General features: G+C 37.1%; 6 protein-coding genes and 1 non-coding gene across 11 annotated transcripts in view; all 7 read left to right on the forward strand.

Annotated features, from left to right (window-relative positions):
• Window positions 1–4,313, forward strand: part of LOC145626717 (GRF1-interacting factor 1-like) — a 5,905-nt gene extending 1,592 nt beyond the window's left edge. The window contains exons 2-4 of one of the 2 annotated variants that reach the window (XM_081679181.1): window positions 2,687–2,763; window positions 3,304–3,388; window positions 3,646–4,313. In XM_081679181.1, coding sequence (XP_081535307.1) covers window positions 2,687–2,763; window positions 3,304–3,388; window positions 3,646–4,023 — 540 coding nt within the window. In that variant the 3' untranslated portion in view covers window positions 4,024–4,313. The remainder of the gene's footprint in view (window positions 1–2,686; window positions 2,764–3,303; window positions 3,389–3,645) is intronic. The other variant, XM_081679182.1, reaches the window with a different exon arrangement.
• A 21,965-nt stretch (window positions 4,314–26,278) lies between these two features.
• On the forward strand, window positions 26,279–26,385 carry LOC145629690 (small nucleolar RNA R71). The gene has a single exon (XR_014111847.1). It is a non-coding gene; the product is annotated as a small nucleolar RNA R71 (small nucleolar RNA).
• A 31,295-nt stretch (window positions 26,386–57,680) lies between these two features.
• LOC145628931 (myosin-9-like) lies at window positions 57,681–85,413 on the forward strand. 2 transcript variants are annotated; one of them, XM_081681368.1, is made up of 38 exons: window positions 57,681–58,379; window positions 60,163–60,291; window positions 61,177–61,320; window positions 62,454–62,599; window positions 62,674–62,830; window positions 62,915–62,973; window positions 63,211–63,370; window positions 63,475–63,624; window positions 63,708–63,844; window positions 63,930–64,076; window positions 64,183–64,284; window positions 65,120–65,177; window positions 65,259–65,360; window positions 67,268–67,305; window positions 67,490–67,616; window positions 67,698–67,880; window positions 67,971–68,102; window positions 68,208–68,317; window positions 68,472–68,532; window positions 68,777–68,954; window positions 71,512–71,717; window positions 71,853–71,972; window positions 74,425–74,523; window positions 74,664–74,885; window positions 75,036–75,175; window positions 76,363–76,474; window positions 76,831–76,872; window positions 76,966–77,217; window positions 77,670–77,825; window positions 77,951–78,157; window positions 78,250–78,393; window positions 78,742–78,812; window positions 78,899–78,998; window positions 79,081–79,137; window positions 79,249–79,305; window positions 79,388–79,468; window positions 79,573–79,655; window positions 85,012–85,413. In XM_081681368.1, the coding sequence occupies exons 1-38, from the start codon at window positions 58,377–58,379 to the stop codon at window positions 85,133–85,135; spliced, it is 4,596 nt and encodes a 1,531-aa protein (XP_081537494.1). In that variant the 5' UTR covers window positions 57,681–58,376; the 3' UTR covers window positions 85,136–85,413. The 2 variants fall into 2 exon arrangements, with proteins under 2 accessions (XP_081537494.1, XP_081537495.1); XM_081681369.1 differs by lacking the exons at window positions 57,681–58,379; window positions 60,163–60,291; window positions 61,177–61,320; ... (1 more) ...; window positions 62,674–62,830; window positions 62,915–62,973 and having other exon boundaries at window positions 63,234–63,370; window positions 63,566–63,624.
• Window positions 85,414–86,750: 1,337 nt separating this feature from the next.
• LOC145628933 (uncharacterized) lies at window positions 86,751–92,257 on the forward strand. The gene is made up of 5 exons (XM_081681370.1): window positions 86,751–86,943; window positions 89,183–89,255; window positions 89,536–89,584; window positions 90,488–90,611; window positions 91,794–92,257. The coding sequence occupies exons 1-5, from the start codon at window positions 86,938–86,940 to the stop codon at window positions 91,899–91,901; spliced, it is 360 nt and encodes a 119-aa protein (XP_081537496.1). The 5' UTR covers window positions 86,751–86,937; the 3' UTR covers window positions 91,902–92,257.
• Window positions 92,258–102,841: 10,584 nt separating this feature from the next.
• On the forward strand, window positions 102,842–103,495 carry LOC145627678 (uncharacterized). The gene has a single exon (XM_081680036.1). It carries the CDS (start codon window positions 102,842–102,844, stop codon window positions 103,493–103,495), a length of 654 nt encoding a protein of 217 aa, XP_081536162.1.
• Window positions 103,496–106,817: 3,322 nt separating this feature from the next.
• LOC145627679 (uncharacterized) lies at window positions 106,818–107,267 on the forward strand. The gene has a single exon (XM_081680037.1). The coding sequence runs from the start codon at window positions 106,818–106,820 to the stop codon at window positions 107,265–107,267; it is 450 nt and encodes a 149-aa protein (XP_081536163.1).
• Window positions 107,268–113,864: 6,597 nt separating this feature from the next.
• Window positions 113,865–118,895, forward strand: LOC145626718 (uncharacterized). Of its 3 annotated transcripts, XM_081679184.1 has the most exons (6): window positions 113,867–114,059; window positions 114,239–114,380; window positions 115,399–115,483; window positions 117,754–117,825; window positions 117,932–118,008; window positions 118,149–118,895. In XM_081679184.1, exons 4-6 carry the CDS (start codon window positions 117,757–117,759, stop codon window positions 118,408–118,410), a joined length of 408 nt encoding a protein of 135 aa, XP_081535310.1. In that variant the 5' UTR covers window positions 113,867–114,059; window positions 114,239–114,380; window positions 115,399–115,483; window positions 117,754–117,756; the 3' UTR covers window positions 118,411–118,895. The 3 variants fall into 3 exon arrangements, with proteins under 3 accessions (XP_081535311.1, XP_081535310.1, XP_081535309.1); XM_081679183.1 differs by lacking the exon at window positions 114,239–114,380; XM_081679185.1 differs by lacking the exons at window positions 114,239–114,380; window positions 115,399–115,483 and having other exon boundaries at window positions 113,865–114,059.
• Window positions 118,896–122,470: the final 3,575 nt, after the last annotated feature.

The following is a 122,470-nucleotide window of genomic DNA, read 5'->3' on the forward strand; positions in this document are numbered from 1 at the left end:
GGCTGTTAATGGACTAAATTATGTCTAATCATATTGATTGGTTATTAATCAATACCTTTATGGATTAATTTTTTTACTACTTATATGCTGTGTTTATTTTTTAATTGGTTTGACCAAGTAGTTTGTTCAAATGACACCTTGACTTTCCTTAACTATAGCATGTTCACACCCTTATTTCATTGGGTCACTCCTAATTATACAACCTCTATTGAATGGGTGAATTGAAGCTACTTGGTAAAATGACCTTAATAACCTCAAATTATGTGAAAAGCTTCATTTAGGGCCCACAAATTTAGGCATCATTTGTCATTTCATGTGTGAAAGGAGATAGTGAGATCCAACTCAGCGACACTAAATATACGAGTGTATTTTATTTTAAAAACATATTATTCACATTAATGCGAGTAGATTACTCATTGGGTAGATCCGAAGATATATACGACTAATATGAGTAAACTCATTCACGCTACATGTAACATGTAAAGCATTAATCTTTTGGTATAATTCATTTGTTGATTAAATTGTGTAGGGTTAAAAAAAGTATAGCATAATAGTGAGAGTCTAACACCAGAAGAGACTTTGTCATTAGTTGCATACTGGCTGAGCATGTGTTCTATTTTAATGCAAGTAGACTCTAGTGACTAGGTCTAGTAAAGTAGTAATAGTACAAGCTGTATCCTTATGAAATAAAAGACAATAAAAATGAAAAATGAGTAAATGCAATTTGTTATTGCAACTCACTTTCATTTAAAATCTGATGTTGAAGTAACAGGTTCAGGTACATGCCACGTGTATGGTTGGGGAGGGTGGAATATAGTGTGTGCAGGACTATGGGAGTTTTCAAGCACCAAGACAACCTAAGGTTTTAGGCTCTAGGAAGTACTTTGGTTGTATAAATTATAAATGATGGTTAACTAACTTGTAGCTATAAATGGGTTTTTTATATAGAATATGGACCAATGGTTCATAGGAAAATAAGAAAAGATTGGACTTTTCATAAAGTTTACTTTAATAAGCATATATGGAAATTTATCTATTTTTTGTTGTGTTTGATAAATGGTAAAATTTTGTTGGCTTTTGATTATAAACAGTTTTATGTTGTACAATTTTTCCATGGAATTGATTGTTTTGAGTCAGAAAACTCAGTAGTTGTATGGTACAAAAGAAAAGGGTTTATGCTTTTGACCAACAGAAAATAATGAAGAGGAATAACTATGGTGTAATTACTTGAACTACATTGTCTGTTTTTAACTCTTTTGTCTTGGTTGGTGGTATGTGATTCACATGCCTTACTCTATTCTAGTCTAGTACAAATGTACATTACTTGATGATTTAAGTTATTACTGCCTTAATTGCAACTAAAAAGTCCATTATGATCTCGGGTTTAGTCATTGAAGCATGCTAAACGAGCACTTCAGTCGAGTGATACATTGTTATGTCTATCTTAGTGGTAATTAGCCTAACAGATGATTAAGGTTACGTGCTCGCAATAGTAAGCATCGAAAAGTCGATATCCATCATACATACTGTCATGCAGCTTGATTATTGCTGGCATGCTGTTCAACATACCTTAAGAGCATGGTTCAACCCCTGGCCTAAGATCTGCCTTTTGGTCCAAACTTACCTTTTCCGGCAGTTGGAAATTGAACCTTTTCTGAACTTGGACCACAACAAGCAATTCAAGAATTAACATGAAAATATAAATATAAATATAAATGGAAGTATAAAATGTCAGTGTAATCATTGAAGTGTAGCAAACTTAAAATTTACTGTAATGAAGCTTTAGGTGTGGGCTCCTGTAATGGTCTTCACATATTCATCAGTTCTGTAAGACCTTTTTGTTTTGCTGGTATTAGAAATTTAGTTTAAACCTTTATTGAAAAGGAGGCAATGTCAGTGTTTCTTACTCAACTAATGTTATGACTATTTGGCTAATAATGAAAAATAGTGTAAATGTACTTTTTTAACTGGTGGTTTTTAGTGATGATGGTTTTTAACTTGTTTTTAAACCTAGTATCAAGTTTTCTTATCTGCTAAGCTACTTTTGAAAGCCTAAATCTGGAGGAAAAAACCCACAATTATTACTATCTCCGTTTCATATTATTTGCAACGATGAGACATCTTTTCTCTCTACTTTATGTCAAATCGTTGCAAATAACATGATCAAAACGGAGATAGTATTATTGTTTGCAATTTATTTTTGTAATTCTCAAACTATAGTATGAACAACTGTCATCTCCAATTTATTAAAATGGAGAATCTGTACGTTCCTTGTGAATGGTTGTAAAAATGGAAGTTATTGTGATACACATGATCATCGATAAACAATTAGTACAGATAAATATGAATAGGGATTAGGGATTGAAGTATGCATAGATTAGCTGCCGTCTCTGCTAATTGATATGAGTTTGTTATTATAAGTGTGGAATGGCCGAATGGTGTTGTATGCATTGCCTTTAATCTTAGTCTAGGGCTAGCGGGTTAGATTCAAATTTATTGCTAATTGCCGATCATTTTGATCCTGGTGCTTGAGTAATGCAGGACATTTTCATCCTTTGTTACATTAATTCACTTATGATTCTAGTCTTTTAGCCGCTTTATCTATATATACTGCTTGGTTAGTTCTCATCTGGAAATATTTTTTTCTTATTGATTTCTAAATTTTGGTTGGTTTAAATCTTGGCAGTACTTGGATGAAAACAAGTCTTTGATTCTGAAGATTGTGGAAAGCCAGAATTCGGGGAAGATTAATGAGTGTGCTGAGTAAGCTTAATTTGCAAACTTTGGCTATTCTTACATGATTCATAATTGTGTCTCTGCTTGGTAATTTAGCTGTTTAAATGATTCAGAAAAAAATAGATATTAAAGCTGGAAGTAACTTTATCATGATATATGTCTAGTTGCTGCTGGCTTATAATGTGACTAACGAGTTTATCTCATCATACTCCGTATTTGCATATTACATATTTACATCAGGCATGTGCTATGGGCAGTTCTGGAGTTGTAATGTTGGAATTAGGACAGTTCAGTGAGTGAAGTTTAAAACTGCATTCGGTTTCAATTAGATCAGAAAAATAGTTGTTGATTTGCAGGACTTAGTATAACTATTTTTTTTTCTTAAATAACTAGAAATGATGCAAGCCTGAAATCGTAGGATGCAAGGTGCAACTTTAAGTCATTATGCATTTGTAATTTTTTAAATAATTACATTGGAACTATGCTTTATAATGTGGAAAAGCTGAAGAAAGCATTAGTATTTGCCACTATTACATATTCATCATTCATTTGTTTCGACTATTGCAGGAACCAAGCAAGGCTGCAGCGAAACCTCATGTATCTTGCTGCTATTGCTGATGCCCAGCCCCAACCTGCTACTATGCATTCCCAGGTATATATGATAAGGATTTTCTGTTCATTACAGCTCATCCTCAATTTGTTGGAAGTTCGAAAATTCCTTTACATTTGACATTATTATTAATGCACATCGATCATTACTCTTAGAAAGCAACAGTGACTGAGAAATGTTCCTTGCACGTCCAATAAAATTTAGCACACATCTCTTGGAAGAAATTATTATTTGATTTATCATGATTAGCAAATACTACTATCTATGATTTTGAAATTGTAATTTTTTTTTTGAAAAAGCAGCAGTATGCTCAAAGCCAGATGATGCAGTCAGGGGCGCATTACATGCAGCAACAGCAGCAGCAGCAGCAGCAAGCTCAATCAATGTCGCCACAGGCTTTGATGGCAGCACGCTCTTCAATGCTTTATAGCCAGCAAGCATACCCTACCCTTCAACAGAGTCAAGCCCTGCATGCCGGCCAAATGGGAATGAGCTCTGCTGGTAGCTCACTCAACATGCTGCAAGGTGAACCTCACAGTGCGGCCAGCAGTGGTATGCTTGGGTATGCTGACTTTGGGCGTATCAAGCAGGACATCGGAAGCTCTGAAGGGCGTGGTGGGACTTCAAGTGATGGCGGTGAGGCACTCTACTTGAAGTCTGGTGAAGATGGAAACTAAGATTGTAGTAGCATGAGCAAGTTAGACGGAGTTGCTTAGTCGGTCCTTAGGAAATTAGTATTAGTCAAGGAAGTAGTACTTACTAGTTTACTAGGAAACATGGAATGGTTAAAAAAAATCACCACTTAAAGGGCTAAATTTTCTCTGATGGAAAACATTGTTGAGTTGCTACTCACAAAGCTTCCATCTTCTTGGTTCTTTTAAAGTGGTGAGACTCGGAATCTTTTAAAGCGGTTTAATTATCATGTAAATTTGTAGGATTATGTTCCTAAATTTTATGTGCCTTTTTTTAATTAGCTTCATTCATTGTCTTGCTTGGACTGACTTCTCCAACAAATCTTCATAAGTTGATCTCAATCATGCTATATATCCAAGTATATTACATTTGATATGAGATAAAAATACAGTAAACATTATTCCATGGAAAAGAATCACTATATTATCTGCATAATGCTCATGTTCTTCATGTTTTCTGTTGTGGCTAATGATATGGGAAATTACTGAGTGATCTTCAACTAGTTGATGCATCATTTTTTATAATAATCCTTTACATTAAAAAAACATGTTTAGAGGCGTACGTAATGTAGGATTTACAAATCAAAGAGAACATCATTATGGCACTGAAGTTGAAGGGATCAACAAAGATTTAAAGGGATAAAAATCTGTTACAAACTAATCCATCAAATAATTATGTGTAATCTACTTTTATCTAGATTAAACAAAAGTATAGCTTTATACACTTTGTCTTAAAATTATTGTTCTTTTATATTATGATGAAAGTAATTAACACAGATATGTGCCTTTTTTGAGAGAAAAAACATAATAATAGTTTAAAACATATATGTTTGAAAGATTATTGGGATGCAATTAATCAATAATTATTTTAATTGGAAGTGAAAATTACAAATCTTATATTCGCCCCTAATGTTAGTGTCAGATAATATAAAACTCCTTAATTAGAGTGATTTCCATTGATAAATATTTATAGCGTTACAATGAGAAACCTAATCATATTAGGCAACATAAGATATGTACAAATATCAAAGATAATCTTATACAAAATATATCCTAAACCTAAGATGAGAATATTTTATGGATATTCTCTATCACACCCCTGCAGTTGGAGCGGGAGAAAATCGGATGCTCAGACTGGATCTGAATCACGCATCGAGCGGTAAGGATAGTATGGTAACCCATGATCAAAAGGGAAGTAGTAGACATGTGTCGGTGATGACGTTGAGAAGCAACAACCACGACCTACGTAGAGTAGAGATAAGCACTGCTAGGCCGGAGGAGAAGGAGAAGAGCCGCACACAGACTTGGGCTAAGTTGCAGATCCAGAGAAGAAGAAGCTAAGGGATCAAACCATCATTGGGGAGAAGACACTACACTACTACGTGAAATCACAATTGAAGAAAAACAAATAAAATTGCGCAAGAAAAAGATTAAATTCCACCGCTTGAAATTAATCAATTCTCAAAAGAGAAGTCTAGGTAGCAAGAATCAATACTCCGCAAAGATTCCAAGTGCTTCAACAATAAGAGGAGCCAACTTGATAGCAAAACAGATGTGCAAAATTTGACTTTATTCTGGTATATCACCACCAAAACAAAATCTATGTGATTATGTGTAGAAAAACCAATGGGTCAATGTAAGAATCATAGTTGGTCATGAGGAGGTGGAAATAGAGTGCGGCACATGGAGTAGGTTGGCAAAAATGGTTACTGCCAGTAGTGGGAGGCGGTAGTGTATGTGATTGCCACCAATGATGGAGGCGGCTTTCGCGGTTGCTACTATCGGTGGGAGGCGCAAGACTACATAAAGATTCTAAAAAAAACTTTGAAAAAAGAAAAAGAAAAATCTATATGTGTGAGTGTTTGCGGAAGCATAAAAAATTTGTGTATATCCCGCCGGTGGGTTTAATTTTCTAACCCACCGGCAGGGTGAAAATTTTTGTATATGATCCCAAGATCTCACCTAAGCTGTGATATCATGTCAGAATTTATAAAACTCCTTGATTAGAGTGATTTCCATTGATCAATAATTAAAGGGTTACAATGAGAAACCTAATCATATTAGGTAACATAAGATATGTACATATATCAAAGATAATCTTATACAAAATATATCCTAAACCTAAAGCTGATGGTTAAGTTGGTCCTCTAATATGGTATTATAGCCAGCGTGATACAAAGGTCACGGGTTCGAATCTCATCCACCCCTCTTTCAAAGTGGAATTAATTCGCACTAGTGTAGGCGTCGTTCGAAGTGCGCCTACGTCAAAAGCATGTGTGAATATGCTTGACACTCATAGAAAGTGGGAATCGACATTATACGATTAGGGACAAGGAAAGTAGGGAGCCGCCAATAAGTTTTTAAGGAACTTGTAAACTGTTCACGGATCATAAAAGACAACCACGATAAAGGGACAACGAAAGGCAACAACGATTTACCCGTGAAGGTTACACCCCATTCATAATCCATGAGATTACTAACTCTATATGATTCGGAACCACGAAAGGAGGATCAGGGATGATGGTAAGAAGTGAGCCATGGAGTCACATTCGCCCATATTGGCCTCTACTCGATTCTTATAGTGAAAAGTGATTCCTGCGACCTGAAAGACATGTAAACAAAGTTTCAATATGCTCCAAACTATTATTAAGCTAAATTGGTTGAATATTAATGCAACATATAATTAAAAAATATTAGTGATACTTGATTAAACAACAAGATTAAAAAGGAACCTAAACCGGTTGACCAAATTATCTTATTAGGCGTGATTTTTAATTACATATTCCCTTTAACATGCAATATGGTGATAAAAATAATAATAGAATAAACATTAATATTGGAAGCAATTTAACAATAAATAGCTTTATTTAAATCAAATCATAATAAACCTAATCATGATACTAGCAATAAAAATAATATAGAGTTAGTAACTTCAATAAAAATATAAATTAAATTAAAATAATTAAATTAAATAAAAAGTAGAGTTGATTTAGTCCAAACCCTTAGTTAATTATACCTTTCACGCGTTGGTTTAAGTATAGAACTTTGGGTATTGTATGGACTCCTTGGAGTGCTTAAGGGAAGAATAGTGTAATTAGGAATATAGGTTTAAGGCTTAGAATATGAGAGAGAGAAGAATGATTTTTGGTGTAAAAGAGAGGAAGAGAGAAGAATTTCATGATCAAGCTTGTTGATCATTGAAAAAGGGGTGATATTACCTCTATTTATAAGGAAAAAAGGTCGAAAAAACAAGATAAGATCCGAATTAAATCGGAATAAAAGTCGATAGACTGTAGTTTTTGCGGTTTTTATTTTTATCATATCTTTTGATCCAGAAATCGGAATAAGATAAATAAGATATTGTTGGAAAGCACTTGAAGTCTAATTTTTAACCCAATTAGAATCAGATTAAAATATTTTGTAAAAAAAAAAAAAGATATGGACGAAATAGTGAGACGATGTCAGTTTTGGATAGAGTTTGATATTTTATTCATATCTTTTCCGTTATATATCGGAATTGATATTATAATATATCATTGGAAAGATAATTTCAAGGGATATCCAACCATCTAAGATTTGGATTAAAAATATGAGTCACGAAAATAATATCTGTCTATCTTTGAACGTCTTTCAATTCGGATAGAAATAGGACTTTCAAAAAAGAAGTTTTATTCAATTTCAAACTCTTTAATCTTATCTTTTCAAAAAGGATAATTAAGATATTTTAGAAGCTTATAGAAGATTTTAATTAATCCTAATTGGTTTAGGAATGGGATTAAATAATTTGGACCCTCCACATGATCATTGGGTCGTAGGTAAGGTGGACTTAGGTTCGGTTTGGGCTCAATTTAATATTTTGGCCATAACTTATTCGTTATAACTCGGATTTCGGCTTATAATATATCGTTGGAAAGCTCTTTTAAATCTCCATCCATCTATTCAATTATTAGACCCATATTATGGACCAAAATAAACTGAACTAAATTATAAAAAGGACACGAAATGAATGATTTTAAAGGACACGAAAAGAGAAAAATAAGTTATGGTTTGGGGAAATGGGCTAAGAATTGGGTTGGTTTATGAAATGGAAATATGGATTTAAGCAATCCAAGATTAAATACTCAACCCGACCAATAATGGCGGTGAAAGGTTGTTCATCATCGGGTTTGGTTTTGGGGAGACATTTTTAGGTGTCTACAACTAGGTATGGGTGGACCTGCCTTTCATGTGAGGGGGAGTGATAGAGTATTGTAGACACCCATTTGTGTCTCCCCAAAACCAAACCCAGTGATGAGTACCTTTCACGTCGAATCATAATCGAATGAAGTGAAAGTGTGGAAAGTTTAGTGTTGCGGATAATTTTAATTTCTTTTCTCTTCTCTATGTTTTTGAAAACCTATTTTAAGAAAACAACCAATCCAGTTTGGTTAGTCCATGATATGGGTCCAATATTAGTGTAGTTGGATAGGGCTTGAAAAGAGCTTTCCAACGATATATTATAAGCCCAATTCCGATGAATATTGAGGAAGTTATGGCCAAATTACTGAAATGGGCCCGGTTTGAGCCTTATATGCGGCCCACTGATCTAGAGGAGGACTTAATATGGATTTATCATTCCTAATGCAATTAGGAATGATTTTAGTCTTCTAGAAGGTTCTTTTCATTCCTAATTCAATTAGCATTGATAAATTGACTTTTGTTGACTTTTTAGAGTTTTTAATTAGAATAAAAGAATGTTTTTGAGGAAAATACGATTTTATCCTCCTGTACGGTCAATTTCTATCTGATTTTAAGAAAACGCGTCAATAATTAAGTTAGCGCCAAACGCTAGCATTAGCGCCTGATGCTAAGCTTGGCGCCTGGCGCTAACCTCGTTTAACGCGCCAGAACTATGTTTTGATTTTTTTATCTTTTTGGCTGATTTTCTCTATATATAGCTTCCTAAAAACCCTGTTTTCATTCACCAACTCTCATCAAGATTTTCTTGATTACTCTCTCTGTTTTTTTTTTCTAAACTAGCCTTCTCTCAAATACAAAATTCCGCATTCGCAAGACTTAGACACACCTAGCCATATTCGAAGTTGCCTTCGCCCTAGACGTGAAAGGTTTTAATTTCTGAGGGTTTGGTCCCAAATCTCTACTTCAATTATTTAATTTAATTGTTGTTTTTTGATTATCATTTTCCTTGAAGTTACTAACGCGTGTATTTTGTTATTAGAAAGAGGTACGAGGCATCCAAGTAAGTACTTTAATTGGTTTAATTGATGTTATGACATAGAGATCATGCTTAGATTGTTATTTTGATTCCTAGTATCATGTTTAGGGTAACTTCAATATTAAGTATGATTAAAAGTATAATGCTTCCTATGTTCTTCCTAATATTTATGATTGTTAGTATCATGTTAGGGCTAAAGCTTTGATTTTTATTACTTAGTAACATGATAGGGTTAGTTATTAATCTTGTTAGTATCATGCCTAGGATCTTGCTATTATTATGCTTTAACATTATTATAATTGTTATAATTATTGTTATGATGATTATTTTTAATTATGATTGTTATAATTATAATTTTATTATTTATGATTATTATGTTGCTTGATATTTATTGTTATTGCTTGATCACACCTTTTATGCATGTTTAAAGGGAATTGGTACTTGTAATCACTCTTAATAAGATAATTAATAATCTTGTTTAGGGTTAATTTGATTATAATTCAAGTGATCGCCAGTAATAGTTTATTTGTGCATTTATATTCAACCAACATAGATAAACAGGTTTAGGGTAATCCTATTGATTGCATGTTAGTCAGAAAACACACATGAATACGATCAGAATAAAGTAGAGGCCTATTATTAGGGCATGTTCAATCTCTTTTAGGTTGGATTTGTACCTTTATCCCCGAACTACCAGTCATGGTTCCAGACCTATTGGAGTTGACGATCTCATGGATTGTTAAGGGGTGTAACCTTCACCTCGTGAACGGTTTACAAGTTCTTAAAACTTGTTGGCGACTCTTTTGCTCTATCTTCTTTCCCTTTGGACGCCACCGTACTTTAGTGTATGATCATAGTGGGGTTCAAGTTTGGGGTAATGCTTGAAATATTCCCTAAAAGTATATAACATATTCCTAGGCCTCAACCATCAGTTTAAGCTTTTGATTGAGTTGGTGATGTGCCTATTTTATATAGTATTTTACCCCCGTCCCATGGTCATAATTAGTAGTGTTTTTGGCTCTTTAGAGCCACTTTTATTACTAATTGGTGTTTTCTAGTGTTTTTGTAGATTTGGTTGACTTTTGCAAGGATTTATGCTTTTGGAGTATTTTCCCGACATATTTTGGAGCAATCACGAGCACTGGAGAAACACGACCAGATTTTATAGCCCAGGGCCGGTTAGAGCCATCGAACCGGTGATTAAGGGCTCGGTATAGGTTATACCGGGGCATTTGGACCGAGTATTCAAGACCGGAAGAGGAAACCCAGATTGGCCCGAAGAATTGGAGTCAATCGTAGTCCAAATAGTGGCCCAAGAGAGCCACCCGGCCAAAGAGGCTGGCGCTCGGAGGCGCGCCCGGCCGGGCGGGAGAAGCTAAGGTCGGCGCCCGGTGACGCGCCCGGCCGGGCACGAGATTTCACTTGAACAAAAAGGCGCGCTCGATCGGGCGGTACGGTGCCTCGCCCAATCGGGCGCGTGTAATTATTAGGAGACGATTAGCGTCGTTTTAGTTTGTTTTAGTTTAGGATTTGTACGGAGTATAAATACTCCTCCGTAATACATTTTTACTCTCTCTCTCTCTCTCCTTCTTCTACTCTCTTAATTGTTTTCTTAGATTTATTTTCTCTAAAACCTTTGTTCTTAATCTACTCTTAATTCCAGATTTATTTTGGTAACGATTTCTCTTCTCTTAATCTTAGTTGTTTATTTCATTCCTTTTCTCATGTCTTGTTTAATCACTTTGTTTAGTTTAGTTTCTATTATGTGTGAGTAGTTTAATTCTAGGGTTTATGGGGATCCATAATTAATATGAAGGGATAATTTGTTATTATTGATTATTGGTATTGCATGATAATTTCTTATTGAATTGTTTTAATTCTTTGCAATTAGATTATGAATCGAGCAGATGTAATTTGATTGTGAATGTTTAGCAATATTGAATTAATGAATCGAACAGATGTTAATTTAATATTAAAGGCTATTTTTAATAGGAACTTAGATCTAGTAAATTGCGAGAGCCTGTTAGATCTATGTTGATTAATAAATTGCGAGAGCCTGTTAATCATGTTATTTGTGCAATGTTAATTATTAATTATTAATTATTATGTCTTATCCAGGAATATTAATTATTGGTGAACCTGTGACCCTAAGCCTTCTTATTATTGTTTTTCTCCTTATTCTTGATCTCCGTGGTTAGTTCATTATTCAAATATAAATATTGGTTACCTCATAATCTAGATTATATTAGTTAATTAGGAATAGAAAGATCCGTTTCTCTGTGGATTCGACCCTACTTTCCTATCTACATTAGTTAGAGGATTTAGGTATTACTTTTGATTTGGGGATACGACTTCACCGTGTCAAAATTTGGCGCCGTTGCCGGGGAAACGGTTCTATTTTTATTTCTGGTTATTTTTTTGTAGTCTAGGTTATTTTCTTTTTGTCTCAGAGAATATTAGTTCTTTGAGGCAAATCTCATATTTGCTTCTAGTTTTTGGTTTATGCTAAGGTGTTCCAGATCAGGGTACATCCCATTCAATCCTGAGATCGAACGTTCCTTCCATAGACAGAAAAATCTCTACAAGCAAATCCTGGCGGATTCTGGTGATAATAATAATAATCACCGCGATCCTCCAACTGGTTCTAGCGATTCAGAGGTATCATCAGACGCAGAATCAGAGATGGTGGTTCCAAAGAAGCTTAGTGATTACTCACAACCAAAGCTTTCAGATTTTCCACATCTCACCCCTACTCCGGCTCTCGATGGGGTTCAATTTGAAATTAAACCTCAATTTATAACTATAATAGAGAGGAAGCAATTTAGTGGAGCCAAGGGTAAAGACCCAAATCTTCACATTGCCGACTATTGTCAATATTCAAATACCATCAGGCAACCCGGGGTCACTCAAGACCAAATTAGGGAGATACTCTTTCCCTTCTCTTTAACTGGACAAGCTAAATTGTGGTTTAATGGCTTAAATAGAACTGCACTTGGTATAACTGACTTGGAAACTCTTGTTTTGAATTTCTATAACAAATATTATCCTGCAGAGAGAACAGCCGTACTACGGAGTGTGTAGACACCCATTTGTGTCTCCCCAAAACCAAACCCAGTGATGAGTACCTTTCACGTCGAATCATGATCGAATGAAACGAAAGTGTGGAAAGGTCTAGTGTTGCGGAAAGTTTTATTTCTTTTCCTTTCTCTTCTCTCTGTTTTTGAAAACTTTATTTTAAGAAAACAGCCAATCCAGTTTGGTTGGTCCATAATATGGGTCCAATAGTGGTGTAGTTGGATGGGGCTTGCAAAGACCTTTCCAACGATATATTATAAGCCCAATTCCGATGAATATTGAGGAATTTTTGGCCAATTTACTAAACTGGGCCCGGTTTGAGTTTTAAGTACGGCCCAACGATCTAGGGGAGGGCCTAATATGATTTATCATTCCTAATGTAATTAGGAATGGTTTTGGTCTTCTAGAACATTCTAGAAGGTCTTATCATTCTTAATTCAATTAGGATTCTTTAGAGTTTTAATTAGATCAAATAGCATTTTCGACTGAAATTATATTATTTTATCTTCCAGTACGGTAAAATTATCAGATTTTCGAAAACGCGTTAAAATCCGGTTTGGCGTCCAACCCCAGGCCTTGGCGCCTGGAATCAAGATTAGCGCCAGACGCCAGAATTGGCGCCTGGCGCTAGCCACAGTTCCTGGCGCCAATGAGCCAGGTCTGGCGCCAAGGTGGATTTGTGGTCTTCATACTCTGTTTTGATAAATTATCTTTTTTGGATGATTTTCTCTATAAATATCGTATCAAAAACTCCGTTTTCATTCACGAATTCTCCTTATTCTTAAGTCTTCATCAACTATCTTCATCATCTACATCTATCATTCACCAATTCTCTCTATTCTTAAGTCTTCATCAACTCTCAATCATTCATCAAATTCTTTGAATTCATTCATCTCTTCATTCATTCTTTCTTTTCTAAACTTTGGTTTTAATACAAAATTCCGCATTCATTAGATCTAGAAACACCTAGCGATATTCGAAGTTGCCTTCGCCCTAGACGTGAAAGGTTTTAATTTCTGAGGGTTTGGTCCCAAATCTCTCTTTCAATTATTTAATTTAATTGTTTTGATTATTATTTTCCTTGAAGTTACTAACGTGTGTATTTTTTTATTAGAAAGAGGTACGAGGCATCCAAGTAAGTGCTTTAATTGATTTATTGATATTATGATGTAGAAATCATGTTTATATTGTTGTTATGATTCCTAGTATCATGTCTAGGGTAACTTTAATATTAAATATGATTGTTACGATGCTTCCTATGTTCTTCCTAATATTTATTCATGTTAGTATCATGTTAGGGTTAAAGATTTGATTTTTATTGCTTAGTGACATGTTAGGGTTTGTTATTAATCTTGTTAGTATCATGCCTAGGATCTTGCTATTTTTATTATGCTTTAATATTAACATGAACATGATTATGATTATAATTGTTATAATTTATGATAATTTATGAATATTATTATTATTATTTTGATAATGATTATTTTTATTCATGATTACTATTATTATTATGATGATTATTATTATTATTCATGATTATTATTGATTATGTTGCTTGGTACATTATTTATTCTTTATTGCTTGATCACCTTTTATTGAATGTTTAAAGGGAATTGGTATTTGCAATCACGCTTGATAAGATAATTAATAATCTTGTTTAGGGTTAATTGTGATTATAATTCAAGTGATCGCCAATAATAGTTTATTTGTGCATTAATATTAAACCAACATAGATTAAACAGGTTTAGGGTTAATCATATTGATTGTATGTTAATCATAAAGCGCACATGAATACGAGCAGAATAAAGTAGAGGCCTATTATTAGGGTAGGTTCAATCTCTTTTAGGTTGGATTTGTACCTTCATCCCCGAACCCTTATTTGGTTCATGACCTTATGGAGTTGACGATCTCTTGGATCGTTAAGGGGTGTAACCTTCACCTCGTGAACGGTTTACAAGTTCCTTAAAAACTTGTTGGCGACTCTTTTGCTCTATCTTCTTCCCTTTTGGACGCCACCGTACTTTAGTGTATGATCACAGTGGGGTTCAAGCTAGTGGGATTTTTAAGGCTTGAAACTATTCCCTACAGTTTTTGGCGACTCCACTGGGGAGGATTTCTATTTTAATTCCTGAATTTGTTTCGGCAATGATTTAGAATGAGTGGATGAGACTCGAAAAGTTCTAAGTATTTCATGTGCGTAATTTTGATTAACATTGTGGCATATGCATAAAAAGGTTCTCATTGGAAAGACCATCTGTAATGAGTCAAAAACATAAGGATTTTACACGTAGGAAATTTGAGAAATGTCTTTCACAACTAGGACTGAAATAACACCGCGCGAAACTGGATGATTTTATTGAGCACAGAAAGCTGCTGAGGCATGTGGGAAGTAGCGTCAGGGGCCAGAGCTTGGCGCCATACTTTTAGCCGTAGCGCCAGACGCCAGTATTGGCGCCAGGCGCTACAGTTAAAAGTTGGCGCCAGTCTCTGTTTGCTGGCGCCAATTTCCCCCAATACCGAGCCAGAAATATGCGTTCTAATTTCGACCGGTTTTTCGTATTGTTTGCTCGATCCTGCTTCCTGATTGAATTTTTTCTCACTTTTCTGAAACCCATATGTGTTCTACATATGGACATAACCTTCTGGGAATTCATGCTCTATCTACCCGATTGAACGCTCCTGGCAACAAAGGGTACATCTGAGATGTTGAATTCACCAAACCATGGAAGTGAGTTTTTTCTAAAAACTCGCGGTGTCCCATCCACACGCGCTAACCCTTCACGGTTAGGCTTCTGCGCGGTGCATCCGGACAATTAACCATGGACCCTATTTGACTAAACCATATCCCGAACTTTAGAGAACTAGAGCCATGGTTAGGTTGCAAACTCATTGCATCATATTGTGCCTACTTGACTAATTGTGCATTATTTGTTGTGCATACTCTATGTGATTTTTCCTAACCGTTTGTTTGACTTGTGTTAAGACTAAATAAACTGATTAATGACAAAAGGACTTTGTTTAATTAATTAATTAATTAATTTGAGCTAATAAATAAACATAAAATCGAGTCAAAGTTCCTTTAAGTCAACCCGGATTTTTATTCCCGTATACTGCACAAACGTCAACTTGTTTTGGTTATATCTGGAGTTCTAGAAAGAACTACGAGTCGTACAACCTATGGATCTGTAGCCCCGAGTTTTATCTTTAATTTGGCGTTGGTTTCATCCCAATCAGAGTCGCAGATAAAAAGTTATGACTAAAATACCACAGTCTGTCCAGTTTAATACATATACGTGAAGTCTTAACTTAGTCTTTGCTTGAGTCTAGTCACATAGTCTACCCACATGGTCATGACACGAGTCTTAAAGTACCATCTACACTCACTAGTCTTAGCACACACTTTGAGCACATGTCACCATGGCCATGTCTTAGGTTCATGCATGAGTCGGTCTTTTCCGTCATTTGAGTTGGGGGGTACATTCTATCCCTAATTCTTCATATCCCTCCACCTCCATCATTTTTTTTCTTTTTTCACTTTCTATTCTATCTTTTTTCACTCCTTCCATCCATGTGTGTTGAATCGAGTTTGAGTAATATGATTGACAAACAAAAAATGAGGGTAATGATGAAACAACACAAGACAAGAGGCGAGCTTCAACGAAAAGATTTCATGACCTCTTTTTCTATTTCTTTTTCATTTTTTCCTTTCCCCAATAAGTCTAGCATAGGCACCTTTTCTTTTCCTTTAGATTAATTTTGTAATTTTTCTTTTCTTTTCCCTTTTTAATAAAATGAGCATTTATTTCCTTATATATGATCATTTCATTACATTGCATTAAAAAAAAAAAAAAAAATCCATGTCGAATTAAGCACAAGGTATACCAATGATTTGAGGCACCTCTTGTAGCCATATCATATCTCCTTTCGCCCTTCAATTATACAATCCTTTCTTCATAAACCACTTTGAGCCTCGTCTAACGATAGACCCTTCTTTTTTCAACCTATATCTATCTAACCTTGGGATGGGATGGTGTGCAACTTATGCAATTTTCAATTTCATAAAAAGCTTGAGTAATTCAAAAAATAGTAAAAATAAGCAAAAGCAAAAATAAATAAAAGTGTACAAAAGGGCAAGTGTTCCAATGTCTATGATGTGAAAATATCTTTGATAAGAACACGTCTCAGATTGCGTCTCTTATCGAGTGCTCGGTACCGTGCCTGAGTAACATGAATGTCAAGTGAGTGATAGACCGCATGATCGAGATTTCCCACACTTATTAAAATAAAATAAATGCTAAAGCAAACGAAAGAGCTAAAAAAAGAGTAGAAAACCTCAAGCATAAAAATACAAATATTCAAAAGCAAGGTTGCACACCTTGGGGGCTTATCTAGGGTCTTGAGCCTTTATCCCCTTCTTCTTTAAACCTTTAGCCTAACCACGTTACAACCCTTAAAAAGACCTTTTTGAGGTATACACACCTGTGCGAGGTTTGGCTAGAGCTACGTTCGGCCTGATTCCTAACGGATACGTAGGCAACCTCACATCGAGGTGCGGCCGTAATAAACATGCATTCATATTCACATTCACACACTTACACCATGATCATATCAAGGAATTCCCTATGCTCATCCCTTTTCATTTAGAGCTAGACTTGGGGGCTTGATCCCTATATTATTAGCTCACCTAGCCTAAGAGTCACCACCATTTGACTCTTTTCAATATATTTTTCCACACACTTAGCTCTTGCGGCCTAGCTTTAGTGTCACTTTCACACACCGCACAGATACATGACTAAATAGTCTTTCCCTTAGGAACCCTTTGTCATGAAATCTTAACACAACATTGAAGCATGCCTTATCGCTCATCACTCATAATTGTCATTACATAGAAGTATGAAGTGCTTAGCCTCCGTGCCTAAGTTACCCAAATACTTTCATCATGGAGTCAACAGTTGAGATAGCCTAGGATGAATTAATCCTTGAACCTTGAGAGATAGTATCAAACAACATTTGAATAAGCTCATTCAACATGCATCTTCAAACTTTTGATTTTTCTTTTTCACGTCTTTCTTTTTCGGGAGAAAGTCGGTACCCTCCACAAAATTGACGGAAAATTTTTGCTTTTGCATTTTTCGAGTCGTACGATCACATTACAATGCACACACGAGTCATGTACACACATTGAGTCATGTCGTGCCATATCACTTTGACTTGAGTCTAACACATGTGTCATTACACTTTGAGTCGAGTCAACCTCGAGTCAGTCAAACATATCGAGTCAAGTTTATACCTTGATTCGTGTCAAGTCGATGAGTCAAGCAACATTAAGCCTTAAGATCTACCCTAAGATAATTAAAAAAGATTGGCAAAGTTCTATAGTCAAAAATAAATACAGATGCAGCAGAACAGGGAAGACCCTACTCCAGCGCCTGGCACTAGAGATATTTCAGCAACGACAGAGCTCGAAGCCTCTCAAAAAGGTGATTTCGACTTCATGCAGCAATTTCGGGTTCCTTGGTACGCCAGTTAGCCCCTATAAGCAATTTGACATGATTAGTAGTCGGCTCGATTACAATCGTAGTAAGTGATTGACCTGACAAAAAATCGTCTCACTTATCTTAAGCGCCTAAAACACTGGCTCATTACAATCGGTTCAAAAGCAAGCACTTAAACGACAATATTTCCAAATATGGATTGTCGCGCATTCTTATTAAACGACAAAGTTTTCCAAAAATTGGATTGTCATCCCCAACTGACAATATTTCCAAAAATGGATTGTCGTGCATCTTCTTCAACGACAATTTTTCCAAGATTGGATTGTCATCTCTGGCAAAGTTTCCAAGCGTGGATTGTCGTGCTCCTTCTTTGTTTGGCAAGTTTTTCCAAGTTCGGATTGTCATACATTCATAGATCGCTGGCAAGTTTTCCGAGATTGGATTGTCATACACCCAGTTCCCTATAGCAAAATTTCCCAAAGGATTGTTGTAGGTTTCTATTCATCATAAATTTCGGCAAAAGTTCCTCAACGTGGATTGTCATTCATTTCAGCAAGTGGCAAATTTTCCCGAAGTGGATTGTCGGTCGACTCTTTTTTGCAAATGTTCCAAGACGCGGATTGTCAATAGTGGCAATATTTTCCTAAAAGGATTGTCGCATAGCGTTGGCAAATTTCCAAGGTGGATTGCTTTCAAGAGTTATATTCCAAGATGTGGATTGTCGATCGTAGCAAAGTTCTTATGAGAGATTGTTACGAAGCATTGGCAACTTTTCCAAAAATTGGATTTTGGCAAATTTTCTGAGATACGGATTGTCACTTCATCGTGGCAACATTTCCAAGGATGGATTGTTACGAAGCATTGACAACTTTCCCTAAATCGGATTGTCATACATCATACAAGAGTTGTGTTGGCAACTATTCCCAAAGAAAAGAGGATTGTCATCACAGCAAAAGCACCGACATACTGGTTCACAAGCAGCAAAGCGCCGACGTACTGGCATAGCATCATTAAGGATTAAAAAGCCGTGATCTTTTCGAAGACTATCACAGCGGGAAAAAGAAGCTCTTTGTTCAGAGACGAGTGAACATCGAAACAGCAAGATGGCGTTCTCTAGCTTGTAGAAAGTCATCAAACAAAATACAGCAACAATCGGTTACTTTCAGAGACGTGTGCTCGACGGTGCAAGATACGCGTTTCTTAACTCTTCTATCTGTTTAACTAATGCTTGTTTTGCAGGTATCGGCGTTACAAGATTGATTTAGGATCGCAGAACGTTCTGAATCATTCTCCGTCCCTATCGCTACTTTGACTTTCGTTTTCGAAACTTGCGTTTCTCCAAACTCAGTCAAAGTGGGGGCTTCTGTAGACACCCATTTGTGTCTCCCCAAAACAAAACCCAGTGATGAGTACCTTTCACGTCGAATCATGATCGAATGAAACGAAAGTGTGGAAAGGTCTAGTAATGCGGAAAGTTTTATTTCTTTTCCTTTCTCTTCTCTCTGTTTTTGAAAACTTTATTTTAAGAAAACAGACAATCCAGTTTGGTTGGTCCATAATATGGGTCCAATAGTGGTGTAGTTGGATGGGGCTTGCAAAGACCTTTCCAACGATATATTATAAGCCCAATTCCGATGAATATTGAGGAATTTTTGGCCAATTTACTAAACTGGGCCCGGTTTGAGTTTTAAGTACGGCCCAATGATCTAGGGGAGGGCCTAATATGATTTATCATTCCTAATGTAATTAGGAATGGTTTTGGTCTTCTAGAACATTCTAGAAGGTCTTATCATTCTTAATTCAATTAGGATTCTTTAGAGTTTTAATTAGATCAAATAGCATTTTCGACTGAAATTATATTATTTTATCTTCCAGTACGGTAAAATTATCAGATTTTCGAAAACGCGTTAAAATCCGGTTTGGCGTCCAACCCCAGGCCTTGGCGCCTGGAATCAAGATTAGCGCCAGACGCCAGAATTGGCGCCTGGCGCTAGCCACAGTTCCTGGCGCCAATGAGCCAGGTCTGGCGCCAAGGTGGATTTGTGGTCTTCATACTCTGTTTTGATAAATTATCTTTTTTGGATGATTTTCTCTATAAATATCGTATCAAAAACTCCGTTTTCATTCACGAATTCTCCTTATTCTTAAGTCTTCATCAACTATCTTCATCATCTACATCTATCATTCATCAATTCTCTCTATTCTTAAGTCTTCATCAACTCTCAATCATTCATCAAATTCTTTGAATTCATTCATCTCTTCATTCATTCTTTCTTTTCTAAACTTTGGTTTTAATACAAAATTCCGCATTCATTAGATCTAGAAACACCTAGCCATATTCGAAGTTGCCTTCGCCCTAGACGTGAAAGGTTTTAATTTCTGAGGGTTTGGTCCCAAATCTCTCTTTCAATTATTTAATTTAATTGTTTTGATTATTATTTTCCTTGAAGTTACTAACGTGTGTATTTTGTTATTAGAAAGAGGTACGAGGCATCCAAGTAAGTGCTTTAATTGATTTATTGATATTATGATGTAGAAATCATGTTTATATTGTTGTTATGATTCCTAGTATCATGTCTAGGGTAACTTTAATATTAAATATGATTGTTACGATGCTTCCTATGTTCTTCCTAATATTTATTCATGTTAGTATCATGTTAGGGTTAAAGATTTGATTTTTATTGCTTAGTGACATGTTAGGGTTTGTTATTAATCTTGTTAGTATCATGCCTAGGATCTTGCTATTTTTATTATGCTTTAATATTAACATGAACATGATTATGATTATAATTGTTATAATTTATGATAATTTATGAATATTATTATTATTATTTTGATAATGATTATTTTTATTCATGATTACTATTATTATTATGATGATTATTATTATTATTCATGATTATTATTGATTATGTTGCTTGGTACATTATTTATTCTTTATTGCTTGATCACCTTTTATTGAATGTTTAAAGGGAATTGGTATTTGCAATCACGCTTGATAAGATAATTAATAATCTTGTTTAGGGTTAATTGTGATTATAATTCAAGTGATCGCCAATAATAGTTTATTTGTGCATTAATATTAAACCAACATAGATTAAACAGGTTTAGGGTTAATCATATTGATTGTATGTTAATCAGAAAGCGCACATGAATACGAGCAGAATAAAGTAGAGGCCTATTATTAGGGCAGGTTCAATCTCTTTTAGGTTGGATTTGTACCTTCATCCCCGAACCCTTATTTGGTTCATGACCTTATGGAGTTGACGATCTCTTGGATCGTTAAGGGGTGTAACCTTCACCTCGTGAACGGTTTACAAGTTCCTTAAAAACTTGTTGGCGACTCTTTTGCTCTATCTTCTTCCCTTTTGGACGCCACCGTACTTTAGTGTATGATCACAGTGGGGTTCAAGCTAGTGGGATTTTTAAGGCTTGAAACTATTCCCTACAGAGTGCAATTCAGAACTTTGCCCAAGAAGCCGATGAATCTTTATATGAGGCTTGGGAGAGGTTCAAGGATCTACAAAGAGAATGCCTGATAGGCGTGTCGCGTACCTAACAAAAATAAACCTAACTTGACCACTACTATGTAGACAGGCAAGCAAGGGTCGAATCCCAAGAGACTATGGTTCAACTAATTAAAAAGACTCAAGCAATTACTAAGCAAGTAAACAATTCAAATAAGTGAGAATCAATAACTAAAGAACTAATTAAAACGATTAAATCTAAGTAACATGACAAATCAATGCTAAAAACATCCAAGATCAAGCATCACCACGAATACAATTAATGCAATAGTCGTTCTACCCCTAACATACAATTCAATTGATTAATGAGGAAAAGTAATCCATGAATAATACCAATGGTCTCTCCCGAGTTATCAATGGCTTCTCTAATCACAATCAAGCCTACTTCCGTGGAATCATGTACATTAGAGACCTTAAGCACATTACTCTAACTTCCTAATCATCCATTCACCTACTCCCGTGATGAACTTCAAACCCTTAATTGATTTATTCAAATCCGTCAAAACCCAACTCCCGTTGTGATTAAAACAAAGGATTAATAACAATACCAATTATCCCTAATCTAGTATTGGCATAAGCACAATCAATTAAGCATATCAATTACAATTATTATTAGAGAATTTAAAGAATTAAATCATGCATTAATCATATCCGGGTTCCGCTAGATCTTGGAATAAAGAAACTACTCACACATATTAATGAAAGCAAAAACAATAATCAATGAAGAAAACATGATTAATAAGCAATTAAAAGTAAAAGAAGAAAGTAAAGATGAATACCAAATACTTGAATGAAGAAAAGTACCAATTGTTGATGAACAAAGATCAAAACTTGAAAGTGCAAATTAATCTAGATCTAGAGAGAATATTAGGGTTCTAATGAAGGTTTTAAAGCTAGAAAATAATAACTAAGTATGTTAAGTCGGGGTTTACAAAGGGTATTTATATCCCTTAATTAAGAAAACCCGAAAAAAATAGGAAAACGCGGTCTTCGACACTCCGCCCGGTCTGACCGGGCAAAGCCGCCCGGTTGGGTGCGAGAAGCAAATTCGCCCAATACTTCTTTATCTAGCTTCCTCGCACAATACTTTGTCCGCCCGGTCTGCCAGGGCAATGCTGCCCGGTCCGGGCGGATGGAAGTTGAACATCTTCGCACTTCCATCTCTTGTGACTTCTCTTCTTTAATTTCCTTCTTCGCCCTGGCTGCCAGGGCAATGTTGCTCTCCAGGGCGGACACGGGTAAAATTCTCCTCCATCATAATAAGCTTTCGTGGCTATCCAAAACAAGTCCAAATCATCCGGAAATATTCATATGCCTACAAAATCAATCAAATAGACCAAGCCACACTAGAGAGGAGGATATTAGCGAGAAATAGCTCCGTAGAGCTTAGAAATCATACGAACATAGCTATAAAATGAGGGTAAAATATGGTATAGAATGTGTACATCAAATTCCCCCAAGCTAGCTTCTTGCTTGCCCTCAAGCAAGACAATCAATGACTATCAACAATCAAATAAACATACTTCACCCCATAATACATTTGAAAATATCATACTCAAAATCGAAATCGGACACACAAGCATCTTAGCCAACCAATCACCTCATTCAGACTATCAATCAACCTGAATGGCCATCAAACATAGTCAACCATGTACACATAAGGAATCGATGACTAGAATATCTCACTTAGTGGTCACTCCGCACAATTTTATGTGGTGAGCTAAAAATGAGCTCGATCTCTTTCCATCCCCACTAATAATGATAACCCCCCATTCTCACAACACTCGCGTGTTTAAAGGGTAATAATGCCGCTCAACCTAGTCAAAAGTCGACTCGAAATGTGACACATACTCCAGCATTTTGACAAAAGACTCGTTTCACATGAACACAATACTATGCACGAAGGTCAGAAGGTCTTTTTTTTTTCAAGCTTATAATGTAGGCCGGGTGAAAATGGGTAGGAAAAATTTGGAAAATGTAGGCAAATATAGTCCCTCAGGGAAGCCATAAAAAATGAACAATACAAATCAAAATCCCATCGAACTAATTCACAAGAATACACACTCCAAACATAACTTGAATTAAGAGCAACTACCACCTTATTCACCCTACATAATCAATTCATCACACTATTCTTATTTTTGAAGCTCTTTTATTTATCCTTCAAGAAGCTGAAATTTTTTTCTTTTTTTTTATTTATTTATATATTTTTTTTTATTTTTATAACAAACTATAAGAGCTTAAAAAATTGATCATATAGCAAAAATAACCTTCAAGCTTCAAATTAATCTTCTCCAAAACAACATCACAAACCATATAGAACACCAAGATAGATGGCTCCCCCAAGCTAGACTTGGGATAAGTTACTAATTGGGGCCGATAAGTTAATTTTGTGACTTAGATGAAAAACATGGACAAGGCTACAACATGGGTAAGCAAGAAGGGGACATACGTTTTTAAATTCATCTGGAGGCTACCTAATGAACATGGCCTTCGTCCTCCTCATCGTGCATGTGCAATGTACCATGACACACTACTAAAAGTCTCAAGACAAAACTAAGATCAATGTCACACCAGGAACTAACACACATGAATAAATAATAAAGGCTCAAGCCTCACAGTTAGCACAGTCAAGCTCCAGATTCATACACAGTTGCACAAAGTTGATTTCCATTAGGCCAAGACAATCCAATATCAGATCATGATCATATAATCCGCATTGCAAGTCTTTCAATCAAAATCAAGCCAAAAACCTTTAAATCATCAAGGATAGGGACACAGAGAAGTAGTTTACTAGCCATTCATCGTCATGATTCACAAAGTAACTGCCAAAGCCAAAAGTAATCCCTCCCCAAGCTAAACTTCACATTGTCCTCAATGTGAACATATATCGAATAAGAGCAAGCAAGGGAAAAAGAAAACTAGGCCCTACTGACAGAGGAGGGATCATACCTAAGGGCGGAGCTGGGACCGCCCTTAAAATAACATCGCATCATAACCCCAAGGCACTAAAAAAAAAAAAATAAATAAATAGAAAAAAAAAAAGGGAAAATAAAATAAATAAAAAAACGGAATGGGTTGCCTCCCATTTAGCGCTTGTTTAAGGTCTTTAGCTCGACCCCTCTTTAGTAGCTCAACCTGGGTCACCACACGAAGAAGATACTCTGTGGTATTTCTCATCAATATATCCACCTCCAAACGACTCCTTCAAATTAGAGTTGATGTGCTTTGTATCCGAGCTTATTTTGATGTAGCTAAACTCATCATGTGGTGGAATATTGTCTTTTTCGCGCACATGATTTCTATTAGAAACACACTTATTAACCAAAGGGTTAGTAACATCAATTCTCAAACAAGTACCACCATCAAAAGTAAAATTATGGTCATTGAAAAGCTTAAACACAACTTGTTTATCCTGAGCTCTAATGGTCACTTGTCCTTTAGGAACATCTATTAAAGCTTGACTTGTAGCAAGAAAAGGGCGACCAATGATGAGTGGATTCTTATGGTCTTCTTTCATATCCACTACAACAAAGTCAACAGGAAAAACAAGTTCACTAATCCCAACTAATACATCTTCAACTACACCCTTAGGGAGTCTAACAGTTCCATCAGCCATATGAAGAGATATAGGAGAGGGTTTAAGGTTTTTCAAACCTAATTTGTCATACACTGAAGAAGGCATTAAATTAACACTAGCACCTAAATCACACAAGACCCTATCAAAATATGTTTCGTTTATCATACAAGGGATAGTAAAACTACCAGGATCATGCAATTTAGGTGGTAAGCTATCATGTAAAAGATCAGAACATTTCTTCTTTACTACCAAACTTTCTAATTTTTTATCATTATGATCATGATCTAGAATTCCTTTCACAAAATTTTCAAATTGAGGCATTTGAACTACAAGATCGGAAAAAGGAATGGTAGCATATACCTTCTTAAGAGTCTCGGAATACTTCCCAAAATGCTTATCGAGCACAGCTTTTGATAACCTTTGCGGGAAAGGCATCGGCTCCTCATATGCTTGTGGAGCAACATATTTGGGACCTTCTCTCTCATGCTTCTCAGTTCTTGACTCCACATTGCACACTCTCTCTTCTAATCCACCCGTAAACAATTCATCACTCTTCACGAAAATTGCATTGCATTGTTTCGTCTGGACTTTTGCTTGATCTTGAAGAGTTGTTAGATGACTCACTTGCTGTGAAAGTTGAGAAAGATGAGTCTTTATCCTCTTATTTTGAGCGGTGAGCAATTGGATTGAGTTTTCAAAGTACTCATTTTGCTTTGCTTGTAGCTCAAATTGCCTTGATATAAGCTCTTGTTGTTGAATTTGGGAGGTAGTAAAAGCCTTCATAATTGATTCAAGATCAAATTTTGAGGTTTGGGGTGGTGGTAGTTGTGTGGATTGATGATTGAAAGGTGCCCTTGCTTGAAAAGCAGGTGGTGGTTGAGGATTCACTTGAGCCTGATTGTTCATATATGAGAGCCCTTGATGATTTCTCCACCCTTCATCAAATGGCCTTGTGGAGGTTGTGGTATAAAAAGCATTAGCTTGCTCAATTGTCACTCCATCATAATTAGGTTGACACTCCCGTGCAGTATGGCCTTGCAATGCACACATCTGACAAGTTTCCAACGAGGGTCGAGGGGACTCAACTTGGAGTTAATTGACTTTTTGAGTTAGTGCCTGCACAGAACTAGCCAACAGGGTTAGTGCATCAACATCATGTTTATTACCTGTGTTGATAGCATTTCGTCCCCTTGGATGGTAATTATCATTAACCGCCATCTTCTCAATCAAATCCTTCGCATCAGTTGGATTCTTCGTCATGATAGAACCTCCAGACGCAGCATCAATGTATATGCGAAACTCATGGGTCAAACCATTATAGAACGTTTGGATCAACATCCACTCTGGAATACCATGGTGAGGGCATTGTCTCTGCAATCGCTTAAACCTTCTCCATGCCTCATATAAAGACTCGTCATTAAATTGATGGAAGGTTGATAGCTCGTTCCTTAATAGAGGTTCCATTTGGACCCATGGAATGATGACACGTGGAGGGCGGACACTCCTCTGTCCTACGTGGACTGAAGATCCAACATGGACCATTCAGATGGCGACACGTGTCACTCAAAAGGTGCCTCAAAAACCTTTTGGGCTCAGTGACACGTGTCACTCAGACATTGGCCCTGGGATGGCGGCCTTCAAAGGCCCAAATCCCGAGGCGCCGTAAAACGGCGTGACCTAATTCCTAGGTCTCCAGATCCTAGGAGGGGCACACTTTTCAAAAGGACCCTATAAATAGGGACATTCTGACATTTATGACAAAACAGAGAATTTACACGCAATACGAGACAATACGTCACTTATCACACCTCACCTGAGCTTGGAATCCGAGCAGATAACTTTACTTCCGCACGTTTTATTACCGAACGCTTACTAACTTAATCTTCGGAGGCGGACCACCGACCATCCGGCGGTCCGTTTGCTTTGCAGGTACAAGCGTCCTTTGCTGAATCCAGTCTCAGTGTTGTAAATCTCCCAAGGGACAAAAACCCCCAAAACATTTGGCGCCGTCTGTGGGGAGAGTACCTCTGAAATGGCTTCATAAGAACCTGTACCAAATCCAGAGGCCATTCGGCCTCCAAATGATATACTGGTCCAAACGGACCATGACTCAGGGGACGACGCTGACGTCGAAACCTATGTGGATCCAAATGGATCCCTCATCTCTAAGCGCATCCGTAGTAAGGAGAGGCGGGAGCGCCACCATGACCAGGCAGGCCCAAGCAAAACTGCTGGCCAGCCAAAGAGGCCCTCGGAGCGGCCCGTTGATCCTTCCCAGGCGGCAGGATCGACTCCCGTCACTCGAGATGAACTAATGACACTCCTGAGCAGCCTCAGGGGTGAAATTAAGCAACTCGCCTCAAAGAAGTCGCCTGCTCCTAGAAAGGAGCAGTCGGCCAAGAAGCCAGCCCAAGTTGGCAAACAGAAGTCGGTCAGGGACCGTCAGCCGACTCTTCATCCTGCCCCTAAGGAGAAGGTCAGGCCCCAATTTGACCTTACTCGGCCCCGTTTCCCAGAAACGGGCGCAAGAAAACCATCCGGCACATACAGCCGGATGGCAGCAAGAAGACGTTCTCTGACGCTCGACAATACATTGAGGAGAAGAGAACCCAGCTATCAGAGTCGGCTTCAACGTCGACTTATCATGATAGCTTTCAGAATACCTCGGTGAGGTGTTCCCAGTCTGTACATGAGACCCCAGCAAGTAGCCAACGGGTTCAATCTGGGCCTCATATGATTCAGTCCGCCCAGTACATGGCACAATCATTGTACCAGGCGCCAGTTTTACCTTACATGCAACCTGCTCTCTATGGAGGACAAGCGGCATACGGCTATCAGCCGATGGACTGGCAGCTTAGGCTGCAACACCTTGGAGATCAACCCTCTGCTTTCTCCAGGGAAATAACTGAAGCCGTACAGCCGGCTAAAGTTAAAAATGTACTGGTTGGAGCTTATGACGGGACCTCCAACCCAGAAGACCACCTGCTAGCATACACCCACCTCATGTATTTACAGGGGTTGGATGATGCCGCATGGTGTCGTTGCTTTCCAGCCACCCTAAAGGGCATAGCCCAGCAGTGGTTTGGTAATCTGCCGGCTGGCTGCATAAATTGCTTCAAGACGCTTGCGTTCTTGTTTGCATCAAACTTCTCTATGAACATCCCTGCCAAAAAGACAAGTCTTGACTTGGGCAATGTACAACAGGGAGATAGAGAAGGCTTGCGTTCCTATGTCAGGCGGTTCAATCTGGTCCGAATCCAGATTCATGGGTTGTCTGACGAGGTCGCTTTCACAGACTTCTTCAAGGGTCTGAAGGACGGGTCTACTTTTAAGTACGAACTCGTCCGCAAACAAATCTTTACTCTGCAAGGAGCCTTGCGAGAGGCGGAAGCCTATATACAGGCGACCGAACTCTGCTCCTCCAATAAGCAGTCGGACCATAAGAAGTCCGACCGACAGAAAGAGAGTCGGCCTGCTCAGCCGGCTCCTAAGCCAGAAGAGAGCAAAAAGAAAAAGCAAGTCTGGGCCATTGATAACTCTGATCAACCGGCCCAGAAGAAGAAAAAGGAGTGGAAACCATACGTCCCAAGGTACGAATTCCACAAGGACTGCTGCTCCATCCTCTTAGAAATTAAGGATCGGCTGACTCTTGAAAAGTCGACTCCTATGAAAGGTTCCGCTGAAAATCGGAACAAAAACAAGCATTGCCATTTCCATGAGGATGTTGGCCATGACACGAACGACTGCTTTAGTCTCAAGCGGGAGCTCGACCGTCTGGCCGACAAAGGACAGTTGAAGTCCTATGTGAAGTCAAAAGTGACTTCAAAGGCAAATCCGGGGCAGTCCAAGAAGAAGACTCCCCAGCCTGCTGTGAGTGCCGAAACTGATGAAGATACGGTATACACCATAGCAGGCGGATTTGCCGGTGGTGGCCCGACCATTCGGGGCACCAAGGACCATCTGAGAAAGATGGTTAACTCTGTTGAGGAAGGGGATGCGGCAGGCACATCCACCTTCCCTAAAGTTTTCATCACCGAGCAGGACAGAGGCAAGGTCCGTCGGCCGCATGATGACCCTGTTGTCATTGAGTGTAAAGTCGCCAACCAGTTGGTTGGCCGAATTCTGATTGACACAGGAAGCTCCTCTGACCTCATCAGCCTCAAATGCTTATCCAATCTCAAGTACAAACCGGATAGCATGATGGAGGTCTCCCACACCCTTGTTGGGTTTGGGGGAGGACTTGTGCACCCAGTCGGACGAATTGACCTAACTGTCCGCCTGGGAAGCAGGGGAGACGGTAGGCACATGACCATCCGTTTCCTAGTGGTTGAAGAGCTCACAGCTTACAACCTTATCTTTGGCCGAACCACTCTTAACGAGTGTAAGGCCGTCATCATCCCCGCCCTCATGCTACTCAAGTATGAGAAGGATGATGGCACAGTCGGCTCCCTTAATGGGGACCAAAAGACGGCTCGAGAGTGTTACCTCTCGGACGTCAAGCCCGCGGCCGTAGCCTCCGGTCGGGGCAAGCAAACAATCGACCTCGACGAGGTCGAGGAAGAACAGTCGGCCCCACCAGCCGGAAAGAAAAGAAAGACTGATCAGCTGGTGGTGGTCAAAAAAGAAAAACAATAGCAATCACTGACTGGGGAACGGTCGGATGATCTTCGTCCCCAGCCTGCTGGTGAACACATTGATATCCCTCTGGACGACAGCCGTCCTGAGCGGACTGTTAAGGTGGGGACGATTGCCTTTGCAAAGCTGGGTGAAAGCCTTCACCAGCTGCTGAGGGAATTCAAAGACATCTTTGCCTTTGAAGTGGAGGAGATGCCAAGCATCAGCCCGGATCTCGCTGTCCACAAACTCGCCGTGGATCCTAAAAAGAAGCCCATCCGGCAAAAGAAAAGAAACCACGGCGAAGAAAGAAGTCAGGTGTAGGCGTCGCTCGAAGTGCACCTACGTCTAAAGCATGTGTGAATATGCTTGGCACTCATAGGAAGTGGGAATTGACATTACGATTAGGGACAACGATTAGGGACAAATAAAGTAGGGAGCCGCCAACAAGTTTTTAAGGAACTTGTAAACCGTTCACGGATCATAAAAGGCAACCACGAATAAGGGACAACGATAGGCAACAACGATTGACCCGTGAAGGTTACACCCCATTCATAATCCATGATATTACTAACTCCATATGGTTCGGAACCACGAAAGGAGGATCGGGGATGATGGTACGAAGTGAGTCATGGAGTCACACTCGCCCGTATTGGCCTCTACTCGATTCTTATATTGAAAAGCATTCTTGTGATCTCAAAGGCATACAAACAATAATTCAATTCGCTCCAAACTATTATTTAACTAAATTGGTTTAATATTAATGCACACATAATTCTAAAAATTTGGTGATCACTTTAATTAATAATAAGATTAAAAGGGATCCTAAACCGGTTGTCCAAATTATCTTATTAGTCGTGATTTTCAATTACATATTCCCTTTAAACATGCAGTATGGTGATCATAATAACAATAGAATCAATATTAATATAAAAACCAATTTAATCATAATTCCAACAACATATAAATCGTTAGAAAAATAATAATAATGAAAAGAGCATGATCCTTACTTTGAATCTGTTTGTTTGCAACTACAAAATAATAGACGAGTTAGTAACTTCAAGGAAATAATAAAACAATAACTAAATTAAATTAAATAAACTAAGGTTGATTTTGGGGCCAAACCCTCAAACGATTCTACCTTTCACGCCTTGGCTTAAGGACAGAACCTCGAGTGAAATATGGACTCCTTTGAGTGCTTGAAGAAGGAATTTTGAAGTGAAAAGGGTAGGCTAGTGTTTAGGTTAATAGCATAGAAGAGAGAAAATAAGAATAATAAAATTCAGGTTGCCCCGTACATCAGAAATGAGGGGGTATTTATAGGGAAAATGTGTTGAGGGAGCACACGGAACCCTAAAACAATAAAAACCCTAAAAAAGTATCGTGTGACACGGTCAGACTGTACCGTGACACGGTCAGACTGTACTGTCAGACGGTACACTTTCCCGTGACACGGTACAGTTTTGGAGTGACGCGGGAAATTTTCAGATGACGGAATGAAAAACGCGTTAAGGGTTTACGCGGAAAGGACACGGAACATCCCGTGTCACGACAGACCTCCCGTGTCACGGGAAGTCCCACCGTCAGTTAGGAAGGGTTCCCGTGACACGGTCAGGCTGTACCGTGACACGGTCAGTTCCAGTCCATTTTTTCGTCTAAATTCATTTTTAACCCTAATTTCTTTCGGCTTTTTAAGTGCCGATTGATAATTTCGGGCTTTTTCCTGACTTTTATTATTCGGGCTAAAATAATAAAATAATAAAATACATAAAATAAAATGTTTGGGCCAAAAATAAATAATAAAAAAAAGGTTTAGGCTTAAAATTAATTAATAAGCTTGGGCTAAAATTAAAACTATGCTTTTACCAAACATCGAGACTGATCTATGGACCTTTCAAAAATATGAATTTAACAAAATACGATTTTTTAAGCACTTTCGGGATTAAATACTAAACCCGACCAACAGTGGCGGTGAAAGGTTATTTATCATCGGGTTTGGTTTTGGGGAGACATTTTTAGGTGTCTACATCAGGCGGCAGCTGCCGAAGTAAAAAAGCTGTTAGATGCCAAGTTCATTCGGCCGTGCAATTTCCCTGAGTGGGTAGCTAACGTTGTGTTAGTAAAAAAGCCGAATGGAACTTGGAGGATGTGTGTTGACTACACAGACCTCAACAAGGCATGTCCAAAGGATAGTTATCCATTGCCTAAGATCGACAGTCTGGTCAACTCAACAGCCGGACATGCCTTGATGAGTTTCATGGACGCCTATTCAGGTTTCCATCAGATCCCCCTGTGGAAAAAAGATCAAGAAAAGACGGCATTCGTCACTGATCAGGGGTTGTTCAGTTATACGGTGATGCCGTTTGGTTTGAAGAATGCGCCTGCTACTTTCCAACGAATGATTAATACGGTCTTCATTAATCAAATCGGAAGGAATGTAGAGGCGTACATTGATGACATGATAGTCAAATCCAAACAACAGGCGGATCACCTTGCTGATCTCCGAGAAACATTCGCCACACTCAGGCGGCACAAGGTCATGCTAAACCCAAAAAAGTGTGTCTTTGGTGTTGAGTCTGGGAAGTTTCTCGGATTTTTGATTGACCAAAGGGGAATAGAGGCCAATCTTGAGAAAATACAGGCGGTGATCGACATGCAGTCGCCTTGTACTGTGAAGGAAGTGCAAAAACTAATAGGTTGTCTGGCGGCCCTGGGGAGATTCCTCAGTCGGTCAGGCGACAAGTGCCTCTACTTTTTCCAGGCAATAAAAAAGAAGACAAACTTTGAATGGGGGGATGATGCAGAGGCGGCCTTTCAAAAGCTGAAAACTCATCTGCACTCTTTGCCGAGGCTTGTCAGCCCTTTGCCCAAAGAGAAGCTCTTCATGTACTTAGCCGTCTCTGATCATGCCCTCAGTGCCGTTGTCTTAGCTGAAAGAGACGACATCCAGCTCCCGGTGTATTTCATTAGCCATGTTCTGAGAAACGCGGAGCTTCGGTACCCCATGGTTGAGAAATTCGGCCTTGCACTTTACATGGCCATCAAGAAGCTTAAACCCTACTTCTTGGCGCATGCGGTAGAAGTATATACTGACCAATCGATCAAACGGCCACTCACAACCTTGGAGTCTTCTGGACGAATGCTCAAATGGGCGATTGAAATGCAAGGACTAGAAATCACTTACGAACCAAGGAAGGCAATAAAGGGACAAGCATTCGCTGACTTTATTGTCGAAATGACAAGGCCGGTTGTACCGGACAATACAGACCAGGTTTGGAAAGTGTATGTGGATGGGAGCTCCACTGTGAACGGCTGTGGTGCAGGGATTATCTGTCAGTCTCCTGAAGGAGATAAGTACGAATACGCACTACGGTTCAAGTTCCAGGTTTCTAACAATGAGGCCGAGTATGAGGCCCTGCTGGCCGACATTCGGTACTGCAAGGCGGCAGGGGCCAAGAAGATAGCCGTCTGCTCTGATTATCAACTGGTCGTACTCCAGGTTAATGGAACGTACGAGGCCACTCATCCGGCCATGATAAAATATTTGCAGGCGGTCAAGAGAGAAGTTGGGTCACTTGAAGAATTTCATCTAACTCAAGTGCCCAGGTCTTCAAACAATCAGGCGGATGCTCTGTCCAAGCTGGCATCATCCGCCTCCTGTGAAACGCCTCGGTCAGTTTTCTGGGAGGTCATGGAAAGGAGAAGTATATCTGAGGAAGACCCCATTAGAATTCTTGACCGAAGCTCAACCTGGATGGACAACATCCGGGCTTATCTTGCAGACGACACGCTCCCTGACTCACCACGGGAGGCAGCTGTTCTGAAAAAACAAGCGGCTAACTTCGAGTTGCGACAAGGAGAACTCTTCAGGGATGGCTTTTTGAAGCCCCTGTTGAAGTGTGTTACCCCTGAGAAGGGTAAGGAAGTCCTCGAAGAGTTGCATTCGGGATTTTGGGCCTCCCATATAGGCGGCAGATCCCTCGCTGCCAAGGCTAGGCGGCTTTACTTCTGGCCAACTCTGGAGTCGGATGCCATGGAAATGGTAAAAAAATGTGATAAGTGCCAAAAATTTGGCAAGCTCATCCATCGTCCGGCTACAGACCTGACGGCCATCCACAGCCCAATACCTTTTGCCAAATGGGGCATGGACATTCTGGGGCCATATACAACTGCACCAGGCGGCAAGCGCTATATACTGGTAGTTGTGGATTACTTTACCAAGTGGGTAGAGGCGGAGGCAGTAAAAAACATTAAGACTAAAGACGTCATTTCCTTCATCTGGAGGAACATAATCACTCGTTTCGGGGTGCCCATGTCTATGGTTTTTGACAATGGTCCTCAATTTGAGACGCCTCAACTCAAGACTTGGCTGGGAGACCAGGGGGTCTCAAGCTTCTTTGCATCAGTCGGTCGGCCGCAAGCAAACGGCCAGGTCGAAGCCTTCAACAAGTCAATCTCAAACGGGATTATAAAGAAAATTGAGCGGGCTGGCGGTCTCTGGGCGGATGAATTACCACATGTCCTCTGGTCCATCAGAACGACTGCTAAAGGGGCAACTGGAGAAACCCCGTTTCTTATGGTGTATGGTGCAGAAGCTGTCTTGCCCATTGAACACTATGAGCCGACTCTTCAAGTCATGTTATATGATGAGGAAGCTAACTGGGAGGCCATGCGGCTGGCATTGGACTCACTTCCAGAGCGTAGGGGCAATGCTGCCTTACGCCATGAGATTTACCGTCTGAGAATGACACGAGCTTACAACAAGAGAGTACACAAGCGTCCTCTCAAAGTAGGGGACTTTGTGTTACGAAAAATGGAGGCAGTCGGTAGGGCGAATGGGCAGGGAAAGCTAACCCCAAATTGGGAAGGCCCCTACCGAATCTATGAGGAAGTAAGAGACGGCACCTACCGCCTAGAAGACCTAGACGGCAGGCGGCTGCCTAGAACTTGGAATGTAGACAACTTGAAAAAGTACTACATCTAAGTACGAATGTAAAGACCTAAATTTTGTTATCTCAAGTTTTGTTAATGAGAATAGGCCTTTCGTTTCCTAACTTGTCTTTTTATTTAAAGTTTCTTAGTGGCGCCTGTATAAAATACAGATGGCCAATACGTTTGGACCCCAATTCTTCCGAGGGAGCCGATTGTTTTGGAACAGACGTTCCTACGAAATACACCAAGTTAATATCGACACTTGAAAAATATTTACCCTAACCATTTAAGAGGCCTAAGGCCAGATAAAATAATGATAAGGCTGATGGCCGGATATTAATAAACAAAAAGAGACCGAATGGTCACAGTCTGCTCCGACATGAGTATGACCGTCTGCTCCAACATGAGTTAGATAACCGGCGACGTCCATTCGGGCGAATTTGTCGAGGAGAAGCATCTCCCATTTGGGTGGCACATTGCTCTACAAATATAACAAGCGGCCCTACCGAATGCTAAGGCAGCATTCGCAGTCATTTGTTTTAATCGAAAGTGAAATCTAAAAGGCCTGAATTTTCTAACTGTTCTAGCACAGCTCGAAAATGGTCACAGTTTCATAAGTAGAGGCTAATGAGGCATTAAGCCGGATGCGCCTGTTTTTGCCCAGGGGAAAAGCAGGCGGAACATTCTTATTAATATACGAGTTAAGTTAACTACTTAAGCACCTAATGAGGCTTTTGGACCGGATGACGCCTGTTCTTTGCTTTTGGGGCAAGACAGGCGGATAGTTCTTTTTAAAGAACATTTGCTAAGTTATAAACTTATCTTATCTCAAAAGAGGCCTATGGCCGGATGCGCCTGTTTTTAGCTCACGGGGCAAAACAGGCGGAAGTTTTCCCCTAGCCAAATTTGCTAAGTTGGAAATTTGAGTTTTGTTCGAGCCAATAGCCGAATGTAAACTTTAAGTTGCCTATTCAGGATGGACGTCTGCCGAGTGGTTTGGGGCAATCACCATAGTGATTGATTGGCTTAGAAACCATGCATACTCTTCTAAGTATCAATAATTTCTAAGTCAATCAATCCAATAAACCGAAACCACTCGACATCTGTCCAGGGGCAAGAACATTCGCATGGTATACAGGTTATAATACTTAGCCAAAAACATGCAATGAAAAATTCAAAAATGCAAAGGACAACAATATGAATAACTTCACCCAAATGGTCGAATGATTTAAATTAAAAAGACCAATCGCCATCGGACGACTGGTTAAGATTGTTTTCTGGCAAAGCCAGAGAAATTGTTAAAGTACCCGACCCCTTGGTTGGTAAAGATACATCCATACTCGGCACGCAGGCCGGAAAAGCAAAGTACATGGCCATCCGGCCGTAGAAAACATAAAAAGCTTAAGTGATCAGGGGAGAGCCTCTTCATTGGCAGCCGGCCTGTTGTCCTTTGGCTGCTCTTCATCATTTTTCTCTTGGTCCTCCGCCTGATCTTCCTCCTCGCCACCAGAGGACGACTCCCCAGAAGAGTCGGACCCGGAGCTTTCCTCGGCCGCAGCAGCATTCTCAGCCTCTTCAATAAGGCGAGCGTCGAATGCTTTGCTGGCTTCATCAAACTTGGATTTCCAAGTCTGATAGTCCGAGTCCGGCTGCACAGCCGCCCAAGTGTCTCGCATGATGGCATCATAGTCGCTAATCATTTGCTTAACAAGAGCCTCTCTCTCTTGTTCAGCCACGGACTCAAACTTGGACTTCAGCTGATGCTCCTGGTTGCTGAGGCGCTGCTCCAGGCGGCCCACCTTCTGCTTGGCTCTCTCGGCCTCTTCTTTGGCATCCTGAAGAGGCTCGAGCTTCTCCTTAAGATTTGTAATCTCTTTCTTAAGGGAAGTGATGCGCAGGCGGGCCGAGTCCAGGTCCTTCTTCACCTGCATATTGGCTTCCGCCTGCGAATACATCATATCAAGCGTCAGAAACTCATTTTGGGCAATATCAAACTGAGCTCGATCTAAGGCGGACTCGGCCCGAGCCTTAACGACTTTTACCTCTTTGGACTTCTCCTTGAGGGGTTGCCTGAGCCCTTGGACGCGCAGCATGGCCTGCAAAAAGAGCCGAATGGTTAAAACCAGGCGGATAAAGACTTGAGCAAAAAAAAAAAAAAAAAAAAAAAAAAAAGAAGAGAATTGAATTGCTTAAGTTAAGACTCATACCTCGCAGAGGTTCCCCAAGATGCCATCCAAGTCCAGGGTGCCGACTCCTCTGACAGACGCCTTGTCGTCAGGATCAACCGCCCTCAGCATGGACTTGGCCATCTGGATTACAGTCGGCCTCTGCACAGGAACTGAGAAGGAAAGAAAGTTAGAAAAATAACACAAGTATATCTAAATGGAAGAACAGTAAAGACGAATGGTTTTTACCGTCGTCCTTCGGTTCCTCCTCTCTCCCTAGACTCCTCCTCTCTCCTACTGAGCCGACAACAGCGGTGGGTTGCTTGAAGCCACCCTTCGATGCCCTCTGGGCATCCGGTTTGCTGATCTCCTTTTCAGCTTCGAGAGAAGAGGCGTCTGGGCCCTTCTTGGGCTTGTGAGCAATGTGCTTCCGGCCGCCCTTGCCGGATGCGCTCACATCACCCGCCCTTGTCTTTTGGACCTTAGGGTCGGATGGTTTTGAAGGAGATTTGGAAGGCGCACCCTACATCAACACAAGATAAAAGCAAGTTAGAAATCATTCGGGCAAATTTAACATAGGTCAGAAATGAAAGTATAACAATTTCCTACCTTGGGGGTGCCGCCAGTTTTCTGCTCATCCACTTTGGTGTGGGTGGTTGCCTCTGCCCTGTTTAGGACATTCGAACTGTATCGAGCAGCAGATACAGCCGACTTCCTTGTGGCCGAGAGCTTCTCCATTGCCTTGTCTGCAAAAATGAACAAGTGTTAGCACCGTCAAACAAGTACTGAAAAGCAAAATGAAATTGCATATAAAAAAGACGGCCGACTACCTCTCGGCATTTCAGAACTTAGCCCACAGGCGGCTAAGAATGTTCCTTCTTCAAACCATTTGTACAAAGGGAGATAGCATTGAGGGGTGACCTCCTTGTCCCCCTCATCATTCGTCCACACGGACACGGTAAACAACCCCGTGTCCATGATCTCCTCCTTTGCCCGCCTGGGAATAGACGGCAATGCACTCCTGCCTGCTAGGAGAGGTGGATTCTTATTCCACCTGTTATACTTTTGGTTCAGGCGGCTGTCCGCAGACTTGACTATGTAAAACTTAGTCCTCCAATCTTTCCACTTGTTCTCTTTGCCAACAGCCATCATGTACCCCTTGCAAGTGGTCAAGGTGAACCAGCCCTCACCGCCCCTAGCAGGCGCCCTGCTCAGATAGTGCATGTGGGCGAACGCTTCAAAGCTCGCCTCCACCTGCAACATCTCACAGGCGGCAACGTACCCCAGAATATAAATCCAGGAGTTGGGTACAAGTTGCTAGATACCCAGTTGGTATCCGTCCAAGATCCTCTCCACGGCCGGATGGAGAGGGAAGCGGAGGCCAGCTTGGAAGGCCGCTTCATAGCAGCCAAATGCTTTGTCCTGATAGCTGGCCAGGCTCGGCCAGGTTATGGTGTCGCCCTCGTTAGGGACCGACAAAGTATAGCCATAGCCTAGGACGACCTTGCGCCTAAAATTGGCAAGGCCGGATGCCATGGAGCTCCGCCTGCCGGGCGGAACATGATGATAGTAGGGGGCTCTCTCCAAGTGCCTGGAAGCGCTCGGCTCGGCCTAGCTTTCCCCCTTGTCCACTGCCAGGGACTCCCTGGCAGAATCTATTTTTGATCTAGCCTCCTCTGAAGTTATGGAGGCGTTCTCTGAAGAAGATGACGAGGCCGACTCGTCATCAGAGCTCTCATCAGAGCTAGGGGACCGCCGACTGGTGCCATCGGGGTCCTCCCCTAGACTCTCTTCCGGCGCCTGTCCAGAAGGCCCGGGTTGATATTCTTCATCCGCCTCCCCCAGGATTCCATCACTGGGAGTTCCACTAGATGTGGGCGAATGGTAATAGGTGGGGGTTGGAGGAAGATAAGAAGGGCTGTCAGGATGTTCCGACAGCTCACTTCGAGGCACCCTTATTGAGCCGTCCGAATAAACAGTCGACCCATCCGAATGGTAAAAAATTCCATCGGAGCTACACTGCCTTGCTGTTCTTTTGGTTCTGGCCATAGTGTCCTGCACAAACACGGAAACGGTCGGAATCGGAGAAGTTCGTAAAGCAGGGTCTTTGGCCAAGCATTCGGCACTGCTAGTTCTAGATTCAGTCGTCCCCGGTGACCGGCTGATCACTATCCTAGGCCGTGCCGCATGCAATTTGGGAGCCATTTTTTCGAAAACAAAGAAAAAATGAAGAGTAAAAGAAAAAACAGGCGTTACCTTTAGAAGAAGGGTGAAAGACGCTTGGTTGACTAAAGAACGGTCGGATTGTTGGCCGAGTGACGGATGCTTGAAAAGTAAAAGCGCGTAGGGAATTTTGAGATTCTTTAAGTAAAAAAGTCCAAGATTCTCCAAAGATTCGCAAAGGTGTGAATCCAAGGGGGGGGGGTCAAACCTCACTATTTATAGGGGGGTAAAACCCTAATTTTTTCCCTCCAGTAATTTTTGAATCTGACCATTCAGATACTGACACCTGTCACAGGTGCCACGTGCAATGCACGTGATCCCTGTGAGGGGCAAATGGTTTGGGTATTTTATACCCGACCAGGTGGCCCAATCAGAAAGCTCCACGTGTCCTCCATAGAGGTGCCATTTGGACCCATGGAATGATGACACGTGGAGGGCGGACACTCCTCTGTCCTACGTGGACTGAAGATCCAACATGGACCATTCAGATGGCGACACGTGTCACTTAAAAGGTGCCTCAAAAACCTTTTGGGCTCAGTGACACGTGTCACTCAGACATTGGCCCTGGGATGGCGGCCTTCAAAGGCCCAAATCCCGAGGCGCCGCAAAACGGCGTGACCTAATTCCTAGGTCACCAGATCCTAGGAGGGGCACACTTTTCAAAAGGACCCTATAAATAGGGACATTCTGACATTTATGACAAAACAGAGAATTTACACGCAATACGAGACAATACGTCACTTATCACACCTCACCTGAGCTTGGAATCCGAGCAGATAACTTTACTTCCGCACGTTTTATTACCGAACGCTTACTAACTTAATCTTCGGAGGCGGACCACCGACCATCCGGCGGTCCATTTGCTTTGCAGGTACAGGCGTCCTTTGCTGAATCCAGTCTCAGTGTTGTAACTCTCCCAAGGGACAAAAACCCCCAAAACATAAGTAATATGACAAATCAATGCTAAAAACATCCAAGATCAAGCATCACCACGAATACAATTAATGCAATAGTCGTTCTACCCCTAACATACAATTCAATTGATTAATGAGGAAAAGTAATCCATGAATAATACCAATGGTCTCTCCCGAGTTATCAATGGCTTCTCTAATCACAATCAAGCCTACTTCCGTGGAATCATGTACATTAGAGACCTTAAGCATATTACTCTAACTTCCTAATCATCCATTCAACTACTCCCGTGATGAACTTCAAACCCTTAATTGATTTATTCAAATCCGTCAAAACCCAACTCCCGTTGTGATTAAAACAAAGGATTAATAACAATACCAATTATCCCTAATCTAGTATTGGCATAAGCACAATCAATTAAGCATATAAATTACAATTATTATTAGAGAATTTAAAGAATTAAATCATGCATTAATCATATCCGGGTTCCGCTAGATCTTGGAATAAAGAAACTACTCACACATATTAATGAAAGCAAAAACAATAATCAATGAAGAAAACATGATTAATAAGCAATTAAAAGTAAAAGAAGAAAGTAAAGATGAATACCAAATACTTGAATGAAGAAAAGTACCAATTGTTGATGAACAAAGATCAAAACTTGAAAGTGCAAATTAATCTAGATCTAGAGAGAATATTAGGGTTCTAATGAAGGTTTTAAAGCTAGAAAATAATAACTAAGTATGTTAAGTCGGGGTTTACAAAGGGTATTTATATCCCTTAATTAAGAAAACCCGAAAAAAATAGGAAAACGCGGTCTTCGACACTCCTCCCGGTCTGACCGGGCAAAGCCGCCTGGTCGGGCGCGAGAAGCAAATTCGCCCAATACTTCTTTATCTATCTTCCTCGCACAATACTTTGTCCGCCCGGTCTGCCAGGGCAATGCTGCCCGGTCCTGGCGGATGGAAGTCGAACATCTTCGCACTTCCATCTCTTGTGACTTTTCTTCTTTAATTTCCTTCTTCGCCCTGGCTGCCAGGGCAATGTTTCCCTCCAGCGCGGACACGGGTAAAATTCTCCTCCATCATAATAAGCTTTCGTGGTTATCCAAAACAAGTCCAAATCATCCGAAAATCTTCATATGCCTACAAAATCAATCAAATAGACCAAGCCACACTAGAGAGGAGGATATTAGCGAGAAATAGCTCCGTAGAGCTTAGAAATCATACGAACATAGCTATAAAATGAGGGTAAAATATGGTATAGAATGTGTACATTAATGCCCCCACCATAATTTAGCACAATGGCAGTTAATCCAAGCCTTTTATAATGGCCTTGGAAATTCTTCTAGAATAATTTTAGATTCTGCAGCTAGTGGGAGATTTATGAATCTTAATGTGGATGATGCAGGTCAGGTTATTGCAGACATGGCGATACACAATTCCCAATATGGGAATCCTAGAGGATTTGCTAACAAAGGGAAACATAGTGTTGACTCTGTATCCTTCTTGCAAGCTCAGCTGACCTCTATATACCAAAAATTAGATAGTCTCGGCACTGCCAATGTAGATAATGTTTCTGCGATTAATAATAACTCTAATGAGGATTTTTTGTGAAAATTGTGGTATTTTAGGTCTTTGGGAACAAGATTGTAGGAGTTCCGTGGAGCAAGTTAATGCCTTTCAAGCTTATAGGCAGAATAACCCATACTCCAACACCTACAATCCTGGGTATCGGAATCATCCGTACCTTTCCTACCGGAGTACTAATGTTCAAAATCCACCACCACAAGAACCACAGGCACCACAGCAACAGCAGCAGAAATATTATCATCCCAATGCTGGCCAGAAGAACCAACCACAACAAACCTCCTCATCTTCTGACCCTTCTCTGGTGGAAATTAGAGCAATGTTGGTTAATATGCAAAAGCATATGGAGAGTAGAGATGCGACAATTGATCAAATTCTAGCACATAATAAAATTGTAGATAATCAAATTGCGCAACTTTCCGCTACTCTACAAGCCCGCCAACAGGGAGCTCTGCCGGCACAGCCGACCAGGCAAACGGATCAAGCATATGCAATTACCCTAAGGACTGGTTCAAACTATGAAGGTCCCTCTATGCCCAGAGTTGATGAACCTGATTTATTAAATAATGCTAATCTTGATTCCATTAAACCAAACAATGTAGTTAATAGCCCTGCAGGGCTAAGGGATAGTACTAACATATCAAATTCTACATTGCAGGGTACGACTCCAGAGAAGGTGGCTACTCCAGACAAGAGCAATAATTCTCCAAAGCCAATTATCAAACTTTCATTCCCCAATCGCCACTTGAAGACAAATTTAGATAAGCAGTTTGGTAAGTTCTTGGAGATGGTAAAAGATTTGAAGGTAACAATTCCTTTCACTGAATTAATCACACAAATTCCTTCGTATGCAAAATTTATGAAAGAAATACTGACAAGGAAAAGGTCTATTAGTGAGGTAGAGACAGTAGCTTTCACTGCAGAGTGTAGTGCCGTACTTCAAAATAAGTCTCCACCTAAATTAAAAGATCCGGGTAGTTTTTCTATCCCTTGTCATATAGGCAATCTAATGATTGATAATGCTTTGTGTGATTTGGGTGCTAGCGTTAGTGTTATGCCATTATCTGTGTGTTCCAAGTTGAATATGGGTAAATTAAAATATACTAATATTACTCTACAAATGGCCGACCGTTCTTTCAAATACCCCTTAGGTGTTTTAGAGGATGTTCCCGTTAGAGTAGGTAAATTTTATATACATGTTGATTTTGTTGTTCTTGATATGGCTGAGGATATGCAAACCCCAATTATCTTGGGTAGACCATTCCTTAACACTGCAGGAGCAATCATAGATGTGAGAAGTGGTAAATTAACACTATCGGTAGGGGATGATAAATTTATTTTTAATCTTAATAATACCCCTAAAAGCTCCATGATTGAGGAGAAATGTTTTAGTGTTAATGTGGTTGAGAATTATTCTAACAAGCCCCAAGTTCTTGAAAAAGATCCCTTGAAGGCGGTATCTTGTGTTGCATCCTTTTCAGATGAGATAGACAAATGGCAGAAGGAAGTTGACGCAATAGAAATAGCACTCTACAATGTTGGTCTTGGTTTTGAGGACGAAAAGGTGGAATCAATCAAGCAAGTTGTGCGATTTGAGCCTACGGTAAGTGTTCCGCCAGATCGACTTGCAAGTGTTGAATGCAAAGACAATTTGAAGCAACCTTCGATCAAAGAAGGATCTTTAGTGCGTAGCATTGAAGAGCCCCCAATCCAAGTCAAGGAGGACCCACCAGATAAGGTGAATTGGCGTCCCACAGGGCATGTCATGAAGCCGCGTCGCAGCCAAAACACCGCTAGACCGGGTGAGAAACTGCCCGATCAAGCGTTAGGCCAAGGGTCCTAGTCACTGTACTTGGTAAGAAGGTCGTGCGGGACCTAGATAAACCAGCGCTTTGCGGGAGGCAACCCGTATTTTTAATGCGTTTTAGACTAGTTTTTCTTTATTTTTTCTTATGAGAGGAGAGATGAGGGAATTTAATCAGTTCTATGAGTCTTTGTACAGTTTTGAAGGAAAAGAGTTAGCCAAATTTTGAGAAAAGAAGAAAATAAAAATTCGGCAATTTAGTCTCGGGCCCGACCAGGCAAAGTCCGCTCGATCGGGCGCGAGACCTAGGTCCAAAAGTTGAGCATTTCCGCCCGATCGGGCAAGCCTCGCCCGATCGGGCGCGAGAAGGAGCGAAATTTGAAGCGATAGATCGCCCGACCGGGCGAAGGGCGCCCGACCGGGCGCGAGAGTTGAAGGCAATACGGGCATTAGATCGCCCGATCGGGCGAAAGGCGCCCGACCGGGCGCGAGAACCCCCAAATATAAAATTTTCAGATCGCCCGACCGGGTGCGAGAACGAGTAATATCGAACAGCCAGATCGCCCGACCGGGCGCGCCCATTTCCGCGTCTTTTCTTCTTCGTTCTCCTTCATTCTTCCTCATTTTTCTTCTTCCCTCAATTACTTTCTCTCTCTAAAACTCAAATTCTCTCTACTTTCTCTCTAAGATTTCTCCTTTATTCCTCAACCAAATTCAAAACTTTTTACATATTTGTAATCCCCTCTTCATCCTCTACATATCCATATAAAATTTTTCAGATTTTATTCAAATAAATTTTCATACCCATTTCTACCATGGCTTCAAAGAGGGCTAGGTCTATTTTCGGTAGGAGCTCCATTTCGAGGGAGAAATACGACCCGAATTTGCAACTTCCGTACTGGCCGACGATCCGTATTTCTAGCTGAGAGCAAAAGGAGCGGCTAGAACACTTAATCGGGCGTGAGGTAATTCCTTCTCGGTGGTTACACCGCCCTACTCTAGAATCATTTGGTTTGTATGATTTTGTAAAACGATTTTTAAATGACATTGGCATGAGAAAATTTGTTGATATGCACTATCCTACATTCCGAGAACTTACTTGTGAATTCCTGTCTTCCTTACATGTTGTTAGTAGTAGAAATGGGCCGAATTTAATTTTTAGGTTGAACAATAGGAATATTAGTTTAACTTATGTAGAATTTTGTAAATTATTTGAATTAAATTCTAAACTACTTCACCAATGGCATGCGGACTATAAAATGGGTGACATATATCATGCTTTGACTGGTTTGCCTACCCCCGACCCCCAACATGCTAGTACCAAACCTATTCACCACCCTGTCCCAAAAATCTGGCAAAGATTTGCGGGTTTGTGTTTTTTAGGTAGGAACGAGCCCCATAATGCCCAATCTAACGAATTAGCTGTCATAGGACACTATGTGTATGGGTTCGGGAAATTAAACATAGGTAGGTTTATTATTCACCATTTGAGTAGGCATGCCACGGCAAGCACCACATCTCGCACCCCCATCCGTTTAGGAGGCCTTATCACTCGAATAGCAGTGAAAAAGGCCGGTTTTGTAGTGGATGAACCCCACCAACTGACCAACTGTGGACCAGATACCTATATAAATGATAGGTATTTTGAGGAGTTGGGGTGGGTACGAGCGGATAGCGAGCAGACACCCTTTTGGTGTATTAGGACTGGGAGCGAGCAACCTTTGCCCATCTTTCCCCTACCTAGTCCTGACTTGACCGCCTTTCCCCCAGGGCAACCATCCTACACATATGATGTTTTAGTTGCCAACGCTAGGGGGCAGGCACCACCACCACCCCAGCCTCAGCCCGAGGTGGCATTCTCTCCACCTCGTATGTCTCACTCCGTCCCTCATGTTGACTCTGACCCAGTTTGGGATCTTCAGAGTATAGGTTAGGCCTTAGGACGTATCGAGAATTCTCATACTGACCTTAGGAGGATGGTAGGCTCCATAGACCATAGGTTAGGGTACCTAGAGAGGAACCAGGGTAGAGCTCTCTACCCTATGTACGATGATTATGCTCGTCGGGGCAACATTCCCAACGACGCTATTCACCCTGACTGGTTTCAGCCTCCACCCCAGGGATACGATAGGGATCCCACTGTCCATGGTATTTACACTGACTATTCTTCCTTCTATGGGTACGGCCAGGACATTCCTTTCGGGGGACCGGCGGGGGGGGGAGTTTTCATGCTGATTATTTTGGTGGTAGCTCTTCTGGTGCAGGTGGTGCAGGTGGCAGTGGAGGTGCAGGTTTCGGCTCAATGGATGAGGATGATCAGGACTAGCTATGCTGGGCTAGTTCCCGAGCCAATGAGGACATTGTCTGATTCTGGTTTGGGGGAGATTTTGATTTGGTACATTTCTTTTCCTCTTTTCTTTTATTTTTGGTGTGTTTTCTTAGGTTAGATTTATTGCTTTCTAGTTTAGTTTTATTGCTTTCTTATATATGAAAAATACAAAAAAAAAAAAATTGAAAAATAAAAATTTTTTCCAAAAATACGATCCAATGAATTGTAAATTATGCTTCCCTGTGCCCCTTACTTGAGAAAATTGTTTTGATTCTTGGTATTTGATGATAAGCATTGTGGATTAGTTGATCATGACTTGATGTTTGATTGCCTTGAAACCTTATAACATGCGTCAATTTTGCCCAACTACTTGTGAATATAGTGCTTGACTAGTTGACTTGGTTAGGAATGTGTGATAGTTCCATAGTTCCTGGTATGTCAATAAATTTGAGTATTGGTTTGCAACGATTAGTAATATTTATATGATTCATTATTATGCACATTGTGGAGGACGAAGGCATTTGTTCTTTTAGGTAGCCTCCAGATAATTGTAGATACATGTGTTCCCTTCTTGCTATCCATGTTGTTGCCTTGACTTTTTGTTGTTTTATTAGCCACATTACAAGCCTATTTTGCCCCACTGGTTACTAGTCCCAAGCTTGGCTTGAAAGAGCTATTAGTGAGTGAGGTGAGGGGGTTTGTAGTGTGCTTATTATTTGCACAGCTTGGGTGGGTTTTTGAGAAGTTGTTTTGTTGTTGATCATGTTTATTTTTGATGAGTTTGAGAGTTATATTTTCTTGAAAAAAATAAAGCATGATGTTATAAAAAAAAAAAAAAGAGAAGTTCAAGAAAAAAAATGTAAAAAAAATAAGTGAACTTCAATAGAAAAAAAGAAAAAAAGTGTTCAATGTTCAAATGTTCTAGTTTGAGGTTGACCAAAGGAAAAAAAAATAGAGCTTCAATGGAAAAATTCAGGTTTGGAAATAAAGTTTGTTTATTCACTCCACTTCTTCATTATTATATTTTTATGAGTGATATGTAAGAGTTGGGATTGTTTATATGATTGGAGTATATTTGGTTGATGTTAGAGTTGGTTATGTGGGAGATGTTGATCATTATTTATTTTGATCATGGGTTTTATTAGGATTTGCTCCCTTAAGAATAACTTTTCTCTCACTTATTCCTAGATTTATCTTACCCTTTACCCTAGCCTTACATTACAAGCTTTAAAGACCTTCCGACCTTTGTGCATAGAATTGTATGAATGTGAAAGTGTTGTTTATCAATGCAAGTTATGATTTGGCATATTTCGAGTCGACTAGTAGGATTGAGCGTTCATTGTTTTATACACACGAGAGTGTGAGTTGGGAGGGCATTGTTCACATTAAAGGGGTTGGATGGAGAGCGATCGAGTACATCTTTTACTCGCCAAAAAAGTGAGAGTTGAGTGCGAGAGCACTAGTCTTGAATTCTATATGCTCTTGTGGTTTGCTCTATTTGACAATTGTTAGGGAAGATTGGTAGTTAGATGGATTTGATTGGTTGATTTTGAAGCATGTTTATTTGATTTACCTTGGATCGTTTGTGCTAGATTTTTACTTTTTGGGGTGAAGCATATTTATTGATTCATTGATGAGATCTTTGCTTAGGGACAAGCAAAGGTTTGGCTTGGGGGAGTTTGATGTGCCTATTTTATATAGTATTTTACCCCCGTCCCATGGTCATAATTAGTAGTGTTTTTGGCTCTTTAGAGCCATTTTTATTACTAATTGGTGTTTTCTAGTGTTTTCGTAGATTTGGTTGACTTTTGCAGGGATTTATGCTTTTGGAGTATTTTCCCGACATATTATGGAGCAATCACGAGCACTAAAGAAACACGGCCAGATTTTATAGCCCAGGGCTGGTTAGAGCCATCGAACCGGTGATTAAGGGCTCGGTATAGGTGATACCGGGGCATTTGGACCGAGTATTCAAGACCGGAAGAGGAAACCCAGATTGGCCCGAAGAATTGGAGTCAATCGTAGTCCAAATAGTGGCCCAAGAGAGCCGCCCGGCCAAAGAGGCTGGCGGCCGGAGGTGCGCCCGGCCGGGCGGGAGAAGCTAAGATCGGCGCCCGGTGACGCGCCCGGCCTGGCGCGAAATTTCACTTGAAGAACAAAAAGGCGCGCTCGATCGGGCGGTGCCTCGCCCGATCGGGCGCGTGTAATTATTAGGAGACGATTAGCGTCGTTTTAGTTTGTTTTAGTTTAGGATTTGTACGGAGTATAAATACTCCTCCGTAATACATTTTTACTCTCTCTCTCTCTCTCCTTCTTCTACTCTCTTAATTGTTTTCTTAGATTTATTTTCTCTAAAACCTTTGTTCTTAATCTACTCTTAATTCCAGATTTATTTTGGTAACGATTTCTCTTCTCTTAATCTTAGTTGTTTATTTCATTCCTTTTCTTATGTCTTGTTTAATCACTTTGTTTAGTTTAGTTTCTATTATGTGTGAGTAGTTTAATTCTAGGGTTTATGGGGATCCATAATTAATATGAAGGGATAATTTGTTATTATTGATTATTGGTATTACATGATAATTTCTTATTGAATTGTTTTAATTCTTTGCAATTAGATTATGAATCGAGCAGATGTAATTTGATTGTGAATGTTTAGCAATATTGAATTAATGAATCGAACAGATGTTAATTTAATATTAAAGGCTATTTTTAATAGGAACTTAGATCTAGTAAATTGCGAGAGCCTGTTAGATCTATGTTGATTAATAAATTGCGAGAGCCTGTTAATCATGTTATTTGTGCAATGTTAATTATTAATTATTATGTCTTATCCCGGAATATTAATTATTGGTGAACCTGTGACCCTAGGTCTTCTTATTATTGTTTTTCTCCTTATTCTTGATCTCCGTGGTTAGTTCATTATTCAAATATAAATATTGGATACCTCATAATCTAGATTATATTAGTTAATTAGGAATAGAAAGATCCGTTTCTCTGTGGATTCGACCCTACTTCCCTATCTACATTAGTTAGAGGATTTAGGTATTACTTTTGATTTGGGGATACGAATTCACCGTGTCAGTTGGTCTTCTAACAATTAGCAATTTTGCATGTTCGTTAAAAATGAATTGATTTAGAAAGGTTACCCCCATCCACACAATCCATGAGATTGCTAACTCAATGCGTTATGAAACATAAAGGAGTATTTGAGGATAATGGTGTAGATTTGCATTATATTAGCCTCTACTCGGTTTTTATTGCAGCAACCCCAAGTGAAGCGTCAAATGATAAGTTATAAATTGATGCATCATGCTCTTTTGTTTACCATCCTTAGTAAATGAAATATATGTATCATTTATTCTAACAATTAGCCTAATCGGATATAATAATTGTCCTGTACCTGCCCTGTTTGTCTGGGCAATTTGTTTCAATTAATTTCTGCATCTTTTACGTATAATGACAGTGTTTATTTGTTTAGAAATGAGAACTTTGTGATTTTCTGCTCATATGTTTACTTTGTGTAATTTGGCTTTCGTCTAACTTCAATATTCAAATTAAATGCTCACGCAAACTTAGGTTGTTTTCAGTACTTTAATTTTAACTTAGGAGCGAAAAAAAATTAAGGTACTTCCTAGTGAGAGAAAGACTTCTAGTGAGAGTATCAAATACGGGTCTGGCTGCACTCGCAAATCAAGAGAGAGAGTCCACTTTACTAGTCCAAAGGAGGTTCCATCCCAAAACCATATGGCAATAGGAGGAGTAGCCGCCCCTTATCCTTATAAAGTGATTAACTCTCTCTTCTTCAACCAATGTGGGACACTTACATGTGGTGATACTTGGGAAGTCTAATCTTCAACAAAGAGAATCTCTCTATTTTTCCTAGTTAAGAAAGTTTCTTTTTTTTTCCAGTTTCAACGTTTAAAGAAAGTTTAAGAAAGTTTCCTCCTTTAAATAAGTTGTTAGTTTCAAAGTTTATAATGTTTCTTTAGTGGCGTGGATAGCTATGTCTCAATACATCAACTCTGCCATGTTTGTTTACCCTAACATCATCGGAGCGGACATTACTCCTTCTCTGATTACTCAAGATGACTCTCATATAGATTGGGACTGTTGTGTTATTGGACGTTTTTGGGACGAAAGAGTGTTTTCAATTTCCCTTATCTAGCGGTTAGTGTCTCGGTTTTGGCATTTGCGAGCTCCGATGTATGTGTTTCCCTATGGAGAGCAGGAGTTGGTCTTCTATTACGGCACGGTCAAAGATGCAGATGAGCTAGACTCTCGTGGGTGGGTACACTTCAAGGGCAACCTGGTGGTGTTGCAAAGGCTTAGGAGTGATTTTATTCCTCTCAACATGAATTTACAGCTTGTGGAGTTATGGGTGAAAGTTGAGGCATGGGAGGTCTGGGGCTCCGTAGTTCTACTTTCGTGAATCAGGCTTTGTTGGCTCGCCAGAGGTGGCACATTTTTGAACATCCTCAGCTTCTCTTGTCTAGAGTTTTATGTGCTACGTACCTGTCTCTTCGTTCTTTGGGAGCGGTATTGCCTTCTCGTTCTTCTTGGGGTTGTCGGGGTTTGTTGGAAGGACAGTCTATTCCGAATAAAGGTTTAGCTTGGAAGGTTTGATATGGTTCTTGGGTGCGGCTCCTTCATGACACTTGGGTTCTTGGTGGGTAGCTTATTAATCTTTCAGTGTCTGAGTCGGAAGTTCCGACTCATGTTTCCGACTCATGTTTCCTCCATTATGATTCTGCGCTCTGGCGTGTGGGATACTTCAATGATTCATCATCTTTTTGATAGTCAATCAGCTCAGCGCATTATGGCGCTTGAAAAGCCGCATCGGCCAATGAATGATTTTGTATACTCGAAGTTCTCTAGGTATGGTAATTTCTCTACCAAGTCAGCTTACTCGATGCTGGTTCGTCAGTCTGTCGTCTCGATTGTTAGTTCTCCTGCTCCAGACTTGGGGTGGAATGTTTTTGGGGTCTTCCTCTGCTCCCTAGGTTCAAGCTATTTGTTTGGAAATTGCTTCATGATGCTCTACCTGTAATGGCGACTTTATCGTCTAGGGGTAATCCGGTAGCTACGAGTTGCATTTTCTGTCGTTATGGTTCCGAGACTTCCTCTCATCTTTTCCGGGACTGCTCCTTTATTCGTCCTCTTTGGAGTAATTCCGTTATGACTCTAGATGGTACGATATAGGGAAATATTCCCTTTCATGATTCGCTCGTGGCGGCAGTTTCGTACTTAAGACAGTCCAAGAATTTGGTGGGTTTGACGGCTCTAATTTCCCTTCTCTAGGCTATTTAGCTTACCTGGAATCAATGTATTTTCCGGCATGTTGTTTGGTCGATAGGTTTGATTAAACATTTCACCCAGGATTGGACTTCTCGAGCCACTAATGCTCACCAGTTTCAGCAACATCTTTTGTCTTTGCACAGGCGTCCTCTTACTCCGTGTTCAGCATTAGGGGTGGTGTGTCTGCAAGGGACACTCTTAGATTGCATTGATTATTGTCTGGGTTTTGATGAGGCTTGGTTTAGTCAGGATAATCTTGCAGGCGCTAGTTGGGTCCTTCGTCGGATCTTGTCTTAGTAGAGAAAAATTGAAAAAGTGGGCCCATGCGGCGAACATTCTCGCCGGAAAATGCAAATGGGTAGTGCTACTCTAACTTTTTAAATTTAGGGGTAGTTTTTTTGATAAAATTTTTTAGTGGGTAGTTGTTTCCAAATACCCCTATTAAGCGTGTAGTTCCTGACAAATATTTCTTTAAGTATCAAGTATTAACATTTGGGCCAATAAGTATTTAATTTAGATGTAGCCCATCTTCACAATAAGGTCAATCATCCTATTTTTATAATTTGGGCTAACTATTTTATTATTCAACTCTATAATTATTTAAAGCCCAAACCTACCCTTACCTACTCTACACTATAAATACTCCTTCAATCCCCAAATTTTTCCCCACACAAAAAGGTTAGTCTTATTTTTCTCTTCTCTTTATTTTATTTTTCCTTTATTTTCCTTTATTTTCCTTTTCCTTTCTTTTTCTTCTTTCTTTTCTTTCCCCTTATTCCTCCTTCCTAAGTGAAACCATGGAGCTTCCTCCATGAAAGCCGTTGTCCACCTGGTGCCACGTCACCACCACCGCCGGAAATCGGCGCCGCCACCCCTCACCACCGTCGTCATCATCATCATCACACCTTTCTCATCTCTCTCCTCTTTTGGTTTAACATCTTTAATTTGTATAATTATATATATTAGTAGTGGTTTTGGATTTTTATTATTGAAACTTATTTAATTAGTATCAAATTATGTTTTCAAGGATTTAAAAGTATAATTTCAGTTTATTAGTTGGGTTTTTATTTTCAGATTTCATAAAATTATAAGTTAGGTTTTTAATTTATCAAGACTTGATTTTTAGGGCTCTAATATCAAATAAATTGGGGCTTTTGTATACTTAGAGTTTCTAATTGATAACTAAGCATAAAAGTGATGTTTTGATGAAGTTTTAATGGTTTTATTATTTTTTTTTTTGAAAGAAGTCCCAAGGGACACTAAATTTCATTAATTAAAGTCATACGACATCTACAATTGACAAATAACAATAATGAAAACGAATTTAACAAAATCAAACCAGAATTAATCGGGGAAGGGCTAAGAATCCAAATACATGAATATAACAATTCGGCACATTCTCGATTCGTTGTCTCATACAACTTTTTGAGTGGATCCGTCGTCGCTTCGCAATTTTGAGAGAAAGTAAATTCTTTTGCTAGTTTCGTAACCTGAATTCGAGCCATAATCAATCGTAGCCCTGCACAACCAGAGACCAAATTAAACACAAATAAAACCTTGTCTTTCGAAAGAGTCCGAAAAACCTTGTCTTTCGAAGGAGATCGAAAAAACCTTGTCTTGCGAAGGAGATAAACCCTTTCTTTCGAGGGAGACATTATTGTAACCTAAGAAACAAAAAACTTAAAACAAAATAAAGATTGGGGCTTTCCACCGGTGAAATCCGATGGAAGCCCCTTCAAAATTGACAATGGAGACTAGGGTTTATAAGAGAGAAGAGAGAGAAGGCTAGGGTTTTCTTTTAGAGCTACTCGTATAAACATTGGTTTTGATGATTTTAATGAAAGGGTTTAATTACCCATTAAAGAAAGAGGTTAATTAGGGGTTTTTAAATAATTTTCAGATTATTTTGAGTAGTCTAAAGTAAATTTAAGTTGCTGGAAATTGTGTATACAAGGAGAATTAATTTGTATTAGTGTCCCTTTATGTAGGAGACTTGCATGGTTCGGGAATTGTTGTAGTGTACTCGGCTATTTTAATAGCTTATTTGAGGTACGTTCGCGTACTTAACATACTTTTATTGATGTAGTAGCATGCTAAAGGTTGTTTAATTGATTACAAGTAGTATCATGCTAGATTTGGAATGGAAATTATGATTTGGTTGTTATTGGTGATTGAATTATGAGACATGATTTATTTGTGATGGATTAATGGACGGAAAAATTATAGTTCGGAACATTGTTTATGAACCATACTTTTATTTATGGCATGTTAGAGAGCATGTTTAATTAAACTAAATATTTAATTTGGTTTATAATATTGAAAAGGGATTTTTATTATGGTTCATATAATTTTTATTGATGCTATAAGCATGATGAAGGAGTTATTTAAGTGTCTTTGTACACGAGGAATAAATTATATTTTTGGTGCCTTAGTGCACTTAAGGTGTTTTCAATACCGAGGGATAGGATTTGTGGCGCATTATGCATTTAAGGTGTCTTTGACACCGAGGTAGATTAAAGGTTCAACATTAAATATTATGTGGTCACTAATTATTCAAGAATTAAATTAAAATGTTTAATTGTTTAAATAATCATGATGTTTGATGTTGTTATGTTTTGAGAGTCATCACCAAGTTAATAAATTGTAAAGAACGTAAAGTGAAAGAGAGTACGCACCAAAACTCTTGCAACGTATATACCTTGAGTATGAACATATGGGGTGGGGTTTTATATTTAACCATAACTTCTACTGGAGTACAGGACGCTGTACATTCCTTTTATTATTATTATGCGCAGGAATTCCGCCACTTACGAGTGGTTATTGATGCTGGCACGGTTAGCTCCCGTGTCAGTAATCTCAATTTATTGAGGGAGGTTAGTGGGAAACCCGTTTGATGCATAATCAACGCTAAATAAATTGTGTAGTTGTTTAGTTGAGAAGTTTTGTTGAATGTTGTGGGCTTAAAAAATAGATGCAACAAGGTAAGTTATGTGTTGATAGGTAAATGCATGTTAGTGTGTTAATTACGCTTATGTACTCAGCTTTGCTGATTGTGTGTTTTGTGTGTTTGTTGGCCTTGTCTTTATCTTGGCCCTATGATGACCTATTTTTAATGGAGAGTAGTGGAAACATGTAGAGAGAAAATTTTCAGGTGATGAAGCATATTCATGAATGAGCATGAGTGAAGAGCGAATCATGCTAGTTTCAATAAGTATATGATGTGTTTAATGCTTTAATTATTTTTAATATTATTATGCATGACTAACACAAAAGGTTTAAAGTTGGTTTGATTTTAATAAGGGCCTATAATGGTTCCAAGTTGTAGGTTGATTTTATTTTACTTCGTTTGACTTGGGTTTGACTTTACTTTTGCTGGTTAACTTTTCAAGTTGACTTGTTTTGAATGGTTTTGAAATTAGTCTTCCGCTGTGTGTCTTTGATAGTTGTCTTAACCGTTTTCACGGTGGCGGTAATATATTAGATATTCCTATTTTAAGTTTAAAACAAAACAAAACAGGTATTTTAAAATAAAGGAATTTCTAGGGTGTTACACCCCCTCTTCGACTCTTCCCTAACCCCCCTTCCAATTTTCTCTCTACTCCCTTCTATAGAGAATAATATCATGATATGATATTTTTTATATGCAAATCATGGGCTGATTTCCTTCCCAATTATCTGTTCATATCTTTGACTTCTATAAGTCTAGATTGACGCATACTATCTTCTATATTTGTATAATATTTTCTCTTAGACTTTTATTGATATGTAATTGATTCTCTTAGTTGTACATTACATAATTAGCATCTTAGGCTTGTATATATATATATATTTTAATATTCTCCCATGGATATACAACATTATTCATTATCTCATGGTATCTAGCAGGAAAAGATAAATAAAATTAAAAAAAAAATTAACTTTTTTTTCCCTTAGTTCTACCATGGCTTCCAACACAATGACCACTCCGCGATGCCAATGGTGTCATGCATATGGTCACATCTTAAAATGTTGCTCCACATTCCAGCAACAATTTTCTATGGATAAGTCCACCTCACTTCATTCTAAAGACATGTTGCTAGCACCTCATGTTCACACTGCCATAGATAGAAGCACCACACTTTCCACTTCTTGGCTCCTTGATACCGGAGCCACTCACCATGTTACTCACACTATGTCCAACTTAACTCTTCAACATCCTTATCATGGAATCGAAGAGATTGTCATTGGTAACGACACCATTGTCCCCATCACCCACACCGGTTCGCTCACTCTTCCTCCTCCCAATACTTCTTCTAAATCTATTCGGTTAAAGAATGTTTTGTGTGATCCTATTGTGATTCATAACATTATTTCCATATCTCAATTGTGTGCTGACAATAATCTTGTTATTGATTTTTCAGTCGGTTCCTTCTTAATCAAAGATAGTCTCATGGGGCACATCTTATTAAGGGTCCAACTAACCAAGGGGTTTACGATCTGTCATCACCTTCATCTATATTGGCTTTATCTACTGTCAAAGCATCCGCAATAATTGACATCATCGCCTTGGTCATCCTTCCTTTGTTATCTTTAAAATATTATTTCGGAAAACAATCTTGATGTTTCTAGCTCATTGTCCTTTTATTGCAATGCTTGCCAATGCAATAAAAGTCATAAACTCCCATTTAATTACTCTACATTGATCTCCCACACCCTCTTGATATAGTATATACTAAAGAATGGACATCTCCGGTCCATTCCCTTGATGGTTTTAAATACTATACCATTTTTGTTGATCATTTTACCAAATATATCCCTTAATAATAAATTTGATACTAAAGTAGTATTTATTCGCTTCAAAGCTCTTGTTGAAAAGTTTTTTGAAAAATCAATCAAAGTCTTGTATTCCGACAATGGGGGTGAGTTGAGTATGAAGCTTTAGCCTCTTTTTTAACCATTGATGAGGTATCTCATCTTACGTCTCCTCCTCATACTCCCAAATATAATGGTTTTGCTGAACGACGACATCGTCACATTGTTGAAATCGACCTATCCCTCTTAACACATGCTAAACTTTCTCTTAGCTTTTGGTCTTATGCATTCACTACAGCTTCCTACTTGATAAATAGGCTTCCCACTCCAACCTTATCTGAAATACCCCGTCATTGGTCATTGGTAACGACACCGGCGTCACTTGATAAATAGTATTATACTTAACTCCAACCTTATTTGTAACTAGGGTCCAACCTTTTCATTTTTTCACCTTTTAGGACCTCCCACTTTTTTTTTTTTTTTTTTTTTTTTTTTTTTTTTTTTCACTTTTTAGGACCTCTAGTTAAGTTTCCGGTCATTTAACCCACCTTTAACTCACCGGAGAAAAAGTGATTCCCTTAGTTTAGTTTCTGGCAAAAAAAAAAAAAAAAAAAAAAAAATAGTCCCTCATTAATTTTTGTACAAAATAAGTCAGTTTCTTCATTAATTAGCATGCATATCCAAAAAGGAGTATATTATCCAAATATTCAACAAAAAATAAAACCAAAAAAAAAGTTACTGCAATAGCAACTAGCCATTAATCTTAAAAAAAAAAAATTAAAATCCAAGAAGAATAATAGCAGCAAGCCTTCAGTCCTTCATATTTCTTTTCCAATCTCTGTAAGAAAATAGGAATAGCTAGTGTTACATTTTTCTGCAGATGTTCCAGAAGGATTGCTCGGAGAATATCAAGAACAACAAGAAATCCTTTTAGGAGAAATCATACATGCCAAAATTACATGAAACCTAATGAATGTGATTTTTGGGTGTGGATTGATGATGATTATGAATGGAAGATGAAATGAAATAATCAAAGTGATACAAAGCAATGTCAGGCTGCATAAAGGGAAGAAATAAGTAAGAATCATGTTTCATTTTATAGAATTATAATCTTAAGTCTAGTTATGGTTATTGTTGTAATGTTATGTACAAGTGAATTAGTGTTTGGTAGAAAAATACCTCGCTAGTACATCCGAACTGTTGTAGTAGTTAAATCGAGGTTATGCTGTGTTTGAGATATTTGTGATGTATAAATTAGCTGCAAAAAATTATCAATAAATGCTTATTTTTTTCCGATTTTTTTAATAATAGAAAAACGAAACGTTTTTAATGTCGACCACTCGTTTACAAAGCTTGCAGCGGAAGGTTTGCCTTCCCCATGCACACGTGTCCTTGTTTCATACGCCGCCATTTAATCAACCTGCAAAAGTAATAATGAGGGAACTAACATTTTTGAGCTGATTTAATTTTTTTCTGGAAGTTTTTAAGGGACTAACTTATTTAAGTAAGGGAACTAACTTATTTAATCTAAGGGACTCACTTTTTGGCCGGATTCTACCCTAAGGTCCCAAAAGGTGAAAAAAAAAAGTAGAAGCTAAGGTCCCAAAAGGTGAAAAATTAAAAAGGTTAGTTCCTAAATTTATACTTAACTCTATATTATTATGTTAGGGACATAGGTTATTGCTTTTTAAAAAAAAATAGGCTATTGCCTACTTGATTAGCTCTGGGGTATTTTACCCCACTCAGACATTTGGTTGGAAACCTGTTTGATGCGTTATTTAAAATTGTAGTTTTTAATTACTCCCTCCGTCCTCGAAAGAACGACCCATTTGGACTGATTACGCGGTATTAAGAAAGTTAAATAAAAAGAAGTAAAAGTATATTGAAAATATAAATTTACATGGGGTTTGTAAAAAAATAGAGAGAGGAAGTAATAAAATTACATGGAAAATCAAATTTTTATATGGGGAAGCTAATTTTGCACAAATATTGTTGCAAATAATATTGTTGCAAATTGGTGGATGTTTTAATGCAAATGAATTATTCTTTTTGGGACTAAAATTAGACCAAATGGGTCGTTCTTTCGGGAACGGAGGGAGTATTATTGACTTAAGTAAGTCATCGTTGACTTGTTTGACAACTAGATAAGTTTTATTGATCTTGAACATGTAAAATCTCGCTAGATTCGTCTCAAATAATTTTATCAAAATAATATCATTCAGTTTTGTAACAATTTAGGAAAAACTAATTGTATGTTGCGATTCACACTTAGTTTTCCATTTTTTTAAATTTTTTTTATTTATTTTAACCGAAGTTTTGTAAGAATGATGAATCAAATAATTCCTACAAAATTTCCGTTACCACCCAAAATCAAAAATCACTTCACAATCTCTAAAATGCACACAATTGAATGAAACAATTTACGCGCCAATTTCGAGCGAGAAAAACTGCAAAATTACAATTAGTTATGAACCATGAAAATACTCCTACAATTTGGGCGTAATTTGCAATGATTGATGAACATCAACGCGAAGTTACAGGGCTAATTGCAGAATGTCACTCCCACTTCTATGCCGAGGAGAGAGAAAATCACTATTCTCAACTCCATATTCAACCACCAAGAAGAGGAAGAAGAAGAAGAATATGATGAAAGTCAATTGATTTTTCTCTGATTTTGGTGGATTGTAACCCTAATTGGAGAAATTTGACGAGGGTTTTGATTGGTGAACGTTTTGTTGATGATTATGATTGCGAATTTTGGCGATATTTGATTGAGTTTTTGATACCTAAAAATGGTATGTGATTTTATTTATTGTTTTTGTTTTTGGATTGCTGGAATTTGATTGATGATTGTTTGTTATGAGATTTTGAAAATATTGGGTTTCAAATTTAATTTTAGATGTGAAATTTTGTAAGAATGATGAATGTTTTGATAGTTTCGTAGTTTTTGGTTTGATTTTGATATCTTAGATGATTAAGAATGTCATGGAAGTATCATTGGTAAAATTAATGCAACAAGGCTTGGTAATGTTGAATTAATACTAATGAAGTAGAAGTTTAATATGATATTCCCTTCGTTTCATATTATCGAATTTGTTTTATTCCATAAGCACATCATATTAGAAAAACCGTGCACTAAAGTATTATGTGCATATCCTCTATTGAGTTAAGCGCATTCCAATGATTGTAGCTAGCGACTAACTTGCAATTTTTAGAAGGCCCAAGCTATTAGCTTGATTGCCTAATTCTTGAAGTTGAAATGGAAAATTAGCTTGGGCAAGCTAATTTGCTTGGAAAAAGAAGGTAGAATGGATAGCCAACCATTTGTTGGCAAGTAGAGTTGCTAGTTCATTGGGATCCACACTATTGTAACTAGCTAGAAATGGGAATAGCATGAAATTCTATGTGGCATAACAAGCTAATTGTGCAATTAGCTTGACATTAGAGATGCTATGGGATGGGGTATTATTGAATAAAGCAGCAAGTTGTAGAAGTAACTTCTACTTTTGCTATGAGGTGTCCTCATAAAATGGTAACGATATATAAGTTTAACATTGTATGCTTTTATGGAAGCAGACTTTATGAAAAGGCAAGCTGTAAAGATTTACTATTGTCCTCGATATTTGGTTTTGGCTTATGATGGACTAAATAAAATGTCTTTTCATCCTATGAACTTAAGGTGTATGAAGTATCATATTAGATCCTTTGAGCAAAGTAACAGAGGCTCTGTTTCAGCTGAAGTTGATTTGGGTTAATGGTAGATTTAAGTTAACATAGCTCTTATTTGAAACTCTTAGATGGCGCTTTTTGAATTGAAGTTCAATTATATTGAAGTATATGTAATAGTTTTCACTATGGCAACAAAAATATGTGGAATGGCTGATATCCAGTTTGTAGTAGAGCCCATTGCAGTGAAGAAGTAAAAAACACATTAGCTAGCTAAATAGTTTCAGTGATAAGTTGAACCAGTTTGACTAAGATGATCCAGGGTTCAAATCCATGTACTTCGTAAGATCAAATGAATATTAATGTCATGTCAAGTTTTCCTATACTTCTCTACAATCTATGATGTAACATGCTAATATATATGCCTATTTTATAATGTTTGATTGCGTCCGTGTCTTTCTTATGTTGCTGTGGGGAGATACCAAGGTCATGTCATGTACATAGTGAGGAGCAATCTAACTTTATCTTTTGCATCAAAAGCTAGTAATCATGTAGCCTTGAGTTATGTTAATTTTAATCTCAATCAAAATATCTATCTGGTGTTGAATCTGTTAATGAGTCCTTTGCCAAATGGGGAAATGCACCATAAGTAAACAGAATCAAAATATAAAGAAGCTATTCTATCCCAGGACATAAAGTTGTGCTAATTGCTAAGTCCTGGACTTCAGTTTACTCACTTTATCTTAGATACAGCTGCAAGTGTACAGTAAGACATGAACAAAGTAATATTCTTGATGAGTTGATGACAATTCTTTTGATGGCCCATTTTCTCTGATCCAAATACTGTTTAATTGTGGTCCTTTTTTTTGGTTTAAAGATGATCTGTAATATTATTCATTTTATTTGCTACAGGGTACTCCAGTTAACATAAAAGCAGGCTCTCATGTCTGGGTTGAGGACCTAAAATCAGCTTGGATTGATGGACAAGTTATAAAAATAAATGGACAAGAAGCTGAAATTGAAACTTCCGATGGAAATAAGGTACCCTGACATTTTATGCTTTTGCTTGTCATTGATGAGCCTTTTGATGTTAACACGAGGAGAGGGGTTATGCTGGTTGTACACAAATTTTGGGATAGCAAGATTGTCACCTGATAATTTAATTACTCTGTCAGTCTGTCTTCAATTCCTCCTTAAGTTACTTGTAGCTTTAATCTTTCTTTCTTAGTATTTCCAACAACTCAGCTTAATTTAGGTCATTATATATGATTCTCTACTGGTCATTAACATTGCTAATTATGATCGTAGATGGTTATCAAACAAAGCTCAGCTTTGTGGAGATTTGCTAGATTATATCTCTCCGGTGAGAGATCTTCTTTGGGAACATGCCATTGTGCCAATTAAGTTAGATGTGCTTTGGGAACATGCCATTGTGTAAATTCCCGTATCGTCAAAACCCAAGTGTATACCGTCATACTTGGAAAGGACTTTGGCTGAACTATTATTGTGAAAATTACTTTTTTACAAACGACTCTGTTCTAATTTCTCTATAGTCAAAACCCAATTTTACCTTGTCATACATTTGAAAGGACTTGGGCTCACACATGCTCATAGAAATATAGAATAGAGTATAAAATTTTGATTGCCTCAGAGCTTGTAATCTATTGTGTTTCTGAACATGGCATTATTTACTCCCATTGCTTATTTATACAAAGCATTTGACATCAGACTTGTTGCTTCAAGCACTTATCTTTTAACACTAGGGTATTGTATAAAATCTTATTCTTATGTTAGAAAAGTATAGTTTATCTATTCATCTTCAAATCGATTGATTCTGATGGCTAATAAAATTAATCTGTTCATGTTCAGAATTGAAGAATTTAGTGACTTGTAATCTATTAAGTGTCTGACCTGTATTCTGTATAGGTTGTTGCAAAATTGTCAAACTTATATCCTAAAGATATGGAGGCTCCTCCAGCTGGGGTTGATGACATGACAAAGCTGTCTTATTTGCATGAGCCAGGTGTTTTACAGAACCTGCGCACTAGATATGAGTTCAACGAAATCTATGTAAGTACTGCTGGGCGTCATCCCCCCCCCCCCCCTTTAAGAAACAGTATTGAGAGGGAGAGAGAGAGACTTTCATAATTGTACAAGAAGAATACCCATTGGTTCTGCGCTGTTACTGTTTATGTTTTGGTTTGGGAATAGGTTTACCACCTTTATGGCTTTACCTTTTGGCGCCTAGGGTTGGGAAGGAGTAATATAAGATTTTTTGGTTGGTTTCTTTGTAATTTCTTTCTTAAGAGTGAATGGTTTACTTAGGTGCCTGCCTTGCCTTGCAGGCCTTTGCTGCATGGGTTCTGCCCTATTACTGTTTATGTTTTGGTTTGGGAATAGGTTTACCACCTTTACGGCTTTACCTTTTGGCGCCTAGGGTTGGGAAGGAGTAATATAAGATATTTTGGTTGGTCTCTTTGTAATTTCTTTCTTAAGAGTGAATGGTTTACTTAGATGCCTGCCTTGCAGGCCTTTGCTGCATGGGTTTTTTAGGGGTTGTCATGCTCTTAGGATTACATGTAAATTTTGTTTAATTCAGAGATCATCATGGGCTTACTTTGTGTATCTATCGCTTTCCTCAATATATTTTACCATCTATACTTAGTATTTATAAACTATAACCAAGAAACTAAGAAAGACACATGTCCCCATCCATTTTCACTTCTCTAATTTAACCATAGTGCCACATGTCATCTTACACTATTAATTTTTTATTACACCATTTTTTTTTTAATTCTCTCATTAAACTTATACTTCATCTTTCATACACACTTCATCTCTCCCCTTTAATTCAACCTTTTCCTATTCTCTCTTTAATATTAGCCCTTCCACCTTCTATTTAAGCCTCTTTTACGATTAAAAATCCAAAATTTTAGTTTCTTTAATCATGTTTCCGATTACATATTATACCCTATAATGACTTACTGATATTTCCTCACTTATCTCTCAATACAATTTTTTCGATTACATATTATACCCTATAATGACTTACTGATATTTCCTCACTTATCTCTCAATACAATTTTATATGAATAACCCGTGCATTACACGTGCCAGAAGGCTAGTATATTTTAAAATATATATCGTTTAAGGTAAGTTTCTAACCGAATTCTTTTTTTGCAAATAATTTTCATTGTTGATAGACTTATACTGGAAATATACTCATCGCCATAAATCCATTTCAAAGACTGCCTCATCTCTATGATTCTCACATGATGCAACAATACAAAGGGGCACCCTTGGGTGAGCTAAGTCCTCATGTTTTTGCAGTGGCTGATGTTGCTTACAGGTTATATTTGATCTTGTTGCTTTTTGTTTCAAAATATAAGTGTTGTACAAGAGTAAATTTTTGTGGATGGACAGGGCAATGATAAATGAGGGGAAAAGCAATTCGATTCTTGTAAGTGGTGAAAGTGGAGCTGGTAAAACTGAGACTACAAAGATGTTGATGCGATACCTTGCTTATTTGGGGGGTCGTTCATCAACTGAGGGACGCACGGTTGAGCAACAAGTTCTTGAAGTATGATTCTTTTGTTTTTTTCCCCATATGTTTTATTTTTTTCTGTCATATGAAGTTTACACGTACTATTTGGTTGATATGCAGTCAAATCCAGTTCTTGAAGCATTTGGAAATGCTAAAACAGTCAGAAATAATAATTCCAGGTGAACAATATTTTCCCACTCAAATGAAACATCTTTATTCAACTTAATTTCTAGGATGTTTGGCTGCTAAAGATCAGTGTTAATCCATCTCTAAGCATATATTGCAGCAAAAATTGTACAAAAGATATTCTTTGTTTCTGCATAAAAAATAAGAAATCGATTCTTGTCCTGGGATCCATGATTGATGCCCTTAAGTTTTTTGTTTGTTTGGATATTTTAAATTACTTGTTATTGCAGTCGCTTTGGTAAATTTGTGGAGATCCAGTTTGACAAGCGTGGAAGAATATCAGGGGCCGCTATCAGAACTTACCTTTTAGAAAGATCTCGTGTTTGCCAAGTCAGTGATCCTGAGCGTAATTACCATTGTTTTTATCTGCTTTGTGCAGCACCTCAGGAGGTATAATTCTGTTCAATTAAGTCTTATTACTGGTATGTGTATACCATTTCTTTTAAATGTTGACATAAATGGGATTTTTTGTACGATGCTGTTCTGGTTTCAAGGAGATAGAGAAATACAAACTAGGAAGTCCAAAAACATTCCATTATCTTAATCAGTCAAAGTGCATTGACTTGGTTGGCGTGAGTGATGCAGAAGATTATCTTGCCACTCGAAGAGCTATGGATGTTGTTGGAATCAGTGAAAAGGAGCAGGTATTCATTTTAATTATCTGTGCATGGATATGAAGCTGTGGTGCTGTGCATTTTCTTTTCCTCACTTTCTTTTTTCCCTTCAGGAAGCAATTTTTAGAGTAGTTGCTGCAATTCTTCATCTTGGAAATATCAATTTTGCTAAAGGAAAGGAGATAGGTTCCTCTGTTATAAAAGATGATAAGTCAAGATTTCATCTCAATGTTGTCTCGGAACTTCTCATGTATGAACTACTTCTGCATATCAACAATTTTTGGCAGCAACATTAACACAGACAGGAAAATTAACATTTATTTAATTTATGTTAGGTGTGATGCTCAGGCATTGGAAGATGCGTTACTGAAACGTGTCATGATTACCCCTGAGGAAGTCATAAAAAGAAGTCTTGATCCTCTGAATGCCACAGTTAGCAGGGATGGCTTAGCTAAGACAATCTACTCTCGTCTCTTTGACTGGTATGATTATAGTGTTAGAGCAATCCTATTGCTGCCGCTTCCTATCTATTTTTGAATATGAATATTGATGTCATTCTCCTCTTAGATTTATGCTTTCCTTTTGCAGGCTGGTTGATAAAATTAATGTATCAATTGGACAGGATCCAAATTCAAAGTCCTTGATTGGCGTCCTTGATATCTATGGTTTTGAAAGTTTTAAGCATAACAGGTAAGAATAAACAAAGTTGACAAGGAATATTTGTTTGTATATGTATATAATTTTTTATTGTGAAGATATGGGTAGGAGTTTCTTGTTATTCTGATTAATTTCTGGTCTATCAGAGGTTAGACATCTGCAGAGAATCTATTTCACTTAGTAATAGAATTCTGTCAACCAATTTTGCTTGTACCTAGTATACATCTGTTGTTTATTATGGAAGCTGTAATTTTATTAGCCTGAGTTTTGGGCTTCAGGACTGTTTTGGTTGTATAATAGCATTCTAAGCATTACAATGGCAAATTTTGTGTAGATTCCAGTTGGACCCTTTACATGTTTAGTTAGGTGATGTGATGGGCTGTTTTGGTTGGAGCAATTACCTCTTAAATGAGCCTTTGGTCCTTTGGAATATCATTTGACATGTGTCATTGTTGTTTGTTCCTACTGGAAGGGTAATCAACATTCATTGGATTTTGGTGGCCTTAAAATTGGTTTTGAGGATTTGACTCAGAATTTAAGTGCGTATGGCCATTTCCCTCCTGTTTTTCAGGAACATTGATTGCTAAATTTGTACTGTTTTTGATATGTCCTTCTGATTCTTGTCTGGTCATTTGTAATAGTTCTCATCTGTCCATATATTTTAGTCATGTATATTCCTTGGGACACTAGGTATCATAAAGTCATTTTTGTGAAACCATGGAGACTTGTAAAATTTACAGGGTTGGGAACTTGGGATAATGTGATAGTTATTCTTATACAAAGGGATTATATGTATTTAAATTTTTGGAAAGCCTTTTTGTCTTGAAAGACAAGGAAAAAACTTATATTTTGGTATCATCTTGTTCAGCTTTGAGCAGTTTTGCATTAATTTTACAAATGAAAAGCTTCAGCAACATTTTAACCAGGTGAGATTTTTTTGTATAAATCTTGCACTTTCAACTGCTTTTACTTTTTCAGCTCTAATAAAAATTTGTGGGCACTTGCAGCATGTCTTCAAAATGGAGCAAGAGGAGTATACAAAAGAGAAGATTGATTGGAGCTACATTCAGTTTGTCGACAATCAAGATGTTCTTGATCTTATCGAAAAGGTAATTTGCTTGCTCAGTTATCTTTCAATATTGTTGTTTGACCAAGAATCTCAGTCTCAGCCCTAAATGATATGGGTTTTAAGACAGATCCTGTAAGATTATGATAATTGAATGGAAGGAGGGTGGGGGGGGGGGGGGGGAGGGGGATTAGTTATTTCTATGATCAGAGTTTATCTTAAGATTCTAGATCAGAAAGTGACGATAATTGAATGGAAGGAGGGTGGGGGGGGGGGTTAGTTATTTCTGTGATCAGAGTTTGTCTTAAGATTCTAGATCAGAAAGTTACGATCAACACAAATTGAAGAACAATGTAGCTCTATGCCCTTTTTGCAGCCCAAATAAAAGGGACTGAAAATAAACTGAAGTACCATGTATGATTGTCATGAGTCATATTATAGGTGTGAGGAAATCATGAATGCACTCACCTTCAAGTCTTCAACACATTATCCCAAAGATTTTGGGTGTGGGTTGAGATTAAATGAAACATGTCAACCATATACCTTGGGGCTTCTCTAAGTATAACCATAGACTCGTGATCTCGATTTTTGGTAATAGTCTGCTCTTTTAATTTTTACTGTGCTGATATGTAAAGTAAAATAGGATTAGGATAACTACCATATAAAATAATTGCGTTGTTTACAAAGTTAAGAACTGGTGATTGCATGATTGTTTAGTTGTTTACATTCTTGTTTGCAAGAAATGAAAGGCAGGATCTAGAGCTTATTGTCAAAATAAGATTAGACGTAGAAATTTACAGAATGCAGATATATAGATAAGAACTTGAGGTATAAGATCTCATGTTAACGGCAAGTAGTCCAGTTAGAAAATTTGTTTCCTATTTATGGATTTATAATAAATGGGAGTTAAAGTTTCCCAGTGCTTATGAGTGATTAGTTTAGCACATCAACATTCGTAGTCATGAATTATGAATTAATAACCTTGCACCTTCAAACTTAAGGGTGATAGGTAGGAGTTTAGAAACTGAGTGCAGGAAGCTCCTATGTAGAGGACTAGAGGGTAGGATCTGTAATTTTGTCATTGGAGAACAAGTCAATGATAATAAATATAATCATATGAGTAATCTACTATCAGTTAGCATAGTTGCAAGAACCAAGAGGTCTTATGGCCTATCTTTGATATTGCTTTTATTAGTGTATTTAATTATATTATGAGGAACATTTCAAACAAATTAAGGGGGATTTTTGGTCTTGGATTAGCTTAGTTTAGTTTCACATGGATTCTTGGTCTGTAATTTAGTTTTTCATTTTTTTCTTTTACCATGGTAAAGATTCCTAGAATTATATATGTCTTTCTTTCCTCTTTTCTTTTTTCCTCCCCTTCCCCAAATGCATCCTTCTTATTGCTCTTGTTTCTTTGGGGTTTGAGTGTTCGTTTGTCCTTTATCTTCCCATTTATTTCTGATAATTTTTTTCCCCTTGTTTTGGAGAACCTTGTTATGCCATGAAGGAAAAAGGGAGGGAGTGGGGGGAAGAGATTTGATCAAGTAAATTTGTGAAATATTTAATGTTTTTTTTGTGAGAATGTGGGCTAATTACTGAAAAAAAATTCTATATATACCTATTTTAAAACTGATTCTCTCAATGTTGTGAGATGCATATTCTTTTCTTTCTAGTTTCTTTTCCCATTTATTTTTCTTTTTTAGGGTTTAGCTTTTATAAACTAAGTAAAGTAATCAACAATGAACTTTTTAAGAAAGACTTGAACCATTAATCATCATTTTCTTTCGTTTCAAAGGCCCTGTTGTGTTAAGCTGACTTTTATTGATCTGATACGGATTTTACCTACCGAGTTGAATTTTCTTGCTCACTTTTTTTTTTTTTCCATGCAACTATTATTTAGAATTAGGATAGTTTCTTTGCCTGACCTTTCCCTATGTTTCTTTGCAGAAACCAGGTGGAATAATAGCTCTTCTGGATGAGGCTTGGTAAGCATTCTATTTTTACTTATGTATAGATACACATGTATTGAATAAAGAAAGCACATAGTTCTTGTTCCTTCACCTTTTCTAAGGCTGCTTTACCTTTGCAAGATTTATCTTGAAGCGGGCTGTTTAAAATACTTTCCCAGTTGCGCTCACGTACATTTTGTTATACTTTCTTTTTCTCTAGTATGTTCCCCAAGTCAACTCCTGAGACATTTGCATCAAAGCTTTATCAGACTTACAAAAATCACAAGCGCCTTCTCAAGCCAAAGCTTTCACGAACAGACTTCATTATTTCTCATTATGCTGGGGAGGTATGTCGACCTTTCAGTCATTTGTTGTGCTTTGTCATTGGTGCAATGATACTCATTTGCATTCACTGCATTTTGATTTAGGTCCTATATCAATCAGATCAATTTTTGGACAAAAATAAGGACTATATGGTGCCTGAACATCAAGACCTGGTTACATCTTCCAAATGTCCATTTGTAGCAGGCCTTTTTCCTCCATTGGTAGAGGAGACAACAAAATCTTCAAACAAATCTTCTAAGTTTTCCTCTATAGGCTCTCGGTTTAAGGTACTTTTCGACATATTTGACTTCTAAGGAACTTTTTTCATTTTCTGTAGAATAGGTTGATAATGTTGTTATATGGTTTTTTTGTTGTAGTTACAACTGCAACAGCTGATGGAGATACTAAGCTCAACAGAACCTCATTACATTAGATGTATAAAGCCAAATAATCATCTAAAGCCTTCTATTTTTGAGAATGTGAACATCTTACAACAATTGCGTTGTGGCGTGAGTGCAACTTATCTATTTGACTACTTATAATGTATAGAATGTATTCTACAACAATTATTATTCTGGTACAATCTGACATCGACTTTTTGCTTGTTCATCTAGGGGGTCCTAGAGGCAATCAGAATCAGCTGTGCAGGTTACCCTACTCGTCGTCTTTTCTTTGAGTTTATTAATAGATTTGGACTCCTTGCTCCAGAGGCCTTAGAAGGGAAGTATGTATCATCTTCTTTTAAATTTTTTTAATGTAAAACTGATGTTGAACTATTGCTTCTGTTGATTTTTTTTTTTGACAAAATCACTCCATCCTCTTCTCTTCTCCCCCTCCTAATGGTTTATCTGGTATTAACTGACCAAGTTCGTATGCAGTTATGATGACAAAGTTGCATGTGAAAAAATATTGGAAAAGAAAGGGCTAAAAGGTTACCAGGTATTACTCTACTCCTATCCTTGAGATGACGACAATTTGATTCTTCACTATAGCCTCTAAGGTTTCTGCTTGATGCTAATTTTTCAACGGAATTGAGTTATTGTGTTTGATATGGACATCAGTGTATTGTTGAAGTGAATTGCTCTGCTTTAATCCTATCTAAGTTCAGCCAAACTATTTGTCCACTTGATGGTCGGTTTCCTGTATTCTGTCTTCAGTTATTTACATAACAGATTTATTGCAGATAGGCAAAACTAAAGTGTTCCTGAGAGCTGGTCAGATGGCTGAATTGGATGCCCGAAGAGCTGAGGTACTCAGCAATGCAGCTAAGATTGTACAGAGACGTGTGCGAACTTATTATGCCCGTAAACAGTTTATTGCATTGCGTGAGGCAGCAGAATGCATACAAGCATCTCTGAGAGGTAAATTCTCCATTATAAATAGCGTCATTGTAAGAATTACTTCAAAATACACTCCCAATACACTGATTAATTAAAACCGATTACCTCAATGGTCTGACTTTAAGATGGCTTTAATGCACATATGATCATACATGTAGGCCTATGTTATTATTATATGAACAATCTCCCACTTGGGGGCCTCATGTATTTCCTAATTTCCTCAATCCTCATATAATATGTATACTCTTTGACCTTCTTATGACCTCAATTCTTTGCTATCATGAACGAAGGTATCACTGAGAAATTTTGTCCATTAATTAATTATCATGCCAACTTAGGACCAAAACAGCCTTTGTGTTTAATATTATGACTAAGCCCCCAATAATTACGGGCCTGTTCTCTTCAGCTTAATTTCAACTCAGCTCCGATCAGTTCAGTTCAATTCCTAATTTCTTTCTCTCATAAACAATTCAGTTCAGTAGCTCAATTCAGCTCAATTCAGTTCAGTTCAAATTAGTTCAGCTCCAATTAGTTCAGTTTAGCTCAGTTCAGTAAATCAGAATAGGCCCTACTTATATCAAAACTTGACTAAATGACGTACTTGATTCTTCTAGAATGATATAAAAAGATTGTCTGTAATAAAATGAACATTCTAATACAAACTCTTACTAAATCTGAACATTGTCAAATGTCATAGTACCCATGTGAGCTGTATGCGCATGAAAGATCTTGGGTGGTATAGTAAGGAGATCCGCATTCATAGTTTCAATATGTTCTATCAACTCTTTCCACTCTGAATATCTTTTTTAACAACATGGAAATTGATTCAATATGTTTTGACCTTTCACGCTACTATTGTTTTAATTAGAATACAATACCGCAGACCTAATGTCACACAATATCTTTAGAGGTCTATCAATGCCATCTTCAATTCACATTCCAGTGACTAAATTTCGCAGCCATAAAATATGATTAGATGCCTCAAAACATGCTATAAACTCTGCTTCCAAAGTGGAAATCTGTATTAGTTCCTATTTATCTCTCTTCAAGGATATGGATCCTATGGCAAGTGGATAAACATAGCCTGAAGTGGATCTATAGCCTTGGCATCCAACATTATCGGAGTCGGACTATCCAGTGTTCTTTAACTGACCCGACCTCCTATGTGTGAGGATGTAGTGTTTTGTTCTCTGAAGATATCGCATTACTCTTTCAGTCTTTTGATTGCTTCCCAGTGATCCAATCACAAATTGCTTAAATATCTGTTAAACATGCCAACAATTTACACAATGTCCGGACGTGTATAAATATAAGGCTCCCCACTGCTGAAGTATAGGGAACATTTTGCATCTCTATGTTTTGAAATTATTTTTAGGGCATTGGTCGAGACAAAACCCATTTCATTTAGCAACAGGGGTATCACCTGACATATCTTGCATGCCAAACTTTTCAAGAATCTTATCAATATAGTTTCTAATTTGTTATATTCTCGAGAAAAATCACGATATATCTCAAATCCTAAGAAAAAGAATGTTTCTTCTAGATCTTTCATTTCAAATTTCTTTGATACAAATCTCTTGGTTACATGCAATAACTCTATATTGTTACTGGCAAGCAATATGTCATCAACACATAAGACCAGGAAAATATGTTTACTTCCATTGAACTTATGGTATATACAATCTTCAACCGCGCTCCCTCAAAATCAAAAGAGATGGAACTAGGTTCTACACATATTATCCAATACTAATTTAGATGCTTAATAAGCCCAATGATCAATTCTATGTGCTGACTTTAAGATAGCTTTTATACACATACGATCATACATTTCCTAACAGTCCCTGAACATGAGTCAACAATCTAAAAAAAAAAAAAAAAAAGTATGAATCTTTAATAGTTTGTTTGTTTGTATGAGGGAATTTAAAGGGTTACAGAGAGTGAAATTTTATTTCCCCTTGTTTGGATATGGAATGGGTGACAGGAAGGGAAGGGATGGGATGAGATGGTAAAAGATCCACTACCCTTTCACTTACAATAAACCAAATCCTTTAATTGTTGGAAGATTTGGAAGGCCATCCACACCTTCCCTCTGCCATTCTTTCCAAACATACTGCTAATTAGAGAACTAATTCATTCATGTCTCATATAAAATAAATATATGTGTATTTCTCTCTCTTTTCTTTATTTTATTTTATTTTATTTTATTTTTTAAAAAAAATCTTAATACTACCTCCGGTTCGTATTATATGCAACTTTGGAATTTTTTATACCTCACAAATAATACACCAAAGTTGCATATAATAGGAACCGGAGGTAGTATATTAAAGGATTATAAATCATACAATTTTGCTGCACATTTGCTTACAAGTCTCTCCCACCCTCCCCTCCCCCTGTTTCCTCTTTTCTCTGTCTCTTAGATGTGATTAGGGTAGGGCGCATCTAGGCCTTGGATGTTGGAGACTTGGAGCTGTCTCTCTGTGTGAGAGCCCAAGGAAATGTTCCTTTCCCTAGTTATATGAACTTTAACATGCAGTTTATACTTATGATTGATTCATATGCATTTTTCATGTGGCTTTAGGAAACCTTGCTTGCAAACTGTTTGACAAAATGAGAAGGGAAGCAGCCGCTACCAGAATTCAAAAGAATGCACGTAAATTTCAAGCTAAGAATAAGTATAATAAACTTCGTATCTCAGTTCTAGCCTTGCAAATGACTTTACGGACAATGGCTGCTCGTAAAGAATACCACATTAGAAGGCAAAACAAAGTGGCAATTCTTATTCAGGTTCATTTTTAAATTTTTTTTTTTTTTTTTTTTTTTTTTTTTTTTTTTTTTTTTTTTTTCAGAATGGGCTCATTTTATCATATTATTCAGCTCTGAAAGATAATACTTCTGACACTCTGGTCATACTTGGGACAGAGCCGATGGCGTTGCCATAGAGCTTCATCATACTACAAAAATCTGAGAAAAGCATCCTTAGTTACACAATGTAGATGGAGGGGAAGACTTGCAAAACGAGAACTAAGAAAGCTCAAGATGGTCAGTTATTCAGTTTTGCTTGCATTATGTTTGTTGTGCCATCCTGTATACATGGCAGTATTTCTTATCATTTATGTCCTCATCCAACATAAACAGAAAATTCAAATGCTGGGATATGAGTATCTTGATAAACTGGATTTGCCCTTCTCTTATAAAGCTTGGCATGAGATAAATTTACCCTGATAAAGGATGGGGAAGGGATATTTAACAATTATTTACACCCAATCCCCCCCCCCCCTGCAATAGTTAACTAGTGTGTTAGGGGCTCAACATGGTACATCTTTAGATTTTTAAGCATTTACTGACTGACATGTGATTGGCGTTGGCTGATCCCCTTTGGGCAAGTTATGGAGACAGGTCTTTGGGATAATTCCCTGTCCTCCTGATTCAAATTCATTCACATGACATCCATGGTTTGATAATATATCATATTTAATGGCTATGATTCTATTTCTTGATACCAACAGCATTACATCTGAAGAATGTGGCTGAGGAAGAATCAAATGCTCCAAGCTTGGCTGATTAAACAAAAATTTAGGCCATCACATGGAATTTAGATATTTGAATTAATGAATTGAACACCTTTTCTGTTAATGCTACTGTATTAAGGGAATAAGGTAAGGTCTACTGGGTATTGCTTCAGAAGAGTTTTCTGGACATGTAGTATTTAGTCAGCTGTATGTTATTCATGTTTAAATAAATTTAATATCGTGCAATGCTGCTGCTGGTTCTTCAGTCAAGATAGATCTTCTGATATCCTATATAGGAGGGTTTGAGTGTTGATGGCACAGGGTAATGCAATTCCTTGTACAAATACATGCTAAGAATGCTAATCACATAGCAATCAAAGCTTTTTGTCTTGCGATTCTGTTAGGAATAGAATAAGGACATACTTTAGCCTTTATGATACTAAGTAGCAGCAGTACCCTTCTATTTGGATGAAAGGATTATAGCATTAAGTAAAATTAACAGGCTGAAGACAAGGACAGCTTAGACCTTTATTGTTTAATTGTGGAGATATGGCAGGGAATTTCTTGGTGTTATGGATTTTTTTTTTTTACTCTTCTTTCAGTAGATGGCTATCCTCTATGCAAATCTAGGAGAATTGTAAATTTTGTTACTTTGCTTGTTGCTTACAATATCTTCCTTGCTACGTTTTCTGAAACTAGGATTACCTTGGTTGGTATATTTTTTATATTTAATTTATGGTTTACAGTCATTTTCATCATGCTGTTGTCATTTTGTTTTTCTCTTTCTTTGTTTTTGTTGTTGATATCATACATACTCCTTTCGTCTTCAAATAATTGTCTTCTTAGGATTGTGCATGCATATTATGAGTAACGAATAGGAGGTGTAGGCTTTTGGGGTAGATATAGAGGGCTGTATTAAATAGCTGATTGTGCAGAGAGAGAGAGGGAGAGAGAGGGAGAGAGAGAGGTTTAAGGAAATAGGACTGCAGATCATAGGACTACAAGAAATAGGACTACCAAGATCACGAAATTTGACTACAAGATCACAGATACAAGAAATAGGACTACAAGATAAAATTTAAGGAAATAGGACTGCAGAATTGCAGATCATAGGACTACAAGATCACAAATTGTTATCTTCAAATTTAAGGAAATAGGACTACAAGATCACAAATTGTAATCTAAAAATTTAAGGAAATAGGACTACAAGATCACAAATTGTAATCTTTAAACTAAATAATTTAAGGAAGTAAGACTACAAGATCACAAATTGTTACGTAAAATCCATTTAGTAGATCAATTGATTAGTTCATGTAACATTTAAGCTTTTCATACTTGATTTTCTGAACCGAAGTAATCACCATTTAGGCATGGAGATGGAGCTAATTGAGTCAAATGCATGCTTCCCCAATCCCCTCCCTCATGTTATGTTTTTTCATTACTTAAGGAAGTTTGGATATGATTAAAGCTAAATGCAATCTTCCATCTTATCAATATCTGTACTGCATGGTCTGCATCAGGTCGATGGGGAAGGGCATTATAAGTAGTGCATTTTGACTAGTATATTGAGGGGCAAGAAAAGTGAGCTAGTTAGAGAAGGAATGATAGTAATAGAGCCAACTAGGGAGATAGGAGATATGATCAATATTGACTAAAGTTCTATTCTGTTAGCTAATTCTTAGTGAAAGTGTCCACTGTCCAGCCACTTAAGCTGGGATTGATTTGCTCTATTTGGTGTTTTTGTCTCTTAAAAAACAATTAACTATCAATATTCCCAAATTTTTATTTTTATTTATTTATTTATTTTATTTTTTATTTTATTTTTTTTTCCTGTTTATCCATTCTATATATAACATCCTGTTACTGTCATTGTCAATTTCAGTCAAAAGAACCATCATTTAATATGATATTATCTCATGGATGCTCCCCTCTGCTTGTTATTTTCATGCTTTTGATCAACGGTTTCCATTTGTATTGGGCAGGCATCAAGAGAAACAGGGGCGCTCAAGGAAGCAAAGGACAAGCTTCAGAAGCAAGTTGAGGACCTCTCATTGCGTTTACAGCTGGAAAAACGGTTGCGGGTACTGCATTTTTTTCTTATTTGCAAGTTATGAAGTTGTTAATTCTGTTAAGAACTAGGTTTTAGCTGAATACTGCTCTCAAGTCATTATTAACCCTCCTTTGATGCTCTAATAAGAAGATATGTGCTACTATCTTGCAGACCGATATAGAGGAAGCAAAAGCCCAGGAAATAGCAAAACTGCAAACTACTGTGCAAGCTATGGAAATCAAAATAGATGAGACAAATTCGTTACTTGCAAAGGAACGAGAAGCTCTGAAACAGGCCGATGAAGAAGCACCCCCTATTGTCAAAGAAACTCAAGTATTTGTTGAAGATACAGAAAAACTAAATTCCATGAAAGCAGAAGTGGAAAGTTTTAAGGTAAGGTTTAGACATAGATCTTTGGTCCCATAAAATTAGTAATAATTTATATCTTTACACGTTCCAATTCAGTTGAAATTGTATACGAAATATTTGTAGGTATTGCATGAATACCACATTTCATGATTTCTTAAGATCTATAATATTCAGGTCTTATTTGAAGTAGAGAAACAAAGAGCTGACAAATCTGATCGGAAACTTGTTGAAGCACATGAATTGAATGAAGCAAGGCTTAAAAAGTTAAATGAATCAGATGGAAAGATTTTGCTGCTCCAAGAATCCCTTAATAGGTAGTGTTATTACAAGCATATGCAAGTCTCCTTTCTTACATGTCTGTACAGATGGTGTTATATCTCTGGGTGTCATAGTAGTGGCTTAAACAGATGTGTCAAGTTGTGCTGTAGAAGAGAGTTTTCTCACATCCATAATGTAAAGCTGTTGAAGTATTCCTTTACTAGCAACCCAAAGTTTGGGATTGCTGTGGGTTTTGTTCTGGTAACTGAATGAAAAGGAAGCTGGTTCTAGCTCAAATTTGTGTAGATTCTGAGTCACAAAGACTGTAAATTAATGGGTCCTTGTCTCCTTGATTACAGATACTAAGGTTTTACTTTCATCTCATTGGGAAGATATGTGCAATTGGGACAGAAAGTAGCTGGACAATTAATTAATTATCTGTATATTACTTTTAGATAATGGTGATAGAAGCTGTCAAATCTGCGGTATCTAAAGGTCCTCGATGCTTTATCTTGTCAACTTCATGTGAGAAGTGTTCCTGATGATATGTTGAGACTGCCTTGTTTTTTGGTTGCCTGTATTTTACATTTTTACTTGGAGAAAATTCCCAATATGAAGTCTTAAACTTGTTGATTCGTTATTAAAAAAGAAACTGTAAATAGGTTGCTGTCAAGGAGAAAGCCCTGCAAGCTGATAAATTTGCATTCAAGATAACCCTGTTATAGTGTCTAAGACCTTGTGAGCCTTAAGCACTGAGAGTTAGTCTGAAACATGAAACTGGAACTTGAATGCATGCATTTTAACCTTCCCTGAAGAGGGGTTAGTGCTAGGTCATTAAAATTAAGTTGCTGTGTGTTATTTGACTTATTTCTATCAATGCCTCCATATGTTATATGATTTTAATTTTAAGTTGTCCTTTTGCATGTTTCTCTCTCTTCTTTTCGATACTGTAGTACCTACATTGGATACCCATCCTGAATGGGTGTGTGTGTTTGTAATGTGTTTAGTTTGCTTATATCATGTTCAGCTAGTAATTTCTTTCATTAAATATGAATCAGTAACTTCTGCATTATATAGACTATCAATAGTGAATTGAGAGGCATGGAGGATCTGAATCACCATTATTTTGGCATGTTCAAAACATGTGTATATAATTCTTTGATGTTTTTGATTCAGTTCTGATGAATCGAATTTTTGGCGACGGTACCATTTATTTCACATTTTTTTTGACCTTTCTGATCAGGCTAGAAGAGAAGATTGCCAATTTGGAATCAGAGAATCAAGTTCTTCGCCAACAAGCTGTCTCAATGTCATCCAATAAGTTCGCCTCAGGTCGCCAAAGATCGGTTCTTCAGGTATACTCGGTGATGAATACTGAATACTCCTCCTATCTGAAAATAGCCTTGCTGTTAGTTTTGGACGTGGAGAATAAAGTGGATTGAGAGAGAAAATGTTTGTAAAGGAAAGTGAAAAAACTTGATGTAATAGTGTGGCAAAGGTAATTAGAGAAGGGCCCAGAGTGCTCATGAGAAGGTAACATTTTAAATGTTGTTTTATTATAACTGACAGGAAGATATTTTTGAGACATCTTAAAATGGTAACTGACTTTAGAAAAATTGGTTTAGAATGGAGGGAATAACAAATTAATAATCTCCAAAGTATGAAATCTAAATGTTCTCTAATGTTCCTTGTTTTCCTTTTTGATTGGCAGAGGGGATCTGAAAGTAACCAATTTGTAGACACGCATTATCGGGTATCCTTCTTTAAAATATTAATGCTCGGCCACTTTGCATTATGCCTACTGCAGTTTCTATTTTACTCATATAACTTCCTCTTGATGCTTCAGGATTTGCATAGCCCTTCCATGAATCATAGAGAAACCGAAGTAGAAGAGAAACCACAAAAATCTCTTAATGAAAAACAGCAGGAGAATCAGGAATTGCTCATTCAATGTATAGTGCAGCCTCTGGGGTTTGCAGGGAACAGACCTATAGCTGCCTGCTTAATATACAAATGCCTTCTCCATTGGAGATCATTTGAAGTGGAGCGAACTGGTATTTTTGACCGAATTATACAGACAATTGGTCATGCTATTGAGGTTTGTAATTCTGAGCCACTATGTTACTAAGATATAAGTGAATGTATTGGACATGGGTACTTATCCAAGTACCAGACACATTTTGGAAACAGGGACACTGTTCAACGATTGGACACCAGTGGGATGTCCTTGGCATCCATTTTGCATGGTCTTTTACGTTACAAATTACAAACACATGCACAATTTGCTAAGTTGACTTGTTTCCTAGCTGTTAATATCATGATTTCAACCCCATTTGTGGACAGATATCACATCAAATTCTTTTTGCCTCTCACTTTTTACATTCTATTTACGAATAAGTGGTTCTAGATTATTGAGGCTTCTGGATGAGAATCAAAGTAGATATAATGAAGAGTCTAGAAGATATATAATGTAACATATATTAGCTAACATTCTGGATTAGTCTTTCAAATGAAATTTGTTAAGTTAAATCTCGTTTTCTTTGAAAATAGGCACAAGATAACAATGATGTACTGGCTTATTGGTTGTCAAATGCGTCAACTCTTCTTCTGCTGCTGCAACACACACTAAAGGCAAATAGTGCGGCTGGAATGGCACCACAGCGCCGCAGGACGTCATCAGCAACTATTTTTGGGAGAATGAGCCAGGTAAGTTTATCTGGGAAGGTTTTATCTTTCCAAGTTATGCCATTTGAAGTAGATTCATTTTCTTGAAAGATCTGGTTTTTTTAGTGCAAATTTAACTGTCCCATATCCTCCTTGCCTCTATATAGAGTTTCCGAGGAATCCCGCATGGAGTTAGTCTTGCCTTCGCCAATAATGGCATGACTGGCGGTACAGATTCTCTGCGCCAAGTTGAAGCCAAGTACCCAGCTTTGCTTTTCAAGCAGCAGCTTACAGCATACGTTGAAAAGATTTATGGAATGATTCGAGACAATCTTAAGAAAGAAATTTCTCCACTGCTTGGATTGTGCATCCAGGTTTGTACTTTGCCTTTTTTTTCCTTGAGTTGAAATTAAGTCATTAGTCCTGGATGTTATCTCTGATCTGAGCTAGCCCTTCTTTTAAATAGGCTCCACGAACATCAAGAGCAAGTTTAGTCAAGAGTTCATCACGTTCAGTTGCAAACACTGCAGCCCAGCAAGCACTGATTGCTCACTGGCAAGCAATTGTTAAAAGTCTCGGGACTTTCTTGAACACATCTAAAGCAAATCATGTTAGTTTAACCTCTTTGTTCTTATGTTTCTTTTGGTTTCTTCTTGTCCTGTGCCATAGTAGCTTACCTCCACTGGAAAAATGAATAGAAAAGGTGAAGCAGCATGAAAGAGAGTAAACATAAAAGGTGGAAGAAATTAAGAACTAAACAGGAAGGGGGAAGATCAATGAGGCAATTTATTTCAATGGACTGGTTTTGATTTTTTAAAAAAATCTAATATAGACATTATAACTTTACAACTCCCTCTTTGATGTCTTAAGTGAACATCCATCTTATTATATGCTTTTTCATGCTAGTCTTTGCATCGTTAATGCTTTTTTGGCTTGTTTTTTCTTCCCCCTGTTTCAGGTGCCTCCATTTTTGGCACGAAAGGTATTCACACAAATATTCTCATTCATCAATGTTCAATTATTCAACAGGTATTGTAATTTCATTTATATACTTTGGGATTTTTTTTTACTCTTGATAGAAAATATAATGTAAGCTTTCTCCACTTTTGATGCAGCCTTCTATTAAGGCGTGAATGCTGTTCATTTAGTAATGGTGAATATGTTAAGGCCGGTTTGGCTGAGCTTGAACATTGGTGTTACCTTGCAACAGAAGAGGTATCAGTTTTTAAGCTTACTTGATCTTTGAATACATGTAGTTATCCTCTATTTAATATGAAGTAATATGGAAAGGATGCAGTATGCAGGTTCAGCCTGGGACGAACTGAAGCATATTAGACAGGCTATTGGCTTTCTGGTAACATACCTCCTTTCATCATCTTTGATTTATCAGACAGTTATTATCATGACTGATGTGCAAGAGAGCTGAGTGGTAATACGATTTTCTATTTTTTTTTTTCTTCCCCAGGTAATACATCAGAAGCCAAAGAAATCCTTGGATGAAATTAGCCATCATCTCTGCCCTGTGAGTAAAAAATAAGATCAATAGTTGATCAGCATAGTTATATCTTCAAAAAGTTTTGACCACTGTTTATGCCTGTGGGTAGGTTCTAAGTATACAACAGTTGTACCGGATTAGCACAATGTACTGGGATGACAGGTATGGCACCCATAGCGTGAGTCCAGAGGTAAGCCTCAATTTTTGCCTTCATGATTGTGGAAGAATAGATTTCAGTCAGTTTGTTGGAATTAATATGGCCAATTGCTAGCTTAATTTATTCTTTGCAACCAGGTTATATCTAACATGAGGGTCCTAATGACGGAAGACTCAAACAATGCAGTTAGCAGTTCTTTCCTCTTAGATGATGATTCAAGGTCTGCTCGTATTTCTGACTTCTCTTAGAGAGTATAGTGAATTGCAATAATTATATTGATCCCGCTTTGCCTTGCCATAGTGTGAACTGCATTCCTCCATTTCTTCTGGAATTCTTTTTGTTAGATTTCGGGAAAACTCCTTGGGTTGGAGTGTGTACCATTGAATAATATATATAGTGTTACAATACTAGTCCTAATCTCGTTAGGAAACCTAGTACGATAAGAATACAAACTATATCACAAAAATATACAAATATATCCTACTCTGCGACAAATATTATAATAATCCTATAATATCTATCACACCCCCGCAGTCGTAGCGGGAGGAGGGCGTACGCTAAGACTGGACCTAAATTCCAGAAATAAATCTCGTGGTAGGCCTTTGGTGAAAATGTCTGCAAACTGATATCTAGTAGGAACATGCAAAACCCGAACTTGCCCTAAAGCAACCTTTTCTCGAACAAAATGAATATCCATCTCCACATGTTTTGTGCGTTGGTGCTGTACCGGGTTGCCAGAAAGGTAGATTGCACTGACATTATCACAATAAACAATAGTAGCCTGCCGTAGAGGACAATGTAACTCAAGTAAAAGATTACGAAGCCAACATGCCTCTGAGACAACATTCGCGACGCCTCGATATTCCGCCTCCGCACTCGACTTAGACAAAGTATGCTGACGCTTAGATGACCAAGACACGAGGTTGTCCCCAAGGAAACAACAATAGCCCGATGTGGAACGTCGGGTATCGGGACAACCTCCCCAGTCAGCGTCAGTGTAAGTAATAAGTCGATGAGAAACAGTCGGATATAAATGTAAGACGTGATCAATGGTACCCTGAATATAACGCAGAATGCGTTTCAAAGCCTCAAAGTGAGGTTCCCGAGGATCATGCATAAAAAGACACACCTGTTGTACCGCATAGGCAATATCCGGCCTAGTGAAAGTGAGGTATTGGAGAGCACCTGCTAAACTGCGATACAAAGTCGGATCCCGAAATGGTGGTCCTGCATCTGCACTAAGTTTTGACTTAGTGTCAACTGGAGTAGCTGCAGGTTTACATGAGCCCATACCTGCACGCTCTAAAATCTCCTGTGCATACTTTTCCTGTGAAAGTAGCAAATAAGAGGGAGTACGGGTTACCGCTATCCCTAAAAAATAACTCAATGGACCCAAATCAGTCATAGGGAACTCAGTTTGCAACTGAGATATGATCCCTGCACGCAACTTGTCAGAAGAGGTAGTTAATACAATATCATCAACATATAGAAGCAAATATGCCATTTCATCACCCTGCCGAAAAATAAACAGAGAGTTGTCACTCTGAGAGATGACAAAACCCAATTTGATGAGAAAATTTGCAAAGCGTTGGTACCAAGCTCTTGGAGCTTGCTTCAAACCATAGAGAGCCCTGCGGAGTCGACAAACATGAGTGGGTGCTTTCTGATCAATAAAACCCGGAGGTTGGTGCATATAAACAGTTTCCTGCAAGTCACCATGTAAAAATGCATTTTTGACATCTAATTGATGTATCGACCACTTTTTAGCCATAGCTAAACTGAGAACAGTGCGAATAGTGGCCGGTTTAACTACCGGACTGAAAGTCTCATCACAATCTACACCAATTTCCTGCGACCTGCCATCACATACAAGACGAGCTTTGTGCCTCTCAAGGTCACCATTAGACTTGTATTTATGCTTAAAGAGCCACATACAGTTAACAACATTCACCCCCGCAGGCCTAGGCACTAATTCCCATGTCCCTGTTTTAATTAAAGCACTATATTCATCATTCATCGCCGCATTCCAATTATGGTCATTTAAAGCTTGTTTATAGGACTTTGGAAGTGGTGATTTATGATGATGGGGACCCGAAGGTTGAACGGTGAGGTTACAATATTTCGGGTTTGGCTTAAAAATTCCCCGTTGACTACGGGTGACTCGGGGAGAGGGAGGTGGTGGCCGAGTGGGTTGTATGGGCAAAATGCCACGCATAGGTGGCGGAGTGTAAGCACCGGTGGGTGTGGTGGCGTTGGCGGCCGAGGTGGGTGTGGGCAGTGGGGTCCGCAGGCTACCCGCGGCTGACGTTGGGCTGCCGCAGCCTGCCTGCGGAGTAGCCTGTTGGACAGATGCTGCTGGGCTGCCAGGGGAGTTGGGCTGCAAGGTAGGTGGGCTGAGTGGGCGGACAGGGGCTGCTGGGCCCATTGCTCCGGTTTGTGGGCTGACAGATGGTGTTGGGCCATTTTGTGGTTGAGGTGTGTTTGGGCTTGGGTTTTGCGTGCTATGGAGAAAAGGGTGCAGCAAGTGAGGTGAGGGAGAGTCATCACCTAAAAAATCATAATCTTTGCTACGATAATGAGCTAAATTTCGGAACGGGAAAGTTGCTTCATCAAAGGTGACATGACGCGATATGATTATTTTATTGGTGGTGAGATCAAGACATCTATACCCTCTATGGTCGATAGGATAACCCAAGAACACACATGGCGTAGATCTAGGAGCTAATTTATGTGGAGCTGTAGCAGATAAATTAGGAAAACAGAGGCACCCAAAGACACGGATATGATCATATGAAGGAGTTTTTCCAAACAAGGCTAAAGCAGGAGTATTGTGTTTAAGGGCTTTTGTTGGCAAAATATTTAAGAGATAAGTGGTCGTTTCAAGAGCATAAAACCAATACGAAGGGGGGAGAGACGCATGAAAAAGAATTGTACGCTTAATATTATTAAGTGTACGAATCATACGCTCGGCTTTGCCATTTTGTGAGGATGTGTGTGGACAAGAGAAGCGGAAAAGCATTCCATGGTCAATACATTTTTGCTTAAAAGGGTCATTATCAAATTCCCGACCATGATCACATTGAAAGCATTTAATCTGACGTTCAAATTGGGTTTCAACATAATTTCGGAAATTAATAAAAGATTGAAAAGCTTGAGATTTGTATTTTAGAGGAATTGTCCACACAAAATGAGTATGATCATCTAATAAGACTAAATAATATTTGTGACCTTGAGAACTACGAATAGGAGATGTCCATAAATCGGCATGTATAATATCAAAAGCACAAACAGTAGTATTATTAGAATTGTCAAAGGGAAGGCGAGTATGTTTTCCTAATTGACATGAATTGCAAAAAGTGGAGTCATGCTCCTTATTACAATTAATATGATTTTTAGACTTAAGATAGCTAAAAACTTGAGCTCCAGGATGTCCTAGACGGCTATGCCAAGTAGATGGGGAGACAACAGTGAGGGAGGTAGCTAGACAGGTTGAAGGAGTGGACTTGGTGATTTTGACTGGATATAAATCTCCCGAGCTATCACATCTCGTTATTATTGTCCCCGTACGAAGATCCTTCACAGAAAAACCAAAAGGATCAAACTCAATAGACACGGAATTATCAGTGGTGAATTTACGAACTGAAATAAGGTTCTTTATGAGTTTAGGTGCTAGGAGGACATCACGTAAAATAAGAGGTGTTTTAGGATGTGGAATAGTGCCATGACCATAACCTGTTACTGGAATACGATGACCATTGCCAACTAAAATATGATTTTTAGTGCTTAAATTAAAAAGGGGCAAGAGATTACCAGCATTATTTGTCATGTGAGATGTGGCACCCGAATCCACGTACCACTGATTGTCGGGATTTGGAAGAGTCATTGTAGAGAAGGAAGATGCCAAGTCCGTAGGAGTCATGGGCTGCCCATATTGGGCCGCGTAGGCCTGCTGAGGTCTGGGCTGTCCAAGAATGGATTGTTGGTGCTGTTGGACAGGGAACGGTGCTGGCGGCCTGGCCCATGTGGCCTGCTGGGCCCATTGCTGGAAGCTTGCCCACAACTGCTGCTGCGTTGGGCTTGAAGAATTGGGTGGGGTGGTCTGGGCTTGGGCCTGTTGGTGCTGCTGGGTCTGGCCACGACCCCTGCCTTTGCCCTTGGGTTTACCACCCCGCCCCTTACTGTTGTTGCCACGCCCACCGCCACCACCACCCCTGCCCTGCTGCTGCGGTGGTTGCTGCTGTTGGGCGGCTGCCGCGGTGGTGGTGGTGGTGGTGTTATTGTGTTGCGCTACAAAAGCTTGCCCGAAATTTTCCTTAGCTGATTTTCTTGACTCCTCTAACAAAATTCTTGATCTTGCTTCATCAAATCCGGGAAGAGGGCGAATTTGAGTGATGGATTGAGCCACTCCATCATAGTCCGAGTCAATTAAACCTGCACAAAGACGAAGAACCAAAGTTCTCTCGGATACGGGTTGTCCAACATTAGCAAGTTGGTCTTTGAGTTCCTTCAATTTCTGACAATAAGAAGACACGTCTGGAAAATTCTCAACAAAAAGATTGTTAAATTGATTTTCAAGGTATATAGCACGAATTTCACCATTATCTTGAAAAATATTAGCGAGCCTATCCCAAGTCTCTTGTGCCGTAGCATTCTTGTACAACACTGTGCTTCGTAAGTCTGCAGAAATTGTATTATAAATCCACTTTTTCACAATTGAGTCAAGGCGGTTCCACTGCGCCGAGGTGAGGTCCGTAGGACGAGGTGATTTTGGATCTATATGGTCGATAACATTGCAGGAATGACAATGAATCTCAAAGAGTTCAACCCAACTACCATAATTCCCTTTGTCACGATCAAGAATTTCCGGGACCTCATTCTTGATATTGCTAATAGAATTAGCAGGGTGGTAGTCATTAGAAGGTGGAGGAGGAGGAGGAGGTGTGGGTTCAGCATCATCCTTGGCCATTGCTAATTATGCCGAAACACTACGTTACTGGAAACCAAAAGAAGGCTAAAGACAAAAGAAAGTTGATGTTGCAGCAAAGTGGGCCAGAAAGGTAGCAATTTAGTGATGAAAAATACCACGAAGGATTAGAGTTTGCGGAAGAAACAAAGAAAGGATCGGATTTTTTAGAAAAATTAATTTTGTGGAACCCTAAAAAATCTAGGCTGTGATACCATGTTAGATTTCGGGAAAACTCCTTGGGTTGGAGTGTGTACCATTGAATAATATATATAGTGTTACAATACTAGTCCTAATCTCGTTAGGAAACCTAGTACGATAAGAATACAAACTATATCACAAAAATATACAAATATATCCTACTCTGCGACAAATATTATAATAATCCTATAATATCTATCACTTTTCTTTACTGGTTTATGTGTTACTCCGTACATACTTAAAAAAACTAGTAGTGATGCCTTCCTCAACAAACATGTTTATCTCTGAGAAAACTCAAGTTTATCATCTTGATATACTCAGGATATGAAGAGTTTTTCAAGTGATCTACAAAAACTAGATCATATGCTGTTTGTTAGAGACTAATATTTTACTTTCTTTCAATTTGGTGCAGTATTCCATTTTCTGTTGATGACATATCAAAATCAATGGAAAAAACAGATATCTCAGACGTTGAGCCTCCTCCTCTTATTCGCGACAATTCGGGGTTCAGCTTCCTGCTGCCTCGTTCTGACTAGTTACTTTAACCTGTTCAAGATAGCACAATTTTTTTTATGATTTGTTTTTGAGTCTCATCACAAATTTTCTGAAAAGATAGATAGGTTTGACATATTATTTTGGCTTAAATTGTAGCTTTATAGAGTAGTTAAATATCCATATTCCTAGAATATGTATAATTCGTCAGTTTTACAGTGCTTCAGTTGGAGCCATTGGGATTTCATAAAAACATAGTCCTTCCTGGCTGTAGTTGTACAAGCAATACAAAAATGAAAATCGTGTAGTTTTTTTGCTGTCGCGTGCTGCTAGAAATCTAGAATTTAACTTTTGTTTGTGGCAGTGATTATTCTTTGCCTTTTTTTTCCTCTTAAACTCTCTTGTTTATTTGAAATTTCACACTTACCACTTATCACTTACCAATGCGCAACAATTATTATTTAATATATTTTATTCTTTTTGTCCATACATATTATTTCATGTTCTTTTCACTTGTAGTCGTGGCACCGATTATTTTTCCTTTTTACTCTCTTATACTTTCGTGTTTATCTGAAATTTCGCACTTACTAATGCTTAACTTATATTATTAATTAATACTACGTATATATAATTAATTTTTGTCCATTCAAATTGAAACAAGCAACCTTAAATTAATAACTAAATACCATACCACAAAGGCCATATCATATTTCATGTTTTTTTTTTTTTACATAGGTGAAATCAAAACTAAATATATTAGCCCGAGTTATAAATTTAATATACATTTACAATTTTCATGTAATGGCACAAGGCATTACCCGGGACCAAATACTAGTGGTATATTTATAAAAAGATTGTAGCCCAAACCCGACAATATTCGAGTGGGGTCAACTTTGATCAGGTCTAATATATCAATTTTGGTATTCATAAATCGGTTCTTAAAGACCTAGTTATCTATATATCTTGTTTTCTTCCACTTATTCAAAAAAATTATGAAAATAATTTAAGTACTGTTAAAGAAAGGTGTGTTCAATATTTATTAAAAAAAATTTAAATTAAAAAAAAAACATTAGCAAAAATTAAAAATTTGTAGCTTTAAAAATAAACATAATAAAAAAAATAATAAGTTAATAAGGCCCTATTCACTTCACCTTAAAGATTTCAATTCAGTAAAAATAATTTCAGTTCAGTAAAATTTAGTTATCTTAAACAATGGTTATAATAGAAGATCTGTAAAAATAATTTCAGTTCAACAAAAATAATTTCAGTTCAATAAAATTAATTTAAGTTCAGCAAATATAATTTTGTTTTAGTAAAAATAATTTCAATTAATCAAAAATACGGTGTAGTGAATGGGCCTAAGTTCAAAGTTTTTATAAACTTGAAAAAAAATAATGAAATAAAAGGGGTATAACATAATAGACGGTTCACCCTAAATAATTTAATTTTGACAAAAATAGTTTCACTATAAAAGTATCAAAAATATATTCATTTAAAAAAAAAAAAAAAAGGTGAGTAGAATATGAAGTAATCAATAAACCATATAATCTAAACCAAATGGAAAACGTAGAGTATATGGACAATACGAGAGTGAGGGATAATTCAAGTGGTTAGAATTCTCATTTCGGTTTCAACCAATCTTGGGATTGATTTCAATCATTCACGCTTGTGGCTCTCTAAATATACATAGACAATACAGTTCTTCATTCATGCCAAATTTGAAAGTACATAGTACTTTAAATCTGTAATACTAGACGCGAAAGAGTGACTTTTAAAAGTAGATTTCCGGATTTTTTCTCCCTCTTTGCCTCCCTCCTTTTTGTTTCTCCATTACTGAAACCAAGCAATGATGGTAAGTCTCCTAAAACAATTTCATCTGCAATTTTCTTAATTTGGTTTAGCTTTAATCTGTCAAATTTCTGTATATGCTTTTTCCTGTAAATCTGCAAACTACCCAGTAAATCCATATGCATTATTTTGCGTTTTTTATTGTTACATTTTGGCAAAGCTACTAACTTTACCAATGTATCTTTAACTTTCTGATTTTATTGCTTCACAATTGATAACCAGACACTAATTTCTTCTTCTGTCATATTGAATTCTGATAATTGCTGGTTGATGCAAGAATATTGTTAAATTTAGATGGGTTTATTTAAAAAGAGAATAATAATTCAGCATTCTTTGAATTATTTGGGTCAATTTTAGATCAAAGCAGTTGCAAGTTTATTTGATGTCCCTTGTTAAAATGCTAGCACTGAAAATTAATTTCGAGAAGTATAAGCTAAAGGGCATATTGCATTTTGGGAACTAATGATATACTTTTTTTTTTTTCTCAAAGTTAGAAATATTCAGGGCATGTGTTATTATGTGGGAATTCTCGAGACTAAAGCACTCCTATTTTAAGAAGATACATGTTTCATGATGTAGTGTATCTTGGTATTTTGATAGTAATATTTGATGGGTACATTAGATCTCATATATGTTTCACTATCTTCGGATTATAAACAAGATGAGGGTTCTTGCAATAGGAAATTAGTAATGTTATCATAGGTTTATAATCGGACTAGGCATTTGTTAAGGTTATGTTGATTGGCGTTGTGTATTGAAGAAAGGAGATGGCTAGTGGGGTTAGAGAAGACTCTACTAGGAGATCAAATTTAATTTTTTCTTTTTGAGGAGAAAATTTAATTTAGAATATGTCATTCTTCAATTGATATTTGGGAAGTTTTTTCAGTTGATAGACGAGAAATTGCCTAAGCTGAACACTTGGATAATGTGTCCGGGGTTAAAGTCTCACTTGTTTTTGTTTATGTTGAAGATGGCTCTGCATAAATAAGACTACTGAATGTATGTTGAACTTTGTAGCATATAAGCTTCCAATTTCGTCATGGTATTAAATATGTGTATATGTGGACAAAATTATAGCGCTTCGATTGTAAAATTAAATTTGAAAGCAGATGTTTACAGTCTTGCCACTCTTATACTTGAATGTATTCTTTGCTTGAACTCCCTCGCCTTAATAGTGTCATTCTTAATCTTAGTTGGTAAGCTGTTATCTCTTACATCAGGTCTATATCTTACATTAGATTGAACTACCAGCTCTATGCTTTTCAGCTTATACTTTCAGTCTTACAAATTTATAAGAATTATAACCTATGAATTCATCCCAAGAAGTCAAGAACACCTCTGCTGCCCTGTCATACAGCTGTCAATATGCGTAAATTATGTGTACTCTAAACATGCTATCAAAACCTTGCTAAAATATCTTCCCTCCCCCTCCACCCAAAAAAAAAAAAAAAAAAAAAAAAAAACCTGATCATAGAAAGCTGTGAAAGATGAATATTTAAAAGGTTTTGTAGATGTTCCATACGACTATGTGATTTGTCTTCATTACAGGAAAGAAGACAAACATTTTACAAATGTTGGGTGCTATTTCTTCGGTTGCCAATCAATTTTGGTATGGAACTTCACTTTTAAACATGGTTTAACTTCCCTCTCCATTATTCTCTCAATTCATGAGGAATTTATTTGTTATATGTTTGCACAAATGAGTTGTCTTAGAGAGTAGGAGAGAATTATAAGTCTAAGGAGATAATCCTCTCACTACCAATTGGTTATGGCCCTTAGACTTCATATCAACTTGCAAGTGGTATAAGCTATATAGCTCTCCTCTGTTGGTACTAACTAGACTCAAATTCAACATTCTCTCAAAACTTGGCATCTGACATGGAACTGCACATATATACTAGTGGCACAAACTAGATAACAACTTGAAGTTCACTTTTTTGAGGTTAGCATTTAATAAGCCGAGGGGACAAGCTCCAGACTCCAGTTTTTCTTGTTGCAATTTCTCGCATGTGCATGTGTGTTGGCATATATTATTATGACCTAGATACAAATTGCCCCATTACGTGTTTTGTCTACCTCTAAGTTTGCTGATTTTTAGTGGACATTGTATGAAGGACTCTGTTTATGGTTTATATTTTATATTCTTCATTATTATATATTATATGGCTCTCTTTATGTCAAACTCTAGCTGAGATTACTAGTCCTGTATTATTACTGACTCTTACTGCTTCCTCTTTATGCAGGAAAAAGAAGCGAAAAAGGAAGCCTTTAGAAAGTATTTAGAGTCTAGCGGCGCTATTGATTCTCTAACTAAAGGTTGGCAATTCTGTTTACCTATAATTATATAATCTCTTGACGAGACACATACATGATATATGTATGTGTATGTACACATAGATGTACTCATGAAGATACATGTATGTGTTTGTACACATAGATGTACTGATGAACTTATCTATATATCTATATGTGCGCAGAAACACAAGATCTTTTAAGGTGGATAAATTCTATATGTTTTTTAAATAAAAAAAAACATGTTGGTTTTCTTGCATAAATAGTCGTTGTACTTACCAGTTCTTGTACATCTGTTTTGTAGTTCTTGTTGCATTGTATGAGCAAGATAACAAGCCTTCCTCTGCTATAGAGTAAGCATCTCTTACACTTTTCCCTCAGTTTTCTTCATGAATTTGTCTCCTGTCATTATTATTGTTGACATAAGAGATTATCATACTTGTATAATTTTTCTCCTCATCCTTTTTCTGTGATATCTGCATCGACTTAGAAATTGACTTTCACTGTAGAGTCCTTATGGTAAAATAATGGTGTATAATTTGGTGTGCTCTCCTATATCCAAATTACCTATTTCTTCCGTTCACTTTTCATTACAATACATTGACTAAAAATTTGAGCGCTTTTGTTCGAAGTGTTGCAATTAAAAGTGAACGGAAGAAGTATTAGCTAAACATCAAAACAGCAGGTTAGTCGTTTGGCTCTATTCCAGTGATACAATGCTAACAGCTTGGCATCTTCATGACACTGGCAACTATACTTTTGAGTAGGTAACTAGGTTCAAAGTCCCACGGAAATGTGTTCATTCACAAAATCCTACCTCTGTCAATCATGGAGTTGCTTAAAGGCAGATCAATAAGATTATGTGTACGTTGTACCTATGTGGAAGATATATAGATGATAAATTTTCTGCCAAAGGATATATTAGCCACATTAGTGATTTTTTTTGTTGGTTTGTAGGCTTTATTTTTTAGTTGTGTTGACTGTAGAGAGACACTAGTTGTCTACCGTTTAAATTCTCTTATGGGATTTATTAGTATATATTTCACTGGTTACTCGTTTATAGACACTTATTTTTATGGCAACTTTGGAGTGGTTGTACTTCTTTTTGGATGGGATTGGAGCTCAATCAGTCATTCCACTCCCCAACAGATGCCCTGTGCTTTTATTAATGATTCTACAACTATTGATTATCAGTTATGACAGCTTGTTTTAATTATGAACATCTACCCTAATGTTTTATAGTTTTGGTTTTACAGATTTGTGCAACAAAAATTGGGGGGACCTACTGTTGCTGAATATGAGAAACTTCAGACTGAGATGTCAAAGCTGCAGGCAAAATACAAGGAGCTTCTGGCCACCCATCAAGAGACTTATAAGCAGGTATTTTCCTTTCCTTTTATCGTGTTTGTTGTATAATTTCCATCGGCAGTATATATGTAAGCCTTACAAGCACTGAAACTGTCATAGTTTACTCTGGTTTTCTTTATTTTCCAACCCTCAGCCTGATAAATGTGTAGTGTGTGTGTCGTTCGCGCGTGTCTGTGTGTGTGTGTGTGTGTGTGTGTGTGACAAAGCAAGTCTTCATACAATCTATGAGATTAAAAGTACAGGCACTTCAAGACTTAACAAAATAGGCTAACGTGTCTTAAAAAAGAACTATACAACTTTTAGTTTGAGAACCAACTTCTATCATTACTGCTAGTTTTCTTAGGAATTATACTTCTGCATCTTCCTATCACCTCTTTCTATATTTGGGAATCGTCTATCAGACTATCACACTCCAGATAGTATATACAGTAGCCAAAATGACAGCATAATGGGCACATTTCCTGAATTTGCTCAATTTGCTTCTGTTCCTGTTTCAATTCAGCACATTTGTAATACCAATCCTGTTTATGTGATTCTGTTTGAGACTCGCAAATGGCACAATTCTGAATTTCTGATCATCAGCCTGATAAATGTTGACTCTGCAGAAAAGCAAATGAATATACTACCTCCGTTTCATATTATTTGCAACGATTAATCATCTAGTGGGCCATTATCTTAATCACAACACGCATACCATCCTAACATATAATCTGTTCATCCTATTGATAATATATGTTTTTTTTTTTTGTGCAAGAGGGGGGGGGGGGGGGGGGGGGGGGTTGTGGACCCTTTGCCTGGATTTTAATCACATTTAAACCCCTACCTCATAATTAAGAAATGAAACGGTTTGACTGAATGCCCCATTGTTAATGGTAAGTACACCTATATTAGTTTTATGACTTTGTTACTTATCTGACTATATCCTTAAACCTATTCGCATAACAAGAAAATTATAAATGGACTGATTGAACATCAAAGTGGTGTGTGCATTATTGGAAATATATGGATGATTAATTACATTTTAGGGAAAGTGACATTAATTTTCGAACATCACTTGAAATTAGTACATGCGACTTTAGTTCCCGGATGGTGGGTGGATTATTAGGTTTCCCTCAATTTATCGATTCAAACCCAACAAGATTATCAGCAAATTAGGAAGGTTATCTTCTGACAAAGATTTTTCACTTTTCTCAGTTAGAACAGTACAAAATTTCTTCCACCATAACCACCTCAGAGGAAACCATTGAAGATAAGTCTCAGAAGGTGAACCATGAAGATGACAACGAAGCAGCAGTACACTAGACTAAGATGAATCCAGCTTAACAAGTTTTGTCGATATAAAGGATTTGAGTGAAGGCTGATATAGCTTTCTGATTCTTGTTCTTGTTGCTGTGTGACCATCTGCAGTAACTAGAATGAATATGAATTCTTGTGTAAAGTAATGGCTTATTATTTTTTTACCTCTTTAGGGGTAATTAATTGGGTTTCTATTTGTAAAGGTCTAAGAGATATACTTGAACTTCATTGTCTTTGGAGAACAAAATTTATGGGGTATGGATTTGTAATGGCTTATACATTTGCTTTGTGAACTCTGATGAAGTTGTATAGATTTGGATGCAATGTATATACTCTATTTATTGAAGTCCTTTAATCTTTAAGATGCTATGTTACCTTACCTTAGTTTGTTGAGCAATCGTAATAAGGTGTCAATTGGGTTGGTTTTGAGTTAGGTCACTTTGGGTTAGGTCATTTTCTGGTAATTCGTTTAGGTAGATTTCAAGGTTAGGTCCGGTCGGATCATTTTCAATTCTATTGCCAATATGCATATTTTAATAAAATAATCACCATTAAAAACATTGATAGTTAGGTTGGGTTGGTATGGGTCCGAGTTGGACCTGAAATAATTTGTACTTTATACAGACTAGAGTAATTCATATTACCTCAATACCCTCCGCACGTTTTCTTGAAATCTTCTCTCTCATTTTACTTATACCAAACAATAGATGTTCCTCTGTCCTCTCCTAAAATGATTTACACATTCTTTTTTTTATTATTATTAATTGTAGATGCATCATAATTGCTTTGCATGGTAGCTTCATGGTAATGTCACTTGTTACCAAACCTTTTACTACGTATTTAATTTTTTAAATACTATCAGCATTCAGCAACCATGCATAATAATTGACGTTGTTTATCTATTAGCTTGAAAGACAAAGTATCTTAATCAGTGAACAGGACAAATATGATAAGGCTAAACATAATATCACTTGGATGTACATTATCTTTATTGGTTATTGTCACCAAACAAAATATGTTCTCTGTATTAGTATTATTGGTACCATGTCATGATCATGCTACATTTTATAGCTGGTCCCAAAAAACTAGTTTCGTAGATAGAACTAGAGGTGTCAATTTGAATGTTTGGATCGAGTCTGATGAGATCAGGTCAAGTCAATTTTCAAAGTTGAGTCATATCAAATTGTTGTGTCCACTCAAGTCGAAATCTGAATCCGGCCGGATTCAGATCGGATTTAGTCAGGTCGGGTGTAGTTTTGACACTTCTAGATAGAACCAGTCTTTATTAACCTAAACAAATGTCTTGTCATCATTGATTTTTTTTTTGATTTTTTTTTTTTTTTTTTTTTTACATAGGAGTTGTACTCGAAAAGGAAATAATTTGATATTAATTATTTGGATAGTATTTTGATTGGCCTAGAGAAAAAGAGGAATTATAACAAGTTATAAATAATACGGAGTAATTTGAAGACTTATAGTGCAATTACATGGAGGTTAGATGTGAAGGATAGGGATAATAAAGATTAATACAAGATGAAAAAAAAAAATACTCCGTATAGGAGTAACGAAAATTGTTGAGTGGAATAACAAGTAGATTAAAAATAAGTTTAGGATAAGATACATAAGTACATTAATAATCTCAATTGGTCTTGTATGGACTCGGTCCACTGGCGGATCTACAGAAAAAATAGCTGCTTTAAATTAAGCTCTAGTAAAATACATATATTAATTATCGTTCGACAACTTTTTAAACATAGTCAGCGTTGCCCTGGTGGTTTGTAATGTGTTTAGAGACTACAATTCAAGGTCCGGGGTTCAATACTCCGTAGATCAATTTTTAATTGACACGTACCATACTATCAATACGCAAGATAAGTATTAAGTACTATTAGTACATAACACTTTTTAAGGCCAAGATGGATAAAGTTGTTCTTGATATGATAGTTTAAAAAAGATATTGAAAGGGTCATATTCATATGTTACAGCTAATGAGACTATTCTGTCAATCTCTTTCGTTATGGTCTACTTCTTGTGTCTAATTGTCCCAACCCATGTAAACAAGATGGCAAGACAATGCACACATCTATCAATCGAGCTCGTCGGCCTCGTTCAGTTTGAGATCCTCCGCTACAAGGCGTTTGAACTAATCCTCCTGCTGCACCGCGAGAGTTGGATTGTTTTTGGACTAATTGGCCCAAGAAATGGTTACAAGAGAGAAACTTTCATTCCTCTTCCATGAGTAGTTGATATCAACTATTCAAGTGTTCATGTCAAGTTCAAATACTAATATTAGCAATTGAAAAAGTCTATGGCCCTATTTGGGAGAAAGCTGAAAGCTGAAGCTGATTGAGTTAGCTGATTTTGACTAGCTGATTTTGTTAACTGATTTGACTAACTTATTGTATTAACTGATTATATAAAAGTGTTTGGTAAATAGCTGATAGCTTAAAGGTGATTGAGTATGTGAAATGACCAATAAGCTAATTGTGGGGTAGGTAGTTTAGATAGGATTTTAAATTAAATGAGGTTATAAGTGTAATTTCACAATAATTAATGAATAAGCTAATTGAAAAAGCTCCTAAAATGAGTTTTTTCAAAAAGAGCTTATTTAGTGGAATAAGCTCTTTCAATAAGTTTAGTACCAAACACTTGTATTAGCTTGTTTGACTAGTCAATCAGCTAAAGTTAGTCAAATAAGCTAATATACCCCCAATAAGCTAACTACCAAACAGGGCCTATATCAACTACCGAAAATATTAGATACTACGTATTGAATTATCAAATTGTCAATGCTAGCAATTAAAGAATTGATACAGATTATAAGTTACTACTTCGCATAATATTGATATCAACATTTAAAAGCAAATTTTGCACAAATATTGTTGTAAATTTGTGGGTATTTTAATGCAAATGGATCGATCATTTTAGGACTAAAATTAGGTCAAAAGGATCGAAATTTTGGGGATGAAGGGAGTATAAAATATCTTAATTCATATTTATTACAATATAAATATTAATGTCTTAATTCGTATTTATTACCGAAAAATACAAGTTAATTTGCCAGATAAACGAATTTTTGTTAATCTGATGGCATTTTTGTAAATATATTGAAAAAGCAGGGTCATTTATTCAGTACTTTTTGTGAGTTGTCCAATTACGGTTTGTTTTTTGCTTTTACTGTTTGGTGAGGAAATTACACATGTACCCCTCATTTATACCCCAAGATAAACAAATTTTGTTTATCTAGGGAATTAACTGGGTATCCCTCATTTATTACATTGTGAATATGAACTCACACAATATTTTATTTTTTTTCAAATGCTTAAATGTCCGTTTTTTTATTTTTCAATATACAGAGTACTATATAACTTTCTCATTGAGTCATTGTCAAGATGGCTTGAATTATTGAGTGGTGCAACATACTTGTCTAGTTCACAGCAATGTCATTTAGATTAGTCCTTAAAAATGGATTTAAATTCTTGACGTGCCTTCACGGCTAAAATAATAAATTAGTGAGTACCAACTACAACTATTATTGACCCTAAATTACTACTTTTAGACGGCCTTCTTACAATTGGCAATGTACCCCTTTTGTAATATGATATGTAGTCTAATTGTCCAAGTTTAGTATTGACTATAAATTCGTCAATTGTTTAATTTTTAATCAATTTTGTCAAATCTCTTACTCCCTCCGTTTCATAATATTAGTCTCATATACTATTTTGGGCGTTTTAAAATAATCTACCCATATTGAATCTATTCCTTTTTTAATTTAATTTTATTTTTCTAATTTGGTCTTATAATTTCTAATCCCATTAGTGGATTGATGACATGGCAGTAATTAAATATTCTGATTGGTCATCAATCCCATTAAACAAGCATTGTAATTGATGTTTTCCAAATAAAAAAATCACAACATTTAATAAGATAGAACTAATTAAGTGTACTAAAATGTAAGATTCCAAATATTATTCATTCTCTTATTTTTTTGTGATTGATACTATATGGGACTAACAAAGTGAAACGGAGGGAGTATATATTATAAGGAGTAGAAAATAGTAATGAATAGCTTTTGCAAAATAGCACTCACCAATGCACCATTACTACTGTGTTCATCATCTTTAATTCGGAGTATTAAAGATCGAAACTCGAAATACAAAATTTACTCCATATCATATCATACCATGTTATACCTAAGACCTTAAATCGAATACTTCTGGTTTACATACACCAAGACGACCAAGTATTGATAAGTTATACTTGGTCGTCTTGATGTATCCGTGTATGTAACAATTTGGTATCATAGACAGGATTAAAATTTGACATCTCAAATTGAGGCTAATGTTGGATTACATAACATAACAAAAAACTCAATTAACATAATATTTACAACCCCGCAAAACTGTACAAAAAAAAAAACAACAAAAAGCAGAATTCCAACTACAAGATGAAAGAAAAAACATCTAAAAAAGAGAAGAAACAATTACAAATAAAGGTTAGCAATGAGATAGGAAATTCCATAAATACCCACCCACAGAAATGGCAAAATCAATGGAAGGAACTCGCAGAAGGAGGAGGAGGAGGAAGAAGAGAAGGGCTAAGAGGTAAAGAAGCAAAAGGAAGATTCCTAAGGATTAAAAACCGAACTCTTCGAGGTAACGGCGCTTCGTTAAACAAATGTTCCAATACTCGGGCTAACACGGCCGTGTACTCCTCCAACATCTCCGCCACAACAGACACCAGCATCATCTTTACAATATCGATATTCGACTTCAAAAACTTTTGTTGAATGTATTGAACAAATTAATTAGTGTTGTTGGTATGTGATATGATCATGGTATGGATAAAAGGAAGGGGGATATAAATGAGAAATTGGAAGATTATTCTGGGGGTTTAAGCATTGATTGATTATGGGTAGGAATTGGAAGAAAGCAGTGGGCGCACAAACCCACGTGTAAGGATTCTGGAGAAAATGGTGGAAAGGGGTAGTAAATAAATAGTGTCGCCCATCTCTCTAGACTTATCTAGATTTTGACATCCAGTGATGCTCGCCACCTTTTCTGTGGGCGTTGGACGTTTCTGGGGTCATATAATTAAATATTTTGTGAAGTTTATGTTAATCCTCTAATGATAATCTAATTTTTTCGACTGAGGTTGTTATATACTACTGGTCTGTTCTCTTACGTTGAAATTCAGTTCAGTTCAGTTCAGGTCCTAATTTCCCTCTCTTATGAAATATTCATTTCAATTCAGCTGAGTTTAGTCAATGAGAACAGGTCATACCTCTGTTTTTTAGCTAACACTATTTGTATATTATTTTATTTTATTTTTTTCAGTTTTTGTGCTTTATATGTAATGAAAGTTATAATCATGTATGATCTATTAGATTTGTTATGATGTATATTTTCAAAATATTAACTTTTTAAAATTTATGTTTCATATTTATTAGTGATTAAAGATATTAATGATTATGTTTGTGCAGTGACAAACATGACTATAAAACATCACCCAAAAATAAACGATGAAAGTATTTTGACAAGGTGCAAACCATGAGCATTGTACATTTGTTGATTTGTACACCTAGAGTATTGGTGCACCAAAAAAAGTTAGGAGTTGAATAAAATTTTGCATTAAAATAAAGGGTAGCTTTTTCAAGTTTAGGTTCAATGCAAATTAATTTATACACGAAGTAAATCAAGTAATAGTTAAACTATTAAACAACCCAGAGAAATGCATCACACTTTTTTTAAATATGAAGTACTTTGTAAGTTCGTAGCAATCTAGGTTTCTTTGTTTGAACTTAAAATCATGGAAGTAGAAATTAGAAGTATTAGAAGTACATGTATATCTAGTACATGTCATTCAGAATTTTCAATCTCCTCTTGAAAAAAAAATAATAATAAAAATATGGATAAAATTGATCTTATCTTGTTCCTGTACTTTTAAAACGATATCATCAAAGATGGACTGCTATATATATGACTTCATGTGACTTAATTTGAAGAAAAATATGTGACTAATTTGATTGGATGAAAAATAAAAAATGGATGGCTACTTAAAAAAAAAAAAAAAAAACTGGTCCCTATTATAGCTATCCTCCCTCTTTAAGGGACGCAAAAAGTGGAAGACAAATAAGCTGCAACCAATCTATCAATATACTTTGTATGAAAGGTGCATCATTTAAACCTATAAATTGAATTGATATATCTTGTATAGTACACCCTGAACCGGTCTAAATGAAATTGGAATAATCTAATCAAGTAATCAGCTCAACATCATCCAAATCCTGTTGTCCTAGTCTACACTTATGTCACTTTTGCCAACTGGGAAATTTTTAGTGGAGTTTAACTAAGTTGCAATTCCTAATTCTAGTCAAAACTTCTTCCTCTAACAAATAACAAATCTTTGTTTGACAGGTTTTCATGGATCAACTCATAGTTTGGAGTAGATAAGGTTCATTATTTGTGGTTTTGTTTTTAATAGATGTGGTATGAAATTTTGAGCTAATTTCTTTTGATTTTGATGTGAATAAGTAATATTATAGCCTAGGAGAGGTTAGATTGAATGAAGCATATACATACTTTGATTACTTTCTCTGTTTTAAACTAAATGAAACAATTGTCTTTTTTGCTATATTTTGTAATTTTTAAGAAAACAAAAACATAGTTCTGCGGGATTTTGCTCAAGTACAAATCAAGGGTAGGGCTTGCCTAGCCATGGTTCATCCCATCATTATAATTTTTTTTTACATAAACTAATTCCAATAAGGTCTTGTTTCGATTTACTGAAAACAACTTAACTGAACTGAACTGATTGGGGCTGAACTGAACTGAACTGAACTAAAGTATTTAACTATGGATTAATGACTTTTAATTATGGATTAGTAATGATATTAATCCACTAATAGTTAATAATAACCATTTGAACATTGAAAATTATTATTATTATTATTATTATTATTATTATTATTATTATTATTATTAGCGTTGTTGTAATATATGCTAAAAAGAAATTTGGCTTAAATTATCATTAGACATAAAGATAAACTAAACCGAATTGAATTGAACTGAACTAAACTTATTAGAGCTGAACTGAACTAAACAGAACTGATTGAGTTGAACTGAACTTAAGCTGAAGAGAACAGACTCTAAGTGGTTATATTTACTCCATTCAATTTGTCTCCGAAAGAACGATCCATTTGGGTTGATTTCACGGGAATTAAGAAACTTAATTTGCAAGTACAAATGTATGGGAAAACACAAGTTAGCAATAATTTGCAATTAATATCTAGAGAGAGAAAGTCCTAGATGTAAGTTATTTATCTTTATCCTATACCTAATAAACATGATGTAATAATGCACTAATCCATGTGATGCTTTATTAGACAATAAGATTAAAGTATTGTTTTACAACAACCAATATAATTAAAATACACAAGATTGCCAAGTTGACACTTTTAGAAGGAAGGAAAATGAATAGATGTTGGGAAAAACAAATGGGTTATTCTTTTTGGGACTAAAATTAGGCCAAATGGGTCGTTCTTTCAGGGACGGAGGGAGTAGTTTTTTTTTTTGCCTTGCATCTGAATTATATATTAGGGTATAGGAGACCAAAGGTTTGAATCCTTAATACCTTAATTTTTTTATTTACGAGTACTCCCTCTGTGTTTTAATAAGTGTTATAGTTTGACCAAACACGCATGCCAAAACACAACTTTGATCATTAATTTAGATAAGGAAAATTTATCAGAAAAAACCATTTATAACAACTTTTTTGTTCAGAAAAACCTTATAAAAAATTTTTGGCCAAGTAAAACCTGATTAAAAAATTATTTTGTTCAAGACGACCTGAGGTCACTTTCCGGCGTTGACTGAACTTTCCCGCCGTTGACCTCCCATGTGCAGGTCACATGACCTTAATTTTTACTATTCCCACCCATTTCTTCTAATCTCACCCCCCTAATCTACCTCTTAACACGTTTCCCCCTATTTTTTTTTTAATTTTCCCTCATTTTCTCTCTCTTCTCTTCACAAAGGAGGCCATTAATCTTCTTCAACTAACACTCTGCCATGGCGTCACTTCTGGTCTGCATGCTTAATCAATGAAGATGCTAATTGAATTAAATTGACACCCACCTTTAACAGTAAGTTTCTTAATTTGTTTCTTTTTAAAGTTTGTTTCTTTCCTTTTTTGGGTTTTTTTTGCTGAACAAAACTCCATTCTCTCTGCCATCGCGAAGAAGAACGCGAGGAAGGAGGCGAAGAAGGTAGTAGCTTCTTGTTCGAAGAAAGTAAGGGGGGCCAATTACAGAGTCATATATAAACCCAAGTATGTTTTTTTCTCAATTTTTGATTTAAAAATTGTTTATGTTAGGGTTTGTTGATTAATTAATTGGAGTATAATATTGTTGAATAATTAATTGGAGTAAAATATTGTCGTTTTGGGAACCATAAAGTCAGAGAATTTGTGTGTTGTGTTTGGTGTATTAACTATATAATAATTCCTTTTCTGCATGTGTTGTTGTTGAATCTGAATTTAGAATTGGTATGCTGTTAATTGAATCAGGTTTAACGGTAGAGATAACGTGTTTAATCCTTGGTATAAATTAATGGAGGCCATTGATATTAGGTTGTACTATGGTGGGGATTTTGTAACAAAGAACAAACAAACATCATATGAAAAGGGGGAATATGATTATTATGGGGTTTCACTTCATCCAAATGTAGGTGAAGTGTGCTATTTTGAGTTTGTCTACTGGATAAAAAATGAGTTAGGATATGCTGATGTGGGAGAAATATGGTTTAGGAAGCATGGGTGTAGTTTGTTCAATGGGAGGAAGCAGATAAAGAGTGATGTGGAGATTCCTGAATTTCTGCAGTCACCAGAAAAGGATGGGTGGTACCACCTGTACTTGGTCCAAAAAGAAAAAAAAACTTATAACACATTGGCTTATGGACCAGGGGTGGGGGTGTATACAGATTTTGAGACTGATTTTAGGGAATCTAGTGACTTGGCTGAGAGTGGGGTCAAGGGTGGTGAGTCAGCAAGCACTTCTAATATGGCCCACAAAAACCCTAGATCTGAAGAAAACACCCTTATAATTGTCTCAAGTGATCCATCAAACACAACCTCCCTCACCAACTTCCCACCTAACTTTCAAAGCATTCAACCCTCAAACACAAATTCACTATCAAAACAGACCTCTTTCATAAGCATCAACAACTCTGTTATAGGGGATGAAAGGCAGAAGCTGCCAGTAGTTCCTACCCAGAAAAAAACCTTACAGCAAAAAGAGTTTGAGGAAGTAGAAAATAGGAATGCAGCTGGTGTAGTGGAACCTTTAGATGATAGTTAGCAAGTGCTTGAAATTGCTGATCATTTTGAGAAACCAGTACATGAAGATGATGGAGAGGACAGATCTGGCAGTGAGGATGTTCCTTATTTAACTAATGAGGATTATGATGATTTGTTCCAGAAGTATGTGGACCTTGACATAACAGAGAGAGTGACTAGGAGCTTAGGTGCTGTTACAGTACATCATGATGATGAGGCAGATGATGAGGATGGTAATCCAAATGGTATAGAGTTGGAAGATGATGTGGTGCTTGATGATAGTGATGATGAGGTAGTCAGCTTGATAGGATCAGATGATGAGGGTCCTAACTATCTAGTGTTCAATCTAGTAACTGATTTTAGGGGAAAGATTGTTCTGAGTAAAGGGTTGAAGTTCCCCTCCAATTCAATATTCAGGAAAGCTCTTAGACACCATGCAATTGAAAATGGATATGACTACTATTATTTGCACAATAATAGGAGTAGGGTCACTGTTTTTTGTGCAAAAAGGTGTAGTTGTCCTTGGAAAAGGGCTAGGATTTTAGAGTGTAAGTGTAAAGATAGGAGAAAGTGCATATTCAAGGTTTACTGTTGTAAGTTGAAAGATGAGGATACCTGACAGATCAAGAGTCTAAGATTGAGGCATATATGCAGCCATCAAAATCATAATACCAAGTTGTCCTCACAGTATCTGGCTGACAGATATGTTGAGGATTGGAGAGATGATCCTTCCATGAAACTTCAAGCTTTTATCAAGAGAGCAAGGAGAGAGCTTAGACTTGAAATAGGGTACTATATGGCATACTATGCTAGATCTAAGGCATTCAAGATGATATTTGGAGATGCAAACTTAGAATACAGCAGAGTATGGGATTATGCAGCCACAATCATAAAGTATAACCCAGGATCTACAGCAAAGGTGAAGGTGACAGGGATTGAGAATCCACCACCTCTTTTTCAGAGGTTGTACATTTGCTTACAGGCATGCAAAGAGGGTTTCATGGAAGGGCACAGACCTATCCTTGGTGTAGATGGTGCACACTTAAGAGGACCATATCCAGGTATCTTACTCACAGCAGTAAGAAAAGATGGAAACCAAAACATCTTTCCTGTTGCCTAGGCAGTAGTTGAGACTGAAAATTCAGAGACTTGGACTTGGTTCTTGGGCTTGTTGAAAGATGATCTAGGTTCAGTTGCAGATTCAATAACATGGGTGCATGAGAAAGAGGATCTGACTTACATGTCAGATAGACAAAAGGTAGTTTCTACTCAGTTGTTGTTGAGAATATGTGTATTTCCTTGCTTCTAAATTCCGGTTCTGTATTCTAACTTGAAATCAAATTTAAGGTTTGATTGATGCATTCAAGACAACTATTCCCAATGCAGACACAAGATATTGTTGCAGACACATTTGGACCAACTTTAAGGGCAAATTTTCAGGTGTGGTATACAGAGAACATTTCTGGAAGGCTGCAAGGTCATCAACTGTGGTATGCAATTGCAATTTGCCATGATTTAGAACTTAAATATGTTTTGTGTTTGGTATTTTTAGTGCTTTAGTACCTATATAACCAAGTATGATTACTTGAATACAACATCATTTCAACATACATATGGCAGCAATCAAGGAATTGAATGAGGATGCCTTCAAGTACTTATCTGAAATCCCAGCACAACACTGTTCGAGACATGCTTTTACCTCGGCTAGTAAATCTGTTATGCTCCTTAATAATTGTTGTGAGAGTTTTAACAATGTATTAAGAGAGGCTAGATCAAAACTTATTCTGCAATTAATGGAATGGATTAGGAGGTACGTTATGCAAAGGTGTTGTGCTAAAAGGGAGGGCTTAAAAAATTTTGAGGGTGTCATAATGCCTAGTGTAGTGAAAATGGTGCATAGGGGTCTAAAAGAAGCAAGTGCAATGAGAATAAATCAAGCTGAACTAAATGAATTTGAGGTTGATCATGAAGATGACACTTATGTGGTGAATTTAGAGAATAGAACATGTGGTTGTTACAGGTGGACTCTTATGGGTATACCTTGTTGGCATGCATTAGCATGCATCCAATTGAGAAGGTTGAACTATGAAGACTTTATACACCCTGCATATCATGTTCAAACCTATGCCAAAACCTATGCCCCGTCCTTTAGAGCCATGCCTGGACAGACTCAATGGGAAATGACCCCATATCCAAAACCATTGCCCCCTCCACATAGAGTTATGCCTGGTAGGCCTAGCAAGAAAGAGAGTGAAGGAACCAGGTGAAGATCAAGAAAAACAAAATGTGAAAAGGGAAAAGAAGCAAAACAGGTGTGGCAAATGTGGTGGTCTTGGTCATTACAAGACTAAATGCACCAATCCAACTATGCAAAAAGTTCCTAAGGGAAGAGGTAGGAATACTGATGCATTTCCTAAAGACACGGGTTCTCAAGCTACAACAACCATCACTCCAACTGCTATTGTTCCTGTCACAACACCTCAACTGAAAGCTCCTACTGTTGCTTCTGATGGAACACAAAGAAAGGGGAAGGGTGTGGGAACAACTGCTGCATTAACTAAGGGGAAGGGTGCTGCTAGTGCTACAGCTACAAAAAAAGGGGGAAGGTGATGCTTCTGATGGTGCTGCAAAACATAAAAAGTCAGCTGCAAAACAGCTTGGATGCAAGAAGAAGAAAGGTGGAACTCAATCTCAGCATGATGGTCCATCACAGACTTCAACATCTGCAACTGGATATCCACCCCTAACAAAGTCTCAAGAACTACCTACACAAAGCAGCAATCCATGATTTGAAGGCCACTTACTCTGTATTTTGCAAGATACAATTATTTCAGTTTGTTTTTATGTTGAACTAAGTACTTATGTGAACCAAGTCCTTGTTTGTAAGGCAATGCTTATATTTAGCATTTATAATGTACTGCTTATTTTGAACAGATATGAAGTTGTGTTAGTTTTGCTTATAATTGACTACCATTATACCAATTTGCAAACACAATTTAAGGAAATCAGATGCAACTTTCATTTCATATACTCATAATTCAAACTACATTCAAAAGTACAAATAATTAGCACTACTAACTACCTAACCAACTTACTGCAGAACCTCACTAATTCTACCCAAAGAGTTTCACAAATATGAAACTCACAACAACAGATACAATAACACAAACGCAAATTATAGACCCATACTTAACCCCATCTCCCTTTTCCATCCCAGTTATATTGTTCCTTCTCCAAAGTTTGTTGTAAAACTTGAACGTAATGAACTTCCTGCCAGGATTGTGGTGGGTCCAAGATGTCCTCTTTGCAACAGGAAACCCACATTCACATCTCATATCCTTCAATAGAGCCATGGTTGCTGCATAATTCATGGTGTTAGTGCATAATGAAACTCCAATTAAAAAGGGGCAAAAAAACCCTAACTTTTCATTACCTGCGATTTTGATGAACAGGGCGAAACTAAATGGCCGAAATCAATTGTGACTCACAAATACTGCAAAGAATTGTCAGTTCAACGCTCGTGAATGATCTCCAATTGATGAGAGAAATTCAAAGAGAGGAAAAAAAAGGGAAATAAGAACAGAGATGAAGGAGGGTTTAAAGGGAAACGTGTTAAGAGGTAGATTAGAAGAAATGGGTGGGAATAGTAAAAATTAAGGTCATGTGACCTGCACATGGGAGGTCAACGTCGGGAAATTTCAGTCAACGCCGGAAAGTGACCTTAGGTCGTCTTGAACAAAATAATTTTTTAATCAGGTTTTACTTGGCCAAAAAAAATTTATAAGGTTTTTCTGAACAAAAAAAGTTGTTATAAATGGTTTTTCCTGACAAATTTTCCTTTAGATAATCATATGTTAATAAAATTATAGGAAAATTCATATTATGAAAGTATACGTTATAACGAATCCTACAATGTATTATACAATACCATTTTTTTTTATTTTTTTTATGTATTAGTGAATTAATCCAGTCATAACCATTATGTGAATAGTGGAAAAAGTCAAAGTATAACACTTATTAAAACACGGAGGGAACATTTTTTTTCTATTTTGGAAATTGTCACACTTCAATCTATAATATTATTAAAACTCATGGGGACAACATGCTTATAGTGACACTTCTTGCTACTAAAGCACTAAAATCGTGTTCAATGAAAAGTGTGAGGGTGCTAAAAGTGTGAGGGTCATAGTCATATAATATCAAGTGGACATTGGTATAGTAGACACATTATGTGACATTTGAATATAAAGCCATTAAACCTTGCAAACAAGTGGTAATAGTTATTCGAGTATGCCTAACTTTTGTAACGACATGTGTCACTCATATGCCACATATGCACTACATGTCATCCTATGTGTCATCCTTCTTCTCTCACCATATTGAATTGTATTATTCCATCCATTTCAATTTGATAGTCCCATATGGAATCAATCACATGCATAAAATAAGAAAAGGAGAATATTTGGAATCTGGCATTAAAGTAAAACACAATTCATAAATAGTTTTGCCTTATTTAATTTTTTTTTAATTTTTTTTTAGGAAAGCATTAGCCATAATTGCATAAATCAAGGGAGTAATTTATTTACTTAGAGTCATGTCATTAATTCACAATCAATTAATCTAACCAATCAGAATTTAATATGTATAAAATAGGAAATAAAAACTAAATTAAAAGTGGAATACTATACATTCAACATGAGTAGATCTTTTTGAAACGCCTAAAATAGTATATAGGATTATATAGGACTAATAAATTGAAACGGAGAGAGTAATGTTTAGTCACTTTAACAAAAACTCTTCATTAGTCTAACTTTAATGCTACTACCTCCGTTCCCGAAGGAACGACCCATTTGGCCTAATTTTAGTCCCAAAAAGAATGACCCATTTGCATTAAAACACCCACCAATTTGCAACAATATTTGTGCAAAATTAGCTTCTCCATATAAAAATTTGATTTTCCATGTAATTTTATTACTTTATCTCTCTAATTTTTTACAAACCCCATGTAAATTTATATTTTCAATATACTTTTATCTTTTTATTTATCTTTCTTACACCCGCGTAATCAACCCTAATGGGTCGTTCTTTCGGGAACGGAGGGAGTATATAATACAATAGTGTTTAATTTAATTGAAAAACTTTTCATATTGACCTCCTATTACATTTTCATTTAGTTATTGATGAGAGGGAAGCTTCGTTCCTATTTCCTTTTATTTCTGTTATTTCTTTTGCCTTGTTGTGAGTGCTGTTAGCAAAGCCTGTCACATAGAATTTTGGACTGTCCTTTTGATTATTCTTTTGTCCTTAGCTGATTACCGTTGTAATGATAGGCTTGTATATATAAAGAATGATGTAATATGCAGTACTCTGAAATTAATGAAATCAATGCTTCCTTCTCTCTCTCATCTACATCTCTTGTGACTTTTGTCATCATGGTATCAGAGCCAAGTTGTTTTGCAATCAGGAATTGAGAGCTTTAGATTGAAGGAAGCCCAACTGATTTTGAAGAATAGCCTCGCAAATTTTCAACTGAAATTTCCCAAATTTATTTTGACCTAGATTTGCTAAACTTTCTTCCCTAATGTCCAAATGGCCGGAGAAACTAATGTTTCTTTGGATTTCACAAATCCACTTTACCTTCATCCTTTCGATGGTACTCACACCATTGCTATTTCGAAACTCACTGGATCTAGCAATTATCGGTCATGGCGAAGGTCGATGGAAATTGCTCTGTCCTCAAAACGCAAACTTGGGTTTGTGACAGGGACGGTGAGTCGCTCAGCTGATGATTCAGCAAAAGAGGAGCTGTGGGACACCTGTAAATCCACCGTTATAGGATGGATCCACGCTTCGGTGTCAGATTCGATCAAAAGCTTGATACTCTTTCTGAGTACAGCGAGAATGATCTGGTCTCACCTTGAGAAGCGATTTTCGCTTACAGATGGGTCACGCAAATACAAACTCAGTAGAGATTTGTATGCATTGAAGCAAAATGGAGCTGTTCATGAATACTACACGAGCATGCGTGGTCTATGGTAGAAGTTAGAGTCGATGAGTTCTCTTCCTACAATAACCACAACAGCCACAGATATCGCTGCATTCTTGAGAGCAATGGAGAGGCAACAAGAAGAAAGCCGACTCTTCCAATTCCTAAATGGATTGGATGAAGAATACAGTCCTCAGAGAAGCCAACTTCTGCTCATGGCTCCTCTGCCGACCGTTGAGACAGCCTGCTCTGCCATTCAGCAAGAAGAATCGCAGAGGGAGGTGCTAAAATCTGCCAAAACAGAGGTGGAAACGGTTGCTATGCTCAGTAAGACTTCAGAAATCATCTGTAATGAATGTGGAGGGAAGGGACACTATGCCAGAAAATGCTTCGAAGTGATAGGGTATCCAAAATGACATCCAAAGTCCAGGAAACAACAAAAAATGAAAGACAAGTCCAAGGCAGATACGAAGGTGGCTGCAATGGGACAGATGAGTTTCGAGGGCACATCTGATGCTGGCTCTGTCACATGCACTAGCTCTCAATTCGACCAATTCTTGAAGAAATTCACTGGTATGTCTGCTCACTCATCCTCTGTTGTATCTGAAACTGATGATGAGTTAGAACAAATTTTTGGGGGTATGGTTACCTGTTGTAGTGCCTTTAGTGGTGAAAATGTGTGGATCATAGACTCAGGTGCCTCTGATCATATGACATGTAATGTAAATGCGATGCAAAATCTTGTTCTGGTCAATAATGTGCCTAGTATTAACTTGCCTAATGGTGTTGTGTCAAAAATATCACATATTGGTGATGTAAAACTTGTTGGGGGTTTGATGTTAAAAAATGTGTTGGGGGTGCCTACTTTTAAGCACAACCTTTTGTCTGTCAATAAACTCAGCAAGGATAATGACTGTAATGTTGTGTTTCACTCTGGCTTCTGTGTGATAAAGGGCAATAGTGATCAGAAGATCAAGGGGTTGGGCAAGCTTCACAATGGCTTGTATTATCTGATAGACAAACCCTCATAACATGGGAACCTTAGTGCTCTGTGCACTGCCTTCAGTGGCAAAGCTGCTACTGGTCTGGCAGTGTGGAATCCTTCACACTGTGGCATAATAGGTTGGGGCATGCTCCTGCTCCTAAACTCAAACTTATTCCTTCCTTAGCAAATTAAATAGGGTCTTTTGACTGCACCTGCATAACCTGCCCTATGGCTAGGTTTGTCAAACAGCCATTTCAGTTGAGTAACTTTGTGGCAAAGCATACATTTGAAATCATTCACAGTGATGTTTGGGGCCCTTATAAAGTGAGCTATAAGGGAAAATTCAGGTTCTTCTTGACTGTGGTAGATGATTACAGCAGGTATACATGGATATACCTGTTACAAGAGAAGTCTCAATGCCTGAATATTCTGGAAACTTTTGTGAACTATGCAAGCACTCAATTTGGAAGAAAGGTTAAGATTGTGAGATCTGACAATGCTCTTGAGCTGGATGACACTAAAGCTAATCCTTCGTTTGCAACTTACGGCATAGTGCATCAAACATCATGTGTTGAAAGACCTCAACAGAATGGAAGGGCTGAGAGAAAACACAAACACTTGCTTGAAATTGCAAGAGCAATTAGATTTCAAGCTGGCATTCCCTTGACTTTCTGGGGTGATTGCATCCTTGCTGCTGCATACATAATCAATAGACTTCCCTCTCCTGTCCTGAACAGTCAAACACCTTACCAAAAGCTTCACAAAAAATTCCCTGGATATGATGAGATGAGAGTGTTTGGGTGTCTCACCTTTGCCTACAACCCTGCTCTCAAAACTGATAAACTTAGTCTTAGGGGTGTGCCTTGTATTTTCTTGGGTTATCCTCCAAATACTAAGGGGTATGTTCTCATGAACTTGCTTACTCAGAAAAGATTTATTTCAAGAAATGTGAAGTTTCATGAAATGATATTTCCTTATAACAATGCAATCCTCAAAAGTATCCTTCAACCTGTGTCATCAGACACACCCCAACCACCTTCTCACTTGTTGTATGAAGATTTGTCTCCAATACATCTTGCAAACAATGATACTCAGAAAACTGATTCAGCATCTGACTTACCAGAACATGCACACTGCCAGTCTTCCTGAGGCCTCTCAAGAATCCATCAGAACACCAGAATCTGTGATCAGAAGATCCAATAGACCCACTCAAGAACCTGTATGGATGAAGGATTATAAGAAGCTGGCATGTGCAGCTGATTTCCAGCCAGTGTGTGTTGCTAGTGAAGGTAACACCAGTGTGTCCTCAGAATTTTGGTGTTTCCTAGCAAGTGTGTCAAATGAAACTGACCCCACTTCATTTGATGAAGCAAAGAAGAATCCAACTTGGATTTCTGCTATGAATGAAGAGCTTGCAACACTTGAAGCAAACAACACTTGGGAACTGACTCATATTCCATATGGGAAGAAAGCCATAGGTGCTAAGTGGCTGTATAAAACCAAATTGAACCCAGATGGAACTGTGGAGAGAAAGAAAGCCAGACTTGTCATTCTTGGTTGCAGACAGAGACTAGGAATTGATTTTGATCAAACCTTTGCCCCTGTTGCTAAAATGACCACAGTCAGGTCATTGTTAGCTGTAGCAGCAATGCAGGGATGGATCACAACACAGATGGATGTGAAGAATGATTTTCTGCATGGAGAGTTGATTGAAGATGTGTATATGAAGATACCAAGGGGCTATGTAGGGCCAGGCATGCCTGTTAGTCCAGAACAGGGGGAGCTATCTGAAATCAAGGAGCTCAAGTTGAAGAAATCCCTGTATGGACTTAAACAAGCTCCACGTCAATGGTTTGCCAAGCTTACAGAGGCCTTGAAATCATTCCAGTACACTCAGTCAAAAGCTGACTACTTCCTCTTTACCAGGCAGTCAAGAAGTAGTTTTGTTGCTGTCCTCATTTATGTTGATGACCTGTTGATTGCAGGAAATAATCAACAAGAGATTGTTAATCTGAAGGCTCTTCTTTCAAAGAAGTTCAAAATGAAAGACCTTGGCAAACTGAGGTATTTTTTAGGCCTGGAAATTGAACACTCAAAATCAGGGATATTTGTATCTCAGAAGAAGTATGCTCAGGACATGATCAAAGAGTTTGGACTTGCAAAAGCCACACCAGTGAAAGTGCGTATGGACACTCATACTAAGCTGACACCTAGTTTGGGTGATCCTCTCCCTGATGCAAAAATCTATCAGAGATTGGTGGGAAAATTATTGTACTTAACTGTAACAAGACCTGACATCAGCTTTGCAGTTCAAGTTCTGGCCCAATTCATGCAAGCTCCAACCACAGCTCACCGCAAGCAGCCAAGAGAGTGCTGAGGTATCTCTTGAAATTGTCCCAGCAAAGGCATTCTGCTAGCCAGTGAAACTGCTATCATACTCACTGCATACTGTGACAGTGATTAGGCTGGCTGTCCAGTCACAAGGAGGTCTACTACAGGATACTGCATTCTGTTGGGGGATTCACCAGTGTCATGGAAAGCTAAGAAACAGTCACTGGTAGCTAGGTCTTCAGCTGAAGCAGAGTACAGAGCAATGGCTCTTACCATCTGTGAAGTGACTTGGCTAAATTATTTGCTGAGAGACTTGGGCATCAAAAATCTTGGGCCTACTATTCTGAGATGTGATAACAAGGCTGCTATTTCTATTGCATCTAATCCAGTGCTGCATGAAAAGACCAAACATGTTGAAATTGATCAACATTTTGTGAGAGAGAAAGTTCAAGAAGCTGTTGTAAAGCCAACTTATGTCTGCAGTTCAGAACAACTGGCTGACATTCTAACCAAGGTTCTACCAGTGCAACAACATGAATATCTACTAGGCAAGCTTGGAGTTACTTCTCATGCTCATCAAGCTTGAGGGGGAGTGATGAGAGGGAAACTTCGTTACTATTTCCTTTTATTTCTGTTATTTCTTTTGCCTTGTTGTGAGTGCTGTCAGCACAACCTGTCACATAGAATTTTGGATTGTCCTTTTGATTATTCTTTTGTCCTTAGCTGATTACCGTTGTAATGATAGGCTTGTATATATAAAGAATGTTGTAATATGCAGTACTATGAAATTAATGAAATCGTGCTTCCTTCTCTCTCTCATCTACATCTCTTATGACTTTTGTCATCAGTTATTAATATTGTTCAACATTAACTCTTCTAAATTAATTTAATCAAACTTATAATTTACGATGATCCGGGGCATCGCCCGGGTCAATAACTAGTTTCAAATTACACCTCCTAATTTCCATTTTCTCAATTTTCCCAATTTCCCTTAACCCTAACTCAAACTCCTAAACAATACTTCCCACTGAGCCCATGAGCCCCCGTCCCTCCGACCATTGCCCACGACACCAGACTGCAGACCGAGTTGCCGCCTACCTGACACCGAGCCATTTGCTACACAGCGCCACAGGACGACAGAAGCACTTCGGGACATCCACTCCTCGATTGAGCAGCTGAGTTCGAGCTGCCAGCTGCCCCGCTGCCCAACACACTTTGAGACAGTAAGTTCAACATTTTTTTTAATTTAATTGATAATTGTTATTTTGATAATTTGAAATATAATTGAATAATTGGTTGTGAATTTGTGAAGTTAGATTCTTGGTTAGTTGTTGGGGGTTTTTTAATTGATGATTGATGTAAAATTTATTTGATGTCTTGATTGATTATTAGCATTTTGTGTGTTATTGATTTATTATATAAAAGCTAGATTTCCAATGTTACCATAATACCATGTAATTTCTTTAATACTCCGTAATTGTATGAATTTTATTTTATCTTAATGTGGATTTTAGAGTTTTCAATATAGGCCCCGTTTGGTTTAATGTAAAATATTTTCAATGGAAAATTAATTTTCATGGAAAACATATTTTCAAGGAAAAACACAATTGTAAATCAGTTTTCCTTTGTTTGGTTGCATACAAGAAAAGTCCAAGAAAAATAAAAAATAAGAGTGGAAATATAAGGATGAATGAGAGGGAAGTAAAAAAAGAGATAAAGAGGAGAGAGGAAAATGTGGCTTTCCTTGTTTTGGGAAGGAAAATGTTTTCCTTTATTAAGGATGAAATTTTCCACCCCTTAACAAACCAAACAAAGGAAAATGGGAAAAAATGAAAAATTCATTTTCCATGAAAACCTTTTACATCAAACCAACAGGGTCGTAGTCTTTTTAGAAACGTGCGAGGAAGTCACATTTCACCTAGTTCAACTGTTCAAGGGATTCTTCAGTAAAAGGAGGAGATGTTGTCTCCTAATGATGTTTTATAGTGCAAAAGTAAACTTTACAATTGTAGGAGTTAGTTGAATTTTTGTAAGTGTAATCCAAAATTAAACTTGGTCAGGCCAAAACTTTTAAGCTTTCCCGGCCAAGTGATCGAGTCGTGCTTCAACGTGGGATGGATTGGGCCTAAATGACCCATTTTTTAATAAAGAAAATAGTGTTAGACCCCGGTAATGTCTCGAGTTACTGCATTATTTTCATGATAAAAATCTTATTAATATTCACAAACTTTTAAAAAAATCGGGTGTACAATAATTATTGTACATCCATTTTAAATCTCTCTTAAAGTGATCAAAAGTTACCCCTAAAATGAATAAAAGTTACCCTAATATGTATAAAAGTAACCCAATACAAATAAAAATAATCTACGTTTTATTGGTAAAGAATCACATTTTAAATGACTAAAATTCAATTATTAGTGATTGAAAGTAATTTTATCACCCTTATAAAACTTTTCTTGTTCGATTTATAAAAAAAATCATATTATGTTCAAAGTTACCCAAAAAAAGACAAAAAGTTACCCTAAATTGGCTTAAAGTTACCCCTATACTGCTCGATGTACACTAATATTAGTGTAAACCGGATGTATACAAAAGTTTTTGATTCATATTTAATTTTTATTGTTTGACATGTAATATGGTAATAACTTAATGGCTAACATGTTTAGTTCAAATCTTTTAAGAACCATATTTTTAGACATGGAGTAATAATCGGATTAAATGTGGAGAGCGTCACGTGGCACCTAAACTTCTTTAGGAACACCTTGAAGAAAGCGTCGCGTAACACCTAAACTTCTTTAGGAACACCTTTTAATATATAGTATAGATTTACTTCGTATCTGAAAACCTCCCTAAAACCTTTCTTGGACGTTTCAAATTTTTGTAACGGCAGTTACTCAGCCGTCGAGCAGATGTGAATCAACCGTCGGCGCAGCTGGTGACCTGCGAATATAACACCCGTAGGAGCAGTAGCGGACCTCCCGTCAGAGTTTTAGGTGATCTACTAGCAGAGCTGTAGGCGGCTATCGAAAATTCGAGCAAGACAGTTTATTGTTCTTCGTTTTTCTATTGGCTGCTCTGGTTTTGATAGTTGCGATTAGTTGTAATTGAATGGGTAATTTCAGTGGCGATTCAAGTAATACTGAAAAAAAAAATAATAATAATAATAATAATAATAATAATAATAAGAATAATAATAGGAATAAATATTAAACTCCGCAAATATATTTACGTTTACATCCCGCGTTCTTGTGGTGAAAGCCTTACATTTTGGGACAAAGGTCAGGGTTTCGATACCCAACACCTTTATTTCCTTTCTTTTAATTTTGGGTTTTACTTATCTTCAATTCAATTCCTAATTTTACAGAAAGAAAACATCGAAGAACCCTAACTTCTCCCTCACTCTCAGGACCGGCGCCGCTTTCAGATCAACGTTGGCCGCACTCTGCCGACGGCTGACCGGCGTTCGCCTGCTTTCCTTCAGCCTTCTCTGAGTTCTTTCTCTTCGACAAATCAAAACTTCAGTCTTCAGGTTTAGTTTTTAATTAATCTATTTTTTTTGGTAAATTGTTAATTGAAATTGTGATTTCATACATTTGTATGTGAACATGTGATTCTGTGAATGTAATGTAAAATGTAAAATGTAGAATGTTAAATTGTTAATTGTTAATTGAACATGAGATAATGATGATTGTATTTGGGTATTTGAAGAACTTGGGTTTTTGTTGAATTATTGGAATTTCTACGAAGAGAAAAGAATGGCTACGAGAGATTCAAGCTCAAAAAGTGGCAGAAGCATTAAATTTAGGTGAGCTTGAGAGTGGGCAAGGATTAAACCAAGAGCTAGGCATAGGTAGGCCATGTGATACTTGTTTATTCCTGTTAATCACTTTGCTTCTTTAATACACAAAAGTTGCTTAGACTTGCTGAATATTATCCAATTCAGTTCTCAAGTAATGATTTGATAAGGCTTCGATTTGAGCTAGACTACTTTGTTAAAGAAATGCGAAGGGATGATAGGTTTCGAGAAGCTAACGATCTTAGCCAACTTTCTATATATGATGCTTGTTGAAATCCAAAAACATAAATCTTTCAAACTTGTTATGTATTGTGCACACTCGAATTTTATTTTGAATTATGATATTTGATATCCCTGAATTTGTTTGGAGAGTCCGAACCCATAACGAGCAAATCCTGGAATCGCCACTGGGTAATTTGGATTTTGTTGTTTCTGTAATTGGATTGTTTTTTTTATGAGATTCTTCAAATTTGCTTACTTTTTGCAGCAAACTACGCTTTTAGGTATTAATTTTTCATTTATTCTTTTATCCTTAAACTCTGAATCTTAAACACTATACCTGATGACCTTAAGAAGCAAGGTTATAGTATATATGATTTGAAAAAAATTCCCACTTTTTCGAAGTTATCTTTCGATCTGGTAGTTCTTTTGAAAGTAGAGACACCCTTATTCTGGGTTAGTTGTTCACCACTATTATGTAGAATTTTGAAAGTAGAGACACCCTATTGAAATAGCCAAGTTAATTGTTCAAAATTAATTATGTTGTTAGTATGAATTCTATTGATTCATGTGGTGATTAATTGTTTGTTGCTTAGAACCTGGAGTTCTCAAACTTTCTTCTTTATTGTTATTTGGAAGAAGAAATTATACATAATAGTGGTGATGTTACATACAATGGAGGAGAGCAGAAATTTGCATTTGGAGTTGTGAGGTTATTGGTGAATATTATTTAAGGGTCAGCTAACTATTTATGTAAAAATGGGTTAGGGCGGGCCTTAAAAGGGTTTTTGACATAATCCTTGTTTTGTAGTCCTAATATTCTCACTCTCACCTTCTATTTCTACCTCTGCAGTTTCTCTTGATAAATCCTGCATCAAATTCGAGCTAATCACGCTCAACAAAATCAAGCATATTACTTTCTTTTATCCATTCATCAGGTTTGTGCTTTTATTTTTTTCCTTGATTTTTTAAACTGAAATTGGATTTAATTTGCAATTTTGGGGAATTTCACGCAATTTTATATTGTTTGTTGCTAACTTGACTTATTTGAGCTAAATGCAAATCAATTATACATCGTATTGTATTTGACAAGTTCAAGCTAAATCTTAATCAATTAAGTAATCAATTTGACACATCAAACCTAATAAGTTTTGTATATTTGATTTTTATGAAAATTTATGTTTTTGTTGAAATTTATTGATGGGTTTTGTAGGGTTAAGTCCTCCTATGGTTAAGATGATAATAAACAGGGATGAACATAAGTTTTCCCCATCTTTGTCCTTAATCTCCCCCAAAATTCTAATTTACACAGAATTGGTTATCCAATTAACTCCAACTTAATTTAATGTCTGCTGCTCAATCAATTCCTGCTGATATTGGTTGTAAACTTTAAAATTTTGCCTAAATCCTTTTGAATTTTAATTATGTATGTTTAAGGTCGTTGCTCTTCATGATCTTAGATATATGTTTTTTTGAGGGCTCATGATCTTACATATTATGTTTGATTAATTTGCGTTTTTTGCTGGTATTGTCTCAAGAAAATAGTTGTGCAGTAAGTCATCTTTAACATGTATTGTGTCTTTTCTTGAATTTTCGAGCTGTTGCGTTCATAATTTGTACAAAAAGTGTGGTGTAACATTGATATATATATACATACATACAAGTATTAATGTCTGAAAATAGGATGTTATGAAAGAAATAGTTGGGCCTTGAGGAACTGCTGTCATTTTTTGAATTGAAATATGTTATTGTACTGCTGTGTAACTATACTACTATAGTGACCTTTTCTATCTGATAAATTCACATAATGATAGCAACAAATCTTTTATTTAACTTAAACTAATAATGATCAGCAAATTAAATCACAATTGAAGTTCAATCAAACATCCTAAAGTGCATGTAATTTTCATCATAATACTTGTACAAGCTAAATCAGTGACTCCAGTCACAAAAAAGTTATTAATTATGAATAATAATATAGAGCTAAAGAAGAATAATATACCAGAAAAAAGGCCATAGAGTACAAATCAAGTTAAAACAAATTGATGAGGGAGATTTGGAAACAGATTGATGATCTGAATTGCTTTGGACTTCACTTTCACTTCCTCCTAAGATGGCATTTTGATTAGCTGACATGCACTTTATAAATTGATGATCTACGATGGTATCTAATAGGGTAAATGTGTTGTTCTCTTGATGGAATGGGTCTAATACGTTAATGTATCTATAGAAGTAGATGACATCCTATTTGATGGTATTAAAACGAGGGGCTGTACAATGTGGCTCATTAGTTATCAGTACAGCAGATGCATACCATCTCAAACATGGTAGCTGCCACGATTATTTTCTAGAATAGAGGAGTTGTGAGTAGCCATATCATTTTCTTGTTTATTATAATTATATATTTAGCCATATCGTTTTCTTGAGTGGCTCTTTCCTATTGTTATAGTTGGGGAGGGGGAAACTATTTTAGGTTCGAGATGAGCTGATGAGGTTTCAGTATTTATTTTCGTGTTTTATGGTTCAAGTTTGTAGTGCATTGGTGCAATTTCTTTTGAATGTATTGTGGGGTGATGTAATCATGTTTTGTTGACTATTTGATAGCTAAGTATAAAGTTTGTAGAGCTCTCTAACTTCAAAACTGAATACTTTATCCTGTTGGATTATGATTATCTTGTGTATGTCTGAATTTCTGGTAGAATCATCCAATCCCGTGATCTTATTTTGAATTATGAAGATTTCTTGTTAGTAGAAATTGATGTAAAAAAATTTGTTGAATCATAAGGGATCCTCTCTCTCTCTCTCTGCAACTACAACTTTTATCTGTGAATCATCCTTGCGTATGCTATGGCACTGTCACTGCCTTCTGAGGGATATGCCTGCCATTATCTATTTAGGTCGAAGCTGCTTTACAAAATATTGAACAAAAAGTTAGGTAAGCAACACAATTTATTGAGTTTTGGAGGAGTTGAAAAGGAGCTATTGTGTTTGTGACAGTATGGGTAGAGGTTGGGCTGTTTTAGAGAAAAAAAAAGGGGGGGGGGGGGGGGGGGTTGGGAGTTGAAATTCTAAAAAAAGTTACTGACCATGTTTACCTTAGAGACTGGTGTTGATTATTTGTCCTTTGTTTCCTGGAATTATGCAATTTAAATTTGTGAATGTTAATGTACTCCATTATAAGTAAATTAATCGAGATTTATCCCTGCAGATCATGAGTACAAAGGAGAAGCCACCAGCATCATTGCCCAAACTTATGACACTTAACAGGGGGTTTAAATTGGTAAGTATTGTGGTTGGTTCCTTTTAATATTATGTGTCAACCTGAATAAAGACAGGCTTCACGTTGGCACATTGCTTAAGATTATCATTCTGCTGCTTATGTGTAGGCTGAGCAGTGGGTTAAAAATATGCCTGGAGATGAGGAGGAGGCAGAGGAGACAGAAGTGGAAGCTAGACCTGCTAGGTTAGTTTTCTGTCCTCTAAATTCATCAGCCATTTCTTACACCATCGTCTATTGAAGAGGAAACTAAAGAAGGGAAGTTCAATCAAATACTGGTCAGTAGTTTTGGAAACTTGTTACAGTTTGTTAATGTGTATTTGTAGGCTTGGTCTTGGGGCAAAAGTTCCTCGTAAATCACAAGTTGGACCTATATATGACCCTGTTGAGAGGAGATTACATAAGAAGTTTGGTGCAGGGAGAAAGAAACCTGCTGGTGATGAGGATTCCATTCCACCTCCAAAGAATGAAATAGATAATGGCGATGAGGATGATGATGAAAATTTAGACAGTAGAACTTATTCTTTTGCCAAAAAGAGACCTGCTCTTCCTCCCACGACACCACAGTCAAAGAAGAAACATAAGTAACAAGTGATAAAAGGTGTATCCTTATTATTTGCCCTGTAGTCTGCCTGATGTATTCTTCTAATGATATATGATAACCCTTGCTTTAATGCTAATTCTTTCGACAACTTCCATGACCTGCTTACTGAATTAATTGGTAGCCAACTAGCCAAGGGATCATATGCCCTTCCAGGCGCCTTTTGATTCTCCCATCTGCAGTTGTTGGGTTGGCTCCGTTATTTTTACCCAAGGCATACATTAATTTGGAAATCTTCTAGTTTGGACTTGAACTGAAGTTTTGATTCCTCCGCGAGTGGTGTTGTCATGGATTTCAGCTCGGTGTTTAGAGTGTCAAAAACATACCGAGTATCACCAAATGTCCAAACCCCCTTGAGTCACTTCATCATCCTCGTTACGGTGTTAATTTTATAGAGGTAGCTTTATCTTCTTTTTTGTTGAAATAATTAAGTCTTTTTTACTACCTCATAACCTCATTACGGTGTTAATTACTTTGTGTATATTGCTTTATGTTCTTTTCTACCAAATGTCCAAATTTAAGTCTCATTTGTTTTTTTTTTTTTTTTTTTTTTTTTTTTTTTTTGTTTGTATAAATTATTAATATAGTAACAAGAAGAATAAAATAGCAGAGTTTGATTAACGATGAGTATAATTGACAACAGAAAGAGATAATGCAATTTGCTTGATTAAACATATATTTTAAAAATTGAATAAAAATGATTTGTGATTGATATATTAATGAGATTTATTTTGGGGTGAAATGAGAATTACGGCGAGAGTGTACTCAAATTTCCTTCTTGGTTTAATTTCTACTTACCTTATTCACATTGAGTGGATTAATTATATATCGATCGAACTTCAAAATATCCCTTGCTCTGCTTTGACAATTGTTTTATATAATGTGAACTATTTTCAGATACCTTAAAAAGACTTGTTAATGTTAAGAGTGCTTGATTTTCATTTCTTAAAACGAATTTAGGCACTATTACTACGATGATGCAGGTTTATGAACTTAATTTAGTTATTGGGCCCGAATAATGCTCCAAAATATTACATGTATTACAATAATTGTCATTAATATTACAGTCTTACATTTATTGGTTTTTGTTTATTATGTTGTGATGTACCTTATATATTTCGTTTTCAATAAAGGGCACATATCATGACATAATTCAAAGGTTAAAGAGATCGTGAGCTTCACCCTATCACAGGAATGGGGGGATGAGTAACCGAGACCCCATCACTTGGGGGGAACTATCCTTCTATCTCCTAGATCCTCATTTTGCAACACTTATTATAGATAGACATTATTAGTCTATTACTATTATGATGTGATTTTATGAGCTTAATTAGGCATTGTTCCTATGATAATGCTCTTTATTTTACTCATACATATAGTGAAATAATTACTTTTCCGACCACATATTTAATATTACTATGTTAATACAGTTTTATTTTATTCATACATAGGGTGAAACAATTACTTTTCCGACCACAGATTCTAGACACCAAGTGTGAAAGTATCACCATCAACATTGCAAAATGGGTTCATGGTAATATGGCATATCCAACAGTAAGAGAAATCTTGTCAAAGTAGGCCAATGCTTTGTGTTCAAGTGCCAATAAAACAAAAAGAAAAAAAAAACCTTTTTCTTTATGTGTGTGTAACACTTATATAGGTGTGTCTTACAGGTGTTGGCGTCTAACATTGAGTCTAGCAGAAATATGATAGTTAAACGGTGTTTGTATTTTGTAAGTGTTTGGGTCTAGTCCATGTCGTAAGCCCAATGTATCTGAAATGGCGAAAATACTCCTTCATGATCCAACCCACCATCCTTAGCCATCTATTTATCATCATAAAGTACAAATTTACCTCTAGTATGTCCAATAAAGTATATCTGTAAATAACCAACCAATGATTAATGATGGTAACCTTTTCTAATCTCTCTCATTTTCTCTCTACATTCACTCTCTAGAAAGTTCTCTCTCTCTCTAGCTACTTTCTCTCTTTTAAAAGTATGTTTCACTGACTAAAGCATCGGAGGGGTTTTCCCGGGACCCTCGGAGTAGCTAACCTTCTCTCTTGCAGGCAGAGCTCTCAAACACTTTTGCAAGCGGAGCTTAAGGACTTTTAGACTATTGGACATATGATCTAGGACATCTTGATACACCCAAAATACCCTAACACTTCCAAGAGTAATCTGTTTCCAGAAACAATAAGCTATATAGCTTGCCTTCGCTCCTAAATTTTGGAGTTCTAATATCCTAAATTGTAAATTACATAAAACTTAATTGACGAGGAATGAATTATAAAAAAAGCAGCCCAACATTGAATGAATGAAAAAAAAAAAAAAACTTTTCTTCATAATTCTATCCAACTCATTAATCAAGCCTATAATTTCTCATCTATTAAAAACAATTTTTAAATTCTCTGTTCGAAAATGCAAGTCAAGCTTACTTAATTAAGAAAAAATTGTCACATTTTTTTAAACCGGTTTTGGGCAACCCTCTCAACCAAGATTCAGTATACAAGTAATACAACTATACAAATGTACAACTACTTATTACTTATGACGGGGTAGAGATAGTGAACACTACGTAATATAAATGACATTATTATAATAAATAAACGATGTGTTTGTGTAAAGTTGGTGTTGTACACTTAGTTAAGAATTGGGACATACTGGATGATTTGATCAAACAAAGGCAGTAGTAATAGGCTAATATTCAAATTAGTTAACTTTTAACTAGAACACATATATACCATTGGGAGAAATCTCAACTTTTAGTTGCACAATAGAACACTATAACACTCAACTGTTAGTTGCACAATAGAAACACTATCAAAAAAATTATGCAACCATCACATAGTTTCACCTTTCACTTTACTTCTTCAATTGTTGAGGAGAAACTAGGTAAACAACTTCTACGATTGATTAATAAAATAATAACTCGAGATTATCATACAATTCAACCTCCATCTTTTTACTTCCTAAAAAGTTACTTATATAAACATATCGTATAAGTACATGTCTACCAAACAACCACCCAAGACATGTTTTTGAAAAAACTCGTATTTCACGGGCTAATTTAGATTAGCCAATTGGAAAACGCCTCCACATCAATTCAACTATTCAAAGGCGACTTTGACAGCGAACATGCACCTCTAAATTTCCATGGCTGGTGAAATGATTCCCCCACCACTAGTGTGAGTTGTGTATTAATTAAATTTAATTAAGAACCAAACTTTAATATTTGTACTTTATTAGTGTGATTATTATAATTAGGCTTTTTTTTTTTTTTATCGTGTGGTCCACATTTTCTTAATGCAAGTTTTACGGATTCCTTTTCAACAATCCTTTCAATTATGACACAAAAATTATATAAAATATAGTTTTCATGAAAGTGTAACCTTATTTGTTCTTTAGTCATAGGCATAACGCATATTAATATTTGATTAATTAAAATTATGTGGACCATGATAATCTTCTCCGTCCAACTTCAACATTAGGATGCTAAGACTATGTAACTTTGATTAGGTAATGCTAATTAGTGGTTAATTAACATCGACACGTGAATCCATGTGAAGTGGGCCCCCCTTGTTTTACTTAAGACTTTGTGTTAAGAATAAAAACAATCATATTAGGGATATCGTTTATCCTTGATCAATTTCAAGATAACATCTTATTCCTTGAACTAAAGTAGGAGAAAGCAAGAAAAGCACAAATTCTTACATACACATACATTAAGTATACAACAAGCAATGACAAATTAACAACGTACATGTCCTCCTAATAACTAATACTTTAACACCACTACATGTGTACAATTGATGTTCTTTAAACAAAGAGAATAAGCCATGTTCTTTTAATTTTGAGTTGGATTAATTTTTGAACTGGATTAAATTGAATTGAGCTAAAAATAAGTCTAAATAACCAGGGTTTAAATGTTGTTCAAATGATACAAAATAACGAAGACAGAAGAAAATTCAGTCTTATAAAATTGAAGCATAATTATTACAGATTTACAGGAATAAAATCAGATAGAAAAAATTAACCTCAATAAT

Source organism: Chenopodium album, chromosome 4 (assembly GCF_948465745.1).
Source record: "Chenopodium album chromosome 4, dcCheAlbu1.1, whole genome shotgun sequence".
In the NCBI taxonomy this organism is placed as follows: Eukaryota; Viridiplantae; Streptophyta; class Magnoliopsida; order Caryophyllales; family Amaranthaceae; genus Chenopodium; species Chenopodium album.

Coding starts and splice junctions, on each gene's coding strand:
- LOC145628931 (XM_081681368.1), top strand. Junction 65,178..65,258: donor TTCAGCAACATTTTAACCAG/GTGAGATTTTTT, acceptor GGGCACTTGCAG/CATGTCTTCAAAATGGAGCA. Junction 67,306..67,489: donor GCTCTTCTGGATGAGGCTTG/GTAAGCATTCTA, acceptor CTTTTTCTCTAG/TATGTTCCCCAAGTCAACTC.
- LOC145628933 (XM_081681370.1), top strand. Junction 89,256..89,535: donor TATTGATTCTCTAACTAAAG/GTTGGCAATTCT, acceptor TCTGTTTTGTAG/TTCTTGTTGCATTGTATGAG. Junction 89,585..90,487: donor AAGCCTTCCTCTGCTATAGA/GTAAGCATCTCT, acceptor TTGGTTTTACAG/ATTTGTGCAACAAAAATTGG.
- LOC145627678 (XM_081680036.1), top strand. CDS start 102,842: ATGGCAGCAATCAAGGAATTGAATGAGGATGCCTTCAAGTACTTATCT.
- LOC145627679 (XM_081680037.1), top strand. CDS start 106,818: ATGGCCGGAGAAACTAATGTTTCTTTGGATTTCACAAATCCACTTTAC.
- LOC145626718 (XM_081679185.1), top strand. CDS start 117,757: ATGAGTACAAAGGAGAAGCCACCAGCATCATTGCCCAAACTTATGACA. Junction 117,826..117,931: donor TTAACAGGGGGTTTAAATTG/GTAAGTATTGTG, acceptor GCTTATGTGTAG/GCTGAGCAGTGGGTTAAAAA. Junction 118,009..118,148: donor GTGGAAGCTAGACCTGCTAG/GTTAGTTTTCTG, acceptor GTGTATTTGTAG/GCTTGGTCTTGGGGCAAAAG.